Genomic DNA, 142,972 nt, shown 5'->3' with positions numbered 1-142,972 from the left:
ATGCTTTACCACTGTACTACATCCCTGACCCCATTGTTGGAGAACACTGGTGCAAAATCAAGTTTGAAAGCAATTTTAAGAGAATTTGTTTTGAGTGAAAATGTGTGATTTTAGTGAACATCACAGGAGAAGAGAGGAGATCAGCAGATCAATTGGAAATAGAAAGTAGGGCCAAGGCTGTCCTGGTTGGTCATGTTCTGTGCCCAGGCTCCTTTTTGGCTCCCCTGCTTGCTCTTGCCCATTCCCCAGGTCCAAATGGCTGCTCCAATCCTGGCATGACCACTCTGTTCTTCATTTAAAAGCTTCCAGAGGAGAACAGTTCAGTTTCTACCCTCAGGTCACACAGCACCCACTGGCCCAAGGCAGCTGGGGGTTCTGACTGGGGGTGGGGCTGGATGGAGGTACAGGGGACAGGTCTTCCGAAAGGGGCCTTAGAGAGGACAGGAAGGGTTGACTTCATGACTCCTAGATCAAGAAAATTATAGCAAGCAGGGTGCATGGGGAGAGCACAAGTGATAACCTCCATGAACCCCAGATTTAATGGGGGAAACCTGCTGGTGGAGGGAGGGTTGTCTACTTAGAAAAAAGGGAGCTAGAAAGAGAGCAAAAGTCTACTTAGTTATATACACAAAAGTAGTGAATTTGAAAACAGATGTTCAAATAAAACTTGAGTGCAAACACCTACACCAGCTCTATTCACTATGACCAAAACGTGGAACCAACCACCCAAGGCCCATCAGCTGATGGATAAACACAATGTGTATGCAAACACGGAAAGTTATTCAGCCTCCAGAAACCATGAAGTTCTTACAACAATATACAACACAGATGAACTAAAGTTCACGTGAGTGAAAGCGGCTGCACAGGGCAATACATCATTTAATTCCATTTATATGAAATACCCAGAATCGACAAGTCTATGGAGACAAAAGGCAGAGTAGGGGCTGCCTGGGGAATGTGGAATGACTGCCGGCGGGTGTGGGTTTTCCCTGGGGTGATGGGAGAGCTCCGGAGGAGCTGGGGATGTGGCCCAGTGGTAGAGCTCTGCATGTGCAAAGCCCAGGGTTCCTCCCGGTACCAAAAGTGCACAGAGGTTTGGAGCTTGATAGTAGAGCTGGCGCCATTTGCAGCTCTGGGCGCAGCGCGGCGGCGGCGGGGGCTCCGAGGGCTGGGGACCGTCACAAAGGAGGCGCCGGCGGACCGGGGGTCGGCTCCGGGCCGCCCCTGCCCGCGCCGGGCCACGCCCTGGGCCCGCGCCCGCCCTGCAGCCCAGCCCAGCCCGAACCCGGGAAAGGCGGGAAGGCCCACGGAGCCTCCTGGCGGCGGCGGGAAGGCGGCCGGGATGGAGCAGTCGGGCGCCGGCACCGAGGCGACCCGTGAGCTGTAGACTGTGTCCTCAACCGGGTTGTGTGGATGTCGATTCGTTTACTTACAGAGTTCACTTTTATCCTTAAAACGATGTCTGCCAGCCTTCTCAGCTCTAAAGTCACACCTTTCCTCGTGGCAAGCAAAAAATAGTTTGTACATAAAGTATCTGTTTCTCATCAAACTTTTTACATTTAAAAATTTTTAAAATTATTTATTTGGAGTACTAGAAATTGAACCCAGGGCATTGAACTACATCAATAGCCTTCCTTCCCTTTTTTGAGACAGGGTCTCCTTAAATTGCTGTGTTGTCCAGGCTGGGCTCAAATTTGCCATCTTCCTCCCTCAGCTTCCCAGAGTGCTGGAATTACAGGCTTGTTCCCCCACGACTGATTTATATTTTACTTATTTTTTCCGAGGGAGCGATGTTAAACAGGATCTCACTATGTGAGCCCAGGCCAGCTTTGAACTCACTATGTAGCCCAGTAGGTTGGCCTTGAACTTGCAGCGATCTTCCTGCCTCAGCCTCCCGGGGACTGGGATTAGAGGCATGTGCCACTATGCCTGGCTACTCATTTTTAAAATATCATATGGACTCATGATTTCCTATTTCATTCGTTGTGTTGTAATCTATTGTTATTGTTTATTTTAATGCTCAGATTGTCCCAGGTTTGGCCAGTGGAAACCAATCCAAAACAGTTTCTATGTCCATCATCACATGTCCCACATTTTCTTTGAAAACTTCCTTCCTTTCTGGTACATGGTGTCCTGGGCTTGTTTTGTACTTTATCCTGTCCCATACGAGTACACACAGTGGAGGATGTAGCTCAAAGGCACAGTGCTTGCCTGGCAAGCACAAGGTCCCGAGTTCGATCCCAGGTACCAAAAAACCAAAAAGAGTGCAAACTGTACTGTGAATAGCCCTGGAACTACGTACTTCTCCAGGGAACCCTGGTTCTATTTAGGAGAAAGCAGTTATTTAGAAACCAAGGTGATTTAGAGCTGGGCATGGTGGTACACACGTGTAATCCCAGCACTGGGAGGCTGAGGCAGGAGGATTGCCATGAGTTCGAGGCCAACCTGGACTACACAGTGAGTTCAAGGCCAGCCTGAACTACACAGCAAGACTCTGTCTAAAGAAAAGAAAAGAAATGAAAAGAGAAATGATAAATGTATAAGGAGATGAAAATACCAATTACTAGATTTGCTCATCACACATTGTATACAGGCACTGAACTACCACTTATCAAGTGCGTACTTTTATTACATGTTGTTATGGGTTTTAAACTTTATTTTATTAATACATTTTTACAGTTCGTGCAGTGTATAATCATCTTGGGGTGTAGTTACATGTACATCCCACAGCTTGTTTCTTTTTTTAATCCCCTTCCTCTTCCCTCCCTCTCCCTCCTTCCTCTTCCAATTCCCTTATCCCATTTTTCATTCTTGTTGATATTTTAATCCTAGCTCATGTTATGGCATATAATGTTTACATTAATTGAGGTTATTAAGTTCCTGTAAAACAAACAAACAAAAAAGTTCCTGTATAGGGCACATCTTTATTCTACTTTTCCCCCTTTCCCTCCTCTTCACCTCTCACATTTTTTCTCTCACACTACTTTCCATTGCATACGATCCACCCTTGTTCTCCCTTCTATCCATCCTTTATTATTCTCTGTTTGTACTTTGCTTCACTCAAATGAGAGATACCATACTGTATTTAAACTTGTGTGTCTGGTTACTTTACTCAACATTATATTTTCCAGGTGCATCCATTTTCCTACGAATGTCTCAAATCTGTCATTCTTTTTTTTTGCAGTACCAGGGATTGAACTCAGGACCTTGTGCTTTCAAGGCAGGCGGTGGCACTACTGAGCTAAATCCCTGGCCCACCAAATCTGTCATTCTTTATAGCAGAGTAGTATTCTATTATATATAGATACTACATATTCTTTATCCAATCATCTGTTGATGAGTATACAGGCTGCTTCCAGGACTTAGCTATTATGAGTTGTGCTGCTATAAACATTGGCATGCGTGTGTCACTGTAGTCTGATGTCTTAAGCTCTCTGGGGAAGGTACCCAGCAGGGGGATAGCTAGGTCATATGAAATTTCTAATTTCAGTTCTTTGAGAAATCTCCATGCTGATTTCCATAATGGTTGTACTAGTACTAGTTTACATTCCCACCAACAATGAAGGATTCCTTTTTTATCACAGTCTCACTAGCATTTGTCATCGTTACATTTCCTAATGATTGCCATTCTTTCCAGTGTAAGATGGGATCTTAGCATTGTTTTAATTTGTATTTTTCTAATAGCCAGAGATGTTGAAAATTTTTTCGTATATTTGTTGACCATTTGTATTTCTACCTCTGTGAAGTGCCTACTCATTTCTCTTGTCTATTTCTTTCTTTTTTTTGTTTTGTACCGGCGATCAAACTCTGGTCCTTGTGCTTTCAAGGAAGGTGGTGGAATCACTGAGCTAAATCCCCAGCCTCTCTTGTCCATTTCTTGGTTTTTTTCTTTTCTTTTTTTTTTTTTAGTACCGGGGATTGAACTCAGGACCTTGCACTTGCAAGGCAAGCATGGTGCCACTGAGCTAAATCCCCAACCCTTTTGCCCATTTCTTGACCTGGATCTTTAATTTTAGGTGGTTTAATCTTTTTGAGTTCTTTTTATGTTCTTAGATATTAGTGCTCTGCCGTAAGAGTAGCTGGCAAAATTTTTTCCTATTCTGTAAGTTGTCTCTTCATTCTACTGATGGATTCTTTTACTGTACAGAATCTTTTTAGTCTGATATTATCCCATTTATTGATTCCTGCTTGTTGGGAGCAATTCTACATAGCTTTTGGGAAAAATCACTTCACAATTAAATTATGATTAGGTCTAGTTTTCCTGGCTACAGGCAGGCTATGGCAAGTCAAAACATAGCTCCGTTTTCCCTCTGGTCACAGCTGAGGTCTCAATGGTCCTGTGACACTGTGGCACTCAATGGCAAGATTGTATCAGCTGAAGACATCCTGGTTCTTTGAGACCCGAGTAGGAATAAAAAAAAGAGAGAGAAAGGTTTCACCTGGGAAGGGACAAATTCCTTATCAGCTTAACTCATCCCACCTACTGTTGTAAGAATGCTCTCCTTATAATCCTCTTCAACACAGGAACCTCATGATTTAGGATCTTCATCAGCATAAACTCCTCATTGTCCTAGGATTACCACTGCACCCTAAGTCACCTGATGCTCCCTCCATTTATTGTGTGTACCCAATAAATAGTGGCTAGCTGGGAGAGTCTTTGTCTTTGCCCACTCTGAGGCATTGACCTCCCAGCCCTCCATATGCTCTGAAATTATGCAAGTCTCTATTGTCTTTATTTCTTTAGCTCTCACCAGCCCCCTTTCTAGGCAGCTGAAGGATTGATGTCCTCCAATACTTGCTGTTATTTCTTGTGCAATCGAGGTTCTGTTTAGAAAATCCTCTCCTACACTTATGTCTTCAAGTGTTTTACCTATTTTGTCTTCCAGTAGGTTTAATGTTTTTGTTTTAATGTTTATACCTTTGATCCATTTTCATTTTAATTTAGTATATGGTGAAAAAAAGGGTCCAGTTTCAATCTACACATAGATAATTATTTTTCCCAGCACCACTTGTTGAATAGGCTATCCTTCCTCCCACATATACTTTTGGCCCTTTTGTCAAAGATCAAATAGCTGAACGTGTCTAGGGAAGTTTCATATCCTTAATTCTGTTCCTTTGATCCACATATCTGTTTTTGTTCTAGTACCTTGCTGTTTTGATCACTATTGCTTTGTAGTATAGCTTGAAGTTAGGTATTGCTATGCCTCCTGCTTTGCTCTTGTTACCCAAAATTCCTTTTGCTATTCTAGGTCTTTTCTGGTTCCATATGCATTTTAGAATGTTTTTTCTAAATCTGTAAATTATGCTGTTGGTATTTGGATTGGGACTGCATTGAATCTGTGTAACAGTTCTGGGAGTATGGCTATTTTGACAATATTGATTTTACCTATTCAGGAGCAGAGGACATCTTTCCATTTCCTGATGTCCTCTTCAATCTCCTTTTTCAGAGTACTGTAGTTTTCTTCTAGAAGTCTTTCACTTCTTTGGTTAGGTATTTCATTTTTCTTGAACCTACTGTGAATAGCATTATTTTCATACTTTCCTGCTCATCCCATTCATTGTTGGTATACACAAGTGCTAATGATTTTCATGTATTAATCTTGCATCCTGCTACATTGCTGATGTTGGTTAATAATTCTTAGAGTTCTTTTTTTTCTCCAGTACCTGGGAATCAAACTGGACCTTGCACCTGTGAGGCAGGCGCGGTGCTACTGAGCTAAATCTCTGGCCCTTCAAAGAGGTTTTTTTTTTTTTTTAATTGGTACTGGGGATCAAACTCGGGACCTTCTACTTGTGAGGCAGGTGGTAGAACCACTAAGCTAAATTCCTGGCCCTTTTCTAAGAATTTTTGATGGAGTTCTTTAGGATTTCTATGTAGAATATCATGTCATCTGCATATAATGATAATTTGAGTTCTACCTTTCCTATATGTATCCCCTTTTATTTCTTTCTCTTCCCTAATTGCTCTGGCTAATGTTTCAAGTACTGTGTTGAATAGAAGAGGTGATAGTGGACATCCTTATCTTGTTCCTGATTTGAGAGGGGATGTTTTTAGTTTTTCCCCATTTAGTGATGCTGGCATTTGGTTTGTCATATATAGCTTTCATTATATTCAGTTATGGTCCTTCTCTACTTGTTTTCTTCAGGGTTCTTATCATGAAGGGGTGTTGGATTTTATCAAAAGCCTTTTCTGGCCAGATGTGGTGGCACACACCTGTAATCTCAGCACTTGGAAGGATGGGGTAGGAGGGTTGTTGTTAGTTGGAGGCCAGCCTGGGCTACTTAGTGAGTTCAAAGCCAGCTTGGACTACATAGCCAGACCCTGTTCAAAAAAATAAAAATCCATGGCCAGGGATTTAGCTTAGTGGTTCTGCTGCCTGCCTCGAAAGTGCAAGGTCCCCGGTTCAATCCCCCGTACAAAAACAAACAAACAAAAAAGTGCCTTTTCTGCATCTATTGATATGATCATATGGTTTTTGGCCTTGCTTCTGTTTATGATATATTACATTTACTTATTTATTTATTTATTTCCAGTACCAGAGATCAAACTCAGGACCTTGCACTTGCGAGGCAGGCATAGTGCCACTGAACTAAATCCCCAGGCCTGTATTACATTTATTGATTTACATATGTTGAACCATCCATGCATCTCTGGGATGAAACCTACTTGACCATGATGTATGATCTTTTTGACAATGTGCTGCATTCTATTTGCTAATATCTTGCTGAGGATTTTTGCATCTATATTCATTAAGGAGATTGGCCTGTAGTTTTCTTTTTTAGTCGGCTCTTTATCCAGTTTTGGGATCAGGTGATATTGGCTTCCATAATTGAGTTTGGGAGCACACCATCCTTTTCAATTTCTTTGAAGAGTTTGAGGAATATTGGTGATATAACATCCTTAAAGATTTTGTAGAATTCAGCAGTGAATTCATCAGGTCCTGGGCTTTTTTTAGTTGGTAGATTCTTTATTATTGTGTCAATTTCATTGCTTGCTATTGGGTTGTTAAGCATATTTATGTCTTCTTGGATTAGTTTTGGTAGTTTGTATGTGTCTAGGAATCTGTCCATTTCTTCAAAATTTGCTGATTTGTTGGAATATAATTTTTTGAAGTAGTTACTATCTTTTGGATTTCCACAGTGTCTTGCTTTGTCTTTTTTCTTGGCCTTTCTCTTTTCATCCTCATCTGGATCCCAATTGTTGAACACAGAAAAGTCTGTGTCTAGCAACTGGGTCATAAGGGCCTGGGGTATAGCAAGTGGCCAAGACAAACTGGACATCTTACCATGATAATTCAAAAGCAAGTGTCAGAGTCTGAAACCCATCTGCAAACCTATCAGGATCTTCTGAAAGACAGCCTAACCATTCTCTGCATTGTTGGGTATGTGCCACTGAAAAAGGAACCTGGACTCAAGAAGTCCCCTCTACTCCTGGGACCTTTTTTAGGAGCAGGATAAGATGTCCCACGGGGCTAAAAGTTGTCTGTGGAACATAAGGAAATGGGCTAGGGAATATTGGGGTTTTTTTGTTGTTTTTTTTTCTGGTACCGGGGATTGAACTCCGGAACTTGTGCTTGTGAGGCAGGCACCGGAACCACTGAGCTAAATCCCTGGCCCAATATTGGGTTTCTTTGGGGAGCTAGTCTCTGGTGGAGTTTCTAAGTTATTTGAAGAGGTTGATACTGATTTACTGGCCTGAGGACTACAAAGAGAAGTTTGAGGAGAACTTCCAGTGTTATTTTTCTTTTAAACAAGTAATAGAGACCTCTATCCCTCTGAGAGACAGATGGGCACCTGAGGATGGGATCATGAATGATATCAATGTCCTCTTTCTTAGAAGCTTCTTTAAGTACCATATTTCTTGGGCTTTTCTAGAGATAAGGAGCCATAAAAGCTTGAACATAAGAGATTCCACACAACTCTCCTTGCCTTTTTGCAGAAAAGATCTAAATGCAGAATAGTATTGTAATTTAGGCTGCCATTCTGTATCCTTCTCTCTCCATTTCTTAGTTCATACTGGACCCAAACAATATTTCAATAGAAGATAAATTGTTAAAGACAATGGTGGAGACTCCAGGGCTCCAACTAGCTAACTGTGTGGGGTCTATGGAGAGAGGAGAGAGAGAGAGAGAGAGAGAGAGAGAGAGAGAAGGAGAGAGAGATCTAGGCTAGGTTTGGGGTCCTTCAGAGGACATCCCCCACAAAAGGGTGCAGACTGAAAGTATCCTCCATAAGACCCAACTGGACTACCAGATATCTCTGATAAAGTGGAACTGGAGCCTTTCCTTAGAACTCTCAATAGCCTGTGACCCACTAGAACTCTTTAAAGACCAGGATGGAGCCCTGGGAGTTCCAACTAGCCAGCTGAGAAACAGTAGCCCTCACATTTCTCCCAATAATAAAAACTTTGGTAATTACTTTAAGGCAATAGATATAGAAAGCTCTTTTTCAACATTTAAGTGGGGAGGGAACTCTTAGAATGTTCTAAATATAAGGATAGGGTTTTGGGCTAGGGATTTAGCTCAGTGGTTCTGCTATCTGCCTCAAAAGTTCAAGGTCCTGAATTCAATCCCCGGTACCGACCCCCCCCCCCAAAAAAAGAGCAAGAAGGATAGGGCTTGTTATTTATTGACTCCAGCTCTACTTTTTTTTTTTCTTTTTGAGGCAGGGTCTCACTATGTAGTTCAGGCTGGTCTTGTACTCACTATGCAGCCCAGGGTGGCCTCAAACTCATGGCAATTCTCCTGCCTCAGCCTCTCGAGTGCTGGGATCACAGGCACGCACCACCACGACCAGCCTCCAGCTCTACTTTTGCATACTTGCAGCTAGTTGAGTTGACCTTCACTGGCTGTTCCCTTTGTTCTGCTTAGGCCCTCTGGCACCTAAATTACCTGAATTTCTGTTAGAAGAAATAGGGAGGGGATCTAACCTGATTTAGAAGAGAGGAGGGGAAGAAGCCCATATATTTCCTGAAAGCAGAGACTTTCGCTCTTATCTATTAAGAGTGAGATTTCCTGGTGTCCATGAGGTCACCTGAAAAAGCAAATGGCATATAAACATGACTGAACCATGAAGAAACAAAATGGCTGCTAAACATGGCAGAACCACATGGCTAACCCTCAGGATGAACCAACATGGCTGCCAAACATGGCAGACCCATGAGGATGACCCAGAGGATGAACCAAAATAGCTGCTAAACATGGCAAAAAGGTGGACTGGGATGGCTCCCTGAGGTCTTAACACATAAGGCCTTGAGAAAGTGACTCATAAAGATACCCAAAGAAAAAAGTTCATGTAAGGGAAAAGCTCGGATGAGACTTTGAGCACAAAAAGGGGTAGACTGGGGTAGGCAGCTACTCAAGCAAGAAACCAATTACCAATAGGTAAAGCAGTTACCAATAGGGTTTTTGTTTTGGTTTGGTTTTTTGTTGCTGTTTTTTTTAAAGAGTGAAAAACCTGAGAACAAAAACATGTGAGCAAAAAGACATTCTAAATTCTAGGTCACACACATGGAACCTCCATGGTCTGCAAAAGTCCTCTTGGGCCCAGTGGAACCTAAAATGGTCTGTTCCACACCTGGGCCAGGGGCGAATCCCCTGGCAGCCCCAACTGACTTGTACCCATACTGAGTGACTGAAACCAGCTGGGAAAACAGAGGCCACATGCTTCCCCTCTCTTCTCCCAAATGGTGGGACACACTAGGGAACTATTCCAGGAAAATGAGAAAACTCCCTGTGTTCCCAGCTTCTACTAATTTTTCCCACCCTCTACTTCCCTGCCTCTCCCTGATAACTAATATCAGAAAAAAAGTTAGAAGAGTTCAGTTTTCTGACAGATAAAAGCTTCAGTGGGACAGAAGGGTCAAAAAGAGGATTGGGGCTTTCCTAGGAGAGACAGAAAGAAAGAAATAAAACCAGTGTGCTCCTTCTCAGTTTGAGTCCATTGACTCCAGAGAAAGAGAAACAAAACAGAGCCCAAAGGGCCTCACCTCCTGGCTGGATTCACCAAAATTGGTAGTGGGGTTCTGGGGTGTTGTGGGCTCCTTTTCTAGAAATTCTGTCTTTGTTGTCCTGAACAAAGAATTGGACAGAAGTGAGGTAGCAAGGTTTTATATTTATGAAAGGTGGGAGAAAAAAAAAAAAGGTGGGAGAAGAAATTTGCTCTCCAGTGTGAGTACAGGCTAGTTAAGAGTAAGAAAAGAAGTATGTCCTGCAGAGTGCAGAGAGGGGCACTGAGAGAGAACATAGTGGCCACAAGATTAATGGCCATAGTCTCTTGTATCCTTCATTCTGATGTCAGATCTGGACTATCCTATCCAGAACCTGCTTGAGTATGTGCGAGAATAATTGAAGATACCATTTTTCTTTTCTTTTCTTCTTTTTTTGAGACAGGGTCTCCCTATGTAATCCAGGCTGGCCTTGAACTCACTGTGTAGTTCAAACTGGCCTTGGATTCACAGTGATCTTCCTGTCTCATCCTGCTCATGCTCCCCAGGTCAGCACCCCCACGGCCAGGTAAGATAGCATTTTCTGATTGGTCCCAGGTGCAGGGTTTGGGCAAACATATCGTGGATCTCTGTGATTGGCAAGTCACACCCACTTGCCCAACCAGCCTGCCACGCCCTAATCTCCTTCCTCAATTTCAGGCCTTTGTCAAAATTCATAAAACTATGCACCAAAAAGAGTAAATTTTCCTACATGTTAATAAAAAATTAAAACATTAAAATTTCTAGGGTCTACAATTTAAAAGGAAAAATATTAAATGTTAAGATAAAAATTAATGTCATTAGTTTAATAGTAAATTTTACTGAACTCAATATATTAAAAATATTATTACTTTAACATGTGATCAAGATATGAAATTACTAATGAAATATTAAACATCTTTTTTGTTTTGGTTTGCTTTTTGTTTTTTGAGACAGCAGGGTCTCACTTTGTAGTGTAGGCTGGCCTTGAACTCACTATGTAGCCCCAGGCTAGCTGGCCTTGAAGTTTTGGAGATCCTGCTACCTCCATCTCCTAAGGGCTAGGATTACAGGGGTGTGCCCCACACCTGGCTTTTTACATTCTTTTCTTATTTAATTTTTTTTTTTTTTTGGTACGGGGGATTGAATTTGGGTCGGCAAGCAAGGGAACCACTGAGCTAAATCCCCAGCCCTACATTCTTTTCTTTGTACTATATCTTGGTGTGTGTTTTACACTTGCAGGCCATCTTCATTTGAACAAGCCACGTTTCAAGTGTTCAGCAGCCACAGGTGGCTGGAGACTGCCATATCCAACAGTGCAAGTCTAGATCATACTTCAGAAAGAAATAAGGGGAAGTGTGTCCCGCCTTGAGGAGCCACTATCAAATAAACAGAATGTTCCCACCAAGCATACTCCTGAAAATTATCAGACTTTAAAAGAATTCTAAATCATGATGAAAAGTTACACAAATATTCACTTAGAGGAGCATGTCCTTGCCAGCATATCCAAACTGGCAGCGTCTTCAAAGGTGGCCTCACCCTCTCCCTTGAGTCTTCTGAAATACTCCTTGGAAAGCCATTCCCTTTCATGTTGCCTTTGCTCTTGCTTTCTTCTGCTCTCTTACCTCCTTTTCACTCCAGAGGCCCATATACACTTCCCTATTAAGACCAAGTCCTGGGCTGGGGATTTAGCTCAGTGGTTCTGGCGCCTGCCTTGCAAGCTGAAGACCAGATCCATCCCCGGTACCAAAAAAAAAGACCCAGTCCTGCTGGGCTTCCTGGGTTGGGTTTGCCTTTTCTCAGATTCACTCCATGAGGGCAGGAACCATGTCCCATGCAGTGAATAAAAGCCCCCGACACAGGTCTTTCTTCTAATGCTTATTGAATGCCCCTAGGTATTGAGGATACATGGGTCAATGGGATACACCCCTGCTCCCTAAGTGTCTTGTGCTCTCTGGTGGGTGAAAGACCAGCTAAAGAGGCCCTATCTCACAGACAGCTAAGTGCCAGAGCACTCTGCTGTGGGGTGCCCAGGAGGGGAAACAAACCTAGGGCTGGGAAGTCATCTTCCTCCAACCTCTGAGGCAAGCCCGTCCACTTTCCTTTAAAAGGTCACTGTGAAGCTGGCATGGTGACATAGAGCTTGGGAGGCTGAAGCAGGAGGATCACTGTGAGTTCGAGGCCAGCCTTAGCTACATAGTGAGTTCAAGCCAGCCTGAACTACGTAGTGAGACCCTGCCTCAAAAAAAAAAAAAAAAGTCACTGTGAAAATCTGCACGGGGTGGGCTTTTCCTGGCATCCCTGTGTCTACTGAGCCTCAGCCAGCCATTGGCTGACAGGTTTATTTGGGGGATACTTAAAAAAAATTTTTTTATTAATGATTACATTCCTCATGGGGCATTGGTACATGGACATAATACATCTTAATTCTTTTTTTCATCCCTTCCCCCTCCCTGCCCTCCCACATGGGATATTTAAATGGAGGCCAGGAGGAAAGTGGTCACAGGTATTAGCCATCCCTCTCTCTTCCTCATTCCTTTTTTTTTTTTTTTTTAATACCAGGGATCAAACTCGGGACTTTGTGCTTTCGAGGTAGGTGGTAGAACCACTGAGCTAAATCCTCAGCCCCTCTCTTCCTCATTCTAAATGTGTACTGTGGGTTGAATCCCCAGCAGTTCCTTGTTCCCTTGGTGAAAGCTCCCCAGTGATATCTCTCACCGGGAATCCTTCCTGTACCACTCTAAACAGACAGTTCTCCCCCGGTGGCAACCCTAGGAAGCCAGGTCCCTTAAAGAGCAGCCTTGTCTGTCAATCCCCTCGAGGCCTGAGTCACTTAATAAGGGACCCAAAAGTCAGCTGCCACAAGCCCATGAGCCCAGAGTTGGCCCTTCCAATATTCTTCTGAATTGTGTTTTCACAAGTTGGGAGAACCTGGGGACCATGGTGCACACCTGCAATCCCAGCTACTCAGGAGGCTGAGGCAGGAGGATCACAAGTTTGCGACCATCCTGGGGTACACAGCAAGTTCAAGGCTGACATGGACTACATGGTGAGATCCTGTCTCAAACCCTCCCCACACACACACAAAATATTTTATTTATTAATTTTTTTGATACTGGGGATCGAACTCAGGACCTTGCACTTTCGAGGCAGGCAGCAGCACCACTGAACTACATATCCCCGGCCCCCCCAAAAAAATGTATTTTAAAGGGCTGGGGGGATGTATCTCAGTGGCACAATGTTTACTTAACATGGATGAGGCCCTGGGTTCAATCACCAGAACTGCAAATTAAAAATAAAACTGTGGGGCCGGGGATTTAGCTCAGCGTTTCTGCCACCTGCCTCACAAGCACAAGATCCGAGTTCAATTCCCAGTACCAAAAAACAAATAAATAAAAATAAAACTGAGGAGAAGCAACAAGGTGAGACTCTAAAGCTAATTGCACATACTTTATTTCTGCCTCCTAGGAAGAAAGGGTGTCTCTGAAGAGGGGAGAAAGCAACAGTGCTGGTGGTTGGCAAGAGTACTGATCCTGCTCCTCAAAAACACCTTCTTTGTGCTAGAATGTAGCTGGGTGGGGTGGTAGAGGGTGTGCTTAACATATGTGCACCCCTGGAGTCCATCCTTAGCACCAGAACCAAAAAACCAAAAGCCCCCACCTACTCTGCCGATTACAAAATGCTTCGAGTTGAAAAACTTCCTCTTTTAAAATGTAAATAAATTTACAACAATGTCATTCTTAAATTAGCTTGAAGCTTTATATTAAGATAATTAGGGGCCAGGGATTTAGCTCAGTGGTTCTGCTGCCTGCCTCGCAAGTGCTAGGTCTTGAGTTTGATCCCTGGTACCGCAAAAAAAAAAAAAGAGCTACTGACTATATTAGGATAACTAGATTGACAGCAGAAACAGTTTTGTTTTGTTTAATACTTAGGATTGAACCCAGGGCCTTAGCACTAAGCTACATCCCCAGCCCTTTTTATTTTTATCTTGAGACAGGTTTTTGCTGTGTAGCTCAGTCTAGCCTTGAACTTACTATGTAGCCCAGGCTGGCCTCAAATTTATAATCTTACTGCCTCAGCCTCCCAAGTACTGCGATTACAGGCATGCACTAGATGTGTTACACTTTTTAATCTTCCCTTCCCTTCCTTCCTTCTTTCTCTCTCTTTCCTTTCTTTCTTCAGTACTGGAGATTGAACCCAAGAGCACTCTACCACTGAACTACATCCCCAACCCTTTTCAATTTTTTTTTTTTTTTTTTGAGACAGGTCTTGTTAAGTCACTAAATTGCCCAGGCTGGGCTCAAATTTACAATCCTCTGCCTCAGCTTCCCACCATACTGGTATTACAGGTGTGTGCTACCACACTCAGTTTATTTTTTTCTTTGTTGTTTTGAGACAGAGTCTCACTATGTTGCTTGCCCAATCTGGGTTCAAATTTGCACTCATTCTGCCCCAGCCTCCTAGAGAGCTGGGATTACAGGTGTGCACCACCACACCCAGCTCAATCTTTTGCTTGTAGTATATTTTACTTTATAATACGAGTAGTTCATGGAATTAAAAAGATATCCCACAGGTCATGCTGGCTCTTCTGTCACTGAATGGTGAGCTCCTATCCTATCTCTTCAGAGATTAGGCCTCATTTGAAAGAATTTATTGAAAACATTCACATTGGCTTTATTGCACTAGCATCTGGTATGTAAGAGGTGCATTGTAAATGTATGTTGAATAACTAAAGGACCTCCCTGTGTCCATGACCACAGAGCTCAGCAGAGTACTGTGCCACTGAGATTTCCCTTCATGAAAGAACCTGCTGTTCCTCTCCAACTATTATTCCTTTACCCTCTGGTTTTCCCGAAGCCCAACTAAATCAAGGACTCATCTACCTGGTAATGTTTCCTCTGGAGCTGGGCTGGTTGCAACTTTGTCATGATGTGACTGATTCTTGCTTCATCCTGCTTCCTCCTCTTTCTTTCACAGGTGTTACTCCCATGAATATTTTCATACTCCTAACTCTGTCTCAGCATCTGGTTCCCCAAATTCTCAACCAGTGAAAAAACAGACTTTGGCTTTAAACCCATTCACCATAAATTAGTATGAAAAACCCATACAATTGAGGCAGCAACCAAAGCTAATTGCATAGGAGATAATGACAATAGTAGGTACTTTTGTATAAGCTTACTTTGCAGAAATTATATATTTTAATTTTAGCCAAAAAAAGGCATTAAAAATTTACTCTATTTAAATAGAGTGTAAATATTTTAAATAAAAATTTACTCTGATTAAAAAGTTACTCTATTTAAAATTACTGTTTTATAAATATAATAGAAAGCTGCAGTCATTAAAAGCACTATGTGACTAGCATGTCAAGGGATAGAGAAATGGAACAGAATATCCAGGAAAAAAGACTCTTGAATACATGTAGATTTAATATCTGATAAAATATCCCTGTGAACTCAAGGCCAGCTTGGGCTACATAGTGGGTTCAAGGCTATACTGAACTACATAATAACCTGGTGAAAGAAAGAAGGGAAGGAAGGAAGGAAGAAAAGGGAGGAGAAAAGGGAGAGAAAGAAGAGTAAGGAAGAAAGAAAAGAAGGGAGGAAGGGAGAAAGAAAGAGAGACTTCTAGGTCAGCAGAGAATAAGGTTGTGGGAATAGGAAACAAAAATTTTGCTAGTGGGTCCTATTTCCACCCCTTGATTCCTGAACCTGTGAATCCTGGCTACAGGAGAAACAGTACCATATACTGGAAGCTGATTTAGAGTATATACAGCCTTCTGGTGACCCTTGTCCCAGCCCTGCAGAGTACTGCCACCTAGCTGGCACTGTAATTACATCTTCATCTTCAAAAGGCCACAAATTATTAATCCAGCTGCTTCAGGATAGCGGGGAACATGGTTTGACCTGTGAATTTTATAAGCATGAGCCTATTTTGTACTTCTTTGGCCAGGAAATATGTTCTTTGGTCAGAAGCAATGCTGTGTGGAATACCATGATGGTGGAATGAAGCATTTTGTAAGTCCATATATGGTAATTTTGGCAGAAACATTATGTGCAGGGAAAGCAAATCCATACCTAGAATAAGTATCTATTCCAGAAAGGCCAAAGTGCTGTCCTTTCCATGTTGGAAGTGGTCCAATATAATCCACCTGCCACCAGGTCACAGGCTGATCATCCCGGGGAATGGCTCTGTATTGGATACTCAGTGTGGGTCTCTGCTGCTTGAAAACTGACCATTCAGCCGTGGCTACAGCCTCTGTTGCTGACCCCATGCATAACCTCTATCCATGCCACTCTATCCACAGTCACTTTGTCCATGAGCTCATTGGGCAATAACAGGGCGGCCAAGAGACGAGACTGCTCTCTAAAGAATGGATCGGGGCCAGGGATTTAGCTCAGTGGTGTCGGTGCCTCCTCCCAAGTACAAGGTCCTGAGTTCAGTCCCCGGTACCATACACACACAACAAAGAATTAAACTAAAAAAACACCCACTGGGGATTTAGCTCATGGCACCAAGCCTGCCTTGCAAGCACAAGGTCTTGAGTTTGATTCCTGGTACCAAAAAAAAAAGGCTAAAAAGAATGGATCATCCCTCTTGTTGCCTTTGCTGTGTGGGGACCATGCTGTTTCTCCTCTCCAATGCTTGTTTGCCATCCCAGCATGGGAGCCAGCTGATTATTGACTGAAACCTCTACGAACTGTAAGTCAAATAAACCCCTCCCCCCCCAAAAGAACAGATCATCCTATCTACTTGGTTTTTAAAGTCCTCTTCTTCCAGTGAGCTCTTATGTGGGACACAAATATTTTCACATCCTTCACCCACATACCTCTTCCCCAGATGTCTTTTTCACCACTTTTCCTGTATGTTCTTCCAAGTCCCTGACCATCCAGCCAGACCATTGGCTACAGCCCATTATATCAGTATATATTCACATACCAGGCCATTTTTTCTTCCAAGCAAAATGTACAACAGGTCCATTGCCCTAAGTTCTGCCTACTGTGGATTTCACTTCACCACTGTCCTTTGGGGTTGTCTGAGAAAGGAGCTGTAGTGCTGCAGCTGTTCACTGTCAGGTGGTGCTAGCAATTTGAGGTACAACTATTGCCCTAAAATTTTACTGCTTATATAAATCCAGTAAAAATGTAGTAGGCTTGCGGCCGGGGATTTAGCTCAATGGTTCTCCGCCTGCTTCGCAAGTGCAAGGACCCGTTTGATCCCTGGTACCAAAAAAAAAAAAAACCCCAAAAACAAAACAAAACAAAAATTTAGTAAGCTTTCTATTTTATTTCTGGGAACACCATGATTAATTAGCCAATGCCATAGGTCTACACATGTCAGATCATTACAATCATTACTTTCATTCAGCTGTCCATTACGGTAAGTATGGCCACCTTACCTTTGGCTGTTGAGCACTGCCACCTGGTCCCTGCCAACCTCAGATCCAATGCTAACTATAGCATTTAAGTTTTTAATTGAATGACTATGGTCCCTTCTATAAGGTCTGGCATACAGAGAATAGCAATGATGAACCTTTTCAAGGATGCCGCTCCGTACTCAGAAATGTTTGTTTTGTTTGGTTTGTTGAGACCAGGTCTCACTATATAGTCCAGCCTCATTATGTAGCCCAGAATAGCCTTGAACTCATGGTGATTGTCCTGCCTTAGCCTCCTGATGCTATGATTACAGGTGTGCGCCACCACACCTGGCAGAAATGTTTCTTTTTTCCAGAAATCTGTTTCTTAAGCTATCAATGAATAGTACACTTTCTGGATCCTCTCAGTATAGAGGAATAGTATTTTTTTTTCTTTTTAATGAGATTTTAGGTTTATTAAAAGTAGGAAAAGAAACGTGCTCTGCAGAGCAAATGTGAGCCAATTAAAGTAGGAAAAGAAGTACACCTTGCAGGATGAGAGTGGACCACTGTGAAACAGAAAACACAATGGCTTTTGGAGTGGGGTGAGGTTGAAAAACCAAAGGGTCTCACTATGTAGTTCAGGCTGGTTGCTGGTCTGGAACTCACTATGTAGCCCCAGGCTGGCCTCAAAATCTTGGATCTCCTCCTGCCTCAGCCTCCCAAGTGCTGGGATAACAAGCATGCACCACCATGCCCGTCTTGGATGGATTTTACCTGGTAAATCTACTCCAGCACTCCCATTTCCTTGAGCCTTTGAATACCTTCTGTAGGGAACAGGGAAAAGGGACGTTACTAGAACCTCTTCAGTAGATCCTAGTCTCCTGCCAGCCACGGAAGCACAAGGCGAATTATAGGAAAGGCAGAAAAATGAGACTGAGAAGCAGCTCAGTACATCGGGAGAAACAAATGTAACAAATGACTTGCAGAGAGTTCAGTACATCCTGCGTAAATAAGATGTAACAATCCAAAAACAAGGAGGAACTGAGTAGATGTTTGTTTCTCCCAGGATGTTTTCAGCTCCCAGGATGTTTCTTGTCCTGGAGAATCACAGCATCACCGGATCATTGACGTCTCAATTGTGACCAGAGGCCAAAATGGAGTTATGTCTCGGAATTCCATAGCTGGGCTGTAGGCAGGAGAACTAGGCTAACCAAATGATTTTACCCTAAAATTATGTAGCATTGCTCCCAACGACCTTCATCAACAGTAAACCAAGGAATACCAGGCATCTTCCAACTCATTCAGTTGGCCATCTTTTGATCCATACTTCAGCCTATCAACTAAATAGTCTTAGCACAAAATACTCCATTAAATCCAGCTTTGACATAAATCCAGAATCTTTGCTTAATGGACCCATATCAAAAATTCAGCCTAATCTAGTTTTACATTTCTTTCACCATTTTTCTACACTCTTAAAATCCATTTCCATACTAGTTTCCAAGACCCCTACTTGTAAGAATTAGAAAACTCCAGAAGTTCTTTGGGTGTGTAGCATACCCCCTCATGGGTCATGGTGTGTGCTTAGGAGCCATCTGAGATTTGAGCAGAGGTAAAGGCCTAGAGGCAAAATGGGTGGTGAGGGTGGGTTCTAAGGGCATCACCATGGCCTTGCTTGGTGACTTCATCAGGGAAGGTCATTCCTGTTTCCCAAGGCAACACAAGATTAGCTCCATAGGCATACATGGAGAGTCCAACAGCGCAGGGAGTGGGCTGAGAATGTCTCTGCCACTGAGGGTGGGGAAATCTCTTCCTCTGGCAAAATAATCTCATTAGACTTTAGGAGTCTGGGGATGTAGCCCAGTGGCGCAGTGCCTGCCTGGCAAGCACAAGGTCCTGAATTTGATCCCCAGTATCAGACAAAAAAGAAAAAGAAAAAGAAAAAGAATTTAGGAGTTCCAAGTCCCCGGTCTCATCAGGTTCTTCCCAGACAGATCCCATTCTTTGTTGATCAGTGTCCTCACTTTAACTGAAGATACCCTGTGAAGCTGAGTGTTAAATGTGCACTGTAACTCAGCCAATTGCCTTAGGAGGCCTTGTGTTCAATTTTTGGCAACTTCAGTCCTATCACTGAAGGAGAGAAGATTCTTCAGGATACTCAGAAGCCTTTAGATTGTTGTGTGTGTCTGAAGCTGGGAATTTGAAACTTTGAGCTCTTTATTTTCCTTTATTACTTTGTCCAGAGATGCTAAAAGCAACCAGCCAGTGTCATTATATTGCTTACTCTTCCAAAAATGTTCAAAAGTATTGTGTATAAAATCAGTGAACTTGGGAGGCTGAGGCAGGAGGATCACTGTGAGTTCGAGGCCAGCCTAGGCTACAGAGTGAGTTCAGGGCCAGCCTGAACTACAAAGGGAGAGACCCTGCCTCAAAGAAAAAACAACCAAAAAAATCAGTGAATTCCTTGCATCTCACAAGTGGCAAACCAGGATAATAAAATGGATCTATGTTGTATATTACTTTAAATACTTCACACCACAGACCAGCAGTACTCTCTACATTTTCAAAAGGAGAGAAGATGACAACTTTAGGTCTCATTAGAGAGCCAACTCTGGGAACCACTAAACCAATTAGAGAAATTCATGCTCATAAATCTTCTTCTCTAGAACCATTTTTGGTACCAAAATCTGTTATTTGTTAGGGTTCTTTAGAAGAAGAGAGTCAATAGAAAATATACATATAATTATACGAGGGGATTTCTTGGGTAGGCTTACAGGAACAGAGCTGGGAGAGTCCACAGTGGTTGTCGGCATACTGGAGGATCCAGGGGCTGCCTGGCCCAAGAGGATGGGAGCTGCTGAACCAGAGGACCAAAGATGCAGCCCAGTCCAAAGTCAGAGGCCTGGAAGCTCACAGGAGAGTCGCTGGTGGGAGTCTGCACTGGAAGGCTGAAGAAACTGGAGACCTGGAGACTGATGTCCAAACTACTCAGAAAGACTGGAGCTCTTCAAAATGGGCACTTCTTCTTTCCCTTTTATTTCATCCAGGCTACAAGTCTATTTGTTGGTGTCACCCACATCTTGTATGGGTCTTCCCCTCTCAGCTTGCCAGGCTATGCATCAGTCACCCACAGACACACCCTGAACTATGCTTTCCTGATCAGTTAGGCATTCTTAGTCTATTCAAGCTGACACGTCCTGATTCATGGTTACACAGATATTAACAAAGTTTGAAAACGAAAATGATTGAAATCATACATTTGCCAAATATATAACAGAGAAAAGATTAATGTCAAATTCCGGGTACAAAAAAAAAAAAGATTAATGTCAATAATACATAAAAAGCTACTAAAAAAAAAACAACCCCAAATCATTCATTAGAAAAAAAGGAGTAGGGGAGAAATAAGGCTATGGACAGGAATTTATGTCTGAACAAACATAACATCTAATAATATACGAAAAAATGTCAGTCTTCAATGGTAAATGGTGATGCAATCAAAATAAGAACAGATAATTAACACTTTAACCAATCAAACTGACAAGTAAAATGATTCATAATATCCAGTTGAGGTTTCAGGACAATAAACACTTTCAGACACATTTATTTAGTTAGTTTCTATACTGGGCCTTTGTATTGAGATACATACATCATTGGCCATTTTTACTTTTTGTATTTGGAGACAGGGTCTTGCTAAGTCACTAAATTGCTCAAGTTGGGTTCAAACTTGTGATCCTCCTGCCTTAGCCTCCCTAGTCTGCTGGAGACTGCAGACCTGTGCCCTCAGCACTGACCTTGCTTCTGCAAAGCCAGGCTCCCCTCCCCATGAACTGGGCAGAGAGTTGGGACTGGTTTTTCTTCTCTGCATTGTGGTCCGTCTTCAGACTTCTCTGTAGCTCTTAATTTTTCTGTCAGCTCCTTTCCAATTCCTGGTGATCTACTTCTTTGTTTCTTCCCCAAGTTGTTATTTTCCAGGAACTGGATTCCAGATCTCTGAGAGGCTGAATTCTGCTGCTGCTCACCATTCTACCATTTTGATTCTCCCCCAACCCCTCTTTTATTTTTTGAGACAGAGTCTCACTGAGTTGCCCTGCTGGCCCTGAACTTTCGATCCTCCTCCCTCAATTTCCCAAGTGGCTAGGATTATAGGTGTGTGTGCAACTATGACGGTCTCAGATGATGTGTTTTGTTTTGTTTTGGTACTGGGGATCGAACTCAGGACCTTGTGCTTGCAAGGCAGGCAGCAGAACCACTGATCTAAATCCTTGGCCCCTCAGATGATATGTTTTGAGTTGTGGCATGGGAACTATGGTCACTGGGATAATAAACATGAAATATAGGTTTAAGGGCAGGGGATTTAGCTCAGTGGTGCCGCCTGCCTTGCAAGCACAAGGTTCTGAGTTCGATTCTAGGTACCAAAACCAACAACAACAAACCCAAAATATAGGTTTAAAAACAGGCATGGTGGCATGTACCTATAGTCCCAACTATTAGGCAGGCTCAAGCCTGGGAACTGGATCCAACTTGAGCAACATAACAAGATATATCTTTTAAAAAACCCCCAAAATATAGTTTTCTTATTCTGGGATGAGGATAGGGTATTTGTTAAACAACCAGCAGTGTGGCACATGCCTATAAACCCAGCACTGTGGGAGGTGGAGACAAAATTACAAGTTCAAGCACAGCCTGGGCAATTTAGCAACTGAGCAAAAAACTCTGTCTCAAGCCAGGCATGGTGGTGCACGCCCGTGATTCCAGCACTCAGGAGGCTGAGACAGGATGATTGCCCAGAGTTCAAGGCCAGCCTGGGCTATGTAGTGAGTCCAGGGCCAGCTTGAACTACAAAGGGAGACCCTGCCTCAAAAAAAAAAAGCAACCCCTGTCTCAAAATAAATAAATAAAAGCTTAGTATGAAGGCCCTGTGTTCAATCTCCAATACTGGCCAAAAACAATAGCAGGTACAGATTCACAGATATTTGGCCTACATTGTGGTCTTTGCTCTCTAATAGTTTCTGTTATGGTTTGTATCTTGATGTCCTCTCATGTGCTCCAAGGCGGGGCTTTGGGGAGGTGACAGGATCACTGGGGGACCTGTACTCATGGTGGATAAGTCCACTGATGAGCTTAAAGCTGAGCGTGCTGTTAGGAGTGGGTCTTGGTAAGAAGAGATGGGTCCCTGGGGGCGTGGCTCCCTCCCCAGCTCCTCCCTTGACTCTCTGCTTCTTGCCCACCATGAAGAAGGAGCTTTTCCTCTGACATGCTTTTCTTCTTTGGAGCTGGCTGAGCCTGGACTCAAACATGAGCCAAAATAAACCTCTCCTGCTTGAAATTGTGGGTGTTGGGTATTGTGTTTCAGTGATGAGGAAAGTAACTAAAACAGTCACTTATCTCCCTGGTCACTAAGAACTTGCTTAACAGACCTACCCCCAACCCCCATACCAAGAATCAAACTCAGGACCTTGTGCTTGCAAGGCAGGTGGTGGCACCACTGAGCTAAATCCCTGGCCCCTATTTTTCTCTTTTATTGAAATGAAGAGCCCCACAGCTTTCTCTATGAAATTTAGTTTTTTTCTCATTTGAATCTCTCAAACAACCCATGACCCCCCTAATTAGTTACAGCTTCTGATTATTAAAATATTCATTTATTCCTCAAATGTATGCAAGTTACAATTTATTGTCACTTTGCTCCAAATCTACCCTTCTTTGCCCAGCTTTCTGAAATCAGCTGGACCCTGTAAACATTTCTTCTTTACCTCTCTGAGCAATGTTAGGCCATGGGCCTAGAGGGACTCTGCAGAGGCAGAGGCAGGGACTTCCCATGTTAGTTCCAGCGCATCCTTCTTCTCCACCCTAAAGTGCAGCTTCCGGGGAGTGATGCTCCTCCTCCAGCAAGTGCTGCTGGCACCCTGATCGGTAGCCTCTGATCTTCCAGCCAAGTCTGTGGGACACTGGTAAACTTCAGTATCCAGTGATCTATCCGCAGACATGTCTTCTCCAAACAGGCCTCAGTCTTGATGGAGGTGGGAGGAGGAACAGGAAGTCTCACATTTTCTTTCCTTGAGTGCCCTCCTTCCACCCTAGAGTGTAGGGCCGTCCTGTTGTGTTTGCCATTTCTTTTTTTGGTACCGGGGATCGAACTCCGGTCCTTGCACTTGCCCAGCAGGCGGCGAAACCACTGAGCTAAATCCCCGGCCCCTTATTTGCCATTTCTACACTTGCCGTTCTTGTCATCTTTGCAGCTCTCTTTCACCCTTTTAGTAAACACTGGTGATGGTTAATTTTACATGTCAATTTGGAGAGTGTTTTTCTGCTGCCATAAACATTTAAACTTGTGAACTCTGGGCAAAGCAGGCTGCTCTCCATAACATGGGTGAACTTCATATAATCAAATGAAGGCTTGCAAATACCAGTCTCCCCACAGCAAGTTTTCCAGAAGATGGTCTTTGGACTAGAACTGCAGTATCAGCTCTCCTAGGTCTCCAGCCTGCCAGCGAATGCTGAAGATTTGGCCCTGTCAGTCTCCATAATCATGTGAGTCAATTCCTTATAATGTCCTCCTCCCCTCCTCTCCCCTCTCCTCCCTTCCCTCTCTTCTCTTCTCCTCTGCCTCTCTCTTTCTGCATATGTATCCTGTTTGCTCTGTTTCTCTGGAAAGCCCTGACAAATACATCTTTTAACAGTTAATAATGCTTTACACTATGATTTCCATGTTCAAATTCATGAAGTGAGCTTGGAATGATGGCACATGCCTATAATCCCAGTTACCTCAGGAGGCTGAGCCAGGACAGCAAGTTCAAAGCCTCTGCACAATTTAGTGAGTACCTATCTCAAAATAAAAATAAAAATCTCTGGAGATATAGTTCAGTACTCCCTGGGTTCGATCACCAGTACCACACTCATCAAGATGTGATTGGTTTCTGCCTCCTAATTGGGCACTGCCATCACAGTGTACTTGGTACAGAGGATACATATGAAGGTGATTAAATAAAATGCCTCAGAAGTTGGGAGAAATGGATGGAGGAAATGTCAACATTTTTTCATAACAACAATGATAGAGATGTGTGTTTAGGTTCCCAGAGAAGCAGAGAAGGGGAGCATACCTTTATGAGGCTTCACAGGAGAGGTGTTCACAGGACAGATGAATTCGGAGCTGGATCCTGAAGGGAAAAGTAGAGTTTTCCAGGCACATGAAGATGAAGAGTGGTATAAGACAGATGGAGGCCAGAAAGTACGTGCAGAGGTGAGAGCAAGCATGTTATACTTTAAGTGAGGCACTCAGGAAGCAGGGAAGAGAAGGCTGGAGAGAGGGAATGATAAGCAACTCTCAGAGAGGCTTGCTGTCCCCTAGCACAGGGGAAGCTGCCATGTTGGGCTGCATTCAGCCCTTCCTGTTGCTCCCAGAAAACAGCATGACCACCTTCCATAGAGAGATCCTACTTGCCAGCTGTTCACTTGAAGCCCACTAGGGAAAAAACACACTTTATTTTCTGTTATTAATTTATTCATTCAACAAACATTTACTAAGATCCATCATGTATGCTAAGGATATACTAGTAAGCAAGACAGAAAAGGCACGAGACTTGACATTTCGACTGGGAAGACAGTAATAAAGATGCCACATATAGCTTTCAGGTGGAGATGAGATTAAAGTATTGGGATAGAGACTCATTGGATCAGGGATGCTGTTTCTGGTGGGATAATGAAAAGCTCTGGAACGGATAGTGGTGATAGTTGTACAACACTGCGAATGCACTTAATGTCACTAAACTGGTTTTTTTTTTAAATGGCTCAAATAATTAATTTTATGTTGTGTAAATGTTACCACAAGGATGAAGAAAAAAAAGGAAACCCCAGGCTGCCAGCACCGAAGAAGGAAAATCAAGGCAGCACCAACTCTTGCTTGGGGTGGAGGCAGGGTGGGCAGGCGGGCATTCGTCCTGTCAGCGGCACCTGCAAGTACCCAAGGCCAAGGGCCTCCTGCTTCCCAAGAGGGTGAAGGCACCAGCTCAGGTGCCACCTCTGCAGGGACAGGGATCCAGAATGGGTTCATGAGCCCGGAGCTCCTTTCTCTGTGGATCCTCTCTCACCCCTTAACCTCCTTCTGACCACATTACCCAAGTAACAACCGACCTCAAAACCTCTGGAGCTTGTGACAGAGGCCAGCAAGTAAAGGGCCAGAGAGTAAATATCTCCACTGTAACTGCTCAGCTCTCCTGTTGTTGCATGAGGGCAGCCAAGACGTGTAAATGAATGAGCATGGGTATGTTCCAATAAAAATTATCAACACAAAAATCTGAATTTCATATAGTTTTCAATGCCACAAAATCATCACATTCCTCATCTTCTTTCTTCCTCTCCTCTTCCTCTTCCTTCTTTTCTTCCTCCTTCTCCAGATTGAACTCAGAGGTACTTTACTCCTAAGCTACATTTCCAACCCCTGTTTTATTTTATTTTAATTTTTTTGAGATGGTCTTGCTAAGTTGCACTAGTTGGCCTGAAACTGGGTATTCTCCTGCCTCAGCCTCCCAAATGGCTGGGATTATAGGCACATGCTGCCACATTCAGTCTCTTCTTTGGGTTTTTAAACCCTTAAAAATGCAAAAACAAAACATTCTTAGGTTGTGGGCCTTACAAAAGCAGACAATGGATTGGATTTAGCCCATGGTCTGAGTTTTAACAATCCTTTGTTGAAAGCAACCAACATAAAGTTATTGCTCATATTATATGCTACTAATTGCAGGTCAGTGTCTGTGGCTCACTGGTGACCAAGGCTGCACTGTAGGAGCAGACCCCACCTGCACATACTGTTCCTGTGGCACAGGCAGAAAGCTTGTGGAAATGCACAAGGCCTCTTCAAGCTCCTGCTCAGAACTGGCATGCTGTCACTTACATCCCACTGCCAAAGCAAATCACAAGACTAAACCAGGCATGGGCCAGGGAAGACCACTCTGTCTACAGAGGGGCACTGAAAGTCACAGGGATGGTTTGGGGTTGTGTAATTCTCTTGGAGTGAAGGAAGGTGAGGGGTAGAAAGACTAATACAGTCTACCATTCTGACCAAGACCCTTTCCCAACACACATTAGGACACTGCTAGTCAAAGTGTGATTCAAGATTGACCTTGCTTGTCTATAGTAAGCACAGAAAGTAAAAACAAACATTTATAAAGTTTTATAGTAATTGTACATTGCTGCAATAAATAGGCCCACAATTTGGGCTGGGGATGTAGCTTGGTGGTAGAGCACTTGCTTTAGCATGCACGAGGCCCTGGGTTTAATCCTCAGCACCACTAAATAAAATAAAAATGAATGAATAAATGAATGAATTAATGGGCCCACAATAGATCAGAAGCAAAACAATATGGTTTTTCACCAGAATTTTTGAGAAATCCTGCATTGGAAGACAGAGAACCTCATACCACCAGGGAGCATGAGTCCACAGGGCAAAATGCAACCACCATGAGAAAAATGACAAGCTAAATCACACATACAAACACACAAAGTATGTGTAATTTAGTATATTGTTATTATACACATATGGAATATATATGAATTTTTTGAATAGAAGGATCAAAGATTTTAAATAAGGATGATACATATTTTTAGGGAGGAGATTATATTAACAATATAAGTCAATGATGAGAAATCATAAAAGGAATCAAGAAGAAATATTAGAACTGAAAATATAATAGTTGAAAGAAAGAAACACTATACCCTCTACCTTCTTTTTTTTTTTTTTTGGTACCGGGGATTGAACTCAGGTCCTTGCGCTTGTGCAGCAAGCAGCGAAACCACTGAGCTAAATCCCCGGCCCTATACCCTCTACCTTCTGGTTGGGTGATGCAGATACCACCGCCCCTTATATCAAATTTCTTTAACTTTCTGTCTAAGCTAAAGAAAGAACACAAGAGCCAGGTGTGGTGGTGGACAACTGTAATCCCAACTGGGAGGCTGAAACAGAAGGATTCCTGCAAGTTTGAGGCCAGTTGGGACTACATAGTGAGTTCAAGGCCAGCTGGAACTACATAGACCCTGTCTCAAAAAAAAAAAAAATCCAAAAAGAAAGAGAACACAAGAGATTGAAAAATGGCAGGGAGGATACAGCTTAAGAAAAATTAGTATTAAAAAATCAATATATTTCAAGATCATATTAAGGATGTTCCCCAGAAGATAGCAGAAAGGGCCAAAGAAACAGAAATATTTGTATAGCTTCTTTTCTAAAAAAATGGGCTAGGGCCAGGGATTTAGCTCAGTAGTTCTGGCCCCTGCCTTGTAAGCTCAAGGTCCTGAGTTCAATCCCCGGTACCAAAAAAAAAAAAAAAAAAAGAAGAAAAGAAAGCAAAGGATTAAAAAACGGGCTAGGGATGTAGTTCAGCAACAGAGTACTTGCCTAGCATGCATGAAGCCCTGGGTTTGAGTCCCTGCACCACAAAAAATGAAAAAAAAAAGCCAAGGGACATGGAAGATAGAAGTAGAAATGGCAAAATCTGGGCTCCCAGAGGAGTGGGGGGAAATGGAGAGAAGGAAATAATATTTTAAGTAATGAAAGTAGCTTTCCCAGAATTAAAAAAGAGTGAAAGTTCTTAGATTAAAAGGGCTCAGGGAGGGGCGGGGGATTTAGCTCAGTGTTTTTGCCGCCTGCTGCACAAGCGCAAGGACCCAAGTTCCATCCCTGGTACCAAAAAAAAAGAGTACCGAAAAGGGCTCAGGGAATGCCAAACAGGAGAGGTAAGAAAAAAAAGAAAATTTCTACCTAGGCATATCATAATGAAATGTAAGAATAGCAAATATAAAATGTAAGTATATAAAAGCAAAGACAAAGAAAATTGTAAAGCCTCACTGGAAATAGCAAATGGATACATTAATTAATAGCATCACTGGATGCAACATGAACAAAAAAACAGTAATATGTTTTAAGGCATCAACTGACTCTAGAGTTTGAGACCCTGTCTCAAAAGAAAAAATAAAGAGGAGCTAGGGACTAGGGATGTAGTTCAGTGGTAGTGTTTGCCTAGCATTTGCAAGGGCCTGGATTCAATCCCCACTATGGGGAAAAGAAGAAAAAGTGATGTGGCATCCTCCAGCAACCTTCCTTAAGAGGCAGCAGGTACTTGCCCTCCTTCTTCCTCTTTCTTCTTTCTACTTGGAATGTGGGGCTGGAAGTCCATTTTAGAACAGGAGCGTGAGGGCCATGCATTAGCATGATGGGGAAGACAGTTGGTAACAGTTCACTACTTGGTTCCTGGGTTCCCTGAGGGCTTTGTAAAACAGAACTACAATTGATATTGTACTGGAGAATCTACCTCTAGATTTTACATGAAAATTCAAAAACTTCCATCTTGTTTAAGTCAGTTACTTGGGGTTTTCTGTCACTCTCAGCCAAATCTAATTCAAATTCATCACTGACCTGTACATCATCCCCCAATTCAAGAAATATATGCCTTTTCTCTCTGTCCATTAATTTTCTGTACACATGTCAGGGGTTGACATAAATTCCCTATCAACCTATCTCTGACCACTCAAATGAACATTTTAAAATGACTCCTAAAGGGGTAATTCCTTAAGTATAGCTCCTCAAGTATAGTTCTTATTGATCTGAAGACCTGTAAACTAAAAAAGCAAGTTACCTGTCTCATATTTATCCAAAATGCAATGGGTAGGCTGGGCATAGTGGCATGTGCTGCAATCCTAGCACTTGAGAGGCTGAGGCAGGAGGATTGTGAGTTCAAGGCCAGCCTGAACTACAATAGCAAGATCCTGTTTAAAAAAAAAAAAAGCAATGGGTAAACAGATAGGGTAACCACTGTAGCACTGTAGACATTCCTATTCAAAGTAGGGGCAAATAGCCAATGCAGTGGTACATGCCCATAGTCCTACCCAGGAGGCTGAGTCAGGAGGACTGAAATTTTGGGCCCAGCTTGATTAATTTAGTAAGACCCTGTTTCAAAATGAAAAACACAATGGGCTGGGGATGTAGCTTAGTGTGAGGTCCTGGGTTCAATCTCCAGTTTTATGGCTTGTATCTAGATATACTATCAAAGGCTCATGTGGTCACAGGTGGCATGCAGAAACATAACTCCATTTTGCCTCTGGTCACAGCTGAGGGCTCCATGGTCCCATGATGCTGTGACACTCAATGGCAAGATCCCATCTGGTAAAGACATCCTGGTTCTTTGAGAACAAAGTAGTAATAAAAAGAGAAAGGTTTCACCTTGGGAGGGACAACTTCCTTATCAGCTTAACTCATCCCACCTATTATTGTAAGACTGCTCTCCCTATAGCCTTCATCAACATAAGATCCTCATCAGCATAAGATCTGCATTGACATAGGATTAGGGTCACCCCTTAAATTACCTGATGCTCCCTTCAATTATTGTGTGTACCCAATAAATGGTGGCTAGCTCAAAGAGTCTTTGTCTTTCCTCACTCTGAGGCATTGATCTCCTGGCCCCCCATATACTTAGAAATTACACTGGGCTGGAGATTTAGCTCAGTGGTTCCAGCACCTGCCTTGCAAGCATGAAGTTCTAAATTTGATCCCCTGTACCAAAAAAAGAAAAAAGAAATTACACAAGTCTCTGTTAGTCTTTTTTTCTTTAGCCCTCTCCATCCCCCTTTCTAGGGAGTCAGAGGACTGATCCACCTCTGATACTGGTCCATAGCATTTCTGAAATCCAGCTGGCAAAGGGAACTTCCTTGATTAGGACACGAAGGGGAAGGGGATAATTGTCCATTACTTTCTTTTATTTTTGAGACAGTGTCTTGCTGTGTATTTCAGGCGGACCTTATACTCACTATGTAGCCCAGGCTGGCCTAGAACACCTGGTGCTCCTGCTGCCTCCGCATCCTGAGTACTGGGATTACAGGTGTGCACCACCATGCCCGGTTTATCCATGGCTTTTGGGTTTGCCCTTGGTACAGTTAGTTCTGCCCTCTGAGTCAATCTTCTTTTTTTCTTTTTCTTTTCTTTTTTTTGGTACCGGGGATCAAACTCAGGACCTTGTGCTTGATAGGCAGGCACAGTGCCACTGAGCCAAATCCCCAGCCAGTCAATCTTCTTTTGTATGAAATCCAGCTCATGTTTGCATTGTGTAGTTTTTACAGATTATATCCAGCCTATAGAATTCTGGGAGTCAGAAGGCATCTTTCAGTTCAGTACTGGTCCTGACCCATTCAATCCAAGCTGCCAGTGTTCCTATGAACACTTTTTTTTTTCTTTTTTTCTTACTGGGAATCAAACTCAGGACCTTGCACTTGCCAGGTAGGCTTGCCTATGGACACTCTTAAATACACTGTACATCTCCTCTTATGAATCTTTTTTGAATTCACTTCATTACAGAAAGCTACCCCACCTGGGAGGCCGAGGCAGGAGGATGGCACTTTGAGCCCAGACGGGGCACCTTAACGATTTAGCAAGATTTTGTCTCAGAATAAAAAAATAAAGAGCTGGGCCAGGAATGTAGCTTAGTGTGAAGGTCCTGGGTTCAATCTCTGGTGTGGAGCAGAGGAAGGAGCATGCTCACAAAAATCTTCAAGATAAGCCCTCTCTACTTAGGCCTCTTGCAGAGGGACAGGGCTGTAAAGCTTCTTAGAAGACCTATTGTTTTGTTGAAAGTATCCATAAATCATAGCCTTAAAATAGACAACCTCTTGTCCAATTGAATAGTACTCTGAAGTATAATTTTAATTCTTCTGATTATTTTGTTTGTTTGATTTGATTTTTTTTGGGGGGGGATACTAGGGATTGAACCTAGGGACTTTACACTGAGCTACATCCGCAGCCTACATTTACTTATTTAGGTGGGCTTGGGAGTTGAACTCAGGTCCTTTCACACGCTAGGCAAGTGTTCTACCACTGAACTATATAGTCAGCCCCATGCACCTTTAACAAAAACAACAACAACAACAACAATTATTTTAAAATAGGGTCTTGCTCAGTAGCTAAATTGCCCAGGCTGGCTTCAATTTTGTGATCCTCCTGCATCAGCCTCCCAGAGTACTGAGATTACAAGCATGTCCCACAGGCCTAGTGGAAGTAGGTTTTATTTTATGCCACTAAGTTGATTTATTTACTAAACTTTTTTTTTTTTTGGTATTGGGGATTGAACTTGAGACCTTGAGCTTTCGAGGCAGGCGGCAGAACCACTGAGCTAAATCCCCAGCCCCACTAAGTTGATTTACTACATAGTAAGAATAATTACTAATGGGAACATCTCCTTGTTCGGGCCAGTGGGCTGAAGCAAGGCCTGGTCAGGTGAGGCTCCCAAAGAAAAGTACACATGTGAAGCAGACATTATAAAGCAGGAACCCAGCTTTATTTTTCAGCACAGCACTTATACAAGTTTTTATCAGATTACTGAGACATAGTAAGCAAAATATTTTGGGAGACCTTGCAGGCCCTGTGGCACATGCGTGGTTGTCCATGCTGGTTCGTTATTATATAATGAAGCCCCATAGCACACCTGTGCCAAATGATGGGCTTGTGTCCTCAGATGCCCTCAGAAGCCCAGACTTCTACATATCTCACAGCAGCCCTCTATACCCTTTCCAACCCAACCTCAATAAGGTTGTCTATTTTCATCATCATCTCATTTCTTTTTTTTTCCTGTTTGAGACTGGATCTCACTATGTATGTAGCCCAGGCTGGCCTCAGACTTGTGATCTTCCTGCCTCAGCCCAACAGAGAGCTAGAAGCTAGAATTACAGATGTAGAGTACCATGCCTGGCTCATCATCTCTACTTTTTATCCCCAACTTATTCCTCTCATCTGGATTTGCCCCATCTGTTTCCTGGCATAAAATCCTTGGAATCTTCAAAGTGACAAGTATATTTGTATTCAAATGAGGTCACTATTGGCTGGTAGTCTATAGGCTTCACCTATAATCCCAGCACTTGGGGAAGCTGAGACAGGAGGATCACAAATTGGAGCCCAGCCTGGGCAACTTAGTGACTTAGAAAGATTCTTTTTTTATCATAATAAATGGAGTTGAAAACAGGGATGGGGAGATCACTCAGCAGAGAGCTTCTGGGTTCAATCCTCAGAATCCTAAAATTAATTAAAAGGGCCTGGGGATTTAGCTCAATGGTGCCACTGCCTGCCTCGAAAGTGCAAGGTCCTGAGTTTGATCCTCGGTACAAATAATAATAATAATAATAATTAATTAATTAAAAAATAAAAGGACTCAATATACACAGCTCCAGACAGCCAGTTGAACATGGATGCTGGTACACCCAGAAGGTGTGGAAGGTCTGCCCCCTCTATCCCTATCCCTGGCCATCTCTTCATCTGGTGCTCACTGGCATACTTTGTAATATCCCTTATGGTGAATGAGTGAATTTAAGTAAATGATTCCCTGAGTTCTGTGAGCCCTGCTAGCCAAATGATCAAATATAAGGGAGGGGTTGTGGGAGGCCTGACATATGAGGCTTGTGGTTGGCATTCAAAGATGGCGGTTGCCTTGGGACTGAGCCATCAACACATAGAAAAGAACTAGAGGACACCCAGCTTGACTGGCTGCTTAGTGTTTGGGGAAACTCCCCCTCCACACACACACAGTTGTGCTGATTGTTTTTGTTTATTTTTGGTACTGGGGATCAAACTCGGGTCCCTGCGCTTGCACAGCAGGCGGTGAAACCCCTGAGCTAAATCCCCGGGCCAGTTGTGCTGATTGTTAAGTGAAAGTATAGGAGAAACTGAGTTTTTTTTCTTATATCCTCAGAGCACCTTTCTATGTTTCTTTTTGGGGGGGGAGGGGGGTACCGGAGATTGAACTTGGGACCTTGGTGCTTATGAGGCAGGCGCCAGAACCACTGAGCTAAATCCCTGGCCCACCTTTCTGTGTTTCAAGTTTAATAATGTACTCTAAAGTCAATGGTGTTGAAGCTGTTACATCAAACAGACATCTCTTAGACTTGTCATCTTAGTATTTAACATTAAGGCTCACTCCTTTCTTCTTGTGTTACTCTCTATTCTAGCTTTTATGATACATTATCCCAGGTCCCTTCCTTCCTCTCTAGTCATTTTTCAGTCTCATTTGTAATTTTACCTTCCTCTCATCAGTCACTAAATGATGGAGTTACTCAAAGCTTGGTCTCAAACCTTCTCGTCTTCTCATGTTACAGTCTCTCTCTAGCCACATCTTTGGTTTTAATTCCAATCTATATGACACGATGACAAATATTTATCTCAAGCAATTTTATCTGTTAAGCCTCAAGCTGTATATCCAGCCACCTTCTTACCATTTGTACTTGTGAGGGTTCTTAGTTGTACAGACAGGCTTTGACTGATTTGAGGAGAAATGAATATATTAAAAGTCCACAGAGGGCCTGGGATTTAGCTCAGTGGTTCTGCTACCTGCCTCGCAAGCGCAAGGTCCCAAGTTCCATCCCTGGTACCAAAAAAAAAAAAGTTCACATGGTAGCCAACCCCAAAGCACCAGAGCTAGACAGTGAACCCTGCCCCTAGAAACACCGGTACCATGGGACCTGGAGATATTATCTTGATGTAAATGCTAGTGCTGCCAGAAAAGATTCTTTGAGGTTCCTGCCTTTTGGTGTCACAGCTTCCTCTTCAAAGTCGTGGATCTTGCTAGGTGTGGTAGTGCATACCTGTAATCCCAGTACTTGGGAGGCTGAGGCAGGATTGCTGTGAGTTTGAGGCCAGCCTGGGCTACACAGTGAGTTCAAGGCCAGCCTGAACATCAAAGAGAGATCCTGTCTCCAAAAAATAAAAAAACCCGGTGCATCTAATTGTTAAAGTGTAGACCATGACCACTATCCTAGTTGCAAGGGATTCTTGGAAAATAAATCACTGGCATTTTTACATTCCACTGCAGAAGGCAGTATCTATTTTACTCCATTTAATCATAAGGTAAGGAATTCTCCAACACAAAGACTTTTAGATGACATGGATACAAAAAGAATGAAGATGTCCAATACGCATCCCAAAGGCACTTCAATCTTAACATGTCCAAGCTGGATTTATTATCTTTGTTGCCTTCCTACTCCGTAAGAAATATAGAAAAAGAATTTGACCTTCTTCCAGTCTTTCATTTTTTACTCAGAACCACCATCCATTCAGTTCCACAAGTCAAAAGGAGCTGCCTTTGACTTTCCCTTCTCCCTCATTCCCCATAGTCAAGTTATTATCTCTAATCTATCTCCATCCACTTCTGTTGATCTCTTTTCCCCATCTCTGCTTCCTTCACTGTAGTTCAACCCACCCCCTCCACCCAGTCTCCCCTGTCTCACTATGTAGAGCATCCTGGTTTAGAACTCACAACCCTCCTGCTTTAGTCCTTGGAGTGCTGGGATTACAGATGTTTGCACCACACTCAGATTTTTAAGATTCCATCATCTCTTAGCTGGATCCCTATAATCTACCCTTCCCTCCCTCTAATTTATCTTCCACACCATCAACTTTTCAAAGTGTTTACCTCACCATGTTACACCCCCCCCCATTTAAAAATACATTAGTGGTTCCAAAGTTCTTAATATGGCTCCACAAAACCATGATGGTCTGACCCATGATTACCTCACCCCTACTCCACATTACAGCCTTATCATCCTTTCCTGCTATGCTCTTTCCAACCAAGCACCTAAGTACCTTTTGCTCCTACTAGCTGGACTACTCCTGACTGTTCACAACTTTCCCTAATAATTCCCACTCCAGATTTCCAATCAAGTATGGTACTTAAACCAGGCACAATGGCACACACCTATAATTCCAGCACTTTGGAGGCTGAGGTAGGAGGATTGCCTTGAGTTCATGACCAGCCTGAGCTACGCAGTGAGACCCTGGTTCATTAAAAAAAAAAAAAAAAAGACTGTAAGGAAGGCTTCCCTAAACAAACTTCTTTCATAAGCCAGTTTTCCCTTTCATCTATGTTCTCATAGTACTTTGTACCTTTCTTTCAGGTTTGTCTCATTTCTGAAGTACGCATTTATTTCATCTATCTCCCCAACTAGACTGCAAGTCCTGGGAAGACAGGGGCCAGGTAAACGTTTTGCTTACCATTGCACTCCGAGAGCCTACAACAAACACTCTACCCATAGTGGGTCTGAATAAGTTTCTGTTAAAATTGGAATGGATTCTTTCCCTTAAGATTTGAGCTGAAAAAGCAGAGTTTAAGGGAATAATAGGTAATTAAGGAGGAGCAGCACTGAGAAGCATAAACTTTAGAAGGTAGGATGAAGGTGAGAGAGGAAACTCCCAACCACCCTTCTTTGTTGCAATAAATACTTTATCACTAACTTGATGTGCTTAATTTTTGTTGGTATTGGGGATCGAACTCAGGACCTTTCACTTGGCAGGCAGGCACAGAGCCACTGAGCTAATTCCCTGGCCCTTGATGTGCTCTTTTTTTTTTTTTTGGTACCAGGGATTGAACTTGGGACCTTGTGCTTGTGAGGCAGGTGGCAGAACCACTGAGCTAAATCCCCAGCTTGATGTGCTCTCTTTAAGAACACTTTTGCAGAACTCTCTAGCATGTTTTATTTTATTTTATTTTATTTTTTTGGTACCGGAGATCGAACTCGGGTCCTTGTGCTTGCGCAGCAGGCGGCGAAACCACTGAGCTAAATCCCCGGCCCTCTCTTGCATGTTTTAGTTCACAAACCCTAATATGAAATGTTTTGTCCCAGGCATGGTGGTACAGCCTGTAGTCCCAGCTACTTTTGAGGCTGGGGCAAGTGAATCACTTGAGACCAGGAACTGGAAGCCAGCCTGAACATCACAGCAAGACCCTTGTTTGTTTCAGAAACAAAACAAAACTTTTGCTATAACGATGTTCAGGTTTTGTTTGGAACTGGGAATTGAACCAAAGGCCTTTGCACTGAGCTATATCCCCAGCCTTTTAAAATTTTTTAAAATTTTAAGACAGAATCTTGATAAATTGCCCCTGCTAGGCTTGAACTTGCCATCCTCCTGTTTCAGCCTCTCAGACAACTGGGATTAGAAGCATGTGCCACCGCTCCTGGCTTTTCCAGGTCTTTCCAGGGAATCTTCACTGAGTTCTTGCACAATAGCTTGAACACATCAACAATACTGAGGTCTAATGGTTTTGAAATACTTTCCACTTGCCTATTCAAAATGCACCCAAAGCACCTTTGGAATAATAAAGAAATGACATCAAGTGCTAATTACTGATGAAACCAAAGTGATAAATTTTATCTAACATGATTAAGACATGGGAGAGGAACCCATTAAAAAGTTAAATGTATGTTTTGAAAATGTCTTTTCTCCTCGTTTTACTAAAATGCAGTACTTTTCAGTACCTGACTGCAGCATAAGTTGCTAGAAAACTAGTTTATAGAATTTGCATATAACAAGAACTCAGTGATTTACTATTTTAGCAAATGTATAACCTGATTATTTGTATTCTAGCTATCAGAGACACAGTATGTCAGATGAGAAGCTTGATATACAATGAATTTTTGTATTTGGAAATAAAAAATCTGCTTTTACTAATTTTATACTAACTAAAGGTTATGTTCTCTTATCTCAGTCTATCTGGGTTTTCCTCTTCAAATGAAATGCTTGTAACCTGCAAAGGTTTATAAAGGGTTATCCCTGACTAAAATAACTGCTTCTATCAAGGGGAAAATTTTGTGGAAGTGACTTCTATTTGAAGTTGCTAAAGTTAAGTACAATAATGTCACATGTACTTACACAGTAATTGTGGGCACGCCTAAGTCCCTCCCTCTTTCCTAACCCAAATTCCCCACATCCTAGAAATCCAGCCCTTCTGCCCTCCGGAAGCGCCTTTCCCAACGTAAAGTACATTTTAAAATTTAAGCTCCTGACTAAAATAATGCTCCGCAGCCCTTTGCTAGGGAATCTGGGCGCCCTGTGCCTCTGGAGGGTGCACCGGGGTGTGGGGAAGGGCAGGGGGAGTGGGCGAAGCAGCTGGTTGGTGCCTGAAATCTGTGCGTTGCCCCTTTAATTGCGTCCCCAGCCCTCGGGCGTTTCTGTCCAACGCCCACGTCAGCAAATACCTTTTGTTTCTCTCACATTGGGGCTACTTGTTTTAGGGCGCAAAGGATCGGCTTCGGGAGTGGGTCTGGCCCTTGCCAAAAACCAGGAATCGTCCCCGACCCGCGCGCGGCCAGCCCGTGCGCGGCGACCCGCGGTAAGACGCTGCGCTCGGCGCGGGCGGACGGAGGGCGGGCGGGGCGTCGGGGCTGCCGGGCCGGCCGCGAGCCCTGGCGGGCTGGCGGAGGCGGAGGGAGGCGGAGGACGGCGGCGCGGGCTCGGGCTCGGGCTCGGGCTCGGACGGTCGGCGTGGGCGTCGGGATGCGGCCCCGGGCGCGCAGCCCACAGACGTCCGGGCCGGGCGCGGTGAGAGGCTCAGAGCAAGCGGGCGCCATTTGCAGCCCGGGGCGCAGCGCGGCGGCGGCGGCGGGGGCTCCGAGGACTGGGGACCGTCACAAAGGAGGCGCTGTTGGAACGGGCCTCGGGGCGCCGGCGGGCACCGGCTCTAGACCGCCTCTGCCCGCGCCCGGCCGCGCCCTGCGCCCGCCGGTGGCTTCTCCTGCGAGCCCGGGAGGGGCTCCGGGACAATGGCCGCGCCGTCCGCCCCCGCGCCCGCCCCGCAAGCCTGGCCCGAACCGAACCCCGGAAAGGCGGGAAGGCGCGGAGCCTCCTGGCGGTGGCGGCGGGAAGGCGGCGGGGACGGAGCCGTCGGGCGCCGGCGCGGGCCGGCGGCGGGGGACGGCGGCCTCGGTGGGGCGCGCGGGGCGGGCCCGCTGCTTGGCGAGGGGATCCCGGGTTAGCAGCCCGAGCTGAGCCCCTCAGCGCGACCCCTGGTTCTATCAGGACGCGATCCTTCTGAGCTCAGAACGGAAGGGCGAGACTGCACGTAACAAGCTCGGAGCCCGACCGTTCCTGACGGATCCAAACCATAGGTTCGCATCTCTACCCAGAGAGCCTGTCTCTTTTGTAAATTAGTCAGCGTTTCGGGTTTCTTCTCGTTCACATGTCCTTATGTATCCTTAATTGTACCAGTAGCCATATTCCATCTCTTTCCACGACGTGTTTGGAATTAGCTTCACACCTAGTGGAATCCTAACCACACACACCAATCTCACTTCCGTTCTTAAAAAAAAACAAACCTTTATATTTGCATAACTTTATTAAGTAAACGGAGTGTTTTCACCTGTATGCAGTCTTTCATCTAATTTCACATAAAGCTACCTAGTCAGGCTATTGATCTCCACTTGGCAGAGGAAACGTGCTAGGCGCAGTGTGGGAACTGAGTGGTCAGAACTTCCTACTGAAGCTTTAAAAACCTTCACCTGTCTTTATCATTTAAATCATATTTTTAGGGGGTTTTTTTGGTACTAGGGATTGAACTCAGGACCTTGTGCTTTCGAGGCAGGTGGCGGAACCACTGAACTAAATCCCGAGCCCTAAATCATATTTTTAGATAAAACAATTTCTAATAGCCTTAATTCTTTCAGTGATATATGTTAATATTTAAACGGTTTGATGTAATTTTTTTTTCAGTACCGGGGATCCAACCCATGGTTGTACATGCTATGTGAGTGCTCTGCCACTTACCTTTTATTTTATTTTGAGGCAGGGTCTTACTAAGTTGGTCAGGCTGCTCTTTAACGTTCTTCCTGCTTCAGTGTACTCTGTAGCTGGGATTACAGGTGTGTACCACCATGTCTGGCTCTGATGTGGTTTTTCATCCTGTCCCCCAAGAGAGGTGTTTTTTTTTTAATTTTATTTTATTGCTGCATTTTAGGTATACAATATAATGACATCACTGGAAATTTGCACCTTTACATAATCCCTCTTGGTTCTTATTTTTTCCCCCTGCCCATGGCCTCCCCTCAACTCCTCCATCCCTTCCTATTTACACTTTGTTTCCATTTTTTCATTTTTGCTTATTAATTCCATTCCCTTCTTTCCTTTCCCCCACCCCGCCAAGAGTTTTTGTTACTTCTCTGCTCTAAATTGAACAGTGGTTTCCCATCTTCAAGTGGCATCTTACAAAGAGATGCCAAAGAAATGCGCCATAATAGTCTTCAAAGACTTACAAGAACCGTTCTCACATGTTCTCTCACCTCACAATCTGCCCTCTCTGTGACTCCATCTCCCATTGCTCTTCCTATCCCTTTTTGATGTTCCAACATCTACTTGCCTGATCTACCTCTGGGCCTTTGTACTTGCTGTTCATTTGCCAGAAATTCTCTTCCCTCAGACAGACAGAACTCTTACTTCCTTTGGCCTTTACTCAATTACCATCTTTTTTGTTTTTGTGTTTTGAGACAGTGTCTCACCGTGTAGTTCAGGCTGGCTTTGAATTCACTATGTAGTCGGGCTGAGGATTTAGCTCAGTGGTTCTGCTGCCTGCCTCACAAGTGCAAGGTCCTGAGTTAAAAGAAACTCACTATGTAGTCGGGGCTGGCCTTGAACTTGTGACAATCCTCCTGCCTCAGCCTCCCAAGTCCTGGGCTCACAGATGTGTCTCATTACACCTGGCTGTAAATATCATCTTCTCAGTGAAACTTTCCCAACTGTAATTTTGATTCTCTTAATTTTGTTTTGTTTTGTTTTTTAAGACAAGGTTTTGCTATGTAGTTGAGGCTGGCCTTGAACTCACTGTGGAACCCAAACTAGCCTAGAACTCACAGTGAGCCTCCTGCCTCAGCCTCCCAGTGCTGGGATTACGGGAGTGCACCACCATGCCCAGCTTTTTTTTTAAACAGAAAAAAAGCTGGCCTCCAACTCATGTGCTCAAGCAGTTTTCCCCACATACTCTCAGGTAAGCTGGCTTACATACACGTGGCACTGCACCCAGCTCTTAAAAATAAATTTTTGTTTTACTTAATTCCAAATCATTCCTGTCTGAATCCTTTTATGCTGCTATAACAAAACACCTGAGAATGGGTAATTTATAAAGAACAGAAATGTATTTCTCACAGTTGTGAATGCTGGGAAGTCCAAGATCAAGCCATTAGCGGTGCCAGTGTCGGGAAAGCCTTTCTCTGCTCTCAAGATGGCACCTTGAATGGAAGGGACAAAAAAGAGACTCCCTCAAGTCCTTTTATAAGGTTTTGAGAGCCCTTCATGAGATGCTCATGGCCTACTAACCTAAATTTAGGCTCTGCCTCTTAATACTGTTGATCTGGGGAGCTGGGGATTTAGCTCAGTGGTTTTGCCACCTGCTGTGCAAGTGCAAGGTCCCGAGTTCGATCCTGGGTACAAAAAAAAAAAAAAAAAAGCAAAGATCTACAATTTCAATAAAAATAGAAGCATTTTTTTTTCTTAAATTCTTCTATTGGTACATTTTAGGCATACAATACTTTTACATTTATCATTGGGTGCTTGTACCTGTACGTGATGTATCTTGGTTCTTATTTTTTCCCCATTACCTGTGCGCCCTTTACCCCTCCACCCTTCCCTATTTACATAGACTTCGTTTCCATTTTTTTTTTGTCTCCTCTCATAATTTTTCCTTTCCATTCTTTCTTTTCCCCATCTCCTCCCACCACCCCTACCCCTTTGGACCTTTTCCTATTTCAAAGTATCAATTATTAGTTATTAATCCTTTTAATCCTTATTTACACTCTCAGTTTCTCACACTAGAGAAACTATTCGGTATTTACACATGTGTGTCCTATTTATTTCACTTAAGAGTATGGCCTCAATATGCATCCATTTAGGTATGAATGACTAGTTTCTCGTTCTTTATGGCTGAGTGGTACTGTACTCCATTTTATAAAAAAACCATGTGGTATGATTCTTTTAATTCTTTTGGGAAAATGCCCAGCAGGGGAATAGCTGGGTCAAATGGGACCACGAGCCCTAGTTCTTTGAGGTATCTCCACACTGATTTCCATAGTGGTTGCACCAGTCTGCACTCCCACCAGCAATGGAGAAGGGTTCCTTTCTCCCCACACCCCCGCCAATATTTGTTATTCGTTGATTTCATGATACCAGCCATTCTTTGTGGGGTGAGGTGGAATCTCAGTGTTGTTTTCATCTGCATCTCTCGAATGACAGGTGATGTTGAACATTTTTTCATATGTTTATTTTTTATTTTTTAATTTTTTTTGGTACCGGAGATTGGGTCCTTGCGCTTGCACAGCAGGCGGTGAAACCACTGAGCTAAATCCCTGGCCCTACTGGGCCCTTTTTCATATGTTTAATGGAACCATCTTTAAAAAAAAAAAATACTGTTGCTCTGGGAATTAAGTTTCAACATGAATTTTTAAGGGGGCACAAACATTCAAACCATAGCTCTTAAATGTCTTTGTACTTAATTATAAATCTTCCTAGAATTAAAAGATGTTTATCCACCAAAGGATATAGTTATCATTCCAGTTAGCTAGTTTATAATCCAGAGACTTTTGCTAAAGAGGCTAAGGAGATTTGTTTTGGTGGCCCTGGTGGGACACACTAAGTTCTAGATTAATATTAATGTTATGTATCTTTAAATAGCTGGTCTTCCAGAGCACAACTTTAAGTTATACTTTTTTTTACCTAAATCTTCAGTCTAATCATAGAAATACATGTCTTTTCCTCCTGTTCCAAAGACCTTTAAACCTAATGGTTCTTAAAATATGTAATTGTCTTTTCCACCCACCTTTTTAAAGATCATTGAGCTTAATGGGGATCTTGAATTTTATAATATTCTTAGGACTATTATAGGCATGTAACTCTTATTAAAGACATTTTAAATGTTTCCATTTGACTTTTAGATGTCTCGTTTGAAGTAGCCTAATTTGCTGTTTCAACTGACAAGACCTGTCTATTGAAGAAAACCTAAACTGTATTGCCCATTTCCATGGCTTAATCACATATTCTGAAAATTAACTTTTCTTCTTTTTTTAAAAAATTTTTTATTTTATTCCATTCCCCCCAAGCCCCATCCCCTCCCTATGTACAAAAGCTTTGTTTCCATTTTTTCCTTATATTTTCATGTCCCTTCCTCCTTCTCTCCTCCCTTGTTCCCCTTCCCATTTGAACACTTTCTTCCCATTTCCCAACATCCATTATACATTTCAGTCCTTATTTCCACTTTCGGTTTCTCACACCGGAGAAACAATGTGATATTTAAACACGTGTGTCCAATTTATTTCACTTAAAGAGTATGGTCTCAAAGTCCATCCATTTAGCTATAAATGTCTGAAGCTTATCCTTCTTTATGGCAGAGTAGTGCTCCATTGTATAAAACCACATCTTTATCCACTCATCCAGAAAATTAACTTTTTTTTGATGTATCAAGAGTACTCTTTAAAAAAAAAAAGTATTTATGAGGGCAGGGGATTTATCTCAGTGGTACCACTGCCTGCCTTGCAAGCGCAAGGTCCTGAGTTCAATCCCTGGTACCAAAAAAAAAAAGTACTCGTATGATTGTAGATTATGTTAAAACACTGTAGATATAAATGTTATCAAGATGTAACTGACTCAATGTATTGAATAATTCCTATTGAAAAAGTTCCTGGATTTTGTTCCTTCTATCGTCACTACCATTTTCTTCTTTTCTCTCTCTTTTTTTTTTTTGGTACCGGAGATCGAACTCGGGACCTTCGCTTGTGAGGCAGGCGCTGGAACCACTGAGCTAAATCCCCGGCCCTTCACTACCATTTTCTTAATAAATTCTTCACCATTTCTTGTTTCAACAATTGCATTAGGTCATTAATCAGTCTTCCTGGTCCTTGCCTCTATTGTCTCAGGCTTATTTTGGGTATCCAAGTTGGATCATGTATCAATAATTCCTAATATCTATTGAGCCTTAGCTGCATAGCAGGCATTGTGCTAGATGTTCTGCATATGTTATGGTGGGCAGAGGAGTCCAAGACGTAGGTGTGCTAGCTTTGGGGTCAGTCAGCCTGAATTGTAATCTCTGTTCACTTGCTCATGGTGCAGCCTTGGAGATTTTCTTTTAATTTCTCTGTGTCTCAGTTTCTTTACCTATTCAGTGAGAATCACGGCAGTACTACCTCTAAGGTTATTGTGAGGGCTGAAGTAAAATAATAAGTATAAAGTGCAGAGTACAGTGCCTAGTATGTAATTACCCAAATATTGGCTTTGCATTTTAATTGAGATTCAACACATACCATAAGATTCACTCTGTGTGTGTGTGTGTGTGTGTGTGTGTGTGTGTGGTACTGGGGATTGAACTCAGGACCTTGGGCTTGAGAGGCAGGCACCACTGAGCTAAATCCCCGGCCCCCAAGATTCACTCGTAAGCGAACAGTTTAGAGTTTGTTGTATTCACAAAGTTGTGCCCTCATCACCACCCTCTAATTCTAGAACATTTTCATCACTACATAAAGAAACACCATGCCCAGTATCTGTCAGTCCCCAATCACATGTCTCCGTAGTCCCCCATAGCCTTGAATCTACTTTCTGTCTCTATGGATGTGCCCCTTTTGGACATTTCATAGAAGTTAAATCATATATATGGTCTTTTGTAACTAGCTTCTTTCACTAGAATAATTTTTTTAAGCTTCTTTCCTGTTACCTTATTGTGCCTCTCTATCCCCCCCCTCCACCAATGGGGAATGAAGCCAGGGCCTTCACACTGAGCTGCATCTCCAGTTTCTTTTTTATTTTTTATTTGGACACGGGGTCTCACTGAGTCAGTCCTGCCTCAGCCTCCTTGAGTGCTGGAATTATAGTTGTGTACTAGCACACCTAGCTAGTACTTAATTCTCTTTATGGCTGAATGACATCCCATTTTGCAGATACACTACATTATGTTTTTCCATTTGTCCACTGATGGACACATCTGTTGCTTCTACCTTTTTTGCTGTTAAAAATAATGCTACTGGGCTGGGGATTTAGTTCAGTGATTCTGCCATCTGTCTCACAAGCCCAAGGACCTGAGTTTGATCCCCAGTACCAAAAATAATAATAATAATAATAATGTTACTATGGGCTGGGGATTTAGCTCAGTGGTGCCGCCACCTGCCTCGCAAGCACAAGGTCCTGAGTTCAATCTCTGATACCAAAAATAATAATAATTTTAAAATGCTATTATAATCATTCAGGTACAGTCTATGTGGACAAGTGTTTGCATTTCTCTTGGATATAGATGTACCAGTGGGATTGCAGGGGCATGTGGTAGGTCTATGTTTAATCATCTGAGGAACTGTCAGACTTCCACATCATTTTGCATGTCCACTAGCAGTATATAAAAGTTCTAATTTCTCCATCTTCTGGCCAACATTTGTTATTTTCATGTTAAAAAAAAAGTATGGGCAACCCATTCAGGACACCTCCTGTCTCTCAGGAGCTATTCCTCTTCCCCATTTCTATTCTCCAATAAATTTTCCTACTCTTAAAAAAAATTATTAACCTGTAATCCCAGTACTCAGGAGGCTGAGGCAGGAGGATTGCTGCAAGTTCAAGGATAGCCTGCATTACAAAGCAAGACCCTAGCTGGTATGGAGTGGTTATCTCTTGATTTTGATTTGTATTTCCCTAGTGACTGATGGAGTTAAATATCCTTTCTCTCTTGCTTTACTTATTTATTCTAGGTATTATTGTATTTATCCTCTTAACAGACGTCCTTAGAGCTTCTTAACAGACAGCATCCTCATTTTACAGAAAGGAAACTGGTGCTTAAATAACTTGACTGTCATACAGCCAGTCATTCGTAGGCCTATAATCATGTTATCCCTAACCTCCATAAAAAGTGCTCCCTTTGGAAAAAAAAAAGTGCCCCCAGAACCTGCAAAAGTAGAGGGGCTTCAAGATCTGGCTCCTGCATACTTTTCTGATTTCGTCTTCCACTATACCTCCATGTGTCTTGTCAGTAACCAGAGCAAACTTCTTCTGCTTCCTGAAGAGGTCACACTGTTTAATATGCTGTTTGTGTCTTTGCATTAGTTGTTCTCTGTCTAGAATGCTCTTTGGCCTCTTTTTGAAGTATGAACTTCTATTCATCCTTCCAGACCTAGGCCAAATGTGCCTGTTGCAAACCTTTGGATATTTCCAGGCCCAGCCATTTGCTTCCTTGTGTTTGCAGTTCCCTCCTATCAGGAACATTTTCTTTAGTGCATTATAACTTTGTTTAAAAGGGCCTTTCTTCCTCTCTGTCTCTCTCTCCTGATGGATGCTGAGCGGCTAGAGAGGACTGACATTTTTGTGCTGGGGACTGAGTTTCAACTCATGCTGGGCAAAGCATTTTACCCCATCCTCAGAGCACTGACCTTTAATGAGTCAATCATTGTATTCCCAGGGCCAGGTATACCCTGGCACAGAGTAGGTGCTCAGTGACTACCTCTCAAATGAATGCACTTTGCCTTTCAGTTTGAATAGCTGCCCTTCTCATAAAAATAGAATAAAGGACTTTATACAAATAGAAGAAGTTATGCATAGCTGTATGGAATTCCTAACAGTATAAAATTAATTATTAAAAGATGAAACTATAGCTAAGTGTGATTGGTGCGTACCCATAGTCCCAGCACTCAAGAGACTGAGGCAAAAGGATCTCGAGTTCCATGACAGTTTGGGTTACATAGTGAGACCGTGCCTCAAAAAAACAAAAACAAAAAACAAGCAAAAGATGAAATTGTGTTTTTTTGTTGTTTGGGGGATTTTTTTTTTTTTTTTTTTGAGACAGTGTCTCACTATGTAGTTCAGGCTGGCCTTGAACTCATTGTGTAGCCCAGAGTGGCCTCCAACTTGGGGCAATTCTCCTGCATCAGCCTCCCAAGTGCTGGGATTATAGGCGTGCACCATCACACCTGGCTCTGAAATTGCTTTCTTGGAATTATTTTTCTAACTCTCCAGAAAATCTCCACATCTTTGGGTCAGTCCTGTGGCTCTCAGCTGCATTTGAAACCGTCTGAAACATGGAAAGTATGACAGAGGCTTTGTGTAACCTTCAGTTCCCTCTTTCTCACTGGTACTGTTGGACAGTGTACAACATGAAATCCTTATACTTTCAGAATATTTGGTGGAAGATATATTCCAAAGTCTGCAATTTATGATTCACCATCAGAACACACTTTGGCAAGCCAATCCAGACTATAATTTTACCTAAGGCCTTCTTAATATATATGCTATACTCTTAAGTGAAATAAATCAGACACACATGTTTAAATATCGCATTGTTTCTGTGGTGTGAGAAGCTGAAATTGGAAATAAGGACTGAAATATATAATGGATGTTGGGAAATGGGAAGAAAGTGTTCAGATGGGAAGGGGAACAAGGGAGGAGGGAGGGAGAAAGGAAGGAAGGAACAACAAAAAAAGTGAAAATAGAAGGAAAAAATGGAAACAGCTTTTGTATATAGGGACGGAAGGGGGCTTGAGGGGGAATGGGATAAAAAAACTAAATTTTTTAAAAAATGTGATATATTATATATATTTGTTAGAGTAGTAATCTGGGCTGGGGGGTTAGCTCAGTGGTTCTGGCACCTGGCTCACAAGCAGAAGGTACCAAGTTCAATCCCCAGTACCAAAAAAAAAAAATAGTAATCTGATTCCAAATACTAAAACTTTAGAATTTTAGGTTGCACATCTTATACAGATCTCATTTCCCTGAAATCTCTTGTGTGATAAAATATTCCTCATTTGAATAACAGCCACCCTGGTTCCTAGAGCATAATAAATGAGATAACATTTGAAATTGGAAAATGGCAAGCATTGTATCTAAAGAAAGCTTTGCTATCCTTAGGTATACATGTAGTTTAAAATGATTACTCTCTCTCAGGGTACCCAAATATGGGTCAAATTTTTTGTGTTAAAAAAATTTTGTGTGTGTGTGTTTACCTTTGTATAAGTTAGCATTCTGTTAAAGATTCTTTTGGGGGTTTTTTTTGGATTGAACTCAGGATCTCGCACTTGCCAGACAGGCACAGAGCCACTGAGCTACATCCCCGGCCCTAAGTTTGCATTCTCAAGGCCACAAAAATGTGTGGTAATACAGTTCTAAAACACATTGCATTTTCTTTCTTGCTTTTTTTTTTTTTTTTTTTTTTTTTTTTTTAGTATTGGGACTGGAAGCCAGGGCTTTTGCACAGAGCAACTCCTCAGTCCTTTTTTATTTATTTTGAGACAGGATCTTGCTGAGTTCCCCAGACTGGGCCCAAACTTGCAATCTTTCTGCCTCAGCCTCCCAGAGTGCTGGGATTACAGACAAGAGTTAATATGCCTGGTTGGTGGGAATTTTTAGCTTAATTAATTGGCTTAACATATCAAATTAGGCTATCATGCCTGCACTCTAGTGTGTATTTTTTATTTTTATATTTTCTTCCCTTTTACTCAGCCCAGACTTGCTCTGCAGAGCCCATTTTTCCCTTACTCTTCTGCTTTTTCCTATCTTTAATAAATACGAAATTTCGGGCTGGGGATTTAGCTCAGTGGTTCCGCCGCCTGCCTCACAAGCACAAGGACCTGAGTTCGATCCCCAGGACAGAAAATAAAATAAAATTTAAAAATAAATAAATATGAAATTTTGCCACCGTATAAAAAACAAATATCAAATTCATTTTAAAACACTTGACAGTCGATGAAAAACTTAGTTGAACAGATCTTTTTCTTTGTAATGGAATGTTTGGAATACAATAGAAACTGACTTTGGTTTTTAAAATGGCAATAGTTGTTACAACTGCAGATATAAATTGACACTGGTACAATCTGCTAAACTTCAGAAAGATCTAGGTGACTACAGTTGTCTTTCTAGACCATATTTAGTAGGATTTTTTTCCCATTTCTGTTAACTGTAGAGCTTTTAAGACATTGAATTTTTCGACTATTCTGTGTGATTGTCTTGCAAATCACATTGATGGCACTTGATGGAGGACAGTAGGACCTTCGTTACTGCTTAGGCATCATTTGCAGGGCTGCCTCTAAGCAGTCTGTTGTCTTAAGTTTATTTTATTGTCAGAATTAAAAGTATGTTGCTCATATGTAAATCAATAAATGTAATACACTATATTAACAGAGTCAAGGACAAAAACCATATGATCATCTCAATAGATGCAGAAAAGGCATTTGACAAAATCCAACACCCATTCATGATAAAAACCGTACAGAAATTTAGAATAGAGGGTCTTTATCTCAACCTGATTAAGGCTATCTATGACAAACCAACAGCCAGCATCATACTAAATGGTCAAAAACTGAAAACTTTCATGCTAAAATCAGGAACAAGACAAGGATGCCCACTATCACCACTCCTGTTCAATATAGTTCTGGAAACATTAGCCACAGCAATTAGAAAAGAGAAAGAAATAAAAGGAATAAAGATAGGAAAGGAAGAAGTTAAATTGTCATTATTTGCTGATGATATGATACTTTACATAGAAGACTCAAAAAACTGCCAAAAGACTTCCAGACTTAATTGACAGATTCAGTAGAGTAGCTAGATATAAGGTCAGCACTCAAAAAACAATAGCCTTCTTGTATACAAATAACAGACTCACTGAGAGAGAAATTAGGGAAACAATAGCATCCAAAAAAATGAAATATCTAGGAATCAATGTAACAAAGGAAGCAAAAGACCTCTACACTGAAAACTACAGCACTCTGAAAAAGGAGATTGAGGGGGATATAAGAAAATAGAAAGACATCCCTTGTTCCTGGGTAGGAAGAACCAACATAGTGAAAATGGCCATACTTCCAAAACTACTATATAGATTTAATGCAATGCCGATTGAAATCCCAACAATATACTTCACAAAACTAGAGAAAACAATCCAAAAATTCATTTGGAACCAGAAGAGACCTAGAATAGCAAAAGCAGTTCTAGGCAACAGAGACATGGCTGGGGGTATCACAATCCCCAACTTGAAACTATACTACAAAGCTACTGTGATAAAAACAGCATGGTACTGGCAAAGAAACAGACCCAAGGATCAGTGGAATAGATTAGAAGATGCAGAAACAACTCCAGACTTACTCAGCCACCTCATCTTTGACAGAGGAACCAACCAACCATCTTCACTGGAGGAAAGATAGCCTATTTAATAAATGGTGTTGGAAAAACTATTTCAACCTGCCAAAGATTAAAATTAGACCCATACCTATCACCATGCACTAAACTAAGATCGAAGTAGATTTAAAATCTAAATATTAAGACAGAAACACTAAACTTGCTGGAAGATAAGTTAGGTAGAACTCTTGAAGACATTGGCATAGGAAAAGACTTTATGAACAAAACCTCAGTACTGCGGGAACTAGCACAAAGAATCAACAACTGGGATCTCATCTTATTAAAAAGGTTCTGCACTGCAAGAGAAACCACCAACAGAGCTAAGAGACAACCTACAATGTGGGAAAAAAATTTTAGCTGTACCTTAGACAAAGGACTACTATCTAGAATATATAAAGAACTGAAAAAAATCAGACCCAAATCAGACCCCCCCAAATTCAAAGACCCAATTAAAAAATGGGCATCTGAAATGAACAGACATTTCTCAGACAAAGAAGTAAAAGCAGCAAATAAATACATGAAAAAATGTTCAGCATCACTGGTCATTCAAGAGATGCAGATGAAAACAACACAGATTCCACCTCCCTCCAGAGAGAATGGCTGGTATCAAGAAAGCAACCAATAGGGCTGGGGATTTAGCTCAGTGGTTCTGGCACCTGCCTCGCAAGCGCAAGGTCCTGAGTTTGATCCCCAGTACCAAAGCAACCAATAACAAATGCTGGCGGGGGTGTGGGGAGAAAGGAACCCTTCTCCATTGTTTGTGGGAGTGCAGACTGGTGCAACCACTGTGGAAATCAGTATTAAAGATACCTCAAAGAACTAGGGCTAGAGGTTCCATTTGACACAGTTATTCCTCTGTTGGGTATCTTCCCAAAAGAATTAAAAGAATCATACAGTGATATATGTGTACCCATGTTTATAGCGGGACAATTTATAGTAACTAAAGCTTGGAAACAGCCTAAGTGCCCATCAACTGGAAACTGGATAAAGAAGATGTGGTTCTTTTATAAAATGGAATACTACTCAGCCATAAAGAATGAAAAACTAGAGACATTTATAGATAAATGGATGCATATTGAGGCCATACTCTTTAAGTGAAATAAATAGGACACATGTGTAAATATCGAATAGTTTCTCTAGTGTGAGAAACTGAAAGTGTAAATAAGGATTAAAATGATTAAAATGAATAATTGATAATTTGAAATAGGAAGAAAAGGTCCAAAGGGGGTAGGGGTGGTGGGAGAGGAAGGGGAAAGGAAAGAAGGGAAAGTAAAAATTATGAGAAAAGAAAAAAAAATGGAAATGAAGTCTATGTAAATAGGGAAGGGTGGAGGGGGTGAAGGGCACACAGGTAATGGGGAAAAAATAAAAACCAAGATACATCATGTACAGGTACAAGCACCCAATGATAAATGTAAATGTACTGTATACCTAAAATGTACCAATAAAAGAATTTAAGAAAAATGTGTATGTTGCTTTAATTTGCCGTGACATATTTTAATATTGAAACATCTCTTCTTGTGGACTTTAAATACCTTTTCTTCCCCCAGAGATCAAACCTTGGGCTTTGAGCATGCAAGGAAAATGCCTTGCAGACTTTAATGCTGAGGTTAGGATCAGGTGTGGTGTCGCATGCCTGCAGTCCCAGCATTCTGGGAGGCTGGAGCAGGAAGATCACAGGTTCACACCCAGCCTGCACAACTTAGCAACTTAGTGAAACCCTGTCTTCCAAGAAAAAAGGGCTGACAATGTTGCCCAGTGTGAAGGCCCAAGAATTGTAACAGGACAATTTGAGGCCAAACGTTTTTGTTTTGTTTTGCAGTGCTAATGTTACAGTTGAATAGGCCAAAAATAGTCCAGGTTCTCATGTACAAGGAGAAAAGAATTGCCAAATGTGCACCCCATAGTATGTAGTAAGTAGCTACGTTTATTGAAGATCACAGGACAGTAGCAGCAGGAATAGGCAAAAGGGGAAAGAGAAAAGGGGCCCCTCGGTAACTCAGGTTTCCAGTATTTAAAGGATCAGACACCTCCAACTCTAGGTGCCTCCTGTTGGACCTCTCACTGGTGTCAGTGTTCTGCCAGCTTGGGCATGGTGATCTCCTAGGCTTTGGTTATTTTATTTTGTACCCTCTTTTGAGACAATGGAAGCATGGATAACCATTAGGGTAGTGTGATGTTCACAGTTGAATGGAGGGAAGGGAGTGACTCTCACCTCCTTTGTTTCTAACTATACTAGTAGGATTGAGCCAAGGGCCTTCAAACTGACCTACATCACCAGCTAAGTCACTAAGATCCCCAGGCTGGCTTCACACTTGGATTTTCCTCAGCCTTCAGTAGTGGTGGGATTACAGGCCTGTGTTACCATCTTTGGCTCAGATTACCTATTTTTGGGGTGCTGATAAAAAGTACCTATAGATATCTTATAGAATACAGCCTTCCATGTAATTTATTTAAATAAACATTCTGTGTACCTTAGCACATGTTTGCCTCTTGTTGCAAAAGTGCATTATAAATAGCTATTTTCTCTTTCCACAGGACAGTCCTCAATACGTGAACTTTGCTTTGGAATCTTCTTTTTTTATTTCATTCAACTGACTTAACAGGGTTTCAGGAGCAGCATTTATAGTGCTCGCTTCGGTAGCACGTATACTAAAACTGGAACGAAAGAGCAGCATTTATAAATTTCCAGGTATGAAAACTGTTTTTTTTGTGGGATTGAAACCCAGACCTTGAACATGCTAAATACTTGTTCTACAACTGAGCTATACCTCCAGACCACGGGTGAGAAATTTTAATTCTTATTATTGTATCTCACTTAACGAAATATATAAAAGTAGGATTTTGCAACTGTTGATTTTATATATCATAGACTAGATTTATTGCTTGAAATTTCACTGTATAAAGCACTTGACATCTAACTGAGCATAGTGACACATGCCTGTTGTCTCAGCTACTTCAGAGGCTGAGTAAGAGGACCACTTGAGCCCATAAGTTCAAGACCAGACTGGGCAAAAACAACCAAAACTTAGAACATTCAGCATTCTGTCCTTGTTCACATATTGGTTTTGTTTTGTTTTGTTTTTGGGGTTTTTTGTTTTATTTTGTTTTGGAGGTGTTTTTTGGTACCAGAGATCGAACTCAGGACCTTGTGCTTGCAAGGCAGGCGCCAGAATCACTGAGTTAAATCCCTGGCCCTGTTTTGTTTTTTGGGGACAGTTTCGCTAAGTTTCTGAGTTGCCCAAACTGAGCTTAAATTTGGGAACTTCCTGCCCCTACCTTCCGCAGTGCTGGGATTACAGATATGCACTACCATGTCCAGCTCATTAATTTTTAATGACATCTTTATTTTGAGTAACTTCTTAAAGAAGCGTAGCTTATCCTTCTGAATATAGGCTAAATTTTTAATTCATTGCCTCTTGTGTATATATTTCTTTCATTCTACCTTAACCAAACATTCATATTACTAAGAACTGAAGATGATCTATATCAATTCTTTAAATTTGCTATCAAGTGAGGTAAGCCTAGAAAGGCAGTTGCTTGCCCGTGGACATAGCTAATTTAGTGGTAAAATTAGTGTCAGAATTCTGATCTCCCAAAGTTACCTTATAGGCTTTGAAGACACATCTGAGTTAATGCCCTTTTCTGTAAAATGGTTATAGTAATACCACCTGCATGACTGCTTGCTATGAGTGACAACTAGAGGAGATAACACATATTGCTACTGTGATTATTGTCCCTCGGCCCTTCACTGCATCTTTCTTGATACTCCCCACTATTGGCTAATGTGTCACATGCTCTCCTAATTCTCCCTGTCTTTCCCTGTGACACTGGCTTCTCTTCCCCATCCTGATCACAATTGTGGGCAGTCCTCCAGGTTCTCATCTCAGCCAGTGTTTCATCCCTTCCAATACCCTTATTGCTATTTGCAGGTGTCTCATACACCTCTGTTTTCAAGCCTCACTGCCCCTCTGATCAGCATTTTCAGCAGCCTTCTTGCCATCTTGAGCTGATTTCCCACTCAACTCAGAGGCACTTAAAACCCAGGCCATTGCTTTTCCACTAAACCAGCTCTTCCTCCAGACTTCCCAGTTTCTGTTTGTGATACCACTGAATACCTAGACTTTAAATCCTTCTCTTTCACTAGGCTTCCACAGCCAGTCAGCCATCAGAAACCATGGGTTTATTTCCCATTCATGTTATTTACATCTGTTCCTTTCCATTCCTGCCATCATCACTGCATTCAAGCCATTAACCAGATAAACAATTGCAATAGAAAGTAGAAAAGCTATTCACCTGGCAGTAGCTTGGTTCTCTCCTCTCTCTCTCTCTCCCAATAAAAAACAACTTCTTTACTTTTCACATCAGAAAGCTAACTCCTCACCTGTTCATATAGCACATGAATCTTGATTAAAGACACAGTTTTCATCACTCTAGGAGCTCCTAGGATAGTATGTTAATCTTGATTTATAGGCTACATATGGTTAAATATGTGATTAATAGTTAATAATTCACTGGTTTGTTTGACAGACTTTAAAAAAGAGTTTATTTCTGAGTATGATTCAACCTCCCCCCCGCCCCCAATTTGTTTTTGGTACCAGGGATTGAATTCAGGACCTTGCCTTTGCAAGGCAGGCACAGCACCACCGAGCTAAATCCACCCCCAAAAAATATTAATGAAGTATGCTGAATAAAGTCTCCCTCTTGTCCTTGTCTTCTGTTTCCCAGACCTCAATTGGCAACCAGTGTCAAGGTTTCTTATTAATCCTTCCAGAGTTTCTGATTATTTATATTTTTTATATATGTCTATATAGCTGCTTTTCTTTTTTAATACTGAGACTTGAATCCAGGGCCTTCACATTGAGCTATATGTCAGTCCTTTTACTTTTTTGTTTTCAGACATACTCTCACTATGTCACCTAAGCAAGGCTTGAACTTGCAATCTTCCTCCCTCAACTTCCTAGATTGCTGGTATTATAGGCACCATGCTAGCTTATTTATTTTTATTTTGAGACATTCTATCATTTTATATTCGGACTGACCAGTAATGGCTAAGCGCCACTAATTGAAAGAAGAGTGATTAAGAGTATTTTCCCATAGCATTGTCAATATTAATTGAGTTTTGGTTTATTGTTTTGTTTTGTTTTCTTGGTAGTACTGGGAATTGAACCCAGGGACTCACATATGCTAGGTGAATGCTCATTGAACCCAAAATCCCACCCCCAAAGTGTAGTTTATTTTTACGAGTAAAGTTGAGCATCTTTTTATTTGATTTAGAGGCAGGGTTTTTTTTGTGTTTTTTTTTGTAAACTGTCATCTGTTTTCTCTGTTATTCTTTTTCTTACAATTTCCTAAAAGCTTGGAGTGTATTATAAAGATTACCTCCTCAACAGGGCATAGTGTTCCATGCTTATAAATCCAGCACTCTGGAAGACTGAGGCAGGAGGATCGAAAGTTTAAACCCAACCTGGCCAACTTACCAATTTAGCAAGGGCTTGAATAGGGCTTCCCTCATACTGTCTCAGAATTTAAAAAGGGCTGGAAACATTGCTCAGTGTCAAGGCCCTGTGTTCAATTTTTAGTACTGCGAAAAAAAAAGGAAAAAAAATTACATTCTTCTCTGATACACTTTTATATTTTGTCAGTTTTGAATATGATGGTCTCTTGCCCCATGGAAATTTCATCTTTTTGTAATCGAATGTACCAGTATTTTCTTTTGTGCCTTCTGTAATTTGAGTGAAAATTATGCCAGGTGTGGTGGTACACGGCTATGATCCCAGCCCTCAGGAGGCTGAGGCAGGAGGATCTCTTTGAGTTAGCAGCCAGCCTGAGCTACATGGTGAGTTCAAGATCAGTCTGAACTACAAAGTGAGACCCTGCCCCCCCCCCCCAAAATTGTAAGTTTCCTACTCTGAGTTTATAAAATCTTCCATATTTTCTTTTGGAACTTCTATGGCTATTTTTGTTTGTTTCATTTTCATAGCTCTTTAATGAGAATACTGATATGACTTCTGCATTTATAGCAACCCTTACTAGCAATGCAGGATAATGCCATTTTACCAAACTCTTATCGGTTATTGAGATCTTTTCCCTGTTTTTTGTTTGTTTGTTTGTTTGTCTTGGATTTTTGAGACAAGGTCTCACTATGCAGTTCAGGCTGGCCTTGAACTCTATGTAGCATAGGCTAACCTCTAACTTGAAACAATCCACCTGCCCCTGCCTCCTGAGTGCTTGGGTTAAAGGCATGTGCCATCATGCCCGGCTTAATAATTTATTTTCCATATCACTTAAAAAGGAGAATATCTGGTCAGTGGAAAACAAATATCTATCCCATGGCTGGGGAGTGGTGGTGGTGGTGCTGGGGATTGAACCTAGGGCTGAGTTACATCCCCAGCTCTTTTTTGTTGTTGTTGTTAAATTCTTTTATTGGTACATTTTAGGTATACAACACAATTACATTTCTCATTGGGAATTGTACCTTTATGTAATGCATCTTGGTTCTTATTTTTTCCTTATTCCTAGCCCTCCCTTCACCCCCTCCACCCTTCCCTATTTACAAAGACTTTATTTTCATTTTTTCCATTTCTCATCATTTTTCCTTTCCTTTCTTTCCTTTCCCCTGCCCCTCCCACTACCCCTACCCCTTTGGACCTTTTCTTCCTATTTTGCATTATCTCCCAGCTCTTTTTTATTCTTTTAGTTTGAGACTGAGTCTCTCCAAATTGCCAGGCTGTCCTCAAGCTTGCAGTCCTCCTGTGTCAGGCCCCTGAATAGCTGAGATTATTGATGTCCACCACCACACCTGGCAATATCTATTCTTTCCATGTTTATGTTTTTCATTCTTATTTACAAAATGGCATCCCATCTCTGAAGTGTGTATCTCTGGCCCACCACATACTCAGACATATCTGATACACATGTACCTGTGCATAAACGCTTGAGTTTCATTAGAGAAGAGGAAGAGGAAGGGGAGCAGGAAGGGATTTGCCTCTAAGAAACAAATTCTCTCACCATAGAAGAACAAAGTCAGATTTCTGACTGTATGTGACTAAGAATCAAATCCTGAATTGTAGGACCAATATAAATACTACTAATTATTTCTCTTAGCACCTAGCCAGCTGGGCCATTTTCTTTTTTTCTTTCTTACCCTTTGTTTCAGTTACTTTCATTGGAACACAATATCCAACATCCATAACCTAAAAGCTCACATTTCAGAAGTTCTCCTCCATGTCTGGCAGTTTTAAACATGGAAACAACAAGGCAGAAGGGCCTGGGTGGAGGAAAGCTGCTCACCTCATGGCACCTAGGAGGCAGAGCCCTAGGGAGGAGCTGTGAGGAGAGCTATATCCTTTCAGGTCACACCCACAATGACCCGCCTCTTCTGACCAGCCCCTACCTCCTACCAGCAAGCCAGCCATTGTACCCCAGTAATTCAGTCACCTTCCCAAAGGTCCTGCCTATGATTGCATGAGGCTTTAGGAGGGCATCTAGATATAAACTGTAATAGTCTTCCTTCTTTCCTGTGTAGTTAGCTATTTAGAAAAAATTTAGACAGTTCCATCACAATATACACCAAATAAATGCTAGAAGTATTAAATATTACACATACACAAGAAGATGGAAGTAAATATTCATCAAACATCTGGAATATCCTGAGTGTAGAAGAGATTGAAAACAATTTACAGAGGAAAATTTCAACATGTTCCATGCATTTCCTTATTCACTTAGTCTCCAGATTTGCAGGATGTAGAAGTAGAGGCTGGGAAAGGGAGATGTGTGGACTAGGATGGCTCCTGGTTCCTGGATTAGGCACCGAGGGGGATGGTAGTAATCCCCAAGAAATGAGATAAAAGGGCCGGGGATTTAGCTCAGTGGTTTCATCACCTGCTGCACAAGTGCAAGGACCCAAGTTCAATCCCTGGTACCAAAAAATAAATAAATAAAATAAAAAAATAAAAAAGATGAGATAAAGATGGAGTAAATTTGAGTGGTTTTAAAAAGGAAGCAACAACAAGCTCAGCAATAGGAAGTTTAGAAGACATTGAGCTCAAGGTATCTTCTATAGCTTATTGGTGATTAATGATGAGTAATAATTACAGCAGCTCAGAAACAGTCACACGCATCAGGTACTTGCTGAGTGCTCGCCAGTCCCAATGTCTCCTTGAGTCTTTGAACTTCATCAGGTGGCTCGGTGCTTTGCTCTTACCTACTTCACTTTTGTAGGTAAGGCAGTGTCTGTGTAGACCGCAGCAGAGTGGTGTTTAAATCCATTCTGTGTGTGCTCGTGTCCCGTGTGTCTGTCTGCTATTACTTATTCTACTTCCAGGTCCTTCCAATTCTGGCTCCTGACTCAGTCCTTGTCTACTTCTTCCCGTCACCTACATCTCCCTCAGTTCCTACACCATTATTTATAGCTAAGTTATAGCTGTCTCTTGCCTGGTCTCACTGCTTGTCCTCTTACACCTCTGCAGTCTGATCAAATACCAACTCACCTCTCTCTTCGGCATAAAACCTGTTTTCTTTCCTGTGGTACTAGAGATTGAACCTGATCTACATCATCTACATTGATACCTGATCTACATGCCTGGCCCATTTTATTTTAATTTTCCAGGGTGTTTTTAAGTTGCCCAGGCTGGCCGCAAACTTTAAATTCTCCTACCTCAGCCTCTTGAGTACCTGAGATTATAGGCATGTGCCACCATGTCCAGCCATAAAACCTTTCAAGGAATCTCCAGTGCTAATGGAATCAAGCCTAGACTCTAACAAGGCAAACAAGGTGTTCTACCTCTCTCACCACCTGTCTTGCGCCATGTGCTCTGGCCATATTGACCAACATACTTTCTTTAATTTATTTTTTTTTTCTGGTACCAGGGATCGAACTCGGGACCTTGCACTTGCAAGGCAGGCGCTAGAACTACTGAGCTAAATCCCAAGCCCCAACATACTTTCTGTTTTCTGAACATACTTGTCCATTTGATGCCTCTGCTTAAACTATTTTTTCTGCTTAGAATATTTTCCTTCTTTTTCTTCTGGTGAAATCTTGCTTGCCTTTTCAGTTTCTAATCTGGCCTCACCTCACCTATGAAACCTTCATTAGTTTGCCAGGGCTGCTGTAGCACATTATCACAAGCAAGGTGACTCACAACAGCATAAATCTAGTCTCTCACAGTTCTGGAGGGAAAAGTCTGAAACCAAGATGTCTGCAGGCCCATGCTGCCTCAGAAGTCTCTGCAGAAGAATCTACCCTTGCCTCTTCCAGCTTCTGGTGGCTGCCAGCGTTCCTTAGTGTGCCTGACTTTTCTAGCTGCATCTCTCCAAGGTCTGCTTCTGTCTCCACATGGCCATCTTCCCCACTGTGTGTCTTCTCTGTCATAATGTTAGAAATCTCCTCCTCATGAGGATGCTAGTCATTACTCCTTAATCCAGTTTGACCTTAACTTGATTACATCTGAAAAACCTTATTTCCAAGTATTTTGGAAGGTCATAATTATAAGTGTAGGGGGTTAGGACTTCAACGTGTCTGGCCTTGAACTCATGTTGATCCTCTTCCCTCAGTCTCCTGAGTGCTGGAATCATAGGCAGGTGCCGCAATATCGCACGCAATCCATAGCTTTAAATAAATTCTATATGCTGAGGATTTTCAGCCTGGACTGCTTTCCTCAATTCCACTTATTTATCCAACTGTACACTCTTATCTTTTACAAGTCTCTTAAGTGTTTGGTTTGGTTTTGTTTTTTGGTACTGGGGATCGAACTCGGATCCTTGAGCTTGCAAGGCAGGCGGCAGAACCACTGAGCTAAATCCCTGGCCCAAGTCTCTTAAGTCTTAACATCTCCAAACTTGATCTCCTGATACCAGTATCCACAAGCTATGCTTTTCTCTCTTCTCCCTTTCAACAAATGACAGCCTTGTTCTGCCAGTACTCAGGCCACAAACGTTGAAGTCATCCTTGATTGTTCTCCCCCTTCAAGTGGTCGCTGGTTGTGATTCTATGATCTGTGTGCGCTGCTTTAATCCTATCTTGAGATCATAGCCTCCTGTTCAGAGTATATAGAGCAGGAGCTCAACTGCCAACTTCGGGTTCTTCCCACGTAGGAACAAGTCTTGTGACTGCCCTTTGACACAGCCTGCTGCTGGGGTCATTTCCCATGGCTCCCAACCTTTTCTCAGAGGGGCCCCATCATTCTTCCCATTGATCAGAGCCCGTGTTCAATTCTCCAGTCAGAAGTAAATAATTTTCCTCTTCACTTTTAGGTAAAACATCATCCTACTGCCTAGCAGCTCTTAGTTGGGAACCTGTTTAAATAATTTGCACACTGTGACCACTGTTTGTAACTTAACAGTATTGTTGCTCACTTGCAATTTCCATAAATTGCTTAGAAAGCAAATTCTTACTGAAATGTAAACTAAAAATCTAAAATTCTGTGTTTTCCTCTGTGGAATTAACTTTCATACTGAGAAGCTTAAGAATACAACCAAAGTATTTATATAACACTTTTATGTCTGAAAAAGAACTGGAAATTGTGTAGACATCAATTAATCATTCCTCTATGAAACCAACTTTGCTTTCAGGATTGACATTGGATTTAAGGAAAAGGCTGCACTGATAGGTGAAAATTATCAAAACATCGAGACCCTATAGAAATAACTATAAATCAGGATTTTCTGGTTATAAGGAAAAAGAAGTCATCTTGAACTGGCTTAAGGAAAGGAGCATTATTGGCTCAAATAACTGAATAGACTAAGACTAGATACAGTTTAAGGCATGGCTAGGTCCACAGCTTGGGTTGGCAAAGGGTAGCCTGTGGCTGTTTGTCAATAAAGCTTTATTGGATCACAGCCATGGGTCACTCCTTCAGCCATTTCTGTGGCTGCTTTTCTACTTATGCCAGAATTGAGTGACATAATAGTGGAACTGGAGTGGGTGTGACAGACCTATGGCTTACAGAGCTTAAAGTAATTCCAGTCTGCCCCTTTACAGAAAAATAGTCTGCCAAACTTACGAAAATACCAGCTTTTCACTAGCTACAGTTTCTTCTGTTAATACAAAAATATTTTTCACATTCATCAATTCATTTTAAATCAAGATTGATTGATTGATACAGAGATAGATCTCTACTCTTTTTTATCTTGAGACAGGGTCTTAATAAAGTTCAATCCCTAGTACCATAAACAAAACAGAACACAACCCTGGAAGTTATCCTTTCACAGTTCTAAAAGCAAGAAGTCAGAAATCAGTGCCTGCAGAGCCATGCCCCGTTGAAGATTCTAGGGAAGATCCCGTGCTAGCTTCTGGTTGCTTCCATTCCTTGACTAGAAGCTGCATCATCCCTGTCGCCGCCTCCTCTTCCCATAGCTTTCTCTCCTGTGTATATTTGTACTACTTCTCTCCTACTAATAAGGGTACTAGTCATTGGGCTTAGGGTCCACTGTAATCCAGAAGTGCCTCATTGTAACTAGTTATATCCACAAAGACCCTCCCTAGTTCCAAATATACATGCATTTTAGGGAATCAACATTTAATTCATCACATAGTTCAACCTAATATTATTGGAAAACCAAAAAAGCAAGATTTATGAATAAGTGGAAGAATAAAGACTGGTAGATTATTCCAAGAATGCATCATCCCAAAAAATCCATTAATGTGTAATATATCATTTTAACAGTTTGTTTTTTTGGTTTTTTTGTTTTTTGGTGCTGGGAATTTAACTTGGGTCCTTGTGCTGGTGAGGCAAGTGCCGGAACCACTGAGCTAAATCCCCGGCCCATCATTTTAACAGATTTAAATGTGTTCCTCCCAAAAGATATGATGAAGTCCTAATCCAGTGTAACTCATTTGGAAATAGGGTCATTGCAGGTACAATTAAGGTGAGGTTAAAAAAAAAGATGATGTCATACTGAGGTTATTGGGCCCTTAATCCAGAATGACCCATGTCTTTATAAGAAGACATTGTGAAGATAGGAAGGATGCTGTGTGAGACAGCAAGGCGCACAGGGACCAGGTGGGCCATGTGAAGACAAAGGCAGACATTAGGCTTACGCTGCTACAGACCAAAGAAAACTTGAGGCCACCAGTAGCTGGACATAGCAAAAGATTCTTCCTTTACGGGTTTTGAGGGAGCATGGCCCTGTTGACAACTTGATTTTAGTTTGGCTTCCAACCTGTTAATAAAATTCTGTTGTAAATTACTCAGTTTGTGGTACTTGGTTACAGCAGCTCTTGGAAATTAATATACAAACCAAGGCTAAAAAGCAATAAATGTAGTGGTAGTGCATTTGTCCATTTTTCATTACTATGATGAAATACCTGGGGCTCATGACTTTATAAAGAAAAGAGGATTATTTAGCCCAGAGTTGTAGAAGTTCAAGTGCATGGCACCAGCTCTGGCAAGCCACCCCCGCCCCCAAACACACTATGCCACATCATGGCAGTGGCATCATGGCAGTGGTGTTGGGGCAGGACTATGTTAGAGCGGGACCCATGGTGAGACAGGAAGCCACAGAGCAATTCAGAAGTCAGGCTCGCTCTTTTATAACATTCTTGTGAGAAGTAACCAAATTCCCAAAAGAATTGTTTACATCAGTTCCTTCCAAAGGCAGGAGCCCTAGTATAACCTCCCATTAGGTCCCACCTCCTAACCTTGCCACACTAGAGACCAACTTCCCATCATATGAACCTTTGGCAGACACATTCAGACCACATCCAAACCACAGCACACAGAATAAGCATTTATTAAAGGTTTTTTTTTTTTGGTGCTGGGGATTGAACTCAGGTCCTTGTGCTTGCGCAGCAGGTGGTGAAACCACTGAGCTAAATCCCTGAGCTAAAACCACTGAGCTAAATAAAGTTTAACATTTATTTACAATAAGAAAAATTAACAAATTGAAACAAAAGGGTGCCAAGTTCTTATACTAAATACCACCTCTTCCTCCTCCTTCTCTTCCTTCTCCTTCTTTTTCCTCCTTCTCCTTCACTTCTTCCCCCTCCTTTCTTCTTTCTTTTTTTTTCTTTTTGGTCCTGGGAATTGAAGCCAGGGCTCTCGCACTGAGTTACATCCCCAGCACTTTTTTTTTTATTGTTTTGAGACAGGGTCTCGCCCAGTTACCTAGGCTGAGCTCAAACTTTAATTCTCTTACCTCAGCCTTCCAGAGTGCTGGGATAACTGGCACACTCCACATGCCCATCTTTTTTGTTTTCTCCCCTCTCTTCTTAATATCTCCTACTTTATTTTTTTAAGCCCATTCTTTTTTAAAGACAGTTCTGTGTACATAGTCTAGGCTGAGCTCGAACTCATTTTGTAGCCCAGGCTGGCCACAGCCTTCAGAGTGCTGGGATTGCAGGCATATGCCACTGGGCATGGCACCAGACATCTTTAACGGTGAAATTTTACAAGTGTTCCCATTCAGTCAGTGATGTCTGTTGTCATTGTTCTATACTTTATGGGTGCAGCCAGCCCATGTTAATAGGACAAACATAAGAAATGAGATAGATAAATGAAAATAAATAACTAGACTTGATGACACATATCTTTTCCAGCATTTTGGGAGTATGAGGCCAGAGAATTGCAAGTTAAAGCCCAACCTGAGCAATTTAGTGACTTATTAAGACCCTGTCTTAAAAAAAGGAGCGGGGGGCTGGGGATTTAGCTCAGTGGTTTCACCGCCTGCTGCACAAGTGCAAGCCCAAGTTCAATCCCCGGTACAAAAAAAAAAAAGGACTGGGGATGTAGCTCCATGCAAAGGAGTCATAAACTCTAAGATGGTGTTTAAACCTGTGGGACTGAATGGGATCCCTAGGCATCTTCTCTACACAGTATTCATTAGAGATACTGAGCCAAGTGTGGTGCCACATGCCTGTAATTCTGGCACTTGGGAGCCTGAGGCAGAAGGATTGCCACAAGTTTGAGGCAGGCCTGGGCTACATAGTGAGTTCAAAGCCAGCCTGAACTACTTAGTGAGACCCTGTCTCAAAAAAAAAACCACACACATAAATAAGAAAGAAAGTAAGTATTTGAGGCACAGGGCATTCCAACACTTAGAGATGAGGAAAACAGAGAAGAACCAGCAAAGGAGAGTGAGAAGGAGTGGCAATCCTGCCAGTGAGGAAAATGTATTAGGATGAAGAGAGATTGACTGTCTTGGTAAAATGAGGACAAAGAAATAACCACTGGATTTGACAACATGTACTTTACTAATCACCTTAAAAGATTGGTTTTGATGGATGAGGTTGAAAATCCGAAAGGATTGAGTTTAAGAGAACAGGAGGAAAAGTGAAGACTGTGGATACTAATATCAAAACAAAGGTCTTTCAATGAACTTTGTGTTTGGGAGAGAGAAATGGAGTAGCCAGAGATAGATGTGAGATTAAGAAGTTTTTGTTTGCTTGTTTGTTTTCAAAGTAAGAGATGCTAGATGTGTCCACACAGTATTGGAAATGATCCGCTTATATAAAGGGAATGATTTTTGACTTCACTGACTCAGGACTTATTTCCTGCCTGGCTTGGGTTCTGAGATCATGACTGCTTAGGTTAGCATATAAAAGAAGGCTCGGGCTGGAGATTTAGCTCAGTGGTTCCACTGCCTGCCTCGAAAGCACAAGGTCCTGAGTTCAATCCCCGGTACTAAAATAAATAAATAAATGAAGGCTCAATCAAGGTGTGACTGCTGAAACAATTTTCTAACAATATAATATTAAATGATGAATGAAACCTATTATTTTCTGTGTCTTAACGACTGTATTCTCCAAGAAGAGAAGTGGTTGGGTTTTTTTTGTACCGGGGATGGAACTCGGGATGGAACTTGCATTTGCGAGGCAAGCGGCAGAACCACCGAGCTAAATCCCCGGCCGAAAAGTTGTTTTGATGGGGGAAAGAAGGAGTCTTCTGATCATTATCTTCTTGCTTTGTCCTGGAAAGGGATTGGTATTTAATTTTTGGTATCCACCTGTGTCTTTCCCTGCAGAATGGAGATCTCCTCACATCAGTCTCACCTGCTGGAACAGCTGAATGAGCAGCGCAGGCAAGATGTATTTTGTGACTGCAGTATTCTGGTTGAAGGAAAGGTCTTCAAAGCACATCGAAATGTATTATTTGCTAGTAGTGGCTACTTCAAAATGCTTCTTTCTCAGAATTCAAAGGAGACAAGTCAGCCAACCACAGCCACATTTCAGGCGTTCTCCCCTGACACTTTCACAGTTATCCTGGACTTTGTCTATTCCGGCAAACTGTCGCTTACTGGGCAGAACGTCATTGAAGTGATGTCTGCTGCCAGCTTTCTTCAGATGACTGATGTCATTGGTGTATGTAAGACTTTCATTAAATCTTCCTTGGACATTAGTGAGAAAGAAAAAGATCGCTATTTCAGTCTCTCAGATAAAGATGTCAATTCCAATGGTATAGAACGTTCCCCTTTTTATAGCAGCAGCTGGCAAGAAGGAAGCAGTTCTCCACATTCTCACCTCAGCCCAGACCAGGGAACAGGTGGAATAAGTGGAAAGTCGTGGAATAAGTATAATTATCATCCAGCCTCCCAGAGGAACACTCAGCAACCATCGGCCAAGCATGAAAAAGATTCCATTAAAAAAGCCAAACGTTTGAGATTATCACAGCCTTCTGAAGTTACTCATTTTAAGTCAAGCAAACGAGAAGCACGAACATCCAATTCTTCCAGTCACATCTCCCAATCTGAAGAACAAGCCCAAGCCCAAACTGATGCTGAAATGGACTCTGGTCCTGTAGGCTATCAGTATGGTCAAGGATCTGATGTCACATCTAGGAGTTTCCCAGGTACCCAAAAAGAGCAGAAGTATCCTCAATCCATTTCCAAACTTCTATAGAAATCAATCCTATCTCAACATGCCCTTAATTTTAGGTGTTAATGGGAAGTTGAACTAAGTGATTTTTTTAAAGCCATACTTTTATAATGAGATTTACTTCATAAAACATGAGTTTAAGTCAGTATAATGTTGGATACATTTAACAGTCAAAATAATAGAGTAATGAGGTCAAAGTTTATGATTTTCCAAATCTGTATCTGTATCTGGATTAAATGTGGTTTGTTTGTTTTGTTTTGTTTTTGTGGTACAAGGAATTAAACGCAGAACCTTTGCACTGAGCTGCAGTCCCAGCCCTTTTTTATTTTTTGAGACAGATCTCAGTAAGTCTCTAAATTGCCCAGGCTGAACTTGAATTTGCCATCCTTCTGCCTCAGCCTCCCAGAGTGCTGGAATTACAGTCATGTGCCGCCAGCACAACTCTGTTAAATGTTTAAAGTTTTTTCTAAGTGGTTCAATCTCTAAGAGTATATATATTTTCACTTTAAATAGTTGTTTCCTGTGTTTCACTCAGTAGGAGAATTTATTAACATAGGTACATTTCCCCCTGTGGTGCTGGGGATGAACCTAAGGCTTTCCATTTGCCATGTCAATTTTTTAAAATTTAATTTTGTTGTGATACTGGGAGATTGAACGCTAAGTTACATCCCTAGGCTTTTTATGTTTTTTATTTTGAGAAAGGGGCTTGCTAAGTTGCCCAGGTGGGACAAACCTGTAATTCCAGCACTTGGGAGGTAAATGATGAATTTGAGGCCAGCCGAAGAAAATTTTAAATATATAAAAGTGTGTGGATTGAATATATGCTCTTTTTCATTGTATTTTTTTTGGTCCCAGGGATCGAACTCGGGACCTTGTACTTGCAAGGCAGGAGGCAGCACCACTGAGCCAAATCCACAGCCCTCAGTGTATTTTTTAGTAATACAGTATAATGACTACTTACATAGCACTTACATTAGGTATTATAAATAATCTAGAGGTGATTTAGAGTATACAAGAAGTTATGCAAATACTACACCATTTTATATAAGAGCCTTGAGCCTTTGGGATTTGAATATCAGTGGTTCCTCCACCTGCTTCGCAAGCACAAGGTCCCAAATTCGATCCCCAGTGCCAAAAAAAAAAAAAAGTATTACAAGTATATGAAAGATAAAGACAAGAGATAAAAACATACAATAAGGGCTGGGGATTTAGCTCAGTGATTCTGCCGCCCACCTCACAAGCAGAAGGTCCCGAGTTCGATGCCCGGTACCAAAAAAAAAAACAAAACCATACAATAAAACAAGTTGTTTAAAAGGTTGAATATTAAGTGCTTTTACTTTTGGATTGTGTCTAGAGAGTTCAACCTTATTACACTTGAAATCTAATAATTCTACTATGCTCAATAAAAAGAAAAGTGTAGCCAGGTGTGGTGGTGCATGTCTATAATCCCAGGACTCGGGAGGCTGAAGCTGGAGGATTGCCGTGAGTTCAAGCCCAGCCTGGGCTACATAGCAAGACCCTGACTCAAAAAAAAGATAAGCAGAAGATGGGCATGGTGGCACATTCCTGTAATTCTAACACTCTAAGAGGCTGAGGCAGAAGGATGGCAAGTTCAAGTCCAGCCTGGGCAAGTTACCAACTTAGTAATAATCTTGTCTCAAAATATTTAAAAAGGGCTAGGGTTGTAGTTCAGTGGTAGAGTGTTTCTTGATCCAGTCCCCAGGTACTACAGCAAAAAAGGAGGAGGGAGGGAGGCTGGGGATATATCTCAGTCCAAAGGACCTAGGTTCAATCTCCAGTGTGTGGGGGTAGAATGGCAGTCTAAATTTACTCAGACATTATAAATAGATCAAATACTGAAGTTATCACTCTGTACCTAGGGTCACATTAACAGTGTAGTCCTAAGGCTGGGGATTTAGCTCAGTGCTTCTACCACCTGCCTCACAAGCTCAAGGACCTGAGTTCAATCTCCAGTACCAAAAAAAAACCCATTAACAATGTAGTCCTACAAGAATTTTCTGTCTTTTTCTTTACCTTCCTAAGATTAGGCTCACCAGCTCCTTTTGGATTCTTGTGCTAACAGGATTGTTATTATGATCTCTCCAGTGATTTAATCACGCTCTCTTGTGACAGATGATCTTCCCAGGATGCAGTTCAAGTGCCCATACTGCACACATGTGGTGAAGCGGAAGGCTGACCTCAAGCGCCACCTGCGCTGCCATACAGGAGAAAGGCCCTATCCGTGTCAAGCTTGTGGGAAAAGGTTCAGCAGGCTCGACCATCTAAGTAGCCATTTCCGAACAGTATGTATTTGATTTTTCATCATTTTACTTAGCTTTTTTTTTTTTTTTTTTTGGTACCAGGGATCAAACTCGGACCTTGAGCTTGCGAGGCAGGCACTGGAACCACTGAGCTAAATCCCTGGCCATCATTTTACTTCTTGAGGAATATGTGTGTTTTTCTTTACAGAGGGAAATCTTATCACATAACTCTACCTTTAAATAGTGTTCATATTTAATGGTTTTACTTTGCACATCTTCATAATTTAATATATACATATAGAGAGAGATCAATTTTGGTTCTCCTTTGAAATCTTGAAGTAGGAGATATTCTTTTGGTGCTAAACAGTTTTATATTTCCATTTAATTCACATCAAATCTAATTTTTGTGTATGTGTGTGTGGTGCTGTGTATTGAACACCAGGGTTCCTGTATACTAAGCAAGCATACTACCACTGAACTATATCCCAGATTTTTCAAAAGTTTTTATTTTAGGAAAGGGTCTTACTCTGTTGCCCAGACTGGCATAAACTTGCAAACCTCCTGTCTCAGCCTCCTGACTATAGGTGTGTGCCACCACCCCTGGTCTCAAATCCAAAATGTTTGGTTTTTTGTGTTTTTTTGTACTGGGGATCAAACTCAGTCCTTGTGCTTGTACAGCAAGTGGTGAAACCACTGAGCTAAATCCCCAGCCCCAGAATGGTTTTATATATTGATCTGTTCTGTGCCAAAAATCATGCAAACTGTATAAATGTCTTAAGCATCTAGGTTGGAATTCCCATTTTAGGTACTCAGCACCTACTAGTGATTACTGACTGAATCTGTTGGATAGGATCTCAGTGTAGTTGCTCCTCTCTGACCTCTTTCCACTATATTCTCTTTCTAGTCTCTCTCCACATTCTTTCTCAGCTCCTCAGCAGACCAGCAAAGTGAGCTGCTTCTGGTCTCCCAATCCAAAATTGACTGTCAGCAGTCAGAGTAATTTCAGGGAATTTGCTGTTTGATTCCCTGGTGATTTAATAAGATAGTGACACTGGAATTGTTCTGTGTTCATCTTGTAACAAAATTTTTTTCTAAAATCTGTGTTTTGTTATCTATATTTCATGTATGCTAGGCAAGCTCTCTACCACTTACAAGAGTTCTTCTTAATTTACAGGACAATATCAATTAAGGTGATATCTTCATACATTTCTTTCTACTTGTTTATTCAACAAATATATATTTCTAAGTGTTAGGTCCAACAATGAGAAAAATCAGAGGTATCTCTGCCTTCATTAATTTCATAAAGCTGTATTTTTGTATGATTTTTAAAAAATAGCCAGGGAACCTGGATTTAGCTCAGTGGCACCGCGCCTGCCTCACAAGAGCAAGGTCCTTAGTTCGATCCCCAATTAAAAAAAAAAAAATAGCCAAGCATTGTTGTACACATCTGTGATCCTGACACTCAAGAGTTTGAGGCAAGATGGGCTGGAGATTTAGCTCAGTGGTTCTGTCGCCTGCCTTGCAAGGACCTGAGTTTGATCCCCAGTACCAAAAAAAAGAGTTTGAGGCAAGAGAATCATGAGTTCAAGGTCATGCTGGGCTACATAGCAAGCGAGTCCACATCCACCCTAGAATACATAAGTAGCAATACCTTGTCTCAGAGCAAACAAAATTAAATAAAGCTGGGCACAGTGGCATAACCCTCTAATCCTAGCACTCAGGAGACTGAGGCAGGAGGATAGCTGTGAGTTCAGAGCCAGCCTGGGCTACATTCATAGTGAGTTCAAGGTCATCCTGGACTACAGAGTGAGACCTGTCTTTAGTAATGATAATGATAATATAAAATAGCAGTGAAAATAAGAAGATAGACAATAACTACATTTTTACCACTCAGATGTTACCATTCCTAATAATTCTATTTTATATTCTCCAAAATTTCTTCATACATATATTCACATTTTTTACTAAAATGAGATCATACTGTATTATGCTATTTTGTACACTGCTTTAAGGAATAATCTCTACCTTTCTATCTCAATAAAATTTTGTCAAACACCCAGTCCAATTTCAAATTCCCTATAATCCCTTCCAAATACCTCTTATGGCTGGCTTGTCTAAGCCAGAGTCCAATCCAAAATCATGTGTCATCTTACTAAGTCCTTTAAGTGTATGTATTTATTTGTTTTTATATTGCTGGGGATCAAGCCCAGAGCTTTGTGCATGCTGAGCATGCACTTTACTACCAAGTTACTCCTGTCCCCCACTTTGTTGTTGTTGTTGTTTTGAGATAGGATCTTGCAGTTTACCCCAGGTTGGCCTCAAATTCAGTATCCTCCTGCTTCAGCCTTCCAAGTGCTGGGACAATCTCCTATCGAGCATATTTTTAATCTAGTGTGGTCTCCACACACACTTTTCCCTCACCCAAACGCTGACTTGAAGATCCTGAGCAGTCGTTTTACAAAATGTCCTATGCCAGAGTTTGTCTGCTAGGGTCCCCCATGATGTCATCTAGCTTGTCCCTTTATTTTCTCCTGCATTCTCTATAAACTATAAGTTTCATCTAAAGCCTTAATGTATTCAAGTTAAATACTTTTGACCAGAACACATCAAGGGCAAAATTGTATATTTCACATTGTATCACATTAGGAGAGACGTATTGGTTGACCCATCACTTGTGATGTTAATAATCTGCTTAGAGCGATGGCACTGTGATTCCACCATTGTACACTTAACGGTGCTGCCTTGTGATTAAAAACAAATCTTTGTAAGGCCAGGGATTTAGCTCAGTGGCATCTCACCTGCCTCGCAAGTGCAAGGTCCCGAGTTCAATCCCTAGTACTGGAAAAATAAAAGGAAAAAACAAATCTTTGTAGAAGTATTTTGACATCATACAGCTATCCATTTCCCCATCAATCATTCTTTTAATGGTTTTAGCACCAACTGATCATCTCTATCAGAATTAATAATACTACTTAAGAGTTGCGGAATTATTTACTGATTTTTTTTTATTCTTTTTCTATTATTAGGTAGAATTCTATGAAGCAAAACTTTTCTTGTTTACCTGGGGCTATTTGGTTACGTTGATATACAGGTCCTAAATGAGAAGCAAAATAAATATGTATTTCTTGCTCTTTACTTACCAATTTTCAAAGTAAGAGTTGATTTAATAGCCTCACATGATACAACTGAGCTCTTTCTGGCTTTTTTGTTTTAAATATAAAGTGTCAGAAATTTTCATTGATTTATTGTGTTTGGATCCATAACTTTTTCCCTGTGAGCTGTTTCCCTAGCCCATTTTCTTTTATTTTTTATTTTGAGACAGGATCTCACTAAGTCACCAAGTTGCGCAGGCTGGGTTCAAATTATTGATCCTCCTGATTCACTCTCCCAAGTGGCTAGGAGTAAAGATGTTTGCCACCACACTCATCTGTTTTTTTCTTGTTACTCTTTTTTTTTCTTTTTCTTTTTTAATGGTGCTGGTGATTGAACCCAGTGCCTTTCACGTGCTAGACAAGCACTCTTCTACTGACTACATCTCTAGCCCTTTTTATTTTGACAAAAGGTCTTCGTAAATTTCTCAGATTAGCCTCGAACTTGTGATCCTCCTGCGGCAGGCTCCTGAGTAGCTGGCATTAACCAGTTCATTTTGAAAGTGTCTTTGTCGAGGCCTAGGCTAATCTTATGCTTTCTCAACCACAAGACTAGAATCAGTCAATTCTCAAAAGAGCCTAGATTCCTTTTAATGGCAATGAAATTAGAGACCAAATTTTAACAGTAATTGTTATGGATGTATTATTTCTTCTATATTATTTCAGTGGACAGACCTAGAAGATATATATATATATATATATATATATATAATATATATATATTTAAAATGAGTTCATGTTGATATTTTTCAATTTTAACATAATGTTTTCCTTAATTTCTTTGACTTTATAATTGTATTGGAATTGGAGGGATGGACCCAAATCTCTGTCAAAACTTTGTAACAAAAACAGCATGTACTATATGTGGCATTGAGAATGTCTCAAGAGAAATAAGAATTCATTCAAACTGTATTTACTGATTAATATGTCAACAGTTAAGCAGAAGATAATAACTGTTCTGAATAGTGTTCCATACATTTTCTTAGATATTTTACCAGACTCTATTAGTTTTCTGAGACATTTTTGCTATGTTTGGTGACTTACTTCCATACTGTCCTGGCTTTATCTAAATGAATATTCCATAAACATTAATCCAACAGTATATAATTATCATAATTTTTAGATTAGAACCCATAATCTGCCACTCTAACAGCTATTGAAGTTCTTTATTACTAACTGTGATGATATATATTTAATCATTCATCCGTTATAACTTTTTAACCAAAGAATTCATATCTATTAACTCATTTGATCCTTATATCAACCCTGTGGATAGTATTCCCATAAGTAATAAGCGGGGAGGCAGGGAGAGGAATAGGTTAATGTGTGAAGAACCACTGTACAGCTTGTTATTACCAGTGTCCATTGGGATGGTCGGGTTCCCGTCTGTCTGGGTGGTGCCCCTGCCATACCAGTTAAGTATTTTAGCTGTCACCTTGAAAGCATGGTTAAAGTGTTTAAAATTGCTTGCTTTGCTGGGGATTTAGCTCAGTGGCACTGTGGCTGCCTTGCAATTGCAAGGTCCTGAGTTTGATCCCCGGTACCCAAAAACAAAGTAAAATTACTCGCTCCAAGATACATAGTAGTAATCACCACAGATAATAAGTTGCAAAACCAGAATTAGGACTCAACCCTTTGAATTTCCAGCATGGTCCTCCTAGCATATCTTTTATTAATAAAAAATTGACACTTATATGAAACAAAAGTTTTTTCTCCCTGAATAAAATTATGCGAAGTCCTTAGAATAGTACATGGCACCTAGTCAGTGTTTGTAGTTATTATTATTCTGGGAAAGTATCCCTTTGTTACCTCAGATATTAAAATATACTGGAGGGCCGGGGATTTAGCTCAGTGGTTTCGCTGCCTGCCTCCCAAGTGTAAGGTCCCAAGTTTGATCCCCGGTACCAAACAAAACAAAACAAAACAAATAAAGTATTACTGGGTTAAGGGATTTACCAGATTATAGCCATTATTTACAGAAAGGTAGTGTTTAATATTTCTGTGACACAGATTTATCACCAGAACCTAAGATCTTTTCTAATAATTAGATATTTGAGTTTAATGCTTGGCTTTGAACATCTGAAGTTTATGAACTGATAGCTAAGATATCAAATTGTCCTCCTTTTGAAAAATTATTTTTTACCACTATTTAAATCTCTACGCAGATTCACCAGGCATGCAAACTAATCTGCAGAAAATGCAAACGCCATGTGACTGACTTAACAGGGCAAGTGGTACAGGAAGGAACCAGGCGCTACAGACTGTGTAATGAGTGCCTTGCTGAAGTTGGCATAGACAGCCTTCCCATTGATTTGGAAGCTGAGCAACATCTCATGTCCCCATCAGATGGAGATAAGGATTCTCGGTGGCACTTGAGTGAAGATGAGAATAGATCCTATGTGGAGATTGTAGAGGATGGGTCTGCCGATCTGGTCATACAACAGGTTGACGATAGTGAAGAAGAAGAAGAAAAGGAAATAAAGCCCAACATTAGGTAGCTGTAATGTGGACCGATGGCACTGGCATGTCTGCAGTTTATATTGACTTCCTGTATCTCTCTTTCCATGGTCAGAGTTTGGTTAACAAATTTATCCTACTGACTTAAAAAATGACCCGATGTAACTTGCATGTTTTCTGAACAGGCCATTGTATTCATTCTGAACTTTGTTGCCCTAAATATGTTGCTGCACTGGAAAAAAAGACATGACTTGAGTTGGCATGATGGATGAACAGTTATCCTCTTACTTTATTACAGAGACACCTTTTTTCTTTTAATATCAGAAGATCTACTTAGCAGACTTTTTTCAAAGAAAATATTTTAAATAAATTTATCACAACCAAACTTTATGTAAGATAATTTTAAGGTGTTTCAAAACTACATGCTCTGCCAATATTGAATTTCACAGGGAACCAAGTAAGAGCACATTTAAGGGTCTGGCAACCCACCTGCCTGAGATAGTAAGTCTTTCTATTAATTTCAGATCTGAAACAACCTATCATTATTCTCATATCATAAACAGTTTGGGATTATGACTGAAGACTAATCTAAAATACTTGAAATTCTTCCTATTTAAAATTTTTGTCAAGCCAGGTGTGGTGGCACACGCCTGTAATCCCAGCACTTGGGAGACCAGGCAGGAGAATTGCTGCAAGTTGAGGCCAGCCTGGGCTACATAATGAGTTCAAGGACACCCTGAACTACATAGTGAGAGGTGCCCAGCAAAATTATTGTTATGTAGTCAGTATTGTTAAAAAAAAAAAGTTTAAAGGCTGATCACAGAGTATATACAGACTTTTTTTTTTGAGACAGTCTCGCTAACTTGTTAAATTGCCAGGCTGGGCTTGAATTTGTGATCCTCCTGCCTCAGCCTCCCAGAGTGCTGGGATGTAGGTGTGTAGCATCATGCGTGGCTCAGGGATCATTTTTTAAAACAGGAAACATATACTGTACTGCGTAAAAGTCCAGGAAGTATGTAAAGAAGACCTGTCAAGGCCAGGGATCTAGCCCAGTGGTGCTGCCGCCTGCCTCGCAAGTGTAGGGTCCTGAGTTCAGTCCCCAGTACCAAAAACAAAGAAGGCCTGTCAATAAACTTTCCTCCTAGAATACAAAGTTTAAATTCCTCCCATGTAGGAATTATGAAACATTCCAAAATTAATGTCAAGTTGAAGGAGAATTATTTTAGTTCTAAAGATAAAATCTAATATCAGAAGAACTGAACTTCATAAAGATCTCTACAAGTTATCACAGTAAAGCTTGATATAACTTAATTGTGCTATAGAGAAGCTCCATGTATTGTTTTTTGGGGTTTTTGGGTTTTTTTTTGGTACCGGGGATGGAACTCGGGACCTTGTGCTTTTGAGGCAGGCAGTGGCACCACTGAGCTCAATCCCTAGCCCTATTATATTGTTTTTTTAAAGGCCATAAAATACCTTGACGATACTGGGGTTTTTTTGCTTTTGTTTTTGTGTTTTTTGAGACAGAGTCTCACTATGCAGTTCAAACTGGCCTTGAACTGACAGCAATTCTCCTGCCTCTGTCTCCCTAGTGCTGGGATTACAGACCTGTGCCACCATGCCCAGCTTTGATGATATTTTTTGTTATTTTCTCCTTTTTTTGTTTTGTTCTGTACTGTTCTGTTTAGTACTGCAGATCCAACCCAGGGCACTCTACCACTGAACTATATCCTCAGCCTTTTTTTTGTTTGTTTAGTTTGCAGTACAGGGGATTGAACCCAAGTCCTTCACACCGAGCTACATCCCCAGCAACTTATTTTGAGACAGGGTCTCCTTATATCACTAAGTTGCCTAGGCTGGGCTTGGACTTATGATCCTTCAGCTTCAGCTTTCCAGAGTGCTGGGATTATAGTCATGTTCCACCATCCCTAGAGACAGGGTCTTGTTAAAGTGTTCAGGCTGGCTGCAAACTTTCTATTATTTTTAATGAATGATTGTCCTTGATAACAGTTTGTGGCTTATAAAAATGTTATCAGTAGGTGAATAACTACTTTGCTTTGATCCTTCATTCTGGGGCTTTTCTAAGGTTATGCTGGCAAATTTCTAGTTGTTTCAAGACTGGTTAGTGTGCATTGAGTTCATCGTTCTCACAACAGGACTGTTCCTGAGTCAGGGTTCCTAACAATTAAGTTGTATCCTAATGAGGGAGGCATCACCTGCCATTCTCTAGTCTTACCAGAGTGATACTAACAGCTTTCAAACTTATAACCTGAATTTTAGTTGTTGAGGTCAAGAGGAAACATGGCTGATTCGAGCTTTATTCATAGAAATGAATTAGTGCTTGCATGTGTGTACTCTAATGCACTTTAGTCTATGATCTAAATGTTATTTTATGCTATTATCTTCTGCATGCAAACTACACACATCAGCATGAACATCAGCAAAGTCCACTGAACATAGTGCCAGCAGCACTTTCATTGCCGTTTCAGAAAGGACACTGTCTATAACTGTTTCTAACAAGCAGCAAACGATCCCCACAGAACAGCTACCGAGTTCACCACAGCATGTGTACTATCATTTCAGCATCCTAAAAAATATTTAAGACATTTGTAAGTTGTAAATAATGACTTCATTTATCGTAACATATCCACCTAAGACTTTAGAGACCAGTTATTTTCTAGAGTGAAACTGTCTATTGCTGATTTCTGAGAAAGTTATTTTTTGACTTTTAAATGTGGGAAAATGTGGGCCAGGGATTTAGCTCAGTGGTGCTGCGCCTGCCTTGCAAGTGCAAGGTCCTGAGTTCAATCCCTGGTACAAAAAAAAAAGTGGGAAAATGTTACATAGGAGTATAATCTGTTTAAATAAGCTTTATTTATGCAAGGAATTTCTTTTAACATCAAGAATAATGGGAATTATTTAGATCAAAGTTTGCTTTTGCAGAGATACTGTTTGTCAGCTTCTGAATGCCCTTCTAATTTTATTGTCCTTAAGAATGTCTGGTTGATAGCATGGAGTTTTGGAAAAATAAAGCACCACTGCATTTGTACCTAGTGTCTGGAAGAAGGAAAATGGCAGAAGTTCAAAGGATAGGTTTGTTTACTCAAGATTTTTTTTTCAATTCTTCAAATAAATTGTTTCACAGAGAAGCTCAGCAACTGGGGACTAAGCTCTAAAATTGGAGCTGATCAGGTTAGAGACTCCATGAACCTTTCCCCAGACATCTCTGCAGCACTTGGAGCTCAACTGAAAACAGTGGAACCAGATAACTTCTTGAATTCTTCCAGCATTGCAGTTTCACTTCATTTCTCATGTTACTGTGTTTATAAGCAGGTAAATTCATAGGGCTCTCAGTGAAGTAAATCACACCCTTAGCATATGATCTTCCTTCTATAATCATAAAACTTAAGAACCAAAGTTTTAATATTTTTGGTTTTATATTTTTGAGTAATACAATCAAAACAAACATAGTTACTGCTTATTATGTGACCACGTTACTGCTCATGGGTGAAAAAAGTTTGGTGTTTCAATTATTTAAGTGCTAGAATTAACAGTATGAAAAATCACTCAAAACAGTAAAGCATAAGATGTTTTTAACTGGAAAGAGTGAGAATAACAAGTACAAGACCAAACTAGATTTTACATGGAAAGCCCTATGTTATATTAGAGTGTATCAGTATTACTATTTATCATTTGTATGGCATTTAATGTTTGCAAAGTATTTAATGATTATATTTTTCCTTACATATCTTTAAGTAGGACAGTTATCACACATGAAAGGTGAATAAATAGAGGCATGAAACAGTTAACCTACATAAGATAGTCAGACAAACAATGGCAAACAGAAGTTGAAGTACCAGATTTTCTGAATCCTAGGATATCAGTTTAATTCACTGAGCTGTATTATGTATCACTCTATTTTATAAGATGCTTTTATATAAAAAAATCCATTGTTTTTAAGTTAATTGTTTAGTCATTGTATGTGGACAAATCCTATACAGAATAAATGTTATATAAAGGATGTGACTTTAGTTATAGAATGTTGATGATAGAATTCAGGTTATTACAGAAATGGCATTGGGCCAGCTGTTTTATATGTTGTGAGGTAAACTTAATAGTTTATAATACAGGAGTCTCTTTACTATTTTTTTTTAATTATCAACAGAAACTTTATTTCTCATTGATTCTGGGAATAATTAAAGGATAGGTGGTACCAGGGAGGGAAAGAGGGACAAAGGGGCAAAGAATCCTATAAAAAGGAAGGGGGTTGCTGCACAAGCGCAAGGACCTGAGTTCCATCCCCAGTACCAAAAAAGGAAGGGGGATATGAGAAACATGAGACTGGGGGATAAAGGGGCAGTTCTCAAGTAGGGGATAGTGAATTAAGGGGCAATTACATGGGGCACCAAATCCAAAATGAGCCACAGGAGATGGAATGAGCATTGGCCCGGATCGGAAGGGTGGATGAGAGGGAGTTAGTAACACAGCTATAGGATGCTCGGCTTCTGTCAGGGAATTGGGACTCGGGTTTTGGGGGTTTCAGGCTTAAGGACGTAATGTGGGGGAGCCCAGTCGGGCTGGCTGCAGGAGGAGCCCCCAGGCCCCTCCCCTGGGCCTCTTCTTTTGGGGGCACCTCACTGACATGGCAGAGCCATTCACTGTAGTCTAGTTGCAGACTCTCACTCAGCCAGTCCCTTAGACACACTCCAGGCCGAAAAGTTCCCATGGTATTCAGTGACCAGATCCTCTAGGTTCTTGAGGGTGGGAATTCGAGGCATTGTCCCTTTGAAGTATTGCTTCCCCAGTGGACTGGGTGGCTCCATTCACTTCAACACTGAGCACTTCCGCAGAGTGGGTTAAAGCGGCTCTGAACCCGGAATGTGTAGTTTCTGCCCATCGACACTAGGAAGGGAGAAGCTGTTTCTGACCTACTTGTTGTTCAGTCCAGCTGCTATCCCAGTTGCTCTGATACTGCACCAAATGCTGCAAACAGCGGTCCAAAGAGTATCTGTTGCTCCAGCTCAGTTCTAGCTGGGATTCACTCAGGTTGCGAAGTGTTAGATTCTCTGGAGCCCAAAGGATCACCACCAGGTTCTGCAGTTTTAGCTTCTGTTCCATCTGCCTCCTGGGTTCTCATGGGTCTTGCAGCTGGACACCAAATGTTTCATAGAGACGGATCTCATTTTCTTGCAGTCAACAGCTGGAAATAATCTCTTTTGAGAACAGATAGTGACCACACTCCTGGACTTTATAATTATCAGAGTTCATGTACCCATATCGCAGAGTCAGGTTGGTAGGCTGGTGCTCAGAGCTGCTATTCCAAGTGCAATTCGTGTACTCACCATTGAATACAAAGCACTGAACCTCTGGGAGGGGCAGGATGGAAATGTTGAGAGACCTGGGGGTCTCAGAGGTCAAGAAGGAATCAGCTGTGGTGTCTTCATTCCCACTGGGCATAAGGACCGTTGAGTTCAGCCCCACCCCCAGCAAAGGTAGCTGCAGGAGTAAGAGGGATCTCAGTGGTAATGATGGCTTCAACATGTCGCTTGTTCTTTGTTCCAAGTCTCTTTACTGTTTATGGATCAGAAAAATGAAATCCACAGGTGAGCTATAAACTTCATATTCGAATATCAGCCTCCCTACAGACCTGTATTAATACCACAAACTCAGATATTTTAAAATATAATATTAACAATAAAACAGGGCGGGGATTTAGCGCAGTGGTTCCGCTGCCTGCTGCCTGCCTTGCAAGCACAAAGACCCAAGTTTGATCCCTGGTACCAAAAAAAAAGCGGGGGGTACTCGTAAAGGCAGAACATTTTAAAACTAAATAGCATGCTGGACTTTTCAGCTCTTTCCTTTCTGTTCTTTCATGGCAGTAAAACGCATTGCACACTCTCTCACCATTAAATAGGAAACCAAGGCCAGGGAAATAAATTCCAGTTGGCTTTTCACTTCTGGGCTTGATCAAATCACTTGAAAACTCAATTATATTGAATACATCTTAGAAAGTACATCCAAGAGTTTGTTATACTTTGCTTCACTCTTACATTTCTGAATGTGCATTCTATTATATAGTTTCTTCATTCCACTGGGAAAAAATTTTTTTTCTAGTGCTGGGGATCAAAGGAAAATTAATTCCTTAATGATATTACTTAAACTGCTTACTTCCTTACTGAAGAGTAATTTAACCAGGCCTGATGGCACACACCTATAATCCCAGCACTTTGGAAGGCTGAGACAGGAGGATCACAAATTCAAGCCCAGTCTGGACAATTTAGTGACTTAGTGAAACCTGATCCCAAAGTAAAAAATTTAAAAAACAGGCTGGAGATGTTAGCTCGATGTGAAGATCCTGGGCTCAATCCCTGCTACAGCCAAAAACAAAACACAGTAACTTATTTTTACTTACCTGTAAAAGAAATAGAATACTTGGGCCTATATCACAAGTTCTCAACCTTAGCTGCACATTAAAATCATTCCTGCAGCTTTTCAAAATACAGATGCTAGGGCCGGGGATTTAGCTCAGTGGTGCCAATTCTGTCTCAAGGGTACCTGCTTTGCAAGTGCAAGGTCCTGAGTTCAATCCCTAGTACCAAAATAAATAAATAAAATGAAATAAAATGTAGATGCTATACTCTTAAGTGAAATAAATCAGAAACATATGTTTAAATACCCAATGGTTTCTCTGGTGTGAGAAATCAAAAGTGGAAATAAAGACTGAAATGTATAATAGAAATTGGGAAGTGGGAAGAAAGTGTTCAACTGGGAAGAGGAACAAGGGAGGAGGGAGGGAGAAAGGAAGGAAGGGACAAGAAAAAAAAATAGAAGGAAAAAATGGAAACAAAGGTGAACAATTTAGTAAGACTTTAGCTGAAAAAATTAGGAGATTGTGGGCATGGCTCAGGGTAGAATGCTTGCCTCAAGTGCCAAGGCCCTGGGTTCAATCCCTAGCAATAGATGCTTATGCAAATCAGAATCTCTGGCAGGCATAGCCTGGGCGTCAATTTTTTTTTTTTTTTGGTACCGGGGATTGAACTCCGGTCCTTGCCCTTTCGCTTTCTTGCAGCAGGCGGCTTTCTCAAAGCAGCAAAACCACTGAGCTGAATCCCCAGCCCCTGGGTGTCAATTTTTTAAAGCTTCCCAGTGTTTCTTATATGTGGTCTGTTTCCTTTTGTCCTCACCATACAAATGCTAGGGAGGGGCCTTAGAACCATTTGATTTTCTGTCCACTGGGTCTGGACACTATTGTTAAAGACCAAAAAAAAAAAATTTTTTTTGAAACAGGGTCTTGCTATGTACTTCAGGCTGGCCTTGAACTCACCATGTTACCCAGGCTGGCCTCGAACTCAGGGTAATCCTCCTGCCTCAGCCTCCCAAATGCTGGAATTACAGGTGTGCGCCACCACACCTGGTTCATTAAGGGAAATTTTTAAAATACAGATGTTGGGCTGGGAATGTAGGGTAGTGGTAGAGCGCTTGCCTAACATGCATGAAGCTCTGGGTTCCATCCCCAGCACTGCAAATAATACTAACAAAGGGAGATCTCACTGCCACATTTTTACATCCTAGAGATTTTTAATCAAAAGAGCACACTGAAGTCCCACATTAAGAAAGCACCTTGAGGGCTGGGGATTTAACTCAGTGGTTACACTGCCTGCCTCAAAAGTGCAAGGACCAGAGTTCGATCCCTGGTACCAAAAAAAAAAAAAGTGCCTTTTCACTTTAGTAAAATGCAGTGGTCACATAGTCAAACTACAGAAAATACTAGTTTTGTGAAATTTCAAGCCACTGTGTATCTAAGGGTCTTTTTTTAGGGATATACAATATCAACACTAAATAGTGGAAAGCCCATTTTGGGGCTGGGGATATAGCTCAGCACTTGCCTAGAGAGGGTGAGACCCTGGGCTCAATCCCCAGTACCACACAAAAAAATTTTTTTTTACTTCAGGATCTATTTACATTCATTCATTCATTCATTCATTCATTTATTTTGGTGCCGGGGATTTAACTTGGGCCCTTGTGCTTGCGCAGCAGGTGTCAAAACCACTGAGCTAAATCCCTGGCCCCCAATTTACATTTTATTTGGTTATGGGTATTGCACTCAGGGAATTCACATAGTACTGTGCCTCAAGCTAATAAAAACTGTATTATGAACACATAACATTATATGTTGAAATTTGCTTTAATATTTTAAAAGGAACTATAACTCTTCAGTTCCATAAAACTGAATTAAATTTTTTATTCCAGTTGAAATGTGATACTAGAGAAATAGGACATAAAGGACACATTATACAAAATTGAAAATAAAAGTTTTCTTCTATGCTTCAGTCATCACCATAAAAATTAAAACTTTATAAAAAAGAATTTCTTCCAAGGCAGGCCATGGCAGCACACACCTATAATCCCAGCACCTATTAGAGGCTGAGGCAGGAAGACTGCTGTGAATTCAAGGTCAGCTGAGCTACAATGAGTTCAAGGCCACCTTGAACTACAAAGGGAGACCCTGTATCAAAAATAAACAAAAAACATTCTTTCAATAATGAACTGGCTTGCACTTTCTTGCATCATTAAAAAAAAAAGTGCTGAAATAAAACAGATACTGTGCCATTTAAACTTGTGTACTGAATTGATTTCAGATTTTTTTCAGTTGGGCGCGGCAGCACATGCCTGTTATCCCACCACCAGGAGTGCTGGGGCACGAGGATCGCAGGTTCAAGCCCAGTCTGGACAACATTGTGAGTTCTGGGCCAGTCTGAGATACATAGTCACACTAAAAAAAAAAAAAAAAAAAAAAATGGCGGGGTCGGGGAGTGTGGCTCAGTGGAAGGCCTTGAGTTTATTTCCTAGTACCACAATAAACAAAATCTGTGGGAGCCAGGCATAGTGGCACACGCCTGTAATCCTAGCACTTGGAGGCCAGTACCACCCTGGGATATACACTGAGTTCAAGGGTAGTCTGGACTACATAGCAAGGCCATATCACAAAAAACACCAATCTGGGCAAAATTCAAAGGTAAGAACTGTGAGTTCCCTGTTGGGTACTCTGCTATGGGTAACAGGAGGCAGGCTGTATTGGGAGAGAGAGAAGACCCTGGAGAAGCCACAGGTACAATGATGAAGGTGCAAAGTTGCCCAATAATTTGTCCATCTTTCTTATTGTGATGCACCCTTGAAATGCAAGGGAGTCAGGAAGGAACACTATGGGGAAGGGAGCCTCAGAATGGCAATGGAGTTGGCATAAAGGGAAGCCCACAGTGTTTTTCTGCTCAGTAATGGGGATTTAAACCAGGGCCTTTGAACTGAGCTACACCCCCAGTCCTTTTTATTTGTTTTATTTTTGAGACAGGGTCTCACTAAATTGCTAAAATTGCCCAGGGTGAGTTTGAACTGTTGATCCTCCTATCTTGGCCTCCCAGAGTGCTAGGATTACTTACAGACTTTCACCACAAGAGCCAGCTTTATAGCGTTTGAACATAGATGCTCAACTAAAGGGAGAAAGCAAGATTAACTCAGGGAAAAGACTGCAAGTAGAGATGTAGGACAATCTGAGGAAGACAAAGGGGAGGGGAAAATAGGAGTGAACTTGCTTCCCTTTCTTAATAAACCTAGAACCTAGCTATCATGTTAAGTCTTGCAGAGAGGCTCTGGCTCCCAGGGTTGTATCTAGACTGGTCATGCCCTCCCTAACAAACACTGGATTTTTAGAACTAAGGAGTGGCAAAAGGGAGGTGATGATGTTTATGTATGTTTGTCATTTTTTTTTTTTTTTGGTACCGGAGATCAAACTCGGGTCCTTGCGCTTGCACAGCAGGCGGTGAAACCACTGAGCTAAATCCCCAGCCCATGTTTGTCCTCATTATCTCCCACTTATTAAGAGTTTACCATGTGGCAGCCACTGCTGTTAAGAGCTTTATGTTTATACATGTTTAACCTTCTAACAATCCCACAAGTGCTGTTATCATAGCCACTTAAGACAAGGAAATTAAGGAACAGAAAGGTTAAGCAACATGTCCAAAGAACAGTAAGTGGCAGAACCAACACTTGAACTCCAGTTGATCGGGCTACAGTTTGTTATTAACTACTGCTCTGCCTCAAATCTTCAAAATAATGTTAGCACAGGTGGTGGTTCCTATTTGGTGGGATGGGCTGGGGATTTAGCTCAGTGGTGCCGCACTGCCTGGCAAGCACAGAGTCCTGAGTTTGATCCCCAGTGCTGCACAAAAAAAGAAAAAAAAGGCTGTTTGGTGCAATGTTTTGTTTTTGTAGTGCTGGGGATTGAACCCAAGCCTCATGCATACTAAGCAAGTACTCTGCCATTAAGCTTTACCCCCAGCCAGCACAATTGTGTTAATGGGTACTGGGGTGCTATGGACTCTTCCCAGGGGCTGCTTCCAGGCTCTTGTCCTGAACAAAGAAATGGACAGGAGACAAGATGGCAAGGTTTTACATTTACAGTGGACCCTTGAGTTACGATCAGCCTCACATATGAACTTGGGCTACAACTGGAATCTTTTTTTTTATTTTTAAGTTTTTACAAGATACTTTGGAATCTTAGTTTTAACTTAGGACCAAAGTCTTGAGTTATGACCCAAATGCTGGTCTTTCCTGTGTGCAGTTAATTGAGAAATCCTGGGCCAATGTCTCTCCAAGGACAGACATCTGCCTGGAAGAAAGTGTGTTCCTAAAGTGTTACAGGAGAGAGACTCTGCAGGCTGTGTAGAGGAGCCTGAGCCTTCAATTGACCCTGTTGTTGATGACACTGTCACTACAGCAGAGTCCATAGACTTGAGGTAGACAGTGCTGATGTTGAGGAACTGGTGGGGGAATGCTCAGAATAACTGTCTACAGAGGAACTTCAGCAACTTCTGGCTGAGCAACAGAGAATGGCAGCTGAGGAGCTTTCTGAAGAGGAGGGGGAATATCAACAATCAGTGCAGCAGAGTTCTTCTGAAATAAAGAAAAATCCTGAAAAAGCAGACAGAGCCACAAACATCTGTAAAGACCCATCCAGAAGACCTACTTGCTTCATGACAATGTCATGTCATATTACAGAACAGTGTTAAAGAAAAGACAGAAACAGACGACCTTAGACTAGTTTTTAGTTCTGAAAAGGTTGAGACCTAGTGAGCCAGAGGCAGGTCCTAGTGAGCTACAGACTCACCCAAGGAGAGAATGGACACCAGAGAGCCAGATTCCTGATGTGCTTATAGAAGGGGACTCTCCTTCCCAACAATAACCACCTTCCATTTCATCCTCCCTTCCTGCAAGCCGAAGATGTCAACTTGAATGGTGAGTACAGTATGAAATTGTTGTTTCTGGTAAAGTAGGCACATTTTATAACTTTTTGGTGAATACACAGAAAATTATTGGTGTCTCTGGTAAATCACGCACATTATACAACTTTTTTATAATGAAAAGGTTAGTTAAGTTAAGGGGGCTTTGGGAGGTTCAGAACACATTATGGGTATTTCCATTATTTCTTATAGGAAGTCTTGACTTACAGCCAACTTGAGTTACAACCAGCCCTGGCAAATGAACTGAGTAAGTCAAGGGTCTACTGTATTAAAGGTATCGATAAGAAAAGAAGTGCTCTGCAGTGTTAAGCCAATTAAAATAGGGAAATAAGCACCTTCTACATTCACAGTGGGCCACTGAGAAGACAGTGCCCAAGGCCAATGCCTGCCATCTTTACACCCCCACTCTGACACCAGATCTAGGTGGTCCTATCCAAACCCTGCTTGATCTTGTGCCAGAAGAACTGAACACAGGATTCACTGATTACTATGAGGCACATGGTTTGGAAGCTGTACTGCACATGTCCTGAATCTCTGTGATGGATGGATCATGCCCACTTGCCCAGGCATTTTGCCATGGCCTAATCCACTGCCTCAATACTGTTTAAATTCCTTGATTCCAAGCATAATTACAAAATTACTTTTCATATATACATATATATATATGAATACATATGAATATATATGAGGGGAGGAGCTAAGAAGCCAGGGATAAGAACACACCCCTCCAAGTCACACCCTCCGTGACCCACCTCTTCTGACCCAGCTGCACCTCCGAAGAGCACATTCAGCTATAAACTCATTAATGGACAGATCCACTGATGAGTATAGTATGCTCCAATCACCTTCTAGAAGTTCCACCTCTAAACATGAGTGTTGGGGGGACAGTTGAAGACTAAACCATAATACCAACTTAGCCTCTATCTCAGTGAAAAAAGGACTAGAGATATGGTTCAGTTTGAAGGCCATGGGTTCATTCCCCAGTACTGCAAAAAAAAAAGAATAAAATTCAAAAATTAACCAGGCATGGTGCCATATGTCTGTAATCCTAGCACTCAAGAAAACTGAGGCACAAGACATGGAGGCAGCTGAGGGGCCCACGGACAGTTTTAGCAGATAAAAAAAAAACCGCAGCCCTCAGCAAAGACATGCCACTCCTTCAGGTAGCTGAAGACCAGGTATACATCCTGCCGTTACCACCTAGATACAGGTGTGCCTTGTCCTTGCACACAGAACACATAACAGATGTTATAGAAAGGAGAAAAGATCACAAAGCACAGCATGTCTTCCCAGTGCCAAGTGACCCAGCAGCACCCACACATCTGGCCTGACCACTGCATAGACCCTGACCACAAATACTTGCTCCAACCCCTGTATGTGCCAGACCCCTTCCCAATCCCCTGTAAAAATCCGTCTGTTCCTTGTTCACCACTGACAGGTTGCTCGCCCTCAGTTGACGTGCACCCAGGTGAACAGTCTCTGCCTTGTTGCCTTCCATTAAAAAAAAAAAAAAAGGCTGAGGCAGGAAGATCCCTACAGCCTGGACTACATGAGTTCAAGGCCAGCCTGAACTACATAACAAGAGCCTGTCTCAAACATAAAGCCACATGGGGTGACATATCCCTGAAATCTCAGCATTTGGGAGGCTGAGGCAGGAGGATCACTGTGAGTTTGAGGCCAGCCTAGATAACACATATGCACACACGAAAAAGTATATATTTTTACTTAGGGTAATTTTACACACATGGCTGTACAGTTATTTGGTAGTGGAGAGAAACAGAAATCCACTATTCTCTACTTTCTTGTTCTAGGAAACTGGATAATTCCACAACTAAAATATTTTGCTAAACAAATTAGCATTTGAACTGTTAATTAGAGACAATGGAATAGTCCCAGCCAGTAGCCTTTTTTTCTGAGCTGCACCTTCAAAGATCACTCAAACGTTTGCTGTTTCTTTGTAAATATAAAATTAATAGCTCACCTCAAAGTGTTATTACCTGTGTCAAAAGAAACCACCAAGCCAGGTGTGGTGGCACACACCTATAATTCCAGCACCTGGAAGGCTGGGCAGGAGGATCCCTGACAGTTCAAGGCCAGCTTGAACTTCAAGGGTGGTTTGAACTACACGGTGAGACCCTGTTACAAAACAAAACACCAAGGGCTGGGGATTTAGCTCAGTGGTTCCATCGCTTGCCTTGCAAGCACAAGGACCCGACTTCGATCCCTGGTACCAAAAAAACAAAACAAAACACCAAGCTGGGCATGACGGTACACATCTGCAACCCCAGCATGATGGGAGGCTGAGGCAGGAAGATGGGCAACTTAGCAACTTAGTAAGACACTGTCTCAAAGAAAAAAGGCTGGAATTGTAGCTCAGTATGAAGGCCCTGGGTTCAATCTTTTTTTATTATTTTTTTGATACCAGGAGCAGAACTCAGGACCCTGCACTTGCCTCTGAGCTATATCCTCAGCCCTGCATTCAATCTTCAGTACCAAAAAAAAAAAAAAAAAAGAGGAGGACCAGGGATGTGGCTCAGTGGTGCTGTGCCTACCTAGCAAGCAGAAGGTCTTGAGTTCAATTCCCAGTACTTTAAAAAAAAAAAAAAAGGAACATAAAAGGAAGCCTTACATCCGCCTTTTACGACATGTCACTGATTATTTAGTGATAACAATGTAAAATTAATGTACTACAGGCATATATAAAATCATGAGGACAAATGGGTAATATATTCCACAGAAAAGCATTTAGAAAAATTTTTATATGAACAGACACCCAGATATGGTTAGAAAATATCACTAGTAAAATACTAGTTACCAGATTTTGATAATGTCTGCTTTGGGCAGGTCTCTTTTCCAATTCTGAGTTTCTTAGGTAAAGAGTCTAAATTCTTGTCTCAACGGCACCTGCCTCGCAAGCACAAGGTCCTGAGTTCAATCCCCAGTACCAAAATTAATTAATTCTGTCTCAAAAATCTCTTGGGGCAAAGCTAGTCTTATTGAGCTCATTCAGGACTTTTTACTGGGCAAAATTGAAATCCGCCAGCATTTTAAAAATCAGGAGGGGTAGTCCAATGTAGTTGATAATGGCACTTCGTCCACCGTGCAGAGGGTAAAACTGTTTTCTTGGAACGTACTCCACCAAACCCCAGGTGGAAAGAGAACTGTCAAAAATGGCTATGGGAATCCATAACCACTTAAAGATAAAAGATCACCATACCATTCCTGTTTGTTTTTTTTCCTTCCCTTTGCTGTATTTTGGAGTAAACCCAGAGCCTTGGCACTGAGCTACATCCCCAGCCCCCACTCTTCCTCAGACAGGGTTTTCCTAAGTCACTGAGCTGCCCAGGTGGGGATCAAATTTGTGATCCTCCTGCTACAGTCTCCCAGTGTGCTGGGATTAGCCACGTTCCACCACACCTGGCTTATTACCTTCTTTAAAAGCCATGCCATAATAATACATTCCACATTCATGACAATGGCTGTCAGATTTGTCCAGGTAAAAGACCCTGATGGTGCAATTTGGACACCAAAGACTGAGTAACAAATGCCATGTCTCTCTCAGCTAGTGGGCTATTTGGAATGCATCACTGGGAGGCTCAGTGGCATGTGCAGAGGGTCCCATCACCCAAATCACCATCACCATGTACAAGTGTTAGTCCTTGCAGCAAAGAAAAGCAGAGGGAGGAAATGCAATGCAACAGACACATCCAGGCTTTTTTCATCCCTTCCTGAACCCAACCTTTCCCTTGTTTATGGAAATGAAACTGGACTTTGATCTCCTGGTGCCAGCATCTGCACACTGTTCCTCTAGGCCAAGGACAGCTGGGGGTGGCAGTTTATGCCCTAGATCTGAGTTCAGAGATGCCACTTGTCACTAAAGGAGAAAACAATTTAACTTTTAAAGCTCCATTTTCCCATGCAGGTTATACCAGCTGCTCCAGAGGCTGACAAGGGAGGGTCGCCTGAGCCCAGGAGTTTGAGACCAGCCTGGAATGCATAGAAAGACCTTGTCCAAAAGCAGGTACTGAATCAAAGAATCTTAGAACTAGAAAGGTAGTAAGAAATCATATAATACATATAGTTAAGGAAATAAGAGGCCATCGAGATAGAGGACAAACTCCTGGACCTTTAACCTGTTACTCATTAAAACCAGGACTTTTCTTCTGGGGCAGTCAGGGACTTAAAAGCTGTTTTTGCTTAAAACAAAAAACACCACCAACAAAACAGTGGACTTTTTTGTTGGGCCTACAGATGCCCAACAGATAACTAAAAGCAGGATAAAGCTTCTATTACCTTAAAATTTGGGGTCAGATCCCTGTTCAGCATACAGGCTTACTAATCACTCAAGGTGTTGTCTATCTAAAAGCTGGTGATACACAGATTATTAGCCCTAAATTTACACAATCTACTTCATCCCCTTTCAAGACTCAGGAAACCAAGAGTTACAGGGACATTCAACTACCAAAAGGGCCCAAGTCTCTAGTCTTAACCTACGTTGATTCCAACAGAGCCTCTCAAAATTAAGACTGTCCCAAGTAGAAATAATCACCTGCTAGAGACTGGATGAAATGACAACGACTTCTTGAGCCATCTTGCAAAACCAAAACTGAGTTAATGATCAACCAGACCTCAGCCCACAGGTGGTGGGATTGTCTGGGCTAAGGAATCCTGGGCTTGGCAGTGGGTTTGCCACCCCTACTATTAGACAGATAGGTAGATATTAGCAGGCCTCAGAGTCAAAGGGGTCTCAAAAATAGCATGTATTGCCAGTTTGAGATCTCAACATAAAACATTTCTAATTTCAACATTTATATTCATTTGTTAGGTCTCAGACCTAAAGCAACCCCACAGAGCCCATTGACATAAGGCTCTATATTGTGCCCGTTCCTTTGAACATCTGGCCACTGGCCATCTATTTCCAGGCAAATAGCATTCCTGGGGTTCCTGTTAAATACTCAAGAGAGACGGGCTGGGGATTTAGCTCAGTGGCATTGCGCCTACCTCGCAAGCACAAGGTCCTCAGTTCAATCTCTGGTACAAAAAACAAAAACAAAAACAAACCCTCAGCACTTAGAAAGCAGAGTTAATCCCTCCCTTTTACCTAGTTCAAATTCAGCAAACTATAATGATATTTGGCACCACCCAGTGGCTGTTTTAGGGCCTTGTGAATAAATCCCAACTTTGTAAACTCTTGATCACAAGAAAGAATACCTCAATCAAGACTCAAGCTGCAAATCAAACCTAAAGAGGTTTCATTAAGGCATCTACTTTTTTTTTTTTCTTTTTTGGTACTGGGGATTGAACTTGGGACCTTGCGCTTTCGAGGCAGGCTTTCGAGGCAGGCGCTGGAACCACTGAGCTAAATCCCCAGCCCTGAGGCATCTACTTTTAAAAGTTCAGATAATTTTTGGGCCAGGGATTTAGCTCAGTGGCACTGTGCCTGCCTCGAAAGCGCAAGGTCCTGAGTTTGATACCTGGTACTGCAAAAAAATAAAAAAGTTCAGATAATTTTAAAATTGTTTTTTTTGGCCTGTCTCCTTAAAATGAGTAACTGGGGGCCAGGGATTTTGCTCAGTGGTTCTGCCACCTGCCTCACAAGCACAAGGTTCTGAGTTCGATCCCTAGTACCAACTCCCCCGCCCCAAAAAAGACTAACTTAAAGTAGTTTAAAAACAATGAATCTTTTAAAATTCTCCTTTTCTTCTCTACCTGTGTACATATAGAGGCTTTAAAAGAAAACTACACAGGAAAAAAAAAAAAAAAGAAAACTACACAGGGCCAGGGATGTAGCTCAGTGGTGCCAGCGCCTGCCTGGCAACCACAAGGTAGAGTTAGATCCCCAGTACCTAACGAAACAAAAAACAAAAAAACTACACAGATTTCTTTAAAGTCTGAATAGGTAAGGAACACAGACCAAAGCTAATTCACTGATTTTCCTTTTGTTTTTCCTTCCCCAGTACTGTGGTTGGAAACCAGGGACGCTCTATCACTGAGGCTATCTTACTTATTTTGAGACACTCTTGCTATGTAGTCCAGGCCGGCCTCAAACTCACAAACTCCTTTCTCAGTCTCCCAGATGGTAGAATTACAGGTGTGTATCACCACACCCAGCCCGCCCAGGCCTCTTTTGATTTTTTATTTTGAGACAAGGTCATGCTAAGTTGCCAAGGTTGGCCTCAAACTTTCAATCCTCTTTCCTCAGCCCCCAGGGTAGCTGGGATTACAGGCATATGCCACCATGCCCAGTTGATTTTCTACTTCTGAAAGTCACGCTTTAAGTTAAAAACTTCTGTTCTATACATTTCCATTTGTCAAAAGACACTAGAGAAATGAAATTATTTTATCTTCTCAAGAGGAAGGAAAAGGCAGCTCTTCATAGGTCTTTCTTTTTTTTTTAGTGTCTTAAATATCAATGATCACAAAAACTTCTGGTTTCTCTTCATTATAGACTTGCATTGCTGAATATGTTATTGCTTTGACTTCTGTTCCCTAAAGGTTAAGAGAAAAAAACACATGAGAAGACATTACAATCAGAACCATGAACTCTAGCAACAACTGGCAGAAATTACAATTTTACTATTGTGAAAAACTAAAAACCCACAGGCCAGGGATTTAGCTCAGTGGCACCACACCTGCCTTGCAAGGTCCTGAGTTCGATCCCCAGTACCGGAAAAAGAAAAACAACTAAAAGCCCACATGAATCAATTAGTTATCAAATTAATCCAGTATTATATTCTGATTCCATAAAAATGGAGGAAGCTTGTGTAAAGTAGAAAGAGCGCTGAACTGGAGTTAGGAAACAAAACTCTAACCAGGCTTTAGTTTTGCCCAGGCAAAGAAGCTGTCTGACTCATCTGGGCATCAGCGTTTCATTTATGAAGTGGGCTGCATCACAGAACACAGGCTTTTCTATTGTGGCTCAGTGCTCACTCCTCTTACTCCCTACACACTCCCTCCCGCTCTGACCTGGCTCCGAGGAATCCAGCCTATTCTCTTCTCAGCTCCCAACATTCACTTCACCCTCTTAGGATTCTTCTCTTTATACCTTTAGCTGGAGAGTAAAACATAGCTCCCAAGTCAAAGCTTTTCACATGATTCCCATATGTGACACTCCCCACCCTGGCACCAATTTAGAACCACAGGATTAGATGTTCTCTTAGGTTCCTTCTAGCTCTATAATAATCCTGTGTGCTAGACCTTAGGGTGAGGCACTGCCTTTGCTTTTTCCCCTCTGCCATAATCACCTGGCAAAATCACAACCTAAATCAAATTCCACTTTCTGCCTATGGTCTCACACATGCTGAATGGCATTTCTCTTTCTCTCCTCTCAGACAATTACTTCACACTTTCTCCTCTAGCATCCCTCTCTCATTTTTTTGTTTGTTGTTTTGTTTTGTTTTGGTACTGAGGATTGAACTCAGGACCCTACACTTGCAAGGCAGGCGGTGGCACCACTGAGCTAAATCCCCGGCCCCCCCTCTCATTTTTTTTTTTTTTTTTTTGGTACCAGGGATCCAACTTGAGTCCTTGCACTTGCGCAGCAGGTGGCGAAACCACTGCCCCTCTCTCATTTTTTGAGACAAGGAAACACTGTATAGCTCAGGTTGGCCTTGAACTTGCTATCTGGCCCATGCTGGCCTGGAACTCACAAGTCTTTTATCTTAGCCTCCCAAGTGTCAGATTACAGGCATGCACCTCAATGGCTGGCTCTATTACTCAACTACTCTCTCTTACCTAGACTCAATGCTTGGCAAACTTGTATAGTTCTGGGGCTATACATATCTATTCATTGATGACTCCCAAATGTATATTTCAGATACTACTGTGGAAGTCTTCCGGTAGCCAAGTGCCTATTATCTAACATCGCGAGCTAAATGTCTAAAAAGCAGCTCAACATAACATGTTCAAAAGCTTCCCCTTCCCCCAAGCTCCCTACAGAGTATGGGAACACTACTCACTCAGGTCCACACCTAGGTGATACCCTTAATTCCTTACAGTAACAGTAGAATCTAACTTCAAAGTAAATCTTAAGCCTAATTGCTTCTTAGTATCTCTACCACTGTAACCCTAGTCCAACTCATCCATCTCTCAACTGCATGCATATATTCATTCCTTCATTTGAGACAAGGTCCTGCTATGTAGGTCAGGCTACCCTTGAACTCACTATGTACCCCAAGCTTGCCTTGAACTCTCAGCAATGATGTTCTTGCCTCAACCTCCCAAGTGCTGGGATTACAGATGAGATGGGATTACAAACATGTGCCTGCCTCAACACACTATGGTAAAAGCTTCCTTAATGGTTTTTCTGCTTCCATTCTCATCTCTTCATGATCTATTCTTTGTCATTTAAAACTCAAATCAGGGCCAAGGATTTAGCTCAGTGGTTTCATTGCCTGCTACGCAAGCGCAAAGACCGGAGTTTGATCCCCAGTACCAAAAAAAACCAAAAACCCTCAAATCAAGCCTAGCATAACCCCAGCACTTGGAAAGCTAAGGCAGGAGGATTGTGAGTCCTAGTCCAGGCTGGGCTATATAACAAAACCCTCTCTCAAAAAAAGAAAACAATCACCTCAAATAACTCCTATGATTAAAGTACTGCTATGGCCTCCCTTCACACAAGAGTAAGATCTGCATGCCCTGCCGTAGCAGGCTGCAGCCCCATCTGTACAACCCTGACTCCACTATTCTCCCCCACAACCTCAGCTCCAGCTGCACTCTCCTGGATGTTCCCTGAACATAATCTATCTCCTGTCAGAGTTTCACATGTACTTCTGTCTGCAAAGTTCTTCTCCTGCCCGGGGATTTAGCTCAGTGGTTCCACCGCCTGGCTCTGCAAGTGCAAGGTCCCGAGTTCGATCCCTGGTACCAAAAAAAAGAAAAAAAAAAAAGGTCTTCTCCACTATTTCTGCTCATTTTCATCTCTGTGGCCACCAGGCCACCACCAAAAGTCACTTCCACAGACGTCTTTTTTGAACACTCTTTTCCAATCCCAATTTTTATTTTATGTATTTATCCATTCATTCACTTTTACAGCACTGGAGATTGAACCCAGCACCTTCCCACTGAGCTATATCCTCTGCCACAACCACCCCCTGCCCCAGCCCCGCTTTGTGAGACAGGGTCTCACTAAATTCCCAGGTTAGGCTTCAATCTGTGATTCTCCTACATTAGCCTCCCAGAGCTTTGGGATTACAGGTGTGTGTGCCACTGTACCCAGCTCCAGCCATTCTTACCTTGCCCTGATGGCACTACTGCATTTACCAGCTGAAATTATAACATTTACTTGTTTACATGTTTGGCTCTCTCCTCTAATTTTTTTTTTTCCCTCTCACTAGATTTTAAGTTCAATGAGAGCAATGATCTCAATTTGTCCTGTTATCTCTATCTAATATGCCTAAAATAATGTCTAGCTAAGTATTTGTTGAATGTATACATGAAATAATGAATGGATGGGATATAGATTAGTGGAGAGAAGATAAGGACAATATTAAAGCCAGGAAGATACTTTTAAGCTAGGAAATATTCTAGGTACCAGACTTTTACTTCATCATTTATTCAAAAACTAAGAAGTAGCCAGGCATTGGTGGTACACACCTGTAATCCGAGCACTCTCGGAGGCTGCGTAAGGAGGATTGTGAGTCTGAGCCCAGCTTGGACAACTAAGAGCTTAGCAAGATTCCTTCTCAAATAAAAAATAATAAAGGTCTGGGGATGTAGCTCAGTGCAAAGACCCTGAGTTCAATCCTCAGTACTGGAAAAATAAGATTATTGTATTGGGAGAGCCAGGCACAGTGGTGCACACCTGTAATCCCATCACTCAAGAGGCTGAGGCAGGATAACCAGTGTGGACTACATAGCAAGACCCTGTTTCAGAAAATAATAATAATAATATGTTGTGACAGTTGAAAATAACATGAAATTCAAATTTCAATGTCCTTGAATAAAGTTCTAGTAAAACACAACCATACTAATTTATGTATTGTCTATGGCTGCTAAAGTAATTGTTTTTCCAATGCTCTTGGCTTACAAATCTTAAAACATTTACTGTTTGGCCTTTTACAGAAAAACCTTGCCAACCTCTGTTCTAACAGATTTAAATTATTACAGAGTAAGGCCATATAGTTTGGCAAATACAGAATCTAGAGAAGCACAGGAGGTAGACGGTACTTTAGAAAATGTCTTGTCCAACATCTTTACCAAGGCTCAAAAAGGCAAAGGGACTTTTCAGTCGCACAATAATCTGTAACAAACCTGCCCCTAAAGCCCAGTGCTGACTCCTACTCACCAAACCAGACTCGGGAAATCACAGCATTTTAACACATCTAGTCAAGTCAGAGAAGTTTAGGAAAAAACTTATGACTTCACACTAATTATTAGAACTAGTTGAAGTGCACTGTCACATACCCAGGCTCTATGGTAAGGAAGCATAAAATGTCTTCAAGGGCTAGACTTTAAAACATACCTGAGGATGCTTGGAAAGTGAAAATTCTTCTCCCCACCTTAAGAAGAGAAATTAAAAGAGGATTAACATTTCCAAAATGTTATATTTTTTCTCCGTGTATTTTTTTTTTTGGTACCAGGGATCAAACTTGGGTCCTTGTGTTTGGGAGGCAGGTGGAGGCACCACTGAGCTAAATCCCCGGCCCTTCTCTGTGTATTTTAAAACAACCTTAGGAATGTGTTGCAAAAAGAGATGGGAAGCATAGGAGACCTGGAAGATTGCACTCTGGTTTGTCAGCAGACACTGGTAAGAGGGAGACTTAGGTTCAACACCCATCAGTTGCTCCCAAGGTGGACAGCTGCTCTCTCAAGAACAAGTGCCCAATATGATGATCTTCTAGTGGATTTTCCGTAAACACTGCTGAATGAGTATGATTTCATAATAATAGGGACCAAGTTCAAAACATTCACTGTGCCCAAGGTATAGAACCAATTCAGTAAGCTCTCCCATGAAGAAAGCAGGTTGAGTAGCACAACACAAAATACTACATTCGGCCAACAAGGTTTGAGGTTGGTTTCCATTTTATAGCTTTTCCCAAAATGTCCACAGCCTACATACAGAATGCCCTGGAACTTGTTCTCTTCTAGAACTTGGACAGTGTTCTTCTCACTCTCTTTGACACTAATATATCAAATGACCATCAAAACACAGATAGTAGAAAGAACAGAATTACAGGTTCTAGCTCAACCTGGGTAATTTAGCAACCTAGTGAGACGCTGTCTTAAAATAAAAAAGCCAGGTATGGTAACACACACCTCAGAAGGCTGAAGCAGGAGGATCACTGTGAGTTAAAGGCCAGCCTAGGCTACACAGCGAGTTCAAGGCAACCACATAGCAAAATACATACATTACTGTCTCAAAAAACCAATAAATAAGTAAATAAATAAAACCTGAAATATTTAATTAAGTGATGAGACAAGTTTAGTCAAAGTGACCTACTCAAGGGTTTTTAACTCTGGAAGGAAAGGAAAGGTATAATTTGTATAGAAGTAATTGGTTTGAGCAGGGCTAGAAATGAGAATCTATGAGAAAAGATGAGTCAGTTTTTCCTATCAAACGGCTTTGAGCTATCCCATTTAGCAATTACATAGCTATATTTCTTCCTCTTCGTCCTTAAAATCAACAAATTGCAAATCGGGGGTGGGGGTGGGGGTGGGGGTGTGCGTGCGTGCGTGCATGCGTGTCTGTGGTATTGGGGATTGAACCCAGGGCTCTCACTAAGCTACAGCCCAGACATGTTTTTATTTTTTATTTTGAGACTGAGTCTTGCTAAGTTGCTAAGTTGTCCCGGGCTGGAACTTTCAATCCTGCTGCCTCAGCCTCCCAGAGAGCTGGGTTTACAGGCATCCACCACTACAACTGTGAGAATTGGGTTTAACAACCAGAGCCACCCTTGTCTTGACAAGGGTTGAGTCCTCCAAAGCCCAGGTGACCCTCACACCTAGGCGGCTCACAAAGCTCAATCTGCAAGGCCCAGCCAAATGCAAGCGGTCTTCTGACGTCACAAATGTTAACTGTCTTTCTGCACGGAATTCAGTGAGGAATACAACTTTAAAATCTTTCATGATTTGCTACTTGAAGAGTTTTAACTTACCCAATGGAACGTAATTTGAAATTTCTTTGATCAATACTAAGTACTTTCACTTCCTAAAGTGGAAAAAGAAGTTTTAATTTTTAAAAATACTCAGATTAAACCATTTACTAAAACACAGCTAGGTTGACACTTTTCCTAGAAAACAGCATGCAATTTCTCTGAAGCAAAGAAAATTTAAATTTAAAACAGAACAAGCTAAATATATTCCAAGGAAATAGGGTTTATTTCTTACATATTCAAGGGAAATATTCATGAAAAAATATACAATATAGCCTGATGTGATGGCACACACCTGTAATCCCAGTTCTAGGGAGGCTGAGGCAGGATGAGTTCAAGTTATAAAGTTATATGGTTATATAGCAAGTTCAAGTTCAAGACCACCTTGTATTACATAGCCATCGGGCCGGGGACTTAGCTCAGTGGTTCCGCCGCCTGCCTTGCAAGCACAAGGTCTCGAGTTCGATCCTTGGTACCAAAACAAGAAAGATAAAACTACATAGCCAGAACCTGTTTCTTTTTTTCTTTTTGGGGGAGGTACTGAGGATGGAACTTAGGACGTTGCACTTGTGAAGCAGGCGCGGTGCACTGAGCTAAATTCCCAGCCCTGTTTCTGTTTCTTTTTTTTTTTTCCCCTGTTTCTTTTTTTGAGACAGGATCTTGCTGTATATTCTAGGCTGGCTTTGAACTCACTATGTTGTCCAGGCTGGCCTGGAACACATAGTGATACTCCAGCCTCAGCTTCCTTAGTGCTGGGATTATAGGCATGCATGGACTGTTTCAAATTAGAAGAAAAAAAAAGAGAGGGAGAAAAATATACAATCTAAAAAGATGAGACAAGGGGCTAGGGGTAGAGCATGTAAAAGGGACTGGGTTCAGTACCCACAGGGCAGGAGGTGGGAATCAAAAGATATGTGGTAGAGGGGGAGGATACAAAATTTCAATCATGCTCAGCCTTTTTTTTTTTTTTTTCCTGAGACACGGTCTCACTGTAGTTCAGGCTGGTCTTCAATTCACTATGGAGTCCAGGCTGGCCTCAAATTAAGTGTTCCTCCTGCCTCAGCCTCCCGAGTGCTGGGATTACAGGTGTGCACTAGCACACATGCCATCAGCCTATTTTTGTGTGATACAGCAAGCATGTGGGCTCTTGGATGAGTGACTTGGCAGATATGTAGTGGAGATGATAAAAGACTGGAGGAATGAAGGAAGCAGGGAAGGCCAGGTGTGTTAGATAACAATGTTGGGGAGGTGTGGTTCCCTCTGGAGGCTGACAGCAACAAGCAATCTCCATCTGGCTTTTCCTTTTCTTGCATTAAGGAAAACTAAGAGTAGAATTGTTGAACTTAGGCCAATGTGACAGAGCTGCCAAACTTCAAATGGAACCAAAGGATGGCCATAACCACAGCTCAAACATGGGGAGATGTAAAAAGAGGATGAAGCAGGGGATGGTGGTATACACGTCTGCAATCTCAGGAGAGGTGGAGCAAGAGGAATCCAAGTTCAAGTCCTGCCTGGGCAACTTGCAGGACTCTGTCTCAAAATGAAAAACAGAAAGGGTTGGAATGGGGCCAGGGATTTAGCTCAGTGGCACTGTGCCTGCCTGGCAAGTGCAAGGTCCTGAGTTTGATTCCCAGTACCAAAAAAAAAAAAGAGCTGGAATGGAATGTAGCTCAACAGCACAGCACCCAAGGGTTTGATACCCAGTACCACCAAAAAAAAAAGAGATGAAGACTATAGATGCATTTCCAGACCCCTCCTCTTTGAGACAGGGTCTTGCTATGTTGCTGTGTAGTCCAGGCTGGACTCAAACTTGTGATCCTTCTGCCTCAGCCTCCCAAGTGCTTCAATAAAGAGCATGTGCCACCACACCCAGCTGGTAGGTCAATACTTATCATATAATCCTAATTAGTGACAGAGTCACAGATCAAAGTATAAAATGTATATACACAGGCAATCTCAGGTTAACCAAGAAGTGCCTACAATTTATGCAAATCATTATCAACTACATATCTGTATGGATTGATTTGCCATTACATGTTCTGTTTTAAATCATTTGTTCAACTTTTTCTTTTTTTTCCAAAGAAGGTTAAGAGTAGGGAAATTTATTGGGAAATAGGAATAGCTCCTGAGAGACAAGAAGGGTCCCAAATGGGTTGCCCTCAACTTTATTTGTTTGTTTTTTAAGATAGGGTCTCACTGTGTAGTCCGGGCTGGCCTCAAACTTGTGGCAATCCTCCTGCCTCAGGCTCCAGAATGCTGGGATTACAGATATGTACCACCCCACCTGGCCTCGACTTTAAAATATGAATTAAGAGCCAATTTGCTTAGTGAAAAAGAAAAACTGTTGCTTACCCGGGGTATGAAGAATTCATCAGCACTGAACTTATAAAGCCATTCATCCAAAAAGTGAAACAGAAGAGACTGTAAGTCATCTCCTACACAGGATTAAAAAGGGCCATAATAGTATGCTGTTTAATAACCCTGGTCTCTAAAACCATGTTTCAAAGTACAGAGAATTTCTTAGGCTATTTGAAAAAGGAAAAATAGGTTCATAATCAATTTTGTTCTTATTGTAAAAATACACTCAAGATGCAAAACACTGAACATCTATCTGTATGATGACTTTTTCCCTGTGAATAAACCAGTTACCTTGGGCTTCTACTTCTACTGTCTGGAGGGGCTCCACAGTCCCAGTGTCTGTCATGTATGCAAACATGGCCATGGCACACTGCTCAAACGCCTCCTCCAGCGTCTCTCCCCACGCATGTAACCTGAAAAAACACACGTGTGCTTTGTGTAACATAATCCACAGCAAGAGAGAAAACTTGACAGCCAAGTTCAAATAAAATCAGCTTGATAAATACAAAACTAAAGACTATTTTTTTTCTTTTTGTGGTAGTGAGGATTGAATTTGGGGCCTTCACACTGAGCTATATGCCCACCCCTTTTCAAATTATTTTACTTGAGAGAGCGTCTCGCTATATCGCCCAGGCTAGCCTACAACGTTTTTTTTTTGTTTGTTTGTTTTTTGGTACCAGGGATCGAACTCGGGTCCTTCCGCTTTCGAGGCAGGCGGCGGAACCACTGAGCTAAATCCCCGGTCCAAGCCTCCAACTTTTGATCCTCCTGTCTCCTGCCTCAGCCTCCCAGAGTACCGGGACCATAGGCGTGTACCACCACACCTGACTGGAAACTAGAAGCTTTTAAACTATCATTTTCATGTTCAAAACAGAAGGAACCACAATGAAAGTAGAAAAATTAAAAATTAAAACTAGGGACACCCAGGGCTGGGGATTTAGTTCAGTGGTTCTGCTGCTTGCCCCTCAACTGCAAGGACCCAAGTTAGATCCCTGGTACCAAAAAAAAACTAGGAACACCCAGATTAAAAGATTCACCCTTATTTAATTACAGCTTCAAAGGAATAAAGTCCAGCTATACTCACTGGACATCTGCTGTATGATCCAAATCTGAGGGAGAGAGGGAAAAATGTCAGTTACTAAACTTATTTCTCAAAAACACAAGAAAATGACTCTAGTTCATTATTATTCATTATTAAGAACACTATCCTTTAAGAATGAGAAAATCTGAGGCAGCCCAGACCTTCTGCTGTCTACTGCACAAAGTTAACTGTTGTTAGGGGTTGGCTTCTTTTGTTCTTTGGGGGTATTTTAGGTTTTTTTTGGGGGGGGGGTTGGTACTGGGGATCAATCTCGGGACCTTGCACCTGCAAGGCAGGTGGCAAAACTACTGAGCTAAATCCCCAGCCTGTTTTATTTTTTGAGAGAGGGTCTCACTATGTAGCTCATGCTTGCCTCAAACTTGCTATGTAGCCTAAGGGAACTCGAACTTGTGGTCCTCCTGCTTCAGCCTACGCTTGCTGGGACTACAGGCATGTGCCACCACACCTGGCTAATCATTAATTTTCCTTAAAGCCAAGGTTTACATTTAAATGAATGACAATTTCTGGAAGGCAGCAAGGCCTGGGCCTTTCAGGTGTTGTAAAAAGTGTCTAAGCTGAGTGTGGTAGCACACACCTGTACTCCCAACTACTAGGAGGCTGCTCTGAGATCACTGGAGCCCAGGAATTCAGGCCAGTCTGGACAACAAAGAGGATCCTATCTTTTTTTTTTAAAACGTACTAGGGATTGAACCAGGGGCTTCATACAAGGATACATTGCTGGGAGCGCTGCACTGCAAATCACTATGGCCAGACCTAACTTGTCTCCTCCCTCGGATGAGGCAGGGCCCTAAGGAGGAACCGGCATCTTGTTCTCTTCCTCCAGCAGAGGAGGCAGGGCCCCATGGGAGAACAGGCGACAAGAGGGCGTGGTGGAGCAAGGAATGGCCAAGAGGAGTACTGAGAAGAGGACATGTCTTCTTCCCTGCCCATTTGCCAGCAAACCATCAAGCATGATGTCCTGCAGACCTAGCCACTCTCCCTGTTCCAGTCAAGGGCACCCCCATTTTCCTCCCCCTGCACTTCCCTTATCTCTACACTATAAATTAACGTGCTGCAGTTGCCTAGCCATCTTTTTCTCTCATCAGGAGGAAAGCTCCACCTGGCCTCAGCATTGTATCTCTTTGTTCTGTCCTTTTTCATCATCCCCACCCCCACCCCCACCCCGGTTCTCCCTCCTTGGACCCTTCAGCCTCGCAGGGTCCTTTGTTAATTTTTGATTGTGAGATAGGGTCTCCATAAGTCACAGAGCTACCAAGGCTGGGCTTGAACTCCTGGCCTCCTAGAGTGCTGAGATTACAGGCACACGAAATACTTTTAGAAAATAAATTCCACAATAAATATTAAGCATTTTCTTAATCTCACAAGCACACAACACCATTTTCAGAGTCTGTCCTTCACTTGTACCACAATTATCACCAATTCTTTCCATTTAGCATCACAGGACAATACAGTGAGAAGGAATTCTTGGAGATTTAACATAGTTCTTAGTATATAAAAAGGATCTTGAAATCCAGAGATTGTGGCTTTTTCAGGACTACACTGTGGTATATAGGTAGAGCTGGGAACTGGAATGGAGGTTTTCTTGGCTCCTGTGTTAGCACACTTTGCACCATAGGACATCGTCTTCTGGTGGCACTCAAAGTGCAAATTCATCACTCAGAAATATTACTGAAGGGGCCGCGGATTTAGCTCAGTGGTTTTGCCTCCTGCTGCACAAGCACAAGAACCCGAGTTCAATCCCCGGTACCCAAAAAAAAAAAAAAGATATTACTGAAGACTTCGTAAGTTTCAGGATTCAGTAAGTTTCAAGGGGCTCAATGACCCTCAAAGATGATAAAGAAAATTACAGGTAGGGCTGGGGATTTAGCTCAGTGGTTCCACCACCTGCCTTGCAAGCATAAGGACCCAAGTTCGATCCCCGGTACCAAAAAAAAATGACAGGTATTAACTCTGAAGAAATAAAAGCATGTGACCACAAATACACACGTAAGAATGTTCACAACTATTTTATTTAGAAGAAGTATAAACCCAATGGACGTCAACAAGAGATAAGTATAATCATACAGTGCAAGACTCCTTAGCAATAAAAAAGCATGAACTTCTGTCTGTGCATTAACATGAATCTCAAAACATTATGCTGAGTGAGAACTGCAGAACTCTTAGCGTGAAACTTCATCCAAATCCCATCTCTTAACCAAACTAACATAGTTTCTAACAGCACAAGGTTGCATCCCTAGGATGGTCCAGGAATGTGGGTGGGTGAGGAGTCAGCAGGGGCAGGAGAATTCAGTTGTAGATGTTCAACATCTGACTTCCCTTACTTAAGATAAGCAAGTTCTAAAAAGGGCTTATAATTTTGAATACAGTGCATATCTCTCACAACTCTGAAGTATCTTTCTCAAGGATTTGAGAAACATTCCTTTGAAATGGAATCATCTGGAAGCAACAAGCCTCTGTCTCCCAGTCTTCCATAACTGGAGCTGGCAGACATAACTGTCCTCACTGCATTTACACTGACCACCTTTCAGACTTTGTCACTTCTCTGACTCTTCTGAGCCCTCATCCTCCTCTCCCTCATTCTCTCTCTATAAAAATACCCAATCATCTCCGTACAAACTACAATGTAGCTTAGCTCTTTCTCCTATTGCCAGTAGTTACTGAAAAAAAAAAAAATCTGAACTGCTCTGGTGCCCAGCTATATTATCTCCAACATAGGTGAAGACAAATAAAGGAACCCACATGTGTGACTGCATTTATATGATACTCTAAAATGGAAAAATAATTATAGTTTTTTAACTAAGCTTCCTCTTGTCCCTTTCCAGTTTCCAGGGGCTAATTGGAAAGGGTCAAGAGGAGACATTCTAGGGTGAAAGAAGTGTCCTATACCTTGATTAGAGTGTATCTGTTTAGCAAAACCCACTGGATGCTAACAATTTAAGAGCTGAGCACTTTACCCACATATGATATGTAAATTACACTTCAATCTTTTTTTTATACTGGGGATTGAACCCAGGGCCTTTGCACTGAGCTACATCCCCAGCCCTTTTTTCATTTTTTTATCTTAAGGATCTTGCTAAATTGCCCAGACTGTGCTTGCTTCAGCAGCACATATACTAAGCTGCCCAGGCTGGGCTCAAACTTCCAATCCTCCTGCCTCAGCCTCCTAGAGTGCTGAAATTACAGGCCTGTGCCACCAGGCATGGCTTAAACTTCAATTTTTTAAAAATCAGTTTAATCCTGGTATGGTGGTGCATTTCTGTAATCCCAGGTACTTGGAAGGCTGAGGCCGAGGGTCACAAGTTAAAGGCTAGCTTGGGCAACTTGGGGAGATTGTCTGAAAATTTTTAAAAGATTTGGGAGTGTAGCTCAGTGCCTACTATGCACAAGGCCCTGGGCTGAATCTCTAGCACTGAAAAAACAAATGAGTTTTAAAAAACAACACCATATTGGTATAGGACAGAGGTTCTCAAATTTTTCATCTCAGGGTTGAGGCAGAAAGATCACCCCAAGTTCGAGACTAGTCTGAACTTCACAGTGAGTTTAAGGCAAGACCAAAGTACACAAGCCTCTGTCCAAAAAAAACAACCCATTTTTTTGTTTTTAACATCTCAGGAACCCTTTATTCTCTTAAAGAGACTGAGGACCTCAATGAGCTTTATGTGGGTTTTATCTGACAATATTTACTATATGTATTAGATTGTAACTATAAGTTAAAATACTTAATTCACTTGAAAAAAATAAACCTACTTTATTTAACATAAATTATTTTATTTACTTATGGTACTGGTGTGATTGAACTCAGAGCCTTCTTATGAGCTACATCCCAGCCTTTTTTTCTTTTCCTTCTTAAAAAAATGTTTTGAGACAGGGTCTTGCTAAATTAGCCTAGGCTGGGCTTGAACTTGCAAACCTTGTGTCTCAGCTTCTCAGAGTGCTGGGACTAATAGGAGTGTGTCACCATCCCTAGCTAATGTAAATTATATTTTATGAAAATAACTATATTGTCCAAAATTTAGAAAAGTGGCAGTGTTTGGCTTTTTCCCCTCTTCTTTCCTTTTTTTTTTGTGTGTGTGTGCAGTACCACTGAGCTGCACTTCCAGCTCTTTAACGTGAGCCGGACCTAATGGCACACAACTGTAATCCCTTCACTCTGGAAGGGTGAACTATGAGGATCACAAATTCAGGCTCAGCCTGGGCAACTCCACAAGACCTTGTCTCAAAAGTAAAAAAGATCTAGGATGCAGCTCAATGCAAAGGCCCTGGGCTCAGTCCTCAAAACACACACAAACACACACACACACGGAAAAGAAAATACTGCACCGTATTTTCTTTCTTGTTTTTATTTCTTCAGTGCTAACAACAAAAAAAAACCCTCTTAGTTTTCCCACTCCCCAAACCTGGTCACAATCTAACCCACTCTTGAGAGACACAAGAGACAACCTCGAAAGTTCAAGTAAAACTCTCAGTCGTAGTGACACACACGTTATCCTACGGGAGGCTGAGGCAAGGAAGATCACGAATTTGAGCCCAGCCTGGGTAACTTAGGGCCTTTGTGAGACACTATCTCAAAATAAAAACTGAAACAGTGACTGGGGATGTAGTTCAGTATGAAGGCTCTGGGTTCAATCCAAGTACCGGGAAAAAAAGAAGAAAAATAAAATACAGGTATTTTAAAAATTACTGCGCTAGTTAAATTCAGAAAGAAAAACTGGGATTAAGAACATGTAGAAAAAGTTGAAGAGACTGAAAATATAGGCGCCCACTCTCCTGACTCTCAAGCCAGGTGGCTTTTTCCTTCAGCATATCCTGGGGCAAGTACAAGACTCCATAATACAGGACGAACACAGAGCACAACCCGATCACATCTAACACACCTGTGGGGCAAAGTAGACGGCCATGTTGGAAGCGCCAAGTAAGGAGCTGGGCATGCCCCTATCTGAAGAAAGAAGTATCTACTCACATTCGTACTTCTGAATGACTGGAGGATACTTGGCCTTGATTGCTTTCTGGTCTTCAGTTAAATTGTAATCTCTAACATCTTCCTTTTCCTGCGCCATGATTTCCGAACTGAACATACTATTTCCGCCCTTCATCTGCCGGCCTTCGGCCCAGCAATACAACTTCCGCCCTAGGACCCCCCCCCCCCAACCCGCATCCTTAAAGGGCCATGACTAGATTCTTGGAGCTCGAGAGAGCTTTTCAGCCCCCAACAATTCCATTTAAATCGTGCCGCTTGGATCGTATGTTTAAAAGGCTAAGAAAAAAAAAGGCTAAGGGCTCATCTTCTGTGCTTATGACTCGTTTTCTTCCTAAGGATTAAGGAGACAAGTTGAAGAACACCTTGAATAACACCCCTCTGGGTCTAAGTGAGGAGGCTTTTTCTTTCCGCCTCGTCCCCAGAATTAATAACTAGACTCAGAGGCATTTTAGATTTTTTCATTTCAATACTTTACTCCGAGAAAGTCGTTAGCATACAGTAGTAATAGCCCTTAAGAAAATGGCTGCCCCCGGGAGTGTTAGGCCTGAGCCTCTCACGTGATCGGTACGGGCACAGCCCCATCGGCCCGGGTGTGCCCGCAATCTGTGGAACTCGGCCACGGGCGGTGTGGGAGGGGAGGGGAGGAGCGCGCGACTAGGTCCCGCGGGAAGCAGCCCTACGTATCAGGATTGGCCGAGAATGCAGTTTCCCCGCCCATTCCGCCGTTCGGTGAGCTCCGGTTGGCCAATGTTGGCGCGAAGGTGCGCGAGCCGGCCCTCACGCAGGGACCGCAGGAAACAATAGAGGCCGCGCGCGCAGAGCGAGCGCCCGCAGCCTCCCGGCCCCTCCCACGTCGTTCGGCCCCAGGGTCCTCCTGGCTCTCCTGCCGCCATGGCTGACAAGGAAGGTGAGGGTGCCGGGGGCGTCCCAGGAGGGCGGGAGGTGCCAGGACTGTGTCTCGGCCTGCACACGGCCTAGTAGGGAGGCAGGCCCGGCGCGGCCGAGCGTAGCCCTAATACCGCAGGCGTGGGGAGGGAGCTCCTGGCAGGATGGGCCAACGGCGCCCCAGTGGCTCAGGAGCGGATGCGCAATGCCTCTGGGTGAAGCCGGCGGCGGGGCCCCGGCGGCCGTGAGCCCCCCGAGCTCCCTGTGGTCGGCCCGCGCCGCCCTCACCCCACGTCTGGTGCGCGGCCCCTCGCCGGTCCTGTGGACTTTACGTGCGGTAGCGCGCGTCGAAGGCCCAGCCCCATAGTCTCCACGGGTAGCGGACTTCTGGCCCGCGAAGATGGGCAGCGGTGGCGGTGCTGCGCCTGGGGAGATGAGATAAATTCTCTCCTTTCAGAGTTAGAACGAAGAAGCTGTACGGGTGGCTTAGGAGAAATTTACTCAGTTCCGTTTCTGTAAGCTAACTTGATTTGGTTTTAAAAATTTTAGCAGCTTTTGACGACGCAGTGGAAGAACGTGTGATCAACGAGGAGTACAAAATATGGAAAAAGAACACGCCTTTTCTTTACGATTTGGTGATGACCCATGCTCTAGAGTGGCCCAGCCTAACTGCACAGTGGCTTCCAGATGTAACCAGGTGATGTGAATCTTGAATGTTACTTTGCTGTCTCTTCAGTGTAGATTTTTCACGGTCGTCAGAGCACGAATTAAAGCCTGTTAGTGACATTTTTTTCCCTAGGCCAAAAAGAAATTCAGAATGTAAAATTTTTTTGTAGTTTGCCTGGCAAGAGAGATTATGATGGTGTTGGGTTTTTCTCTGATAGTGAATTGAATAGCTATGTTACGACTATAGTTAACCAAATAATGTGGAACATGTCAGCCTTCACAAAGTATTCTGAATCCAGTTCATTCAGCAAAACACATTTGAATTCCCACAGACCTTTGCAGTAGCTAGTTAATACAAAGATAAATATGAGACCTGCTTTCAAGGAGCACGTTGTCTAGTTGAAGAGGCAGATAACAACTAGTAATATAGTTATGTGTGATGAGTATAATTACATAGATAGAGTACTTAGGAAACACCTGAAGAAGGCTGAAGGGGTTGAGGCCCTGAGTACCATCCATGGCACCAAACAAGACACCTGAGCCTGGCATGGTGGCATGTGCCTCTAATCATAGCTACTCTGGAGGCTGAGGCTGTGTCAGAAGGTTCCAAGTTGCCAGCTGCGACAACTTAGACCCTATCTCAGAATAAAAAGGGTGGAGGGAGCCCGGGATTTAGCTCAGTGGTTCCGCCCCCTGTCTCGCAAGCACAGGGTCCCAAGTTTGATTCCCGATACCAAAATAAAACCAAAAACACAGGGTCCCAAGTTTGATTCCCGATACCAAAATAAAACCAAAAATGAAACAAAAAGGGTAGAGAATGTGGCTTAGTGGTAGAGTGCTTGCCTAGCAAACCCCTAGGTTCAATCCCCAATACAGAGGGGGAAAACAAAAATCTGAAGGTGTCATTGTATGGTTTTCACATATGGAAGTTGGGTATAGTGAGTACATACATTCCTTACACATAGATAAATAGCTTACCTCTAATAGAGGGGACAGCATGTCATCTTACTGAGCTTAAGTTAACATAGGCACTATTAGGTTCCACATATCAGTGTATATAAATTAATTATAATTACCACTAGCGTGCAGAAAAAAATAATTGAAACAAGGAAGGTGTGCCTCCACATGGAGCATCATGATTAACTTCCAGAAGTGACAATGGAAAGATGAAGGTGAATAAATTTTTTGGTTGTTTTGTTGTTACTGTTGAGACACGATCTTGTTAAGTCACTAAGTTGCCAGGCTAGACTCAAACTTGGTGATCCTCCTGTCATTAGACAGTCTGAGGAGGTTCCTAAAACTAATATAAGGAACTTAATTCACCTTATCCAGAGAATAGATTTGCTGACTGCCATCAGAGAAAAAGAATTTTTGGGACTAGTCAAATAAGAGACATGGGAAAGTACACACTCAAAGAAATACAGTGTGCAGGCCCTCAAGAGAGAAAGATGTCTTATTTTTTGAGGGTAATGGTGTTTTTTTGTTTTGTTTTATTTTGCTTTTGGTACCGGGCATTGAACTCAGGACCTTGCACTTGTGAGGCAGGTGAGAGATGCCATTGAGGTAAATCCCCAGCTCTGATGTTTTATTTTTTGAAACAGGGAACATTCATGCTTTTCTTGAGGTGGAAACCCAGGGAAAAGGTGGCTCACCCCCTAGAAGGGTACTAGCCTGTTCTACAAGTATGGACCTAGTTTTTTGTTTTTAGATAGGCATTTTAAATATTTGGATTCTCTCAACCTGTGAACCCATTCCTTTATCTTAGGATCAATTCCTGTTCTTTACTTTCTCAGTTAAGGCAATTTATAGACTTTCACTACTCCTGAGGAATTTTGGATGTGATGGGTCTAGAAGGAATGCTGCTTAATTAACTGCTGGGAATGCTGATCACCTTTGCACCTGAAAGTTGCAATCTTTTTAAAAGTGTAATTTTTTAGTTTTGAGTCTCCTGTTTCCTTCCTACTTCCAATTCTTCTGTCTTAGGTCATTCCTGTCTCAGCCTATCATAGTGCTAGAATATGTATCAATCACCATATCCAGCTAGATGATATTAATACAGAATTCAGCAGAATCAGCCTGCCTGTTGGACAAAATGTTTCTTATTCAAAATAACATTCAAGCTGGATGTGGCGGCATATTCATGTTATCCCAGAGGCTGATGCAGGAGATCACCAATGAGTTCCAGGCCAGCCTGGGATACATAGTGAGTTGTAGACCAGCTTGAACTACATAATGAGACCCTGTCTCAAAACACAAAATCAAAATAACATTCAAAAGTAATGTTGTATAATACCTTCAAAATTCAAAGTTAAGATATTTACAGAATGTGAATAAAAATCTTATTAGATTATGATTCAGTTCAACAATAGAAATTTGACTTTTTGGGCTGGGGATTTAGCTCAGTGATTCTGCTGCCCGCCTTGCAAGTGCAAGGTCCCAAGTTCAATCCCTCGTTTTTCCGGACCTTGCGCTTGCAAGGCAGGTGGCGGAACCACTGAGCTAAATCCCCAGCCCTGACATAAATTTTTTAAGAAAGGTTTTACTAACTTCACAGTGGCATAAATCTATTCTATGGATGTTATACAAAGCTGTGGCAAATACCTAGGAGTTTAGAATCAGAAGCTTCATCATGATCATGAACTCTCACATTCAGCTAGGGGCCGGGGATTGAGCTCAGTGGTTCCAGCGGGTGCCTCGCAAGCGCAGGGTCCCGAGTTTGATCCCTGGTACCAAAAACATTCAGCTGATCATCAGTCATCAGAGATGCTTGGGGCATTCAAGATTAAGAGGAATCATCCCCTTGCCCCCACCTCTGGGTGCCTGGGATTGAACCCAGGGCCTCTCGACTGAGTTATGTACCCAGTCCACCACCCATTTTTTTTTTTTTTTTAAGGCATGGGAAGGATTTATTAGAGTGCAGGCCTAAGAGAGGTGCACAACAATTTGGAGCTGTGAATATTTATGTGTTTTTGGCAGTGGAAATCTGGATTTTGTCAATCTATAGTCTTGTTCTTAGTTTAGGAGGTGGGAGAGGATGGCCTACCCACAGAAAAATAATGGTCTTTTTTTTAAAAAAAAAAAAAATGGCTGGGGATTTAGCTCAGTGGCCCTGCACCTGCCTCACAAGCACAAGCTTCTGAGTTCGATCCCCAGTACCAAAAAAAAAAATAGTAGTCTTCATAGGAGAAACCCCATTTTGCTGGGCCTGATGGCACACATCTGTAGTCCCAGCACTTGGGAGCCTCTGGCAGGAGGGTCAAGGTGAGTTCAAGGCCTTAACTACATAGCGAGACACTGTCTCTAAAACCAAAAGAAATCAAATTGTATTAGGCAACATAATCAGCTAAAAGTTGGGAAACGGATTGTTGTGCTTTCCAAGGTTCTGATTCGGTAGATGTGGAATAGATCTGAGAATTTGCATTGCTTTTTTTGTTTGAGACAGGGTCTCACTATATATCTATATAGTTCACACTGACCTTGAATTTGTGATCCTCCTGCCTCAGTCCAAGTGCTGGGATTGCAGGCATGTGAGCCAAGCCCAGCAAAAATTTTCATTTCTAACAAGTTCCCAGATGATGTTAATGCTGTTGGTCCAGGGACCACACTTGAAGAACCTCTGCTTTATATATAGATAGATTAATCATTCTGAGGAAACACACACCGTGTTAAGCTCAGAAATATTCCAGGATTCCTTGTTTCTACAGTAGAGAATCTCAAACTGGCATTCGAGACCCTACAGAAGACGAGTATGGTAGCACATTTCTGTGATCCCACCACTTGGGAGGTTGAGGCAGGGAGACTGCCACAAATTCAAGGCCAGCGTGAACTACATAGCAAGATCCTGTCTCAACCAAAAAAAAATGCTGGGGATGGTGGCGCACACCTGTAGTTCCAGCACACAAGAGACTGAGAGTCAAGATGCTTCGAGATTGAGGCCAGCCTGGGCTACGTAGGAAGGTACACAAAAAAGACACTGAAGAGTGTTTTTAATCTGTTTTCTATGCTCTCCATTGCTTTCCCAAATCCAGTTATTTTATGATTTTAATTCCAGTTCTGTTACTTAGTAGTTGTGTGATCTTAGGCAGATTACTTATTTTCCTAAACCTCAGGTATCTTCATTTTCAAATGGGAATTCTTCATAGTGGTGGGATTTTTGTTTTTCATTTTTGAGACAGGGTCTTGCTCTGTAGCCCAGGCTGGCTCCTACTGCCTCACCCTCCCTAGTGTTGGGATTACAGATGTGCACCATTCTGCCTGACCATAGTGTTATGGTGTTGCCATTGGGGGATTTTTATGTTTTTATAGGGGAGGGGTTGAGATAGGGTCTTGCCAAGTTGCCCAGATGGGTTCAAATTTGTGATGATCGTGCCTTGGCCTCCCAAAGTGCTAGGATTGCAGGTATGTGCTACCATGCCCATAGTTGGGGTTTGTTTTTGTTTTATTTTTTCACTGTGTAACCCCCCCACTGGCCTCAAACTCATGATGATCCTCCTGCTTCAGCCTCTTGAGTGCTGGCAGGAGTGTACCACCACACCTGTAGTTATAAGTGGCTAACATGCTGTCTGTTATTTTTGAGACCTGCTTAGGTCTTACCCCTTCATGAATGCTTTTTTTTTTTGGTACTGGGTATCAAACTCGGGTCCTTGCACTTGGGCAGCAGGCAGCAAAACCACTGAGCTAAATCCCCGGCTCCTTGAATGCTTTCTTAATTACAGAAGTAATCTTTCTTAATCTAAACATTTTTATTTTATCTTCATACCTTATATTTATATATGTCATACATTATTTTTCATACATTGTATATACATTATATATTCATACATATATGTTGCCTAATATTAGTATTTGTGGACATGACTAATGCCTTATGGCTTTCTGAGGTCAAGAATCATGTCTTAATCATCTTTGTGCTCTGACAGCATTTGGAACAGTGTATCCATTGATGAGGTACTTAGTGATATGTCTGAACAATTAGCATACCTAACATCCTTCCCCTCCCCTCCCCTCCCCTCCCTGCTCCTCCCCTCCCCGATGGGAATTAAACCCAGAGCCTGGCAGATGCTCTTATCACTGAACTACACCCCCAGCCCCTCCTTTCCCTTTTAACAGAGGTTCTAGTAGTCAAAAATATTACTGTATTTTGCAGTTGTTTTACTTGTAACCCTTTGTAAAGAATGCATAGCTAATCCACCTTTTATTCCATTAAACTTATTTTCCACAGTAATTTGTTTTGGTGGTGGTGATGGTGGTGGTGGTGGTATTGGTATTAGTATTAGAGATTGTACTCAGCATCTTGTGCATGCTAGGCAAGCACCCAGTCAAATGCCACCACTACCACCTTCCTTTGAGCTACATCCCAAGTCCTTTTATTATTTAAATTTTATTTCATTTTATCCCCAACCCCCTCCCCTCCTATTATTATTTTGAGACAGTCTCACTAAGTTGCCCGGATGGAAATTCAACATGCATTCTTCCTGTCTTTATTTTTTGAGATAGGGTCTTGCTAAGTTGGCCAGCCTTCCCTCACAATTGTGATCCTTCTCCCTTGTCCTCCCAATTAGCTGAGATGACAGGCATGTGCCATTATACTAGGCTTGTAATTCTGCATTCTTGACCAAGTTAAAAAATACAAAAAGTACTATATATTTCTTTCTGTACAGTACTTGGCCCTTAGAAGTAGAAAATAGGTCCCTTGGTGACTATCCTCTCAAAATCTGTGGTTGTAATGATTATGTGTTCTCTCTTCGTTTTACTAATTTGAATAGTGACCATTTGTTGCTATTACAGACCAGAAGGGAAAGATTTCAGCATTCATCGACTTGTCCTGGGCACACACACATCGGATGAACAAAACCACCTTGTGATAGCCAGCGTTCAGCTCCCTAACGATGATGCCCAGTTTGATGCATCACACTATGACAGTGAAAAAGGAGGTATGTATCTTAAAGGTGAAAGTTTGTTTGTTTGTTTGGTACCCAGGGATCAAACTCAGGACCTTGCACTTGCAAGGCAGGTAGTGGCACTGAGCTAAATCCCCAACAAGATGAAAGATTTTTTGATATATGGGTGATATCCTTTATCTCTTTGAATTATTATAAAAGAACTAATTTGATAAGGTAGCCTTATCAAGAAAACTTGAGGAAGCTGAGTTTGCATTGTAGGAGAAATACTTAACATGTACTTGGTTCTATACCTTTGCTGTATGATACTAAAGTGACAATGAAGGGATTTCTACAATTGAAAGCAAAAGTCTTCTGTGCATTATTGCTGTGCATTCTCATCACATATTGCCTCTAGGGAACCTGAAACTGGTTTGTGGATATAAATCTTACATATATTTATATATAAAATACAGGTATACATAGGCCATATAAACAGGATATTTGTGGTATTACAAGTTCTTTGGAAGAAGAAAAAGAGAAAGAAGCTTTGAAGGTTTTAGAGGGGTAACTATCTATCTATCTATTTATTTATTTATTGGAGCCTGGTTCTCACTGTGTAGCTCAGGCTGGACTCAAAATCACTGTAGTTCTCCTGCCTCAACCTCCTGAGTGCTGGGATTACAGGGATGTGACACCATGCCAGGCTAGAGGGGCAAGTTTTTTTGTTTTGTTTTGTTTTGGTACCGGAGATCAGACTTGGGACCTTGCACTTGCCAGGCAGGCGCTATGCCATTGAGCTAAATCCTCCACCTCAGGGGCAACAATTTCTAAGAGTTCAAAAATGCTGGCTTAAGTTGCCCTTTCCAGACCCCCCCACCCCTGTACCAGGAATCAAACTCAGGACTTTGTGCTTGCCAGGCAGGCAAGCCACTGAGCTACATCCCTGGCCCACCCTTTCCAGACTTAAAAATGGTAGAAATGACTTGATCATGGCACTTGCTATGTACATAAAAATTAAATTGCAATGAGCTGCCAGGCTTGGTGGCACATGCCTTAATCCCAGCACTCAGGGAGGCTGAGGAGGAGGATAACTGCAAGTTCAAGGCCAGCCTGGGCTATACAGTGAGTTTAAGGCCAACCTGAACTACATAGCAAGACCCCGTCTAAAAAAATTATTGCCCTCAAACTCAGATTATCAAAAGGTAGAAAATCCTTCATTACTAAGATATTTCCTAAGATTTCAGTTGATCTTTCCACACTTAGTCTAATATGTTACTGAATACAGTATAAGTTCTTAGGATTCAGACCAGCAAACATGATTTTATATCAGTTTCTCAGGTGTGTATGATACTGTTTTGGTTTTGGGGTTTTTTTTGTTTTTGTGTGTGTGTGTGGTACCGGGTATCGAACTCAGGACCTTGTGCTTACAAGGCAGGTACCGTGCCATTGAGCTAAATCCCCAGCCCATGTATGTATGTATGATCTTTGGAAATTCATTCCTCTGGGTAGTCATCTGTGATACGAGAGAAAGAACACTGAGTCAGAAAATTGGAGCTAGAAACTAGCTGTATGGTTTTGAGCCCAGTGTCTGTTTTGTTAAATGAAAAAAAAATTGTCTTTAAATAGAATTTGTGTATGTGTTGGCACAAAATATACTCTGGCAGTAATGTAATAAATTTATATATATTTTCAACAATGCCAAAGACCCTTCTCTCTATAAACCTGTCTCATGGAGATATAAAACAATCCATTACTTTTATAAAGGATTCATCCTGTAAATTGGATTACTCATTCAACAAATATGTTGAGTTCTTCCTGTATGTAAGTGTTATTCCCCTGGTACTGGGGATATGGTACAGAATATGCAACATGGGTTCATAATTTGCTTTTTCTGACATAATGTCTCTTGAACATGTATCTAAGTAAGTATATGAAGACCTGCCTCGTTCAGTCACTATATAGTATATCATAACTAATTATCTGTTACCAATTTGCATTTCAGTGGTTCCCAACTATCAGTGGAATTCTGGGTCAAGGGGCTAAGACCTTTTGCTTTTTTTTTTAGATAGGTTCTCACTCTAATTCAGGCTGGTCTTGAACTCATCATTTACCCCAGACTGGCCTCAGGCTCAGGGTGATCCTCCTGCCTCAGCCTCCTGAGTGCTAGGATTACAGGTGTATATCACCACACCCACCCAGGACCATTTTAAAATAAAATTGATATTGCTAAATTTCCCTAAAATTCACAGTCCCACTTCCCTGCACCTTAGCAAACACTAAATTTATTTACCTTATTTGTTTGGGGGGTTGTTTTGTTTTCATTTGTTTGTTTGTGACACCATTTTGCTGCCGTTCATTTTGCAGCAGTCCTCCAGGCACAACCTCCTGGAGTGCTGGAATTATAAGCATGTGCCACCACACCCAGCCCTTACAGTTTTTAGAGACAGTTTTATTATGTCCTTCAGGCTGGCCTCCAACTTGCAGTGATCCTCTTGCCTCAGCCTCCCAAATCCTGGAATTATAGGCATGTGCCACCATGCCAGAGTTTGTTTTGTGGGTTTGTTGTTGTTGTTGTTGTTGTTGTTGCTGCTGCTGCTGTTGCTCTTGTTGAGGTTTTTTTGTTTTTATTTTGAGATTCTCACTATGTAGTCTAGGCTGGCCTTGGACTCTAGATATTTCCTCCTCAGCCTCTCAAGACCTAAAATTGCAGGCAGATTAAATATTGGATCAAATAGCATTATTTAAAAGCTATAAATTTTAAATTAACTTTCTTCTAATACTTTCAAGGTTTCATGTCATTTTTTAAGTTGGGCCTTCCCAATCCAAGATTTCCAGATGCTAATCGTTGTTTTCTAGTACTTTATTTTGAATCTTAGGTATGGAATAGAAATCCAAGCCTTTGGTGGGGGCATGGACAGTGCTGGGAATGGAACCCAGGCCCTCACAAATGCTAGGCACCCACTCAACCACTAACTACATCCTAGCCCACAATTTTTTTCAATGCCATTTATTAATTTTTTCTTGCTGGTTTGAAATGGCATCTTTTGTTTTGTTGAAATAGCGTCTCACTATATAGTTCAGGCTGACCTCAAACTCACAGCAATCTTCTTGCCTCATCCTCCTGAGTGCTGGGATTACAAGCATGTGTCACCATACCTAGCTGGCAAATAGCATCTTTTAATATATATACCCAAGGGCCAGGGATTTAGCTCAGTAGTTTTGCACCTGCTGTGCAAGTGCAAGGACCCGAGTTCGATCCCTGGTACCAAAAAACAAACACAACAATATATATACCCAAATCTTTTTCTGGTAATAAAGATTTTTTGCTTGTTGTTTTGTTTTTTGCAGTACTGGAGAGTACACTTGGAATTCTGTCACTTGAGCTTCCCCCCACCCCTTGTTTGTGGTTGGTGGTGGTGGTGGTGGTGTTCTGGTGGTTTTTTTGGTTTTGGGGTGGTTTGTTTGTTTTGGGGTACTGGAGATCTAACTCAGACAGTGCGCTTTGAGGCAGGTTCGGTGCCACTGAGCTAAATCCCCAGCCCCCATGGGTGTTTTTGTTTCTGAGACAGGGTCTCACTGTGTAGTTTAGGCTGAACTCGGACTCTAAGAGATCCTCTTGCCTCAGCATCCAGAGAGAATCACCTTATTTAGTCCTCACAGGGAAACATACTTGGATATGATAAACTTATCCAATCCCCACAGTTAGTTTATCAACTTCTAATCTTCCTCTTCTCTTTTATTCCTCCATGCCAAAAAATCTTTTAGCTGGACATGGTGGCATATGCCTGTAATCCAAGGGTACTGAGGCAAGAGGATTACCTTGAGTTCAAGGCCAGCCTGAACTACATAGTGAGATCCTGTCTCAACCCCCACACAAACACAGAAATCTTTTTCAGATCAGTGTATAGGCTTAGTACTTAAAGAAAAGAGGAGGGCTGGGGATTTACCTCAGTGGTGCCACACCTGCCTCACAAGCACAAAGTCCTGGCTGGGAATTTAGCTCAGTGGTTCCAGCACCTGCCTTTCAAGCGCAAGATCCCGAGTTTGATCTCCAGTACCAGAAACAAAACAAACAAGCACAAAGTCCTGAGTTTGATCTTCGGTGCAGGGGAGTGCTGCTTCCATATGATTTTGTTATTGGGTTGCTCTTCTCTCCTTCTGTGGTTACATTACAGATTCTTTTTGTCTCAAAGAATTGAAGGAAAAGCAAAAATAGTGGCAAATTTTTTTTGAAAACGTAAAATGAAGTAAAGAGTGAAGGAGAAACTGGCTCTGTGGAGTGAGCCTGGGCCAGGTAAAAGAAGAAAAGGGAAGATAAAAGTATACCCTGGAGGAAGCAGGGTGGGCTGTGGTGAGGAAAGCCATGATAGCAAATTCTTCTTTGCATCACTGTCCTGTACTGTCCAGATCTTGAGGAAACTCACAAGAGCTTCTATGTACTGGTCCTGAGAGGGTGGTGCTGGGATCCCATGCCTCAGGCTGACTTCAGGTCTAAGTCATTCTATTAAAAACCTGCCGGGGGGGGGGGGGGGCTGGGGATTTAGCTCACTGGTGCCGCCACCTGCCTTGAAAGAGCAGAGTCCCGAGTTTGATCCCCAGTACCAAAAGAAAAAAACAAAAATCCTGCTGGGGTTCTTGCAGGGCTTTGGAAAATGTTCTGTGCATGTATGTTTTCCAGGATCTTGTAATTAATGCATCTCACCTCCTTCCCAGATGAAATAATTTGGACAGTTGACTCAGGATGTTAGAAGTCACTTGTAGTTTTAAAAGGTTTATGTACTCAAACAGTAGCTCTGTGGTAGATAATCAGGATGCTTGGATACTTTGTGGTAATAGTATTGATTGGAAAGGATACCAAAATGTCTTCTGGGTGCTGGAAATATTTTGGTCTGAATGGATTCCTTTTGTGAATACATAAGTAAGAATTCATTATTTGTGCTCGCTTCGGCAGCACATATACTAAAAAATTCATTAAACTACAGAGATTTGTGCACTTACAGTACATTACACCTCAAGATTTTAGTAGTGTCTTTTATGTGGGGAGAAGCAAACAGATTAGAAAGATAGTTGGACTTTGGCTTTCATTCAGTTTATTATACATTGATAACCAGTGTGCTGTTGGCTTTTCACATACCAGCTTCAACCGAGGGATCCATAATTATATTTTCGATAGGGCTGGGTACTATAGCTCATTGCTAGAATGCTTGCCTAGTATGCTCAAGCCCCTGGTTTCAGTTACCAGCATGGAGGAGAGGTGGGAAGTGGAGGAGAGATAAATCGTAGCCTGTATTAAAATAGTTTTACTCAGAACAATAGTATATGCCCATAATCCTAGCACAAAGAGGCTGAGGCAGGAGAATCATACAGTCCCACCTAGGCAATTTAAACCCTGTCTCAAAATTAAAGCTGTGGGAATGTAGCTCAGTGTGTAGAGTGCCCCTGAGTACAAGCCCCAATGCCAAAATAAAAAAAATTTTCTTAACTACGTTTTATAGTTAAGGGGGCCTGTGTTTAATATATGTCCAACACTAAAATAATCCCTGTTACATAATGATTACCCATGCTGCCCTCTGTTGCTTTTCCCATGTATATAGTAGTGCTTCTTTTAGTGCAGTTACTCATAGGAAGGTTCATAGTCATGTATAGTTGTGTACTATACTTAGCACCATGTAAACACTGAAAGACCTTGAGATCATGTATCATATTATGCCTTGTTTTGTTTTTGTGCTGGGGATCAAACTTCGGGACCTTGTGCTTGCAAGGCAGGTGCCAGAACCACTGAGCTAAATCCCCAGCCCTATGCCTTTTTTTTTCTTTTTAACATCGTGGAGTTCTAGGGGAAACTAACTTAATGTATTATTTTTTTCTTTCCTTTAGAGCCTATGTTAAATTTTTATTTTTAGGCTTTTAACCTATTTAAGATATTTGGCTTCAACTTACAAAGTTAATTTGAAGTTGAAGATTACCCAGTTGCCAACAGTTTTACCCATTTACATCTTTGCTTTCTAAAAAGCCTTGTCTTTCAAAGAGTAACACTTATGCAACAATACTGCTGACTGGAGTAGCTTCATTTTACTTTTGCATCTTTTTTGCTTTATGAATAAGGTATTTGAGGCTCAGAAAAGTTCACCTAAGTCACTAAACCAAGAAGTGATAGTAGAGCTACTTATGCCCAAGTCTGACTCTTAGAAGCTTTTTTACTTTATGCAGCCTTCTGTAATTCTTCAACTGGTCAGTAACTACTGTATTTATTTATATATTCTTTTGTCAAGATTCATATAATCCAAGATGTTACAATACTAAAGCTAGGGATGGTGGCATAAACCTGTGATCCTAGTACTTGGGAGGCTGAGGCAGGAGGATTGCCATGAGTTCAAGGCCAGCCTGGACTACAGAGTTGCCACAACCCGAGTTGGGTCCAACCTTCATGGCGTAGGGTCTGAAGCTGGGGAGAGCAGTGGGAGATGAAGAAAACTGAAAAACAAGAAAGAAGGATACATGCCAGGATTATGCTTGAAAGCTAGGAACAGGTGGAGCCATAGCCTGTTGGGACCTAATGGCTGCCTAGAGTCCAAAGTGCTCTTTATTTATAGTGTAAGGGGGCCGGGGATTTGGCTCAGTGGTTCTGCCACCTGCCTCACAGGCACAAGGTCCTGAGTTCGATCGCCGGTACCCAAAAGTAAAGGGTATTTATAGTGTAAGAAAAGCAGGAAGAAAAGGCGGGGTCTTGTGATAGGGCATGCATGTGCAGAAAGGGAACAAGGAAGGACACATAATGTAACTGTCTCCTGGGGCTGTGGCATCCAGGGTCTGCAATCGTAGTCAAGCAGACACAGTTTAGTCTGTGGAGGAGAAAGGGAGTAGAGATTAGGCGAAGGGCCATCTTCAGGCTCAGCCCGAAGCGTGCACGAAGTGAGTTCAAAGACCCTCCCTGTCTTTTTTTTTTTTTTTTAATTACATAATCACAAATTTATTGCTATACTTTTTCTTTTGGTTTTTTTTTGTGGTTTTTTGTGTGGGTTTTTTTGGTACCAGGGATCGAACTCGGGTCTTTGCACTTGCAAGACAGGCAGCAGAACCACTGAGCTAAATCCCTGACCCTACTTTTTCTTTTTTTAAGCATAGTACTAAGGATTGAATGCAGAACCTCCACACTGATGTATCCCCAGTTTGTGTGCCGCTGCCTGCACACGCAGGTGCGGCGCCCCCCCCCCCCCGCCTTTTTTTTGAAACAAGAGTTGAACTACTTTGTTCAAGCTGGGCTGGAACTTAACGATTCTCCAGCCTCAACCTCCCAGATTACTGGAATTACAGGCATCCTGTGTGACCAACTTTGTTAAACATTTTATATGATGCATGTAATAGTCAAATGTGAATGAAAAGGACTTTTGTCTAATCCTTGCCTATCTGGTTTATTTCATCCAAGGGCTGAAATTGATTAAAATCAATTCAATTGCTGATTGAATTAATTGGCAAATGTGAGTACCAATGAAAAAAATGGACCTAGCTATTGTGGTTCTGTTTTTCCTCACTGAACTGAGAGATACGGTATAGGAAGAAGACACTATGGCAATAATAGTCATTAAAAGAGTAACTTGCGGGCCAGGGATTTAGCTCAGTGATTTCGCCGCCTGCTGTGCAAGCGCAAGGACCTGAGTTCGATCCCTGGTATCAAAAAAAAAGTAACTTGAGTTTTACTTATTCAGCATACGTACTTTAAGATTTTTAAAACTTGCTGAGAATCTCCTTTTAAGTGAATTTGTAGTCTTCCTTAATTTTCAAGAGTAATGTATTTATTAGATACTTAACTATGTACCTGGAATTGAAGGGGTGTGCAAGCACATTATCGTGCTAACAAGTGTATATAGATTACACCACTTTGCTGATAAAACGCCATGACATGTCCTTATATACTGAGTGACTCACTGACAATACTTGTTTTACCCTCATTTGAAATTTGTCTTATTTACAGAATTTGGAGGTTTTGGCTCCGTTAGTGGGAAAATTGAAATAGAAATCAAGATCAACCATGAAGGAGAAGTAAACAGGGCCCGTTATATGCCCCAGAACCCTTGCATCATTGCAACAAAGACTCCATCCAGTGATGTTCTTGTTTTTGACTATACAAAGCATCCTTCTAAACCAGGTACTTCCCCTTTTCTAGACAAGTACAAGTTCTAATTCCAAGTTTAAATTGCTTGTTGTTTGTATAATTTAACAGCTTTGTGATTTATATTGGTATGTGGGTATTTTGATGATTTTTCACTGGGGTGAAAACATGTTTTTTATATAGAGAAGAATAAATGTACATTTGGTCATAGTGGGTACTCTATTGTGCGTATATATAAAGAACTTTAGACATGATAAACGGTACCATCTGCTTTTAGTAGACCCAAGTCTTGATGTATTTGTTAACTTTGCAGACCCCTCTGGAGAGTGCAACCCAGACTTGCGTCTCCGTGGACATCAGAAGGAAGGCTACGGGCTTTCTTGGAACCCAAATCTCAGTGGGCACTTACTTAGTGCTTCAGATGACCATGTGCGTATCCTAATTTTGAAGCAGATCTGTACTAGTTACCACTTGGTTTCCTTTTTTGAATGTGTGGGGAAGTGAGAATCTTTTATATAATGGTTAATTTTACATTTAAGACCATCTGCCTATGGGACATCAGTGCTGTTCCAAAGGAAGGAAAGGTGGTGGATGCGAAGACCATCTTTACAGGCCATACAGCAGTAGTAGAAGATGTTTCCTGGCATCTGCTCCATGAGTCTCTGTTTGGGTCAGTTGCTGATGACCAGAAACTTATGATGTGAGTAGAGCGCATTACTATTTACTTTTTAGCCACATACAGGTTTTATATTTAGTCACCAATTTAAGCTTCTTTTTTTTTTTTAAAGTTGGGATACTCGGTCAAACAACACTTCCAAACCAAGCCACTCAGTTGATGCTCACACTGCTGAAGTGAACTGCCTCTCTTTCAATCCTTATAGTGAATTCATTCTTGCCACAGGATCAGCTGACAAGGTCAGTTTGGTTTATTTTAAGAGAATATATAGGGTGAGTTTATGTAGCGTCTTTTTTTCTTTTTTGGTACTGGGGATCGAACTCGGGTCCTTGCGCTTGCACAGCAGGCGGAGAAACCACTGAGCTAAACCCCTGGCCCAATAAGGTTAAGGGTTTTTTTGGTACCAGGAATCAAACTCGGAACCTTGCACTTGCGAGGCAGACAGCGGAACCACTGAGCTAAATCCCTGGCCCTATGTAGCGTCTTTTAAAGATACAGAGATTTTTAGTGAGTTTTATCTTTCTCAAAAATTTACTGGTCTCTTTCCTTTTGTTGTACATAGACTGTTGCTTTGTGGGATCTAAGAAATCTGAAACTTAAATTGCATTCCTTTGAATCACATAAGGATGAAATATTCCAGGTAGGAGAAAATTCTGCTTGCTTGTTATTTTGGTTTGGTTTGGTTTTTTGTTTTTTAAACCTGGTTGCGTAAGTGGGCCCACTTGTGTTTTGTTCATGGCTAAAAATAATAGGAATCTTTATGCCTATGTAATCTCAGGGAACTGGAATTTTTTTCCTTTGTTGTTTCTTTTCTTTCTCAAACTGGTCATTGGCCACAATATTCTTGGAATGTTGAGAAAACTAATGCCTAATTTAATGTATCAGCTTTGCTTCTGACTCTCACTTGTTTCTTCCTTTATTTCCGTTTCTTCCTCATTTATAGTTTGCCACATCTTTTGGTGTCTCAGTACAAGCCTAAAACTGCTGCCAGGTGTGGTGGTGCATGCCTGTAATCCCAGCCCTTTGGAGACTGAGGCAGGAGGATTGCCACAAGTTTAAGACCAGCCAGAACTACATAGTGAGACCCTGACTGAAAAACTTTTAAAAAAAAAACAAACTTAAGGGGCCGGGGATTTAGCTCAGTTGTTCTGCCGCCTACCTGGCAAGCACAAGGTCCCGAGTTCAATCCCTGGTACCAAAAAAAAAAAACTTTAAAACTACTGGCAGGGCTGGGATTTAGCTCAGTGGTTTCGCCGCCTGCTGCGCAAGCACAAGGATCCGAGTTCAATCCCTGGTACCCCCAAAAAAACCTACTGGCAACATGTTTTCTGCTTCATCCAGTTAAGCTTTCTTATAGTGCAAAAAGCCTTCTGACTGAATTCAAGAAATAATTGTTCAAGGCTTGTTGATTAGGCGCTGTGAGGAACACATTGTATAGTATTTGCTGTTAAAGAGTTCAAAATTTCATCATAAATAAAAGGCCTATTTAGAAATTATCACAGTAGGGCCGGGGATTTAGCTCAGTGGTGCTGCCGCCTGCCTCAAAAGCTCAGGGTCCGTCCTCAGTTTTATCCCCAGGACCAAAAAAAAAAAAATTATCACAGTAAAAAATTATCAAGTGTTAACAGATCTGAAAGTGGTCAAGATTAATTCTGGTGGATGAATGTGGCATCTAAATTGTGCTTTATATGAGCCATACTGCTAAACGATTAGTCTCTTCTACTCAAGCCTGCTTCAAAGAACATTATGTCTTTGCCTGTGTCTTTGTTCTTTGTCCTTGCCTAAAGATTATCCAAATTCTTCCCTAACTACTGGTCAGTAATCCCCTCTTCTCCTTATCATGACCAACACTTGCTTACCAAAGAGTAACGGAATATGTGATTGTTACTTGTATATAGTTATCTTTTGCCTCTTTAATAACATTGTATGAAATTTTGTTGGGGGGTTGCTGAGTGCATAATTGAATCCAGGGCGTTCTATGCAAGCACTCTACCACTAAGTTTCATCTCTTAGTCCCACAAGGAGTCATTTTTAGCCTTATTTGTATGTAGCATATAATTCATAATAACATGAAAAAATAAGTATGTATGTCATCTGTATTTTAGGTCATCTATAGTCTTAGGTCAGAATTGGATTGTGCTTGACCAGAGACCAGAATTAAGACATTAAGAAGCCAGGTGTGGTAGTACACACTTGCAATCCCAGCAGTCTGGGAGTGTGAGGCAAGAGGATTTCAAGGTCAAGCCCATCTTGGCAATTTAGTGAGGCTTTGTCTCAAAAAGGGCAGAGATATACCTTGGTGTGAAGGCCCTGAATTCAGTTGCCAGTATTGGGGGGGTGGCGTGGCATGGCATTAAGAATAGTTAAGATGTAGGGGCCGGGGATTTAGCTCAGTGGTTCCGCCACCTGCCTTGCAAGCAGAAGGATCCGAGTTTGATCCCCGGTACCAAAAAAGAATAGTTAAGATGTGATTTTCAAAAATGTAAGATGAAGTGGAACAGAAGTTGATTTCTCTTGTTTCTTCCATCTATTTTGACTTTAGTGATGGATTATTTCATAAAATGAATATCCTTGCTGTCAGTTTTAATTGTGTATGGTACTTTAACCACTCCCCTCCCTCTCCCATACAAGACTGAACCCAGGGTCTTCTCACTGAGCGGCATCTCCAACCCCTTTTTTTATTCTTTATTTTGAAACAGAGGCTCACCTAGTTGTGCAGGCTAGGCTCAAACTTGCAATTAGTGCTCCTACCTCAGCTTCCCAGAATGCTACTTTATAACATGTCCCACACCCCACCTGGTTTGGTTTGTTCCCTTTTATTTACTTTTGGATTTGTTTGTTTGGTACTGGGGATCAAACTCAGGACCTTGAGCTTGTGAGGCAGGCACAGCACCACTGAGCTCACTCCCCAGCCCTACTTTTGGTTTTCAGAGGCAGGATCTCCCTATGTAATAGGCTGGCCTCAAAGTCCTACCCCAGCCTCCCAGGTGGAAGCATACACCACCACATCCAGCTTCTAAAATTTTTTAATTGAGTATAATTTTAGATATTTTTTGTTCAATTTTCTGGTTCATGGATTTTGTTTTCTTGCATATGTATAGGTTCAGTGGTCACCTCACAATGAGACTATTCTGGCTTCCAGTGGTACTGATCGCAGACTGAATGTCTGGGATTTAAGGTAAGTCTTATATCATCTACTCTCCTTATGAAGTTATTTTCTTTACACTTTTCAAAGTTAATTACTCAGGGTAAATCTGTCTTGACTTATCTTTTTGTGCTAGTAAAATTGGAGAAGAGCAATCTCCAGAAGATGCAGAAGATGGCCCACCTGAGTTGTTGGTATGTTACAAGCATTGAACCATATTGAAGTAGTCTGTACTTTAACATCCTTTGTCTGTATTTTATATCTGTTTTCTTACCTCTTTCAGTTTATTCATGGTGGTCACACTGCCAAGATATCTGATTTTTCCTGGAATCCCAATGAACCTTGGGTGATTTGTTCTGTATCAGAAGACAATATCATGCAAGTGTGGCAGATGGTAAGTGTTTTGTCATTTATTTGGAGAAGTTAGATAAATGAGACATAGCATCCTTTCTTTATTTTTGTTTTGTTTTTTGAGACAGGGTCTCACTGTTTGGTTCAGGCTGGCCTTGAACTCACTATGTATTCCAGGCTGGCCTTGAACTCTTAACAATCCTCCTGCCTCAGCCTCCCAAGTGCTGGAAGTACAGAGGTGTGCCACATATTTATATACTTCATGAATGCAGTGGATCTTAGTTTACTCTCAGACATAACTTGTGTGCTTATATGCACAGTGCTATTTTCAGCCATCCTTTACATTTATTTGACTGTCCCACTGATTATTTTAAACCCAGCTAAACAAAACTAATTTGTTCCTCCTCATTTCCCTTTTCTACTACTTATTTCCCTGTTTTCTAAGCAGTAATGTCTCCCCAGCTAACCAGACTTGAAAACCATAGTTCTCCATGGGTCTAGGTCTAGTGTACTTACAGATTTCATATTATCTATGAGCAGTATTTCTCCCATATGTATTTACCTTACAGATGCAAAAATATATATCCAAAGGAGATAATATGTCACAGCATGATATAGCCATTTCTCTGTGAACCCTCTTCAGATTTCAAATATATTTCCTAACTCTAAAATTAAATTTTAGGTAATTACCCTTTTTTGAATTTTCACAACACTTAGAATTTAATAAAAATAATATGCATCCAGGCTAGGTGACACTGAAATCCCGGCTACTTGAGAGGCTAAGATAGAATTATAAGTTTGAGGCCAGCCTGGGCAGTTTATCGAAGCCTTTTTAAAAAATAAAAAGGGCTGGGAGGGCCCGGAATTTGGCTCAGTGGTGTGGTTGCTTGCCTCAAAAGTGCAAGGTCCTGAGTTCAATCCCCAGTATCAAAAAAAAAGGGCTGGGAAAATGGCTTATTGCTCCCTGAGTTCAATTCCAAGTAGCTCAGTGGTAGAGTACCTCTGGTTTGATCTGTAGTACTGAAAGAAGAACTAATATATACAAGGCTCTGGGTTCATTTCCTAGTACCAAGAAAAGTTAAGTTGGATTGAAGGTATGGAACAATAGTAGAGGGCACAGTTTATGTGCATGAGGCTCTGGGTTCAATCACCCACACAAAAATAAAACACTATAATCCCTAAGCTGGGCATGATGGTGTGTGCCTATAGTCCCAGAATTTGGGAGGCTGAGGCAGGAGGATTGCCATTAAGTTTTGAGGACAGCCTGAATTACATAAGTGAGACCCTGTCTCAAACAAAAACACTGTGAAATGGTTAGTGTAAGAAATAGTACGACCAAGAAAGATTATGTAAAGGTGCAAATTTCCAATGATGAATGTCATTATATTATATACCTAAAATGTACCAATAAAATCAATTAAAAAAAAAAGAAATAGTACAGCTGGGTGTGGTGTCACATGCCTGTAATCCCAACACAAAAAGTCAAAAAACAAGGGAGTTTTAAATGGTGAATAATTTTGTTACGTGTGTTGCACCACTTTTTGTTGTTGGTTTAGCCACCATTCCGGGCTACCAGTTTTGTTTTTTGTTTTTGTATTGGGGATCAAACTCAGGACCTTGAGCTTGTGAGGCAGGCGGTGGCACCACTGAGCTAAATCCCCAGCCCCCGTTTTTTTTTTTTGAGACAGGCTCTGATGACCTGGAACTCAAGATAATCCTGCCTCAGCCTCCCAGATTGCTGGTATTACAGGCCTGCATTACCACACCCAGCCAGCCACTTTTTTTTTTTTTTTTAATGAGGGTAGTGTGATAAAAAGAATTCAAGGGCTGGGGATTTAGTTCAGTGGTTCTGGCACATGCCTCGAAAGCGCAAGGTCCTGAGTTCCGATCCCCGGTACAAAAAACAAAATTTAAGCTAGAGTGTGATGGTACACACCTGTAATCCCAGCACTTGGGAGGCTGAGGCAGGAGGATCACCAAGAGTTCCAGGCCAGCCTGAACTGCAAAAAAAAGACCGTGTCTCAACAAAAAGTTTTTTTATTTTTAAATTTTAAGGGCCGGGGATTTAGCTTAGTGGTTCAGGCGCCTGCCTCGCAAGTGCAATGTCCCGAGTTTGATCCCTGGTACCAAAAGAAATTTTTTTTTTACAGGGCTAGGGTGTGGCTCAGTGTGAGGTCCCTGGATTCACCCCCCTCCAAATCATAATTTTCTGGATCCAGTGGGTCATACCTGGAAGCTAATGTGGAAGACTCTTTAGAGACCAGCCTGGTGCAATATAGTAAGACCTTGTCCCAGAGGAAAGAAAAAAACCTCCTAATTTGATGAACTTCAGCCTTGGAAAATACACTAAAATGCCAGAAGGGTGGCATGCCCAGAGGTTTCATGGAAGCCCCGAGCCCCCTACCCACCTTGCCTATTCATGTCTTCCATTTGGTTCCTTTAAAAAAAAAAAAAAAAAAAAAGGAAGCTAAAACTCATAGGCATAGTAAGTAAAATACAGAGCTGCAGCTGTAGTTCAGTGGAAGAGTCCCTGCTTGGCATATGTGAGGCTCTAGAATCAATCTTTTGAGATTTTGAATATGTAGTCTGGGGTATGTTGGTTGGTTGGTTGGTTGGTTGGTTGGTTGTTTGTTTGTTTTTGCAGTCAGGGAATTCATGAACCAGAGCCTTCATGCTAAACTACATTCTCGCCCCTTACTCATTTTGAGACAGGGTCTTGCTAAGTTGATAAATTGCCCAGGCTGAGCTTTAACTTGGGATCCTCCTGTCTTGGGATCCTCCCAGAGTTCTAGGGGTTATGGATGTCCGTCACTACACTTGGCCAAGTTTTCAGTTCAAGCTTATAATTTAGCTTTTATCAGGCATTGTGTAGTAATCATATAGTTAATAATATCCCATTAAAGAATTTAAAAATGCTAGCTAGCTGTGAAGGTAAATAGTAACCAGACTTTTGTGGGAATGTCTTAATGTAAGGGCCTGTGGCCAGTTGTGTGGTTTTAGTGGAATGTAGCTGTACCAACTCATGTGTCATGCCTATTAGAGATTTTCTGTGACAGTGACAGAAAAGTTACAGCACCTATATGACCCACAAGCCTAAAATACTGTCTGATTCCCTGCCTAATCTGTTAATGGAACCTTGAGTTCAAGAAGTGGCCTTCGTGATTGCTAAATAAATATTCTTTTTTCTTGTTTTTGGGCAGGCAGAGAACATTTATAATGATGAAGACCCTGAAGGAAGTGTGGATCCAGAAGGACAAGGATCCTAGATATATCTGCACTCGTGATTTTAGACTCCCCTTTTTTCCTCTCAACCCTGAGATTGATTTAACACTGGTTTTGAGACATACAGACTTTGTTCAGCTATCCCTCCACAATAGGTACCACCAATAATACTAGTGGCTGAAAAAGTGGGTGTTTTCTAAATATTAACTGGGGTACTTGATTCAGCAAAGCCACAGACTTATATTTAAATTTTCTTCAGGAATTTTCTATTAACAAACCCAGGTCTAAAGTAGCTACAGAAAGGGGAATATAATGTGTGATTATTTTTCTTCTTAAGATAAATCCCCAAGTTTTTCAGACTTGTTTCAGTAAAGGCTAACGTGAGTAAGGAATAGAGCCAAGTGAGGTTAGGTGTCTGAGCCATGAAGTGTAAGTACTGCAAGATGTCATTTTTATTCAGGAATTAGGGGAGAATCAAGTCATAGATTCCTACTCTAAATCTTCATACCTGACTTTCCAGGATGCACATTTTTCCTATGTAGACCAGTCTCCTCTTGGTTTATTCAGTTCAGTCCAAGCTACATGTTCCTCCTTGCCTATATATTTTTGCTTGTTAGTGTATTTCTTGAGCTGTTTTCATATTATTCCTTCCTTTTCTGTGAAATGGTTTCTGTTGTTTTTTGTTATTTTAACTTGGGACCACCAAGTTGTAAAGATGTATGTTTTTACCTGACAGTTGTCCCTCAGGTAGACTGTCAAGTTGAGAAGGGTGATTTGATAGCTTATATTTGTTTTTAAAATTAAATTAATCCCTGATAAGAGTTGCTTTTTGCTTTTTTTTTTTTAAGAAGTTAGTCCTTGACCACTAGTTTAATACCATCTCCATTTTAGGTGACCTGTTTCACCAGCAGGCCTGTTACTCTCCATGACTTAACTATGTAAGTGCTTATAATGGAATAAATTGCTTTTCTACATAACCCCATGCTGATGAGTTTTATTTAGAATATAACACCATCAAATACACATCTATTGCTTTTAGAACAGTTGTTCAGATGAGTTATTTTCTCTGACCTATGGCTATCAAGAATAGAGTTAAACAGGGCTGGAGATTTAGCTCAGTGGTACTGTGTCTGCCTTGCAACCGCAAGGTCCTGAGTTTGATCCTCGGTACCAACAAAAAAAAAATACAGTTAAACAGACCCAGACCTATAGAAAAGAGCTTTACTCCCTTTCAGGGAAACTTCAAGACATAAAATAGCCAGGGGTGCACAAACTGGTCTGTGATAAAATGGCGTTTTTAAAAAATCAGTTCCTAGAGAACTATACAGGCTTTCAAATGTCAGAGGCAGTATGGTAGAATTTAAGGCAAAATTTAAATGTGGAAAAAGTTCTTGAACCTTTTCTCACAGAGAGGTCAACTCTCCCCAGTGTTTTTCACTGGGGCCTGTACTTAGAGGATCAAAACAATAGGCTCTGAAAGCCTGCGTGCGTGCCATAACCAGATAAAGTGATTGCTTCTTTCCAGTCGCTCAGTTTTTGTTTTTGATTGAGTAGATCATTCTGACCCAAAATTCACTTCAGATCATTTGGGGAAAATCTGAATACAGTGGTTTTTAAAGCATTACATTCAGATCTGAATTGCTTTCTTTTCTCAAAGTCTGGTTTGTCGTAGAGTACTGTGAAAATTATCTTGACAAAAATTTTAAGAGTAAATTGAGTCTGCATAGCCCTTAAGAAAAAGTAAATTTTGTAAGTGGATTCATTTAAAATCTTAACACTCATGGCACAAAAGAATTCAAATTGTAAACCCATATAAGGAAAATTGGCTTTTTGTCCCCCAAAATGTTTTTTGTTTGGGTCAACACAAGGCAAGATACATTCTTCATAATACTGCAAGATATATCTATACATTTATCCTTTACTCAGCGTGCATGTGAGGGTTGCTGCTGGAAGATGAGGCATTTGCTGGAAGATAAGGCATTTTTCCATTCCTCAGCTCATTCAGGTCAGTACCAGTGGCCTATGAAGTTGAATCCAGCAAAGAGCTGGCTTTTGTTTTTCCAGCCAACGATAGAATCACTTGAGCCAGTATTTGCAATTTTCACAGGGTGAATTGCTTCCCAGTTTCTGGCACTCCTTGTCTGTTTGGGAAAAGGCATGTCCAAAAGGGTACTTGGTAATTAAATCTTTGCTAGGAAGTATTTTTGGTTGTTTCTGTGTTGCAGATTCTCCCATACAGTTCTAAACAGCCCCTGTAAGATTTAGGAAAAAAAAAAAGTAAGTTTATGCTTTCTCTAACTTGAAATAATACAGAAGAAAATTTTATGTAATAAGGAACCTCCAGTTTCTAAATACTGCAGGCTATGTTGAGATAGATGCTGCACTGTAAGTTACATATGATCAGGGATGACTTTCCCCAACACTGAGTGCTTCCTATGCAGAACATAACAAGTCATTGCCTATGTGATGGTGATGAGAGGAGGTAGTTAAAAATTTTCTGTGCTCAGGTTAACTTCACACAGTTACTAAAATGCTTGAGAGTGCCAGGCATGGTGGCACACACCTGTGATCCCAACACTTGGAAGGCTGAGGCAGGAGGATCGCTGTGAGTTCAAAGCCAGCCCGAGATACACAGTAAATTTGAGGCTAGCCTGAACTACATAGCCAGACCCTGTCAAAAGCAAAAAAATGCTTGAGATTGTTTAGTTTCGTTTCTTTAGTCATTCTTTTTACTGTCTACATACCGTGTTTAGCAGATCCTTGCCCCCAGTTATAAAGTTAAAATAGTCTCCCAAATGGTAAGTATAATTAATTATATTGAGATAAGACAGTAAGTGAAAATTCTAGAAAGTTACAAAAAAATAAGTTAAAATAGTTATGAACGGCAGAGGACTTAGCTCAATGGCACCGTGCCTGCCTCACAATTGCAAGGTCCTGAGTTCAATCCCTGGTAACGGAAAAAAAATGAATGTATCTAAATACCAAATGAAGGAACTGTATGGGTATCTATAGTATCATACAACTTGACACTGATTTATCCTTAGTTTTTGTTTTTTTGTGGGGTTCTTTGCAGTGGTAGAGATCAAACCTAATGTGTTCTAAGCAAGTACTCTACCATTAAGCTCCAACCCAGACTTCTCAGTTTATCCAAGGGAATCGGTTACTTTTTATAAAGAATATAAAAAGCTGGGCATGGTGGCACACACCTGTAATCCCAACACTCCAGAGGCTAAAGACAACAGGGTCACTGCAAGTTCAAGGCCAGCCTGACCTACATAGCAAGACCTTATCTCAAAAAAGAATATGAGAATGTATTGGTAAGACAGGAAGGATCTTGAATAATTCATAAGTAAATTAATGAGTATGTTGGTTATTTCACATATTGAGCATATCTCTCAGCCTCTAAACCATCCTCAGCTTTTTTTTCATGACTACTAGTAATTATTTGTTTTTTTGGCTATGTAGTTCAGGCTGGCCTTGAACTCAGTCCTGCCTTAGCCTCCCTAAGTGCTAGGATTAAAGGTGTGTGCCACCATACTTGGCTTAATTTAGCCTTTTTGTTGGCTGCCTCTGTCATGGTCTGAATTAGGTACACAACTGCCTTCTCTGATAACACTAAGGAAACAGCAGGTAGGGATGAGTAGGGTGAGGATCTGAGAATCCCCAAAGCTCAGATGCCTTATCTAATACAGAATTCCTGGTGATGATTAGGTCATATTTTGACTTCTTCCAAGTGAAGTCAAATATCCTAACCATTTCGGAGGCACAGGTTATCACTAAATAGGTTATCATTAGACACTTAAATTTTTTTAAGTCATTAAGCTGGTGATGTAGCTCAATGGTAGTGTTTGCCTAGCATGCATGAGGCCCTGGGTTCAATCACAAGTACTGCCATACCAAAAAGGCATTGATTAGTATTGTTAAGAGAGCAGTAATGGGGCCGGGGATTTAGCTCAGTGACAAGGTCCTGAGTTCGATCCCCAGTACAAAAAAAAAAAAGCAGTAATGATGCAAACACCACTCCTCTACCCACAGTGGTCACCTTGAGACTGTTTCTCCATTCCACCTGCCTGAGAAGTGGGAGCGTCAGCCTGTTCCAGGCTTTTGGGAAGCATAGCCCTTTAAAAAGAGAGAGCCATTTTCCATCTGTTCCTGGATGAGCACAATTTGAAAATCTTTTTTTTTTAACCACTATTAAATGAAATTTCCCCTGACCCCTCCCCACCACCTCCTCAGCCAGTGTTAGGTGGGACTTGGGTGGCAGCAAAAACTGACTTATATTTTGAGAGCTCTTGTGCGAGACTGATCCTCAGCTGCTCCATGTCTTTGTTCTTCTGTTGTTGGAGTTGCACCCCACTTCTTAACTTCCTCTTCCGTTCCTCCATTTCCTCCTCCTGTTCCTAAATGAGATGGCCAAGAACATTCTGATGAGCCAAACAATTTTTTTAAACCCTGACACTGTAACAGTTTATAAAGCACTTCTTTTTACATTCATTATCATGTTTAGGGAGACTGGTATTTATAGGACAGGTTAGGAAACTAAAGATGAAAAAGTGACACTGCTTTAAAAAATGGTGATCAACGGCCGGGAATTTAGCTCAGTGGCACTGCACCTGCCTGGCAAGTGCAAGGTCCTGAATTCAATTCCTGGTACTAGGGGAAAAAAAATGGTGACCCAGCCAGTTGTGGGGGAAGAGCATAAGATTTTTAAGTTTATCCAAAAGAAATGTGTGTTTCAAGAAACAAAATGAGGGCCGGGGATTTACCTCAGTGGTTTCACTGCTTGCAGCACAAGCGCAAGGACCCGAGTTCGATCCCCGGTACCCCCCCCCAAAAAAAATGACCCCACACAAACATTCCCTCCCAGCGCCCAGCAACACTGAACTCTACACTAGGAACTATGAGTAGCAGAGAATAATACAGAGATAAGTAAAACACAGCTCCTACCTTCTGAAAGCCCAGTCTGACAAGCAGATGTGTTTATTCACTTAATATTTATAGCTCACTGTGGTTTTAAAAAAGGATAAGAACTGGCTCACGTTTAATCAGAATAACTGGAATATAAGGGAGATGATGACGTGCACAAAAAAGGAAAACAAGGAATAGAGATTTATAGATTTCATCTCAGCCTAAAGATGATAGCTTTAAGGTGGAGACTGAATGGGTGAGACTTAAGGGTGAATATGAGGTGGAGGAAAAGGAATGCATTCATTCCACCTAGGCTCTTTTTCTATTTTGTTTTTTGAGATGAATCTTGTGTAGCCCAAGCTAGCCTTGAACTGATCCTCCTGCCTCAGCTTCCTAAGGGATTACGGGCAGGCAGCACCACACCAAGCTCACCTGGCCCCTTACTCTACTGCTTTTCACATACCCAAGTATGATTCACTATTCATTTAGAATTAGAAAATGCCAACTGTGGTAGTGTACATTTGTGATCCTAGCATTTCAGAGGCTGAAGCAGGCAAAATGTTATGACTTTAAGGCCAGGCTGAACTACATAGTAAGACCCTGCCTCAAAAAATCTGGGGATTTAGCTTAGTGGCACCACGCCTGCTTCAAAAGTGAAAGGCCTGAGTTCAATCCCCAGTACCAAAGCAAAAAAAAGAATTAGAAAATGGTGCTATGAAAGGAGCACTGAAATACTTGGGGTTGGGTAAACTACAGTTCAGATTACTCAACTGAACCTCAGTTTCTTCACCTATAAAATGGCTGGGCATAGTGGCACATGCTTGTAATCCCAGATCTGGGAGCCTCCTGGAGACTGAGGCAGGAGGATTGAAAATATGAACCCACCCTGAGCAACTTAATGACTTAGCAAGACCCTGTCTCAAAAAACAGTGCAGTAAAAACGCTGTGTAAGCTATAAGAAATTTAGCTTTTAACATAAGCCTGACTGAATGAAGAATGAAGGAAAGGAGTGAGTGAATGGCCCCAAAGAAGGAATTACTATTCTGCTCAGAATAATATCTTCTGGCCCCAGATGTTAAATTCTCGCTGCATTTTCCTTCCCTGTGTTAAAAGACCACTTTTCATAGCCATGGCCTACCCTGTACTGCTGTACTTCTTCATCTCGTTTTTGCCTCACAAGCATGATCTGGTCCTCCAGGTTCCTCTTTTGCAGGTGGAGCTGCCGGGCCTCTGCTTGCAGGGGTCTCAGAGCCTCCTTCATCTCCTGGATCTCAGCCTGGGTTTTCTGCAGAGCTTTGGTCCCCGATTCTTTCCTCTCCAGGAGCCGCAGTAGCTGAGGCTCATATTCCTCCTCCAGGCCCTGGCGGCTCTCTGCCATAAGATGTTCAAACTGGGCAGACAGCTGCCGGCTCTCCTGGAGAAAGTGCCCATCCCTCTGGCTTGGAGGCTCTTCTAGTTGTTGCCTCAACTGCTCCTTCTGCTTCTGATAGGCATCCTGGAGTTGGGCCAGTTCTCCAGACAGCTGGGCTGCCTTTGTGGTCAGCACTTCCCGGAAATCAGTGAACTGAGCCACGTCCTGCTGACGGCACTCCAACTGGTACTGGTAGGCCACACATTCCTTGGTCACCTTGAATAGCTTCTGCTTGACCAGCCTGATCTCTTCCCTTAGCCCATCTCTCTCCAGTTCTGCCTGCGCGTGCAGCTTATAGGCAGCCAGGATGTCCTGATGGACTTGCTGTACCTCCTGCAGGGCTGGTTCTCGGAGCAGCACCAGCTCATGGATGAGCTGATCCCGCTCCTCTTCCAGCTGGGCCACTGCTTGCACACACTGCTGGAAACGGCCCTCTAGCAGTTCCAGATCCTCAATGCTCAGGTTCTCCTCTGGGCTGGGGCTCCGCTCAGGTTTGAGGTTCTCCTCAGGGTTGGATTTTTCCTCCCTTTCAGTCATCTCTCCCTCACAGACAATTTGCTCTGGGCTCAGGCTCTTTGCTAGATCCACAGGCTGTTCCAGATTTGGCTTCTCAGTCTCCTCATACTGCATCTCCCTTGCACTCACAGGCTCTTCCACCAATAGTGCCTCTGGCTGCCCAGTCTCCTCAATATACAGTATCGCCTCTGGACTCTCAGGCTCCTCCATGTAAAGTGTCTCTTCGAAGTCACCTGTGTCCCCTAGGTAGAGAATGTCTTCCAGGTTCACAGTCCCTTCCAAAGATAGAGTAGCTTCTGGGTTCAAGGTCTCAGCCTCATTCAGGGGTTCAGAATTCTCTTGAAGAGAAATGGCTTCTGCTCTTATTTCCCTGCAAGAAAAAAATGATTTAAAGTGAAAAAAAAAAGTGAGCTGGGGATGTAACTCTGTGGTAGAGGACTTGTCTAGTATGTGGGGGGCCATTGGTTCAATTTCCAGTATCGGAAAAAGAAGACTGGAGAAAGAGGAAGAGGGGAAGAAAAGGACACAGAAGAAGAAGGTTCTCAGATCTCAGGAGTAGCTTGTTTGCTCCCTATCCTCCCACATACATCCCTTTTTTTTTTTTGGTACCGGGGATGGAACTCAGGATCTCACGCTTTCGAGGCAGGCGGCAGAACCACTGAGCTAAATCCCCGGCCCTACATGCCATTCTTTTGCTCCCCTGACCACACCCCCACAACATCTACTAGTAAAATTCTAATGTTTAAGGTAGAAACTTCCTTGCAGTTCTTACCTGCTGGACTTGATACTCCCTTCCAGAAGCAGACAATTTGAACTGATTTTCCATTTAAGTTCTTTAAACAATTAAAGATAACCTACTTAGAAGCTGTGTTACTCAGTGTAAGAATGCATGCTTAGCAGCTCAAGGCCCTAGGTTCAGTCCTCAGTACCATACACAAAAGTAGCTAAATTATCTTTCAGTTATTCCATATATAACAAAGTTCCATTCCAGTGCCATCTTCATTTGGCTCTCCTTTCTGACCAGGCTCCAATTAATACTTTACGGGGGGGGGGGGGGTTGTATGGGGTTTTTTGTGTTTTTTTTGGTACTGGGGATCGAACTCAGGACCTTGCACTTTCGAGGTAGGCAGTGGCAATTTTGTTTTGTGATTTTAAGACAAGGTCTCTCAATGTAGTCCAAGCTGGCCTCAAACTCCCAGCCATCATCCTGCCTCAGCCTCCCAAATGCTGGGATTACAGGCATGTGACACCATGCCTAGATCTAGTAGATCATTCTAAATCATTGGGTACACTATCCTCCCACCTAACAAGTCATGAGTCCCTGGTTTCCTTTTCTGCATGTAAGAGTGGCCTGAAAACCACAAAAGTCTGCTTTCAGCCCTTTTGATATCACTGACCTCATTCCATCCAGCACTTGCTCCAAAACTTTAAACCTAAAGTCCTCAATAATCACCTAATCCATTTGCGTTGCTTTGCCAGATAGGAAGTGGTTTTTGTTATCTTCACCTGATGTCACTGAGTATCTCAGACTCAGTTGCCCCAAATTACCACTTTCCCGAGGCTTACTGCATGTGTACTCTCCAGCTCAGAAAAACAAATCACCACACTCCAGGTTAACTAGCCAGAAATCAAACAGCACTTTCTTTGCCCAGTATGGCCAAATCATGGAGAACTGGCCTTTCTACCTCAGGAAAGTCTCTAGTCTCCATCCTCCCTTCACCCTCATTCAAGAGTCTTCCTGTACTTCATCCCATCCTTCTAATGAGCCTTCTTCTCACCCAGTCTGTTCTCTACAGTACCAGTTAACTGGCTACAACATAATGTTGCTCTACTTCACATCATCAAAGTCTTAAAGATGTGGCCCTTTTTTTAGCCTCAGCTCACATTACTCCTGCAACCCACTCAATGCCTGACAGCCCAGAACATGTCAACTTTTCACACCTCCCACACTTGAGCCCACAGTGTCTGAAAGATCCAGCTGAGCAATGCAGCTTCCCCAACACCATCTGCCTAGAGAACAGCCTTGTGCTACCTGGGAAGTTAGACCTCCTACTACCCAGAAGCCACACCTGCTCAGCCACCAGGCCCACCTTGCTACTCAGCAGAGTCCCTCTCCCAGCCCACGGCCCTCCTGACACTCTTCCCAAGCCCCCCACCTGGGAACAATTTAACCACGTTCAGGGTACTATTCTAAGCCCTTTATTTTTTGGTGCTAGGTTTGCAATCCAGAGCCTTCTACTGAGCTACATCTCCAGTCTCTTTTTTTATTTTCTTATTTTGAGATAGGATCTTGCTGAGTTGTCCAGACTGGGCTCCAACTGGCAAACCTCCTGCCTCAGGCTCCCCAGAGTGCTGGGATTAACGGGATGTCCCACCACACCCAACTTCTAAGCATATCACATGAATACTCATGTATGCAATCCTCATCTATTAATGCCCGTTGTATAGATGAAGTGGGAATACAAAAAGAATTCACTGGGTTCCAAAACTCATACAGGTGGTAGATGGAGCCTGGAGAAGGCTACTCTTGGCCAAAAGTACACATAATAATGAAGCTTGGCACATCATAATCAAAACATCTTTCTAGGCCTGGGGAATTTGTTGTTTCATTTTTTTTGTACCAGGGATCAAACTCAGGACCTTGCACTTGCAAGGCAGGTGGCGGCACCACTGAGCTAAATCCCCAGACCATGGGATTGATTTATTTTTGTTTTGTTTTTTGAGACATGCCATCACTATGTAGTCCTGCCTGGCCTGGAATTTACAGAAATCCTCCTGCCTCAGTCTCCCCAGTACTAGGATGACACAGTTTAGGACAGGATTTAGATCAAGGGAGGAGTGCTTGCCTAGCAGGTATAAGGCATTAGATTCGATCCCCAGCACTGCAATACATACATACATACATACAGAAACCTTTTTTTTGGTTTGTTTTTGTTTTTTTGGTACTGGGGATCGAACTCGGGTCCTTCCGCTTGTGAAAAAACCTTTTTATTTAACAAATTTTTATTCATCCTTCAAGCTCTGCTCAAACTCCATCTCCTCTGTGAAGTATTTCCCAAACAAGGCCCACCTGTGTCCTCACTGAATGCCACTCATCTTTGTGCTTCTGGGTCTGCATTACAGACATGTGCGCATCTGAATGCTAAGGACAAATACAATTCTGCTCTGTATCCTAAGGGTGGGCCTCTTGGAAGGCGGGCAGAAACCAACTGAGCTCCCAGGAGGAAACTTGCCCAAGGTCAAAAGGCAAAACTGGAGGGAGAACCCAGGCCTCCTGAATTCCAGGTCATGCTGCCACCCCTCCCAGGGTGCCAGTCGCTGCCCTCACAGGGCCACCTCTCTACTGCTGGGAAAGAAGTAGATACTAGGCCAAAAGGGAGGGACAGCAGGGAGCTCATCAAGGGCCCCGGACCTCAGGCTTCCTTGGGCCGGGGGCAGCCTGCTTCTGCCACTCTGCCACCCCAGAGGACTCCAGCAGCTCCCTAACACTGTCCCAGGGCTGTGGCTGGGAATGTGTGTGACACAGCGCAAGGCGAGAGTCTGTGTGTCTGATTCCTTGTATACCCTGTACGTGTCTACAGCAGTGCAGGCAAGTGTATGTGTAAGACTGAGTCCCCTAATGTGACAGTGGAGAGGTGTCAGGAGGTGTGCATTCGAACCTCTGCCTCTTGGTACAGTGGGAAGTCCAGGACCATGGCCTGATGTGGGGCAGAAATACTCCCCACTTGCCCCGGGGCCCTTCCCCCCTACCTAGTGGTAAACTGACAGAGTAGGTAAATGGGATGGGCCTGCTCTCCCCAGCCCTTAAAGGTCGGAGGCAGTAGACCCTCCCTGCCCCCATCCTAGGCCAGACAGAAGAGAACAAGATGCCTGAGCAGACTCTTTAACTTCAAGCTGGCCCATGTCCAACCTTGCACCAAGTGCCTTCCTTACAGCAAATTCACAACTGGTCACCCCATCCCTGGTTGACATTTCGACAGGAATGAAGGAAAATGAGCACAATCTTTGATCAGATGGGCCAAGTGGATTTTGAACAGTTGATGACCTGAAAGGGTCAATTCACACTCAGTCCACAGGAGAGGAAAGGGTATTATAAAAAGCCACCCACCGATCCACTGAGGTGCCTGACCCCGGGCCAGGGCTCCCCACCTCCCTTCCCTGAGCGGCTCCGCCCCGGGTCCCACCCCAGCCTGGCGACCGGGGCCGCGGGTGGGGGAAGAGAACCTTCCGGCACCCCCTCCCCAAAGGGGCGGCGACGCGGGCTCTGGACGCTCCTACCTCGAGGCCTGGGCTACGCCGTCCCCGGCACTCCGGGACTCCGGGCTGGCCATGGCTGCGCGACCCGGGCTCCGGGGGCGCGTTATTAATAGCCGGCCCAGCCGACCGCCGCGCCCGCGCCCGCGCACTACCAGCTGCAGCAGACACCGAATCCCTCCCGGCTGGGGCGGGCGGGCGCGCCCACTTGGCCCAGACTCCGGAGGGAACTGGCTGGGGGCGGGGAGAGGCCGCCCCTCCGGGCCGGGCTGGGGAGGGGCGTCCCGAGTCTTCCCGAGTCTTCCCGAACCTTTCCTCGCTCCAGCTCGCCTTCCCAGGTCCCGGCTGCGGGGGAGGGGGAGGGAGGCGCGGCGGCCCCCGGGGAGCTGTTTCCCCACTCTGGCTTGGAGAGCGAGGCTTGGAGAGGGGCCCGGGGCACCCAGGGCCCTCCCTCGCGCGTGTCCGTGCCCACGAGCGGGGGCTGGGTGCCACCCGGTTTCCCGCAGCTGTTGGAGGGTTGGGGCAGGGCGGCTGCTGGAGGAGGTAACAAGGCCACACCCTGTGTGTCTGGGGACAGCCCCGGGCCTGGGGGCCTGGGACCCTGGGGTTGGGGTTAGAAAACGACAGGAGGAGGTCTGCCGAGGGGTTAAGGCTGCGAGGTTGAGTCGTCTACCCAGCGAAGTTTCCTGCGGCACCCATGTGCTCCACCTGTCACCCCCACTCACCCCGCTTCGGCCAACTTTAACGCATAACCAACCCCTTACCAAGTCCTCAGCCCGCGAGTGTCAGGGTCAGACCTCAGCACTGGTCTTTATCCCCAAATGAGAGGCTGCTGGCCCCCTTCCTAGACCTGGCTCCCAAGCATTCTCTTTCTGATTTCTTTTTTCCACTCGTCCCTCTGTCAGGGGAGGGCTTTGACTCGATCGAAGAAGGCTGTGCACTACCACAAGCCAAGGGGCTCAGGCCTGTGTTGAGCGAAGCAGAGGCCTTGAGCGTGGGATGGGGGTGGGAGGTTGTGGGGTTGTGTTGAGTGTGGGCTTCTGTGGTGTGGGGAGTGGGAGGTTGTAGGGTTGAGTGTCCATGTGCGACTGATGATGTGGGGTCCATGTCTGCGTGTGGCTATGTGATCTCGGATGAATGCCTGTGGTGACCCTGCCCATTGCGGAGTGTCCTTTGGGGTGGGGGGTTGGCTGCAGTGACTGTTCCTGGGGCTTGTGTGTGGTCCTGGCGTGGTTGTGGTTGTGTCATTGACCAAGGGCTGCTGTGATTGCAGTGGCTGAGGGGGGAGGGCCGGTCATGAGCAGATGTGTGGAGTGTCCTCAGCATGTGACTACGGCTATGGGTGTGTTCATTCATGCACTACTGAGTGTGCTGCCTGAGGCTGTGTATTTATAACTCTCTCTCTAATGCAAGGGGGTTGGAAAATTAACACCCCAGGCAGCCCAATATACCCTTGTAAGGTACGAACAGGAAAAACTCAGGTTTTAGAGGCTGCTGGTCATTTTCTGACTTACCCCTAAAATATTCCAGGGGAGGAGGTTGGCAGCGCTGCAGCTGCTTTGTTTGACAGCTGCTGCCAGTCAGAGGGGAGCAAGGGCAAGGCCTGCCAGAGGTGCTGTTTGCTGCGGGTGCTAGGCAACAGGTGGCAAGGGTAGCATCCAGAAGAGCCATCCTTCCCCTCCAAAACCCTGCTCAGGAGCTGACCCTGGCAGTCCTGAAGACTGAATCCCTTAACTCCTCCCTTCCCTGAGCCGTTCTTTAGGCCAAAACACTCCCCCCAGGGGTGCCCCCTGGTTGACTGTCACTCTTTATTCTATGTGAGCCCTTATCAAAATGACAGTATCATCCAATGACAGGGTTTGTTTTTGATTCCTTCCTTCTCTGCTTTACCCACTAGAATGGAAGCCTCATGGAGGAACATCATGTGTCTTCTTTACTGCTGTGTCCCCAGGGACCAGCATGGGGCCTGGCATATACAGTAGCAGGAAATTTTGTCGGATGAAGGAGAGAATGAAGGATGGTCCTATCTAGGCCAATTTGGGCAACATCTGACACCTACTGTGTGCCAAGCCTGGAGTCCCAGTCTACTCCGGGAGACACACACTCGAGCACAGATGGTCTCCAACCAGGCAGAGTGAGGTGAGGGGGTCACAGGACTGGGTTCACTTGGCACACCCTGGCTCTGGGTCTCTGCCCAGCCCTTGTTAGGGCAAATGGCCTTATTTGGCCCAGGCCTCCAAGCAGCTCTCCACGCAGAGGAGGCTAGAACCATCTCACAGGGGGCCGAGCTTTTGAGGAGGATATGCCAAACCACTGGGCTGAGTGATGTGCTGCTAGGCCCGGAGAATCAGGGAGGCCAGGGATGGGAGAGATTAACTCCAGGCCTGTGGCTGCCTCCCTCCTGCACAGAGTAAGCTGGGTCTGGAAGGATGAGAAAGGGGGTTTCAGAGCCAGTCTCAGATCATGCTCTGAAAGGCAAAATGCTGCCATTGTCAGCCTCTCCACAGAGTCTGGAAGGGGGACAACAGCCAGAGGCTGGCTATTTTCTGCCTTGCCTCCATTCTTGGTGGCTCTCTGCTGCCCTGCCGAGGCCTGGGGCTGACTCTTCTGACAGTTTGTGGCCCCCCCAGGCTTCTGGCTTCAGGTGGAGTTTGTATAATAGGAGATGTGGCAGGAGATCAGAGGGAGGGAGACAGTGCAACCAGGATATTTATCATGCCTCCCTCCCTCTGTGATTTTGGCAGTTACTCTCATCCTTGACTGAAACCCACAACTCCTACTGGGTGCAGCTCTTACCTGGTTCACTAACGAAGCTGCCTCCCCTTGTCCCTACAGGGCCAAGGAGGTAACCCCATCCCACTGCTGCATGCAACAGGGTGCTCTGCCCGCCACTCTTCTGAACAGTCCTTTCATGAGCCCTCTTTTGCAGACATTGATGTGTCTCTTTCCTGCTGAAACCCCTACAGTAAGAACTGAACCCAGGACAGAGAGTTTAGGGAGACCCTGTTTCTAAATCACCACCAGCTGGACACAGTGGCACACACCTGTAATCCCAGAACTCAAGAGGGTGAGGCAGGAGGATCACCATGAGTTTGAGTCAGCCTGGGCTACATAGCAAGACCATGTCTCAAACAAACAAACAAATCACTATCAAAACACAAAATTAGGTAAGTTGTAAACAGGACTAGAGATGTAGTTCATCAGTAGAGCACTTGCCTAGCATGTGTGAGGCCCTGAGTTTGATCCCCAGCATCATGAATGAGAAACAAGAGAAGGAGGGGGAGAAGGAGGAGGGAGAAGAGGAAGAGGAAAAGAAAGGAGAGAGGAGGGGAAGGGAAGAAAAAAAAAAGAGAGGGCTGGGGATTTAGCTCAGTGGTTCCACCGCCTGCCCTGAGAACGCAAGGACCTGAGTTCGATCCCCGGTACCAAAAAATAAAAAAACTGAAAAAAACGCTAAATAAATGCCCTGCCCTAAGAAAAGAGAGCAGATGTGGTGCACATGCCTATATTCCCAGCACTCTGGGAGGCAGAAGGAGCACAAATTCAAGCCCACCCTGGCCAATGTAGTGATTTCTCAAGACTTTGTCTCAAAATTTAAAATGGGAGGGGGGTCATGGATGGGAATATTGCTCAGTGTGAAGGCCCTTGTTTCAATCCCCAATACAGGAAAAAAAAAGTTGTGTAGGATCCCAACGTAAGTGAAGCGTGACCTCTTGGCCAACTTTCCCCTCCTCACTCAGACTTAGCCCTCCAGTTACCCCTGCTGGGAGGATGGGGCCGGGCAGGGGCCTGAACCAGTGAGCTTGGGAGCAGAAGGAACAAGGGGATAATTGACAGAGGGATGAATTGGGAAGTTGGGGAGCACCAGAGTCCAGTGGGGGAAGTAGAGCCAGTAACAGTCTCCCCCATACCCCAAGTTTGTGCTGTGTGACCCGGAAGCCAAGTTACCTGAACCTCAGCTCCCTGTTGGTGGAAGGACAGTTCAGATCCTCTTCACAGGATTGTTATAAAAAGTAACCAACTGTGAGGCTCCACACAGGAGCTGGTGTACATGAAGTGCTTGGGAAGCTGAGGAGGTCATACATTCCCCACTGCTCTGGGCACCCAGAGGCATTCTGCTCAGGTTTTTTGGTGCCAGGAGCTCCTGGAAACCATTCAGAGATGCCCTGCAGAGCCCTCAAACCCACTGCTTCTAGAGCCAGGGATGCATCCCTTTACTCACTGTGTGACCT

The 142,972-nt window shown here is 42.4% G+C and overlaps 4 protein-coding genes and 1 pseudogene across 15 annotated transcripts; 2 read left to right on the top strand and 3 right to left on the bottom strand.

Moving 5' to 3' along the window:
- Positions 1 to 37,062: 37,062 nt before the first annotated feature.
- Positions 37,063 to 89,970, top strand: Zbtb8a (zinc finger and BTB domain containing 8A). 3 transcript variants are annotated; one of them, XM_004850865.3, is made up of 6 exons: positions 37,063 to 37,081; positions 37,341 to 37,438; positions 51,751 to 51,904; positions 64,174 to 64,997; positions 67,157 to 67,326; positions 72,599 to 89,970. In XM_004850865.3, the coding sequence occupies exons 4-6, from the start codon at positions 64,175 to 64,177 to the stop codon at positions 72,929 to 72,931; spliced, it is 1,326 nt and encodes a 441-aa protein (XP_004850922.1). In that variant the 5' UTR covers positions 37,063 to 37,081; positions 37,341 to 37,438; positions 51,751 to 51,904; position 64,174; the 3' UTR covers positions 72,932 to 89,970. The 3 variants fall into 3 exon arrangements, with proteins under 3 accessions (XP_004850922.1, XP_021118928.1, XP_087071493.1); XM_021263269.2 differs by lacking the exons at positions 37,063 to 37,081; positions 72,599 to 89,970 and adding an exon at positions 70,311 to 72,391 and having other exon boundaries at positions 37,203 to 37,438; XM_087215367.1 differs by lacking the exons at positions 37,063 to 37,081; positions 51,751 to 51,904 and having other exon boundaries at positions 37,203 to 37,438.
- Positions 77,021 to 78,428, bottom strand: LOC106009879 (cytokine receptor common subunit gamma pseudogene; annotated as a pseudogene). Its single transcript, XR_015452748.1, has one exon. The product of XR_015452748.1 is annotated as a cytokine receptor common subunit gamma pseudogene (transcript).
- Tslig1 (tRNA splicing ligase complex subunit 1) lies at positions 77,021 to 105,351 on the bottom strand. Of its 7 annotated transcripts, none has more exons than XM_087215368.1 (7): positions 104,697 to 105,351; positions 99,719 to 99,743; positions 98,926 to 99,047; positions 98,629 to 98,711; positions 96,280 to 96,332; positions 94,647 to 94,683; positions 77,021 to 78,458 (listed from the first exon to the last, which is right to left on the bottom strand). In XM_087215368.1, the coding sequence occupies exons 1-7, from the start codon at positions 104,827 to 104,829 to the stop codon at positions 78,456 to 78,458; spliced, it is 456 nt and encodes a 151-aa protein (XP_087071494.1). In that variant the 5' UTR covers positions 104,830 to 105,351; the 3' UTR covers positions 77,021 to 78,455. The 7 variants fall into 7 exon arrangements, with proteins under 7 accessions (XP_087071494.1, XP_004850920.1, XP_021118929.1 ...); XM_004850863.3 differs by lacking the exon at positions 77,021 to 78,458 and adding an exon at positions 85,881 to 90,673; XM_021263270.2 differs by lacking the exon at positions 77,021 to 78,458 and adding an exon at positions 85,881 to 90,673 and having other exon boundaries at positions 104,611 to 104,747.
- Positions 105,352 to 105,450: 99 nt separating this feature from the next.
- Positions 105,451 to 128,628, top strand: Rbbp4 (RB binding protein 4, chromatin remodeling factor). 2 transcript variants are annotated; one of them, XM_004850871.4, is made up of 12 exons: positions 105,451 to 105,621; positions 106,149 to 106,296; positions 112,053 to 112,198; positions 120,120 to 120,293; positions 120,571 to 120,686; positions 120,797 to 120,957; positions 121,046 to 121,172; positions 121,496 to 121,573; positions 124,035 to 124,111; positions 124,215 to 124,272; positions 124,362 to 124,472; positions 127,630 to 128,628. In XM_004850871.4, the coding sequence occupies exons 1-12, from the start codon at positions 105,606 to 105,608 to the stop codon at positions 127,693 to 127,695; spliced, it is 1,278 nt and encodes a 425-aa protein (XP_004850928.1). In that variant the 5' UTR covers positions 105,451 to 105,605; the 3' UTR covers positions 127,696 to 128,628. The 2 variants fall into 2 exon arrangements, with proteins under 2 accessions (XP_004850928.1, XP_004850930.1); XM_004850873.4 differs by lacking the exon at positions 121,496 to 121,573.
- On the bottom strand, positions 128,409 to 139,136 carry Sync (syncoilin, intermediate filament protein). 2 transcript variants are annotated; one of them, XM_004850869.4, is made up of 5 exons: positions 138,765 to 139,136; positions 133,698 to 134,856; positions 131,927 to 132,051; positions 131,694 to 131,770; positions 128,409 to 129,903 (listed from the first exon to the last, which is right to left on the bottom strand). In XM_004850869.4, the coding sequence occupies exons 1-5, from the start codon at positions 138,815 to 138,817 to the stop codon at positions 129,893 to 129,895; spliced, it is 1,425 nt and encodes a 474-aa protein (XP_004850926.1). In that variant the 5' UTR covers positions 138,818 to 139,136; the 3' UTR covers positions 128,409 to 129,892. The 2 variants fall into 2 exon arrangements, with proteins under 2 accessions (XP_004850926.1, XP_004850927.1); XM_004850870.3 differs by lacking the exon at positions 131,694 to 131,770 and having other exon boundaries at positions 138,765 to 139,135.
- Between the last annotated feature and the right edge of the window lie 3,836 nt (positions 139,137 to 142,972).

Source organism: Heterocephalus glaber, unplaced genomic scaffold, assembly GCF_053883595.1.
Source record: "Heterocephalus glaber isolate CG9 unplaced genomic scaffold, H.glaber_assembly_v1.0 deba00001452, whole genome shotgun sequence".
Lineage (NCBI taxonomy): Eukaryota > Metazoa > Chordata > Mammalia > Rodentia > Bathyergidae > Heterocephalus > Heterocephalus glaber.
This window is presented reverse-complemented; position numbering and strand designations above follow the sequence as displayed.

Excerpts from the sequence above, each read along its gene's own strand:
- Sync (XM_004850869.4), bottom strand. The coding sequence starts at position 138,817 with ATGGCCAGCCCGGAGTCCCGGAGTGCCGGGGACGGCGTAGCCCAGGCC. Across the intron at positions 134,857-138,764 it reads GGCGTAGCCCAGGCCTCGAG|GGAAATAAGAGCAGAAGCCA; the intron begins GTAGGAGCGTCC and ends TTTTTCTTGCAG. Across the intron at positions 131,771-131,926 it reads CAAGAGCTCTCAAAATATAA|GGCTATGCTTCCCAAAAGCC; the intron begins GTCAGTTTTTGC and ends CTCTTTTTAAAG.
- Rbbp4 (XM_004850871.4), top strand. Across the intron at positions 120,958-121,045 it reads GATGACCAGAAACTTATGAT|TTGGGATACTCGGTCAAACA; the intron begins GTGAGTAGAGCG and ends TTTTTTTTAAAG. Across the intron at positions 124,473-127,629 it reads TCATGCAAGTGTGGCAGATG|GCAGAGAACATTTATAATGA; the intron begins GTAAGTGTTTTG and ends GTTTTTGGGCAG.
- Tslig1 (XM_004850863.3), bottom strand. The coding sequence starts at position 104,829 with ATGAAGGGCGGAAATAGTATGTTCAGTTCGGAAATCATGGCGCAGGAA. Across the intron at positions 98,712-98,925 it reads AGTAGAAGTAGAAGCCCAAG|GAGATGACTTACAGTCTCTT; the intron begins GTAACTGGTTTA and ends AATCCTGTGTAG. Across the intron at positions 90,674-94,646 it reads CACTTTCCAAGCATCCTCAG|GGAACAGAAGTCAAAGCAAT; the intron begins GTATGTTTTAAA and ends CTTAACCTTTAG.
- Zbtb8a (XM_004850865.3), top strand. The coding sequence starts at position 64,175 with ATGGAGATCTCCTCACATCAGTCTCACCTGCTGGAACAGCTGAATGAG. Across the intron at positions 64,998-67,156 it reads CACATCTAGGAGTTTCCCAG|ATGATCTTCCCAGGATGCAG; the intron begins GTACCCAAAAAG and ends CTCTTGTGACAG. Across the intron at positions 67,327-72,598 it reads TAAGTAGCCATTTCCGAACA|ATTCACCAGGCATGCAAACT; the intron begins GTATGTATTTGA and ends ATCTCTACGCAG.